The sequence below is a fragment of the Triplophysa dalaica genome, chromosome 5 (genome assembly GCF_015846415.1).
Source record: "Triplophysa dalaica isolate WHDGS20190420 chromosome 5, ASM1584641v1, whole genome shotgun sequence".
NCBI classification, from domain to species: domain Eukaryota; kingdom Metazoa; phylum Chordata; class Actinopteri; order Cypriniformes; family Nemacheilidae; genus Triplophysa; species Triplophysa dalaica.
Genome location: NC_079546.1, coordinates 18,635,903 through 18,777,881, shown reverse-complemented (window position 1 = coordinate 18,777,881; position 141,979 = coordinate 18,635,903). Strand labels below are relative to the sequence as shown.

The 141,979-nt window shown below is 40.6% G+C and overlaps 4 protein-coding genes and 27 non-coding genes across 38 annotated transcripts; 15 read left to right on the top strand and 16 right to left on the bottom strand.

Moving 5' to 3' along the window:
- Window positions 1–26,060: 26,060 nt before the first annotated feature.
- LOC130420939 (guanylate-binding protein 1-like) lies at window positions 26,061–36,136 on the bottom strand. 3 transcript variants are annotated; one of them, XM_056748493.1, is made up of 10 exons: window positions 35,996–36,136; window positions 35,403–35,594; window positions 33,957–34,084; window positions 33,558–33,667; window positions 32,643–32,830; window positions 32,056–32,298; window positions 31,516–31,796; window positions 29,135–29,347; window positions 28,777–28,879; window positions 26,061–28,564 (listed from the first exon to the last, which is right to left on the bottom strand). In XM_056748493.1, exons 2-10 carry the CDS (start codon window positions 35,575–35,577, stop codon window positions 28,047–28,049), a joined length of 1,959 nt encoding a protein of 652 aa, XP_056604471.1. In that variant the 5' UTR covers window positions 35,578–35,594; window positions 35,996–36,136; the 3' UTR covers window positions 26,061–28,046. The 3 variants fall into 3 exon arrangements, with proteins under 3 accessions (XP_056604471.1, XP_056604472.1, XP_056604473.1); XM_056748494.1 differs by having other exon boundaries at window positions 35,403–35,582; window positions 35,996–36,128; XM_056748495.1 differs by having other exon boundaries at window positions 35,403–35,540; window positions 35,996–36,126.
- Window positions 36,137–40,732: 4,596 nt separating this feature from the next.
- LOC130420287 (guanylate-binding protein 1-like) lies at window positions 40,733–50,671 on the top strand. 2 transcript variants are annotated; one of them, XM_056747458.1, is made up of 10 exons: window positions 40,733–40,871; window positions 41,451–41,642; window positions 41,741–41,868; window positions 42,296–42,405; window positions 42,645–42,832; window positions 43,161–43,403; window positions 43,513–43,793; window positions 45,213–45,425; window positions 45,620–45,722; window positions 49,160–50,670. In XM_056747458.1, exons 2-10 carry the CDS (start codon window positions 41,468–41,470, stop codon window positions 49,597–49,599), a joined length of 1,881 nt encoding a protein of 626 aa, XP_056603436.1. In that variant the 5' UTR covers window positions 40,733–40,871; window positions 41,451–41,467; the 3' UTR covers window positions 49,600–50,670. The 2 variants fall into 2 exon arrangements, with proteins under 2 accessions (XP_056603436.1, XP_056603437.1); XM_056747459.1 differs by lacking the exon at window positions 40,733–40,871 and having other exon boundaries at window positions 41,453–41,642; window positions 49,160–50,671.
- Window positions 50,672–51,232: 561 nt separating this feature from the next.
- LOC130420914 (guanylate-binding protein 1-like) lies at window positions 51,233–57,745 on the top strand. 5 transcript variants are annotated; one of them, XM_056748453.1, is made up of 10 exons: window positions 51,233–51,365; window positions 51,828–52,019; window positions 52,162–52,289; window positions 52,641–52,750; window positions 54,120–54,310; window positions 54,962–55,204; window positions 55,305–55,585; window positions 55,675–55,887; window positions 55,975–56,077; window positions 57,043–57,745. In XM_056748453.1, the coding sequence occupies exons 2-10, from the start codon at window positions 51,845–51,847 to the stop codon at window positions 57,480–57,482; spliced, it is 1,884 nt and encodes a 627-aa protein (XP_056604431.1). In that variant the 5' UTR covers window positions 51,233–51,365; window positions 51,828–51,844; the 3' UTR covers window positions 57,483–57,745. The 5 variants fall into 5 exon arrangements, with proteins under 5 accessions (XP_056604431.1, XP_056604430.1, XP_056604432.1 ...); XM_056748452.1 differs by having other exon boundaries at window positions 51,258–51,424; window positions 51,840–52,019; XM_056748454.1 differs by having other exon boundaries at window positions 51,259–51,424; window positions 51,882–52,019.
- Window positions 57,746–63,432: 5,687 nt separating this feature from the next.
- Window positions 63,433–63,515, top strand: trnal-cag (transfer RNA leucine (anticodon CAG)). The gene has a single exon. It is a non-coding gene; the product is annotated as a tRNA-Leu (tRNA).
- Window positions 63,516–68,164: 4,649 nt separating this feature from the next.
- On the top strand, window positions 68,165–68,247 carry trnal-cag (transfer RNA leucine (anticodon CAG)). The gene has a single exon. It is a non-coding gene; the product is annotated as a tRNA-Leu (tRNA).
- A 371-nt stretch (window positions 68,248–68,618) lies between these two features.
- Window positions 68,619–68,705, top strand: trnay-gua (transfer RNA tyrosine (anticodon GUA)). The gene is given in 2 exon segments: window positions 68,619–68,655; window positions 68,670–68,705. It is a non-coding gene; the product is annotated as a tRNA-Tyr (tRNA).
- Window positions 68,706–68,781: 76 nt separating this feature from the next.
- Window positions 68,782–68,853, bottom strand: trnae-cuc (transfer RNA glutamic acid (anticodon CUC)). Its single transcript has one exon. It is a non-coding gene; the product is annotated as a tRNA-Glu (tRNA).
- Window positions 68,854–68,946: 93 nt separating this feature from the next.
- On the bottom strand, window positions 68,947–69,020 carry trnam-cau (transfer RNA methionine (anticodon CAU)). Its single transcript has one exon. It is a non-coding gene; the product is annotated as a tRNA-Met (tRNA).
- An 8,913-nt stretch (window positions 69,021–77,933) lies between these two features.
- Window positions 77,934–78,005, bottom strand: trnaw-cca (transfer RNA tryptophan (anticodon CCA)). Its single transcript has one exon. It is a non-coding gene; the product is annotated as a tRNA-Trp (tRNA).
- Window positions 78,006–79,165: 1,160 nt separating this feature from the next.
- On the top strand, window positions 79,166–79,282 carry LOC130421557 (U5 spliceosomal RNA). Its single transcript, XR_008906871.1, has one exon. It is a non-coding gene; the product is annotated as a U5 spliceosomal RNA (small nuclear RNA).
- A 255-nt stretch (window positions 79,283–79,537) lies between these two features.
- On the top strand, window positions 79,538–79,609 carry trnae-uuc (transfer RNA glutamic acid (anticodon UUC)). Its single transcript has one exon. It is a non-coding gene; the product is annotated as a tRNA-Glu (tRNA).
- A 29,322-nt stretch (window positions 79,610–108,931) lies between these two features.
- Window positions 108,932–109,011, top strand: trnas-aga (transfer RNA serine (anticodon AGA)). The gene has a single exon. It is a non-coding gene; the product is annotated as a tRNA-Ser (tRNA).
- Window positions 109,012–118,100: 9,089 nt separating this feature from the next.
- trnan-guu (transfer RNA asparagine (anticodon GUU)) lies at window positions 118,101–118,174 on the bottom strand. Its single transcript has one exon. It is a non-coding gene; the product is annotated as a tRNA-Asn (tRNA).
- Window positions 118,175–118,389: 215 nt separating this feature from the next.
- On the bottom strand, window positions 118,390–118,462 carry trnak-cuu (transfer RNA lysine (anticodon CUU)). Its single transcript has one exon. It is a non-coding gene; the product is annotated as a tRNA-Lys (tRNA).
- A 118-nt stretch (window positions 118,463–118,580) lies between these two features.
- trnas-aga (transfer RNA serine (anticodon AGA)) lies at window positions 118,581–118,662 on the top strand. The gene has a single exon. It is a non-coding gene; the product is annotated as a tRNA-Ser (tRNA).
- An 871-nt stretch (window positions 118,663–119,533) lies between these two features.
- Window positions 119,534–119,607, bottom strand: trnan-guu (transfer RNA asparagine (anticodon GUU)). The gene has a single exon. It is a non-coding gene; the product is annotated as a tRNA-Asn (tRNA).
- A 215-nt stretch (window positions 119,608–119,822) lies between these two features.
- trnak-cuu (transfer RNA lysine (anticodon CUU)) lies at window positions 119,823–119,895 on the bottom strand. The gene has a single exon. It is a non-coding gene; the product is annotated as a tRNA-Lys (tRNA).
- Window positions 119,896–120,013: 118 nt separating this feature from the next.
- On the top strand, window positions 120,014–120,095 carry trnas-aga (transfer RNA serine (anticodon AGA)). Its single transcript has one exon. It is a non-coding gene; the product is annotated as a tRNA-Ser (tRNA).
- An 871-nt stretch (window positions 120,096–120,966) lies between these two features.
- trnan-guu (transfer RNA asparagine (anticodon GUU)) lies at window positions 120,967–121,040 on the bottom strand. Its single transcript has one exon. It is a non-coding gene; the product is annotated as a tRNA-Asn (tRNA).
- A 215-nt stretch (window positions 121,041–121,255) lies between these two features.
- Window positions 121,256–121,328, bottom strand: trnak-cuu (transfer RNA lysine (anticodon CUU)). Its single transcript has one exon. It is a non-coding gene; the product is annotated as a tRNA-Lys (tRNA).
- Window positions 121,329–121,446: 118 nt separating this feature from the next.
- On the top strand, window positions 121,447–121,528 carry trnas-aga (transfer RNA serine (anticodon AGA)). Its single transcript has one exon. It is a non-coding gene; the product is annotated as a tRNA-Ser (tRNA).
- An 871-nt stretch (window positions 121,529–122,399) lies between these two features.
- trnan-guu (transfer RNA asparagine (anticodon GUU)) lies at window positions 122,400–122,473 on the bottom strand. The gene has a single exon. It is a non-coding gene; the product is annotated as a tRNA-Asn (tRNA).
- Window positions 122,474–122,688: 215 nt separating this feature from the next.
- trnak-cuu (transfer RNA lysine (anticodon CUU)) lies at window positions 122,689–122,761 on the bottom strand. The gene has a single exon. It is a non-coding gene; the product is annotated as a tRNA-Lys (tRNA).
- A 118-nt stretch (window positions 122,762–122,879) lies between these two features.
- trnas-aga (transfer RNA serine (anticodon AGA)) lies at window positions 122,880–122,961 on the top strand. The gene has a single exon. It is a non-coding gene; the product is annotated as a tRNA-Ser (tRNA).
- Window positions 122,962–123,832: 871 nt separating this feature from the next.
- Window positions 123,833–123,906, bottom strand: trnan-guu (transfer RNA asparagine (anticodon GUU)). The gene has a single exon. It is a non-coding gene; the product is annotated as a tRNA-Asn (tRNA).
- Window positions 123,907–124,121: 215 nt separating this feature from the next.
- Window positions 124,122–124,194, bottom strand: trnak-cuu (transfer RNA lysine (anticodon CUU)). The gene has a single exon. It is a non-coding gene; the product is annotated as a tRNA-Lys (tRNA).
- Window positions 124,195–124,312: 118 nt separating this feature from the next.
- On the top strand, window positions 124,313–124,394 carry trnas-aga (transfer RNA serine (anticodon AGA)). Its single transcript has one exon. It is a non-coding gene; the product is annotated as a tRNA-Ser (tRNA).
- An 871-nt stretch (window positions 124,395–125,265) lies between these two features.
- On the bottom strand, window positions 125,266–125,339 carry trnan-guu (transfer RNA asparagine (anticodon GUU)). Its single transcript has one exon. It is a non-coding gene; the product is annotated as a tRNA-Asn (tRNA).
- A 1,406-nt stretch (window positions 125,340–126,745) lies between these two features.
- On the top strand, window positions 126,746–126,817 carry trnae-uuc (transfer RNA glutamic acid (anticodon UUC)). The gene has a single exon. It is a non-coding gene; the product is annotated as a tRNA-Glu (tRNA).
- A 2,703-nt stretch (window positions 126,818–129,520) lies between these two features.
- LOC130420405 (uncharacterized) lies at window positions 129,521–135,366 on the top strand. The gene is made up of 11 exons (XM_056747689.1): window positions 129,521–130,036; window positions 130,119–130,202; window positions 130,277–130,354; window positions 131,188–131,349; window positions 131,515–131,716; window positions 131,814–132,141; window positions 132,238–133,039; window positions 133,334–133,540; window positions 133,641–133,987; window positions 134,066–134,571; window positions 134,650–135,366. The coding sequence occupies exons 1-11, from the start codon at window positions 129,580–129,582 to the stop codon at window positions 135,308–135,310; spliced, it is 3,834 nt and encodes a 1,277-aa protein (XP_056603667.1). The 5' UTR covers window positions 129,521–129,579; the 3' UTR covers window positions 135,311–135,366.
- An 894-nt stretch (window positions 135,367–136,260) lies between these two features.
- On the bottom strand, window positions 136,261–136,332 carry trnaq-uug (transfer RNA glutamine (anticodon UUG)). The gene has a single exon. It is a non-coding gene; the product is annotated as a tRNA-Gln (tRNA).
- Between the last annotated feature and the right edge of the window lie 5,647 nt (window positions 136,333–141,979).

Sequence of the window (141,979 nt, the reverse complement as noted above, 5' to 3'; positions counted from 1 at the left end):
GAGAACAGTCCCCATATATTTTGAGTAAACATTAAACATCTACATAATAGAACATGTATGTTTCTTCCAAAGACAATATATTGAGTTTTAATGTCTAAAACACAAGGTTAGGGTAAGGACCAGGGCCCGGGCCCTAAGAAACTCCTTAAGTTAAAAAAAAACCCAGAGTGACAATACTGTTACAATTAGAATTAAGGGTTTTCTTAACTTAAGGGGTTTCTTGCAACTGAACACAGAAATATTAAAGTTTCCATTCATAACAAACGGAAAAAAGGAACATTCACAATGTTTAGTGATCACATTTACATTTATGCATTTGGCAGACACTTTTATCCAAAGCGACTTATATTGCATCATCTTATACATTTATACTTGGGTATGTGCAATCCCCTGGGTCCGAACCCGCAACCTTGCGTTGTTAACACAATTATCTTACCACTGAGCTACAGGTATTAGCATATTACAAACAGTGGCACACAAGCTTATTTCTACTTTTTAAGAAAAGACCTATAGCACAAAACATTTAAGGTATTTTGAAAATATAATTTTCCAGTGGTCCAAATTGAACGGTTAGTGGTAAATCTGCTCGCATTTTTGTTAATAGGTACTTATGTATATTAAAAAGTGCCTGAGTAAATATATGTGATTAGAAGTTAATTTAAAAAAAGCTTGTCAAACAAATTAAATGAATAAAATTGTGGCATTGCTATATTTACAATATTTACAATAAAGTTTTCGGTTTACTGTCTGTGGATGTAAAGATCTTTTTTCATTAGAAAGGAATGTTAAAGAGTTATAAACCTGGTCATTTTTTAGATTGTAGGTGTACAGATTATAAATAATTGCTGCCTTTCTGAAGAGGTGAAAAGATAAAGACACTCACCTGATGTTCAGTGTGTTGGGTGAGAAACGTCTGAGCTGCCGTGTTGATCTTGCTCTGGACATTGTCTTCAATAATGCAGATCTTCTGTGGTTTCTCCTCTCATGATTCAAGTTTCCTGCATCTCTCTGCACATCTAATTAGATTCTTCAACCGTCTTAAATAAGTCATATATGAAGCAGGAAATTACCACTTGTCATTCGCAGATATTCTGTCTGTGTCTGCTTAATAAACTTGTTTTTGATGCATACTTGTTCATTGTAAAGGAAATATATGAAGAATTTGGTTCCAAAATGATATAACTCGTTTTTTTTTTTTTTAAATCATGTTTTTTGTGTATTCCAGTTAATTTCAATTAACTGCAGTTGGTTTGTTTTGATTTAAGCCATAAAAGCAAAATAAGTACTTCAAACTAACACGATAAAACACTGTAAAACATGTAAACATAATAAAAAACATTATTTTTGAGTTCTCATTTTGAAACCAAACTCTTCATATAAATGATTATATATGAAGAAATGAATACATCATTAAATACGTAAATTTCTAAATCTGAAAATGTCTGCAAGAAATATATAAAATTTAATTCTTAACTATACTTTAACTATACTATTTCTAAATGTTGAATTCTGTTTTATTTTTTGGGACACATGATATATAGATATTAATCTAAATTGAAATGTTTTAAGTTGTTGTTTTTAAGCTGTGGTTTCCAACAGGGGGGGCGCAATTTTATATCAAGAAAAAAGCACAGAGAGACGACATAATTCATGTACTCAGTGTCTTAAATCGCTTTTCAAATATAACGTGAATTAATAGCTTTTTAAATATAATGTAAATAAGAAGTTAATCAAATATATAATAATTTACAATTTTAATTGAAATTCTTTAAAAAACATTACAAATTAAAAATTACTATATATCAATTATAATTAAAAATGTTAAAAAAGGGCTCCTCCCTGTATATTTGCTTTTTATATAATATATAGTTTTACGGGTCCAAGCATCTATTAATTTCAAGCGGGGCTAACGTTACAGTTTACAGCTGTTTATGACCACTGTTTACTCATAATGCAAATTTAAGCGATACGTGTATTAACTCAAAGTATACACTACATTCACCAGGCTCAAGGAATCTCGGACATTAATATTTGATTAAATTATGAAAATAAGTCGCTGACTGGGTATGTGGGATTTCATTATAAAGATAAAGGCTTTAGGTCATGGTTTTCCGATAGTTTTATAGTTCGCCACGAGCTTATGTAAGCATTTTTTGTTGTTGCATTTATTGAGCATTTGGACCTGGAAACAGTATTTGACTTTCCATATATGGTGGAGACGTCAGCCTCAGCAAGTGGATTGTCGTGCGTAATCTTTTCTATGTGATTGCGTAATACGCAATGTCGCGCAAGCAGAGAATTTTGGTTTAAAAACGAATAAATAAATAACTAGCGGTCTTAGCTTTAAGAGTGATTCAGGATCAATTTGAGAGCATGAATGTTTACATTCTTGAATTCAGATAATTGTAAAAAGGGCACTGTTTAAGGGCACAAAGAAACACTGGTGTTACAGCACAAGAGCACGTAATGTTAAGTTAAGTTAGCATTTAAAGCTAACTACAACGTGTCTTATACTGTTAACGCTTAAATGTTACGGTTCCTACACATAATAACAAATAATGAACACGTGAAATCGAAAACACAGATACATACTACACTGTAAAAATGCCTGTGAAATGAACATTGAAATTCTGTTGTTTTCACACAAAAAACCTGTTATCAAAAATAATACGGGAAAACACTGTAAAATTGTCTGTAAAATTAATATAAAAGACGCAAATGTATTAAGTTCATACACAGCTTGAAGTTTGTGCCCTGAAGTTTTAAACTGCAAAGCTGTTTACGTTCTTTTCCTGAATTTTTTACGGAATTTTACTGGCAACCACGACTCCCGGTATTTTTCCGTAAATTTACGGAACATTTTTTACAGTGTAGACCAAAGCAAAAATGTTCTTGTTTGATGTTTGTATATAATATATAAATTCCGACTTAATGTGCAGTGAAGTCACAGTGCTGAGTTCTCTCTCTCATGCAATAACATGGTGGAAATGTCATCTCGAGATCTGGCAGCGATGACTTGTTACATGAGGAGTGACAGTTTTCCATCTAGTGGTTGAGATTGTAATTGCATTTTACCAAATAAACAAAAAGAATGTATATAAATGTTGTGAATGACAGTAAGAATGATATGCGTGGGCGACATATACATGTCAACACTTTTACTCATGATCGAATGGTTCATGGTCTAATTGTAAGTACAATTTAGTCTAATAGGTCTAAATCAGGGCTAGCCAATACATAACAATTAGTCAATAAAGGGCTAAATCGTGAATACAGATCGACCGTGTAATGAAAGGACACTACATCTTGCTGATCATTTTAAAGAAAAATGATAAGATACATCAACAAACGTTTCGTTTACATTGTGGAATATCATACAAGGTTTCTTGGGGGGCAAAAACGAAACATAACCAAATTCAAGGTTATATGGGCTAGATTTGGGTTACTCATTGCCGGACTATATATTGTCTATACATAACCGAGTCGTTGAAATGATGCTTATTGCTTGCTGGGACATGGGATAGGTATAATCTTAGTGTTTATTAGCCATACTGTTAACTTCATACTTAATACTTTGTATTTCAAAGGCCCGAGCTTGAGAAATAATGCTCCACTCTTTGTTAAATTACATTGCTTGTTTAAGGTTGTGACACGCCAAACAATGCTGCTTGGTTGCATTTTATTAGGCCTATTTATATTTATTTATATAACCTAAATAGTAAATTTCCTATTGCAAGACATTTAAAAAAATAACTTATTTCTTAAAAAGATGTGTCAATCACTAGAAAAGTCTGTCAAAAGCTGCCAAATACACCAAAGGCTTTTTTAAAAGCCACAACACAGTCAGTCCTTTGACTTTGTAAGTACAGGTTTTGACAAACTATCAGAAAAGTCTTATTTGTTTGTTTTTCTCAGATTTGCCATGTTCATTACATTCTGATTAGTCCGTAATCATTGATGAAACATTTTAGTGGTAGAGGCCCATCACACTTATATCGCACCCATCACACAAACTATCAGAGATGCTTGGGTTTATATGAATGAGGATATAACCCTGCATTTATTTATTTTTCAGATTGGATTATCTTCCTCTGCTTCCAGTTTTTATTTCAAGGTGTGTAATAATCCTTCACTGCTCCTAAAGGTGCTCTTGGTAACGTCTGTTTATATTTTATCCTCTTTTAATCAAATTGATAGAAGCCTCCAGGTAAACGATCAAACCGATTTGGGTTGATCCAAATTAAATTTTGATTGGATCAAAAGAAAATCTATAAATAAACCACTTAATTTTTCTTAAGAAGTATTGATGAAAATAAAATGACTGCATAATATTGAATTAAGAAAGCCAGTAAATGTATCTATCCAAAAGCCCCACAAAAGTTTAAATTCCATTGTTTCCTCTTTTAATTGTTCTGGATGTTTTCTAGATTATTATTATATATACTACACTATAGCATTATTATGATATACAACAGTATACAGATAGTAACTAATACAGATTATGCTAAAAGTGAACTACTGTTTTTATTAGTAGGAATGACTTTTATTTTGGCGGGGCGCTTCAAAGACCTTTTCAGTGCATGTTTGACAGTTGCACTAACTTTTCTCAAAGCAAACTGTGAAATGCATGTGAAGTAAACTCTCAGAGCAGCTCAGATTTTCATGTGTTTAGGCCCTTAAAGAGTAAGATGCAGACACCGAAAACTCCATGAGGATCATGCATATATTTACACATCCACGTTATTCCGTTATTCACGTTATTCACGTTATTTTATCCCCTGGATAACGTGAATCTGTCTGCGTTCCGCATCGGGGAATTAAAGAGTCCTACTTGTTAAGGAACATATTAGTAGACTCGGATACAGAAATTATCTGTGTTCATTTCTTCATTTTATGACATTATGCCCGTTTCACATTTCGGCGCTACGCTACATATGGGCGACGCGCTCTTTTTTTTAGGCGCATCGGTGTCGCATCGAGATGAAAAAATCTCAACATAAAGGCGCAAGCACTTCGCAGGTCTTGTAACAAGAAACAACCAGCCAATATAGACAAGCGCAATGAAAATGGAGACACAGAGATCACTGCATAAATAAATCTAGTAGCACGGTTATTGCAAGGTATTTACAGTGCATATAATCCATATATCCTTTGTTTATACCTCCTCGTCTCAACGGCTATCTTGGCCCATGGTTGCTAAGGGATAACAGACGTCAGGAGAGCACAAAGTCCTGGCACTTTGGAAAAAAGGAGGAGTAAGTGCAGCTCTTGTTTTCCGCTCATTTTAAATGCGAAATGTGAATTTGCCTTACTCACTCACTCTCCTGCTCTAGAAGTTCAACTCTGATTGGTTTTGTCATAATTATTTAGAAAAAGGTTTTGGATTGCATATTATTATAATTCCCTGTTACATTTGAAATATGAGACAATGTTTCTTAAAATAACAAAGGATGAAAGCAGCATAAGTGTTTATATTTTGATTGGACGGAATTTGGCACCACAGGCCAATACATTTATCTGAAAAAGTGGATCCTAGGCATTTCATATAGGTTACATGCAAACTGAAACATCTTAACAACTCACTAATTATTCCTTACGAGTAACACACTAAAAACAAAACATGTTTTTCTTTATCATTGCAGATGCAACCAAAAAGTGGGACAGCAAGTCCACCGACCACATCAATAGCCAAAGCCGTGGGAGACCGCTTAAACATTCCCCTGGACTATCAGGCAGGCACCATGCAAACACGTTTTTTTTTATCCAAAAATACACATCAGTGTGTTGACATCAAGTGGATGTAAAATTTTCAACATCAGTTTGATTTGGGTTTTTGACCAGTTTCTTATGTCAATTTAAAGTCAAGCTCCCCACATTTAAGAGGGAAAGTATGTGAATTTAGCTTATTTTCACAGATCAGATTTACTTCATGTTTTCCATCGCTATAACAATTGTGGTTCATTAAGCAACAATGGCAGCAGGCAAAGGAAAAAATAGTATAGAAAAGTTAAGGGTGAAGAGTCCAGTTAAAGCAAACACTCACCACATAGTAACTAAATAAAATAAATTCACTTTGAGCTCACATATCACTTACACTATCAAAGTATGAGAATGGTGTGACATCACTGTGATAATCGCGTGACCTAAGGTGTGCACTGGGAAGCTTAAGGCTGCAAGGATCGCCTTGGATTTGTTTACACAGTTGAAACTGCATCGTGATTACTGACTGTCAATCTCATCTGTCAATACTGACTGTTTTGCTTGGGAATTTAAGGTTGGGCATATTTGCCTGTCTAATCATGTTTCCCTCACACGCTGTACACAAAGTCTGAGGCAATAGAGACATTAAGAACTACAGTACCTGACTGACGTAACCATTCTATTTTATTGCATACAAAACAACATTTGTTAAACATATCTATAGATATATTTCATCAATGTTGTCATTAAACACTATTACAAGCACTGAATTTTAATTAGCTTAATCAGAGTCTGATCACAGTAATGTTGGATTGTTGAAATGTCAAAAAAATTCTACATTAATATAAGGTGCAAAAGTGATCAACATTTCTACGATTCTACATTGGGGGATGAGCTGAGGGCTGCCTGTGTAGGACCAGCGCTAAGGGGCCAACATTTTGCGAGTGAACAAATTCTCAGGGGCCCTGTGCCGAAAGCCTGCTGATGGCCCGTAAAGTGCTAGCGATCCCGCAATGCGGCCTCTTCTGCCCGGGGTGGGAGCCTCTTCCCTCAGCCATCAAGCTCTGAGGACGCCGATATCCTTGTGATTTTAAGGAATGTACTGGAGCCTACCCCGTTTATCAGGATCTTCGGGAAGTGATAACTAATACAGAGAAGGATACGAATACTATCCATTGGGCTGTTGAGAAATAGAGTGCCAAGAGTACCAAACCATGCCTTTACTTCAAGGTAAACTGGCCAAACTTCTCCATGAGCTCGATAAGGGACAAGGCATTACCCCGGAAGCCTTTAAGGAGCTTTGTGAGGGTACGGACGTCTCAAATGTGCATTTACACCGCTGCCGACAACAGCGTCAAAGTGGCCAGGTGTATTTATTTTCGATGTGAGCCAGCAGCGCACGTCCTGGCCGTTGAGGGCATCGAGGAGAGCTGAAATCAGTGGAAGCAAGCCGTCACCTTTGAGCAGTATCCCCCTCGGGCTCACAGATCTGGGTCAGCCTCAGCCCTCCACCTCTTTCCAAAATTGGCCCCTTTAAGGGTCCCGTCTTGGGATCTGGCCATGGTTCTAGAGGGCCTCTCCTTAGCCCCCTATGTCAAAGCCTTTATGTACCCAAGGCAAGGTGTGCCTAGACCCATTGTTCTGCGAACCTTCTTTCCTCCTCCTTCTCCAAGTCAGACCATGAGAAGTGCAACATGTATGGCCAGTCCAGGAGTCCCCGTGGATAGTGGAGTCTATTTATACCGCCGCCAATGTCTCTGATCAGCCATGTCCAGTAACTGTCAGAGCTCACTCATAACATTTACATTTAGTCATTTAGCAGACGCTTTTATCCAAAGCGACGTACAGATGAGGGAAACAATGGAAGCAATTGGAACAACATGCAATAAAATAAAACATATGGGCATTTTTTTGTAGAAAAGAGATAGAAGTCTGAACTGATCAGATAGGTATTGACGGAAGAGATGTGATTTTTTGATGGCTACAGAATGGCTCCAGGACTAGAGTCTTGAATTTGATTTGAGCGACTATAGAGAGCCAATGTAATGTAGGAGTGACGTGCGCAACAGTGGTATTGGATTTTAACTTTGGGCAACAACATTACATTTAAATGTGCTATATAAATAAATTAAGTAGTGCTTTGAACAGATGATTTGACCTTTGCCGACTGGAGAAGAAATATGGAGGATTCTACAACAGTCTTTTGGGTGATGAAGATAAAAACAGACAGGTAACGTGACCACTTGAGTTCTCAAAGTAAAAAGAGTTTGAATGTATGTGGCTCATTTAGGCTAGATAAGGTTTTAGGACACAGACATCAAGAACCAGTATAATAAACTCAACAACAATGACGATTAACAAAAGACAATAAACAAAAATGCATGCTATGCAGTATCATAGTAAATGATCATGACTCCCAGCATGCATTGCAGCCTGAAGCTTCGCTCTTAATTTTCACCATTTTTGAGATTCATAGACTGATTATTGATGTATTTGTGTCTAAATATGAATGTGTGTAAATTTTATGTGCATAATATGTTTCGAAGACCTTTCTGAAAGCTGATTATCACATTACAGCTGGGTCTAGATTTTTTCTATCTCAGTGTGTGCATGTGTGAAATTTTAGATGATTAAATTAGTTGATTGAAAGTGCAAACTTGAGCTAACATGTTTTTAAACATTTTGTATGCTCAAAATATAAGATAGACAAAGAGGTACGGTTCTTCTTTTTGTAGTTTTTTAAATTAAGCCAGTTGCTTTTACCTGAGGAATTGAGAAGTTTATGAAGGAACAAAGTTCAAATATTTTACTAAACTAAAGCTGAAATGCGATATTTAAATGAGCCAAGCAAAACTGCAGCTGAGCTTGACTATCAGTAAACAAAGTGCACTTTCGATGTAAAGTAGGAAAGAAAGCAGGACATTTTGCTAAAAGCAAAGCTTCTGCAGGAGTCATTTATTCAAACTATTAGATGACGTTATATTCTCCTATTCAAGGTCTATTATGCTTACTAATTTAAAATATTAAATATATTGTATATATATACAAATACTGCAGAATTTTTTGTCTCCGTAGCAAAATCCAAAGTTAAAGTAATCTTTTTAAGCTGGTTAAAAGTTTCACATTTTTCAGTGTATTACCTGCCTGCTGTTATTGTTGGTTTGTGAATCACAATTGTTATAACAAGACAAACTAAAGTGATCCCATGCTGAGAACCGGCTAACTACCGATAATGATCCACTGATCTTTTTACATATTTAGTCTGGTTATCATTTTTACATCATTTTACAATTAGAGGCTGAACATGAGATGTTTGGAAGTTTTTTTTTTACCATTATAAGAGACCATGTTGAAGCTGTGCGTAATACTGTGTAGTGGCAAATCAATTGGGTCTTCAAAAGAGTTGGTCTAAATGTTCTGCAAGGGGATGATGGATGGGATGATACGAGATATGATACGGATGCCAGGGGAAGAGGAGGAACCCGAAATTGCTCAGAGATTTGAGGAAGCTTATTTAGTCACAAAGTAATCGGTTTAAGGCGTTTACATGGCAGAATTTAAATTTTGTTCGGTTAATAGAAAGGTTTATAGCACCCCTCTTAAACCGATTAGAATTTCATCTGGTTTGGGGATTTTTATTCCCATTGAGGTGTTTATATGAAGCATTTTCATTCGGATTGAACTTTTAAACCGATTACAGTGCTCCATGTAAACGCACCTAGTGAGTTTGCTGTGAGGTTACATTTTGACTTCATCATGAGTATTCTGAAAGCTGATGGTGACATCACTGTGAGATCAGTTACATCATCATGTTTACTGGTAAAATTATCATACACACCTTAAAAAGCACTGCTGACATCAGGTTATATGATGCAATAGGAATAAAGTTGATGCTTGGTGTTCTTGGAATTCGCTGGAAGGAGCATGCATTTCCTGGGCTGATGATTTAAATTCTATTTAATGCCATTTGAATATAAAGCCTCACTTTCTTAACAAAATCTGAATGGAAATCAGTTTCTCAGTATCTCCCGATTGGAACTAGCTTTGCATAAAGGCTATTTAATAATGATTTGCGTAGGATATAAAATCCCAAATGTTCCGAGATTGTAGATCATTTTAACTTCAGCTCTGACTTTTGTTGCAGGTAAACTGGAATGTTTTCATTTGTTTGTTTAATACAGTTTTTCTTGTATTATGTTTTGCCTCACATTTGCTAGTTGGTTCAGTTTATTTAAATGTTTTTGTCATGATTCAATATGTGCTTTTCACTGTTTCAGATCTATTATACACTTCACATCAACTGATGGAAAGACTAATTCATTTGCTGTTTTTCGTAGGTAAGTGTGAATATTTACTTTGTGTGCATTATGTACTAGTCCTTCAACGATACATAAAACAGTTTGGCATGTATCTCAGTTTTTGCCTCAGGGTTCAATAATTTCTCATACAAATAAGGACAATGGCCCTCATTCATAAAACACAAGAAGAATGATTTATTGTGTAAATCGTTTATTAAGTCGTTGTGATGTAGGTTTTGTATTCCTGAAACTTAATTCTTTATTTTCGTTATAACACATCGCATACCTTAGAAGCGGTATCAAAGAAAATCTTGGTGGTTTTGAAACCTTAACTCTTTAAAATCTCGGTATACCTTGCAATTGGTATTTGACCTATGCCTAGTTGGTGTGAATAGTGCATATAACGTTCCAACATTCTGTATATTCTTTTAGACAAACGACACTTCAATATGATGCACTACTGTAAACCCGAATAAGTTGAGTTGACCTCAACATTTTGAGGAAACCGATTGTCTTAAAAAAAGTTAAGTAATGTGTATTTGATATTTGAGTAAGGTGAACTTAAAATGTTCAGGTCATCCATCAAAAATGCAAATTGCACTAAATTCTATGTAGACTGAACTTAATATGATTAGTGATATCAACTGCTCTGTCAAACTGTGAAATGTAATAAGTTGACTTTACTAAAAAATATTTTTGCAAACGTTTTCCTCATTTTCTTATAAGTAAAGAAGTATTTTAATTATTTGCTAGGAGAACTCAAAAATAATTGTTGTCTGAACTTATCAAGTATAAATAGTACTGCTGGACTCAAAATCATCACTTAAGTTAACTTATTACAATAGTGTTCACTTTACTATAGAAATATTAGGAAGTGATTAAACTGCCATTATGGTGATCGTGTTTGCTTTAGTTGGGCTCTTGACTCAAGTTACTTTCTCTGTTAGTGCTTGTGTGTTTCAGAAATAACATTTGCGCATTGTTGAAAATAAGATCTTTAAAAGGACAAAGGACAAAAAGGGTTTGGAGATGATTTCATAATAGTTGTCAATGTTTTATAATGGACAGAAGCTGTTGAAATTAAGAATGAGTTTGAGACTTTTCTTACTGATGAAAATGTTTCAGTTCACAAATGCACAATCATTGTGTCAAAATAAAAAATGTTTTACTGCCACACTAAGGCATCAACACTCATCACACAAACCTCAACAACGGTGAAAATCATCAAACAGATTCAGATAAACAGATCAACTGCCATGCATGCTGGGCATCATGAATGAGTTTTGTGCTAAGATGTTACCCAGCACGCATTGCAACATGAAGTTTTTTTGTTGATTGTCATCATTGTTGTTGCATTCACTGATAATACAAGTCTAATTTATTAACAAAAAGGTCTGGAAGCATATATAATTTGTCTTTAAAATTAGGGGTGATGAGGACATGGAGACAGAGGATCCAAGTGCAGACAGGGTGGTAATGGGTTAACAAGATTTTAATAAGTAATACAAAACAAACACCCAAGAGAGTGTAACATAAAAAAACATCTGGAACATGGACTAGACTAGACTAGACTAGACTAGACTAGACTAGACTAGACTAGACTAGACTAGACTAGACTAGACTAGACTAGACAGACTAACAACACAAGACTCACCACAGATAACACAAACAAAGAACCAGCGCAAGACAAGAGACACGAGGTCAATATAAAGGGAACCAAATCAAGAGGGGAACAGGTGCAGGGGATATACTAATTAACACTAACTAGGAAACAGGAGGGCAGGAACAATGACAAGACCGGAAAGAGAGTATGGCAATCAATAGGTGCCAAAATAGTCTCCCTCCAACATTAAATAAGGGGTCCTGTCTGATTGTGTAATTGTGAATCATGACAGTATATGTATCACAATGGTACAGTGAAAAAAAATATTCTTGAGTGTTAAATTTTATAGTTAATTTTACTCACATATATTAGGTTGCAAAGTAAACTATATGCAAACTTACTGAATCTTCTCAATAAAATTGAGGTAACAATTTGCACTCAATTAGATAGAGTAGATTTTTTCTATGTTTTAAGTAAAGACTACCTAAATTTATCAGATATGAGTCATGACACACTTAATGATATTAGATAAAGTCTACCCAATATTTCTCAAAATGAATTACTCATGAAAAATTGTAATATTAGTTTATATAACCAACGACAGTTAATATTCTTATTATGAATGATAAATATTGAATAATTAAACACTAAATATGACTTACAAACAGGAGATCACATCAATTGCTTTTAGTGACCATAAAACAAACGTCTACAAAACCCCTTTTTGACAATGAACACAAGATTCATTTGATGTCACCATTATTGTGATCAATGTTGAACTTGAACAGTATTCTTCACTTGTTGTGATAAATTATTGTTTAATGCATTATTGCTGATTACAATAAAATATAGTATAAGCTTCTTTAGGGGTGCCATTTGTAAATGCCATCTTATTTGACATTAGCATAATATATTTGCACAAAGCATCAACCTATTTGACTAAAAATTGTTTAGGTGACTACTAAACTAGAAAACTTTATAAACTGATAATACCAGATTGCCTGTCTGAATTGGGTAATTATAACACCTTGATTTTGAATTGCAAAGTGAAAAATATCTTTTATAAAATGGTTATTCTTGTCTTTATACTAAAGGGCTGAGCCGAGTTCTAAGGCGTTATAAAATATCCCGATTTTTAACGACTGACCACATTACACAGCCTAAATATGCTTTTATTCATTGTTGAGGTTTGTGTGACACGTGTCGATGTCTGACTATGTCAGCAACTTTTACCCAGAGCCTCCCACATCAGTATATTCTAATCCAGGAGCAGAAGACCTGGGACGATTCACAAGCTTACTGTAGACAGAATTACATTGACCTGGCCACTGTTCAAAGCAATGAAGACTTGACAAATCTCCAAACAGCACTTCAACCGGCATTGATGTCAGTGTGGACTGGGGTATACAATGATATTAATAGTTGGAGATGGACTTATCGAGATGAACCTGTGACATTTGCAAACTTTTATTCTGAAGATCCAAACAACAGTAATGGGCGACAGGAATGTGTAGCATATTATAATGGCGACTGGAATGATTTGGCGTGCGATTTTGAGTTCTACTTTTTTTGCTACGATGGTAAGAAAATATAATTGCACATGTCAATAATGTGAATAATTTGAGTCAAGGATGTATTTTTAATCATGTTTTGAACACTTCCCTACAAACAAGGTTATATCTTAAAAATTGTAATATCACTGCTTTATCCACATCCTGTAGAATTAGATTATGTCATGGACAATGCAGAAAAGACGTCTGTTTGAAATGTCTTCATTTGGTGGGATTTAACTATAATGAATATTTATCTGGATGAATTTCAACAATGACTTGTTGCATTTTGCTATGCTAAGAATCACTTGTCAATAATAATCCTCATTCTTCAATTTTTCGTTTCCCAATATAATTATTTAAACAACCTTTAAAAATTGTCACTTGAATCAAGGAGTTAAATTGAATTAATTTAGATACTTTTTTACCTTTTGGTCGTCCTACTACTTTTAAACATGTGTTGACATTTCACCAAACTCACATTATCCCTTCCCTTGCTGATACACCCACTTCAGTTCCTGGAGCTTATATATTGGATCAGTTGTGTTTGAATTGGGAGATGTCCAAATGTGTACTGGTTGATGCCAAAATCAACAGTGTTGAAAAACACTGGTGTACACAAGCAACAGTTCTTACCTTAGCTTATCAACCTATTCGAGCTCAGCACTTTATGAAAGTTGTTCTGTTTGGGGGTTAAGGTCATTCATTATTCATTCAAAACTCTTATTTCAATGTAATCTTGTTACAGAAAATCAAACAGGAACCAGCAGGTTTATTTTGATCACAGATCTGGAGAGGACCTGGCATGAGCTCTGGCCTACTGCAGACAACACTACACCGACCTGGCCATCATTCAGACTCTAGCTGACAACGATGTGTGAATGTACCTGTTCCATCTAATGACTATGTATGGATTGGTCTTTTCAGAGACTCTTGGAAGTGGTCTGATGGAACAAACGTCACCGCTTATCCAATTAACTGGAATACGTATCAACCTGACATGACTGGGATGAATCGACCTTGTGGCGCAGCAGGTCCTGATGGTCTGATAGATGATGGGCTCTGCTCAGATGTCCTTCCCTTAATCTGCATGCACAGTAGGTTTCAAGTGATTCTTAGCCACTCAAATTTAATAAATAGTAGTTAATAAAAACTATTAATGGCAATGGGATTTATTTTTTTCCAGATTCAACTAATGTTCTTGCAGCATCAGGCAGTGTTTTCCCAGAATCAACGCAGCAGATTGTCAGATTGGAGGTGAAGTGTGGTTTAGATGTAAATGACCCCGCAGTGATGGAGACCATTTTACAGTGGGTGAGCATTAAACTGTGTTCTAGAACTCCTGAAAAAGTTGTTATTAAAAGCACTTTAAAAAGTGTTATTAATCCAGGCAGAGTGTGAGTGTAAACCAGAAGTAATGAAGAATTGACTCTGGTCTTCAGGTAAAGCAGAAACTGGAGGATCGTGGGATAGATTACACAGGATTGACATGGAGACAACAGCCTGATGGAAATGTTTTCACACAAAAACCTGAAGAAATAAATCTCAAACAGAGAAGCTGTTCAGGGTTTCCTTTCGACATGTAACAGTAATACATCTGTAAAGAGATTAAACTGAAAGGAAACAAGTAACATGAAATTATTAATCAATGGTCAATGTTAAGTATGTTGAATCATTACCCTTTTGGACCCACAATTAAGGCGAGGAATTCTCTACAAAATAGATGTAAACATCACTGAAATGACACCTTGATACGATTCTGGTAGTTGTGAGTGACTAAACTACAGCAACAGTTTCTGTTTCCATTGTAGGTTCTTAAATACAAGAATCAGGAGCCCAACTAAAGCAAACCCTGATCACAGTAATGCTGGTTTGTAAAAATCTTCATTAACTGCGGGAACAAAAGTGATATTGATTCAACACAGTTAAATGCAAAACAAATAAATCAATTATTTTACATGTTTAACAGCTATGCATTCTATATGTATATTCAAGTTGTAATATTTACACTGCTTCAATATATTCAAAAGAAGTAAGCCTATGCTGGTGTGGGTTTTGTAATTTCAGCATCTATTGTTACTTACTAAATTAATCAGAAAATGTCTTAGCGAACGAATATATCATTTATACTTATAATGGAAATCATAAACGGTTAATGTAACTATGAAACATTTAAAGCTATGTTAAATGATTTTGTTAGATTTTTATTAAGCACAGTAATTTAGAGTTACTATTTTGAATTTAATTTTATTTAGTTGTATTAATATTTTAAATGAGCTTTTATTTTTTTACTTTTGTTTTTGTGTTAATTTTAGTTGAAGTTTTACGATTTTAGTATATGTTTTTGTCATTTTATAATTTATTGGCTTATTTTTATGTTGTGTATTAATACATTTTTAGTGCAGTTTTATTTTCATTTTTGTTCATTCTTATAATTCCAGTGCTTAAAGTTATTTAACTTATTGAGGCAACATTTTAATTTAATTCAACTTTCAAAAGTTTTTCCAATCATTACTAGGTCCATATTTATTTGATTTCTATGAACGTCGTCAAACTTTTAATTTTAGTAAACTAAATTAACTTTGTTAAGTAAATTAGCAATAAGTGCAATTCTGTATGAAAGCTCAATAAAAAAACTTTGCATGTGCAATACAGCAATAAATCTGTGCATTTGTATTCTTATGCATGTCTGATATATGTGAATGCTTTCACAAAACAATGTTCAAATGTGTATTGGGGGTCCTAGACCACTTTAATTGCAATAAATGTCCTTTATTATGAAACATTGATCATTTATAACAAGAGATCCATATGAACAAATGCAGAGTATCAAACAATGCATTTCATTTGAAAAAATAAAGCAGGAAGAAACGTGGAGCTATTCCCAACACATTCTGAATTTTGGAAACTTCTGAATCACAGAGGTGATATTTCTTCAGAAAATGTTAGTTAATAAAGTATTTTATTTTGTCAGCAATAATGCCCTGGTTTCATAGACTAGTCCCAGACTCAAATTAATTTTGAGCTGTGTCAAACATAAATAACTTGCCCTGACATATCTTAAAATACATCACTGTCATTGTTTGTCTCAAGAAGAAAATCAGTAATGTTTTTTTCTAAGACATTTTAATAAAAGCGACTTAAATAGCCTAAATTAACTATTAGGCATAGTCCTGGCCTAGGCTAAGCCTTGTCTATGAAACCGGGCCAATGTTTCATAAAATAATTTTAAATTCTAAATGTATTGCCTTCCTCTACAGGTATCCCTGTAAAAAAAAAAAGTTAATTCGTCAATGTTAACTCCATTCATCTGCCCCCTTACAGAATATTTTAATAATATAGAATATAGATAATGAAGTGATGATTGATTCAATAATGATGAACACCTGCTGTTAACAAACACAATCACTGAAGAAAACATGAATAACAGCTGAATCCGACATGTAGATGAAGTGAACACTGCCTAGTGTGCATACTACTTAAGGGTGCTAAATGTAACACTGAATGTTGCAATTAATTAGAAAATGATGTGATAACAAGAAATGAAATGCAACCCAACCACTGACCTCAGCCACAACTTTTAATTGAATTAACTGAAGATAAAAGAAAACATGAAATCTATATTTTAACAATTTCACAAACACTATTACCAACTTTTTTCAAAACTTGTGACCAGTCAGTCAGTTCCCTTTCGAGAACGGTCACTTGAAGTTCTGACGCTATAGTATGGATGGAATCTTTTTCTCTTTGGAGCCTAACGTTACCTGAACCAGGTTCTTAATCTACTTTCCTAAATGTTGTCTACATTGTTTCGATCATTTTTAAATCATAATACAAATGATTATTAATCACACACATAATATCACTAGTTTTCAGCTGACAAAAACTGTCCATTTATAAGTATGCACAAACTTTAAACACTTTTAAAGTAAAGTTAAAAACGTATATATTTTTACATCTAATGAAATGTGATTTTTGTTGTTGTTGTATGTTGTTGTTCTTATTTTATATGTATTTATAACACTGTACAGCACTATACAATGTGATTGTTTATAAATAAATTGAGATTGGGATGTATACACAATTGTGGAAATGTCCAGTAACACTGCACGGGCAGGATATAAACATATATATTTGTATATTCCTGTGTAAAAAATGTGTACGGTTTGTGTAGGGCATAGCTTTTTCATGGATGAAAATAAATCACTATATTGTCCTCACATTTCCAGCCCTGAGTGTGGGGCAAGGCAGTGGGTAGCTATAAAACCACAAAGCTTACTCTCTACTTTTTAATTTGCAGACTTAAAAGCATGGTGAGGAGCTTTGAATGGGCAAAAGGGAGGCTTTTAAATGTTCAGGCAGCAGAAGAAATAATTCATGAAGTATCAGATTGCATTCAGGAGATTCAATCTTCTGAATATAGTGCACAGGAAGGTAAGTGCCATCAATCTGTTTGAATTCCTTTAAACTAATTAGAAATATTTCTAACTTTGATGTCCATTAATTGGACACTTCCTATAATAATTTAGTATGTAATGATGCTAAGTTTTGAATCTCACACTGACATGCAAATAATAGGGAGAATACATTTAAATTCAATGTAATCAAGAGTTTAAACAATGCATTATATTTAGGGGTATCACGATTCTCCAAATCCTCGATTCGATTGCATGTTCGATTCTAAGGTCAGGGTTCGATTCGATTCTCGATTTTTACATTTATTCTTTTTAAAGCACAGATTGTCATTTTTCAAACTAGACTTTTATGCAGTATACTATCTGACCTTTGTTTGCAATGTACCACTACATTGTCAAATTTAAAACTTTTATTAACAACATAATGTAACAATAACTTATATCTTTAGTCAATTGAAAACTTAAAATAAACTGCCATCCAGTTTCCTTTTTGTAAGTGCAGTCTTCTTCACAAAAGATGACATTCAAGTTCACAACAAAACAAACAAAAACAATAAAACAGACATGTCCATAGTCTCTGAACAATTAAGTGTCTTAAACTATTTCCGAACAGATGAACATATACCACACTGATAACTACTTTTTATCCCCTGAGAATGATGACTGTATTTTTTCATTCTTTCATGTTCTTCCTAAAGATGGATATGTTGTTTAGAGCTGCTCTTTGAGTTGTCAAAAACATTAACATTTTTTATAATAGAACAACACAAGACAACTGTAACAATTTTGCAGTTTTAAGTTCTTCTTAAAGAGGAATATGGAAAGAGAACTGCTTATTACTAAAATATTAACTATTTACATTTCTATCGGCAGACGACAACTGTGATTTTTTTTATATTTTCTTGTTCTTCTTTAAGAAAATGAGAATGTCCACATTCTCTGGAGAGAGGGCTGCTCTTTGAGCTGTCACAATGTCCCCTGCTGTTGAGAACACTCTCTCACTTGCCACACTTGTTGCTTGTACAGCAAGATAACGTTTGGCAAGCTTGGACAAATGTGGGTACTGGTGCTCATTATCTTTCCACCATTTCAGTGGATTTGAATCCACAGAAATTACTTTAGCCATTTTGTATACAACATCTTGTATCACAACATCAGGCCATGGTTTGGTTGCTGACGATGATGCAGTGGAGGCTGTGCTGAAAAAATCACCAAACAGTTCACTGAGTATGTTCTCTTTGCTGGGGGGCTGCCTCTGCTGGTTGCTACAGTTTCTTGATCCTCTGCAGGGTTTTGGCTGGACCCTTCTCCTGAGGCATGAGACTGAAATAGTCACAAAAAACACAGTTGTTTAAGGTAATGAACAGGCAGAAATTATATTTAAGTGTGACAACAAGAAGCAGAAAGCATATTGTGATTAGTCCTATTCCTGAAATATTATGAATGTGAAGGAAAAAAAACTACTTTAGAATAAGATGGTTATTTCATCACATTAGACTAAATGCATCACATACCTGTGTGGGGTGCTCTTGCTAAATTTTCTCCTCTAGACAATTAAAGATCTCATTCCGAGATTTGTCATCCAGGTGGGGTAAAGTCTTCAACCTAGGATCCAAGGCAGTGCTCTCATTCAGGAACTGTTGAAGTCTTGGGTCTGAATACCTCTCTTCAAAGTTTGCCTCTATAGCAGATTTAACATCCTTTACAATTGTTGAATCTGTGTCACTGTGTTTCATAGATGTCAGGATGGTGTGTTGTGGGGACATGATCATAGACACAGTAGGCTGCTGTTCGGAACTCATCAAGGTTGTGACTGTTTTCAGGGGCTTCAGTACCTGACATACATCTTCCAGAACAGTCACATCTTGATCAGAGAGGGTGATAAGGTCTTTGGCATTTTTTTTTATTTTTTCTGCAACTGCAGATTATACGGCAGCTTGTTGCTCTAAATAGCGTGTGATCATGTCATAGCTGGAGTTCCACCTTGTAATGACATCTTGAACCAGCTTGTGAGGAGGAAGCTGAACCATGTCTTGTTTTGACTTTAAGATGGCTGCTGCAGTGGTACTTCTGTGGAAAAAAGTGACCACCCTCCTGACTCTGCCCAAAAGACAGGAAATCTGGTTTACTCCCAACCCCTTCTGGGAGGCCAGATTCACAGTGTGGGCTAAACATCCAATGTGTGGTGACAATCCTGCTGCATTTGAGGCATTGACAATGTTCTTAGCATTGTTGTCACAGGGATGGTTGAATTTTGTCTGTCCAACTTCCATTCCACTACCACTTCCCTCAGCACTTCTGCTAAATGTTCACTTGTGTGTGCTTCATATATGGGGCGAGTTTGAAGGACTGGATTTTGAATTTCCCAGTCATCATTAATGTAATGTGCTGTGACAGTCATGAAGCTCTTTGTTGCTCTGGATGTCCAGCAATCTGTAGTCAAGGCAACTAAATGTGCGCTGCTCAGACCTTCAATAACTTTCTCTTTTACATTATTGTACATGGAGGGAATCACCGTAGCTGTGAGATGCGTTCTACTTGGGATTTCGTAGCGTGGCTCTAGCACGCTAATTAAATGCCTAAAACCGGAGTTTTCCACCACCGAATAAGGTCACATGTCCGCGGCTATGAATACTCCTACCGCACTCGTAATTGCATTTGCACGAATTGAGTTGCTTGGAAGTTTAATTCCAAATGAAGACGGAAAAGTAGTTTGTGTAGTTGTTGGTTTAACAGATAAATCTATGTTTCTGTGGTGCCTGCGGAGATGCCCTGCCATGTTAGTCGTGCTGCCAATGAGAGAATATGGTACACGCACATAGCACAGCTTGCAAACTGTTGTTTTTTTGTTGACAACGCAAACGTTGTCAACATAACTCACTGGAAATCCAAAATACTTCCACACCAAAGACTTCAGTGAAAGAGGAGGGGATTCGAGTTCTGTCGATTGGTCTCCTGCATATGCAGTTGCCATGCTATCTTTTGAGTGGCTGTTAGAGGAGGTTGACTCGCAGCACTTCAACACATGTGTTTTTTTCCGCTTGGCAAGTAACCAGACGCAACATGGGGGCGTTGCAGCATCGACAAGTCCATTTTTTAATTCGAAGTTTGAGACTGTGACTTAATTTCGATCGATTTCGATTTAAAATCGAAATCGTGACACCCCTAATTATATTATATTTTTGTGAAGACACTAGAGGATATCAACCACCACTGATAAGTAGTGGATCCAGGGGTGCACCATCTTATCTCATTACTCGGGAACAGATGCCATTTATGTTGTCATGTGGCTTCACTGCAGCACAGATTGCTGATATTTTACACGTCTCCCTATCCACAGTCAACCGGCGTTTAAGGTAAGTTGTAGTTGTATCATATAATCAATATGTTCAATAACCACACACATTTTGATCAATTTGATTATTGATGCAAGAAAGAGGTAGAAATACCCTATCCACTGGTTGATTTGTCATGTATGATGGCTTAATTAATGTACCACCGAAAATATGTTAAGTGGACATTTCACAGTGGAAAGGCAGAGATTCAATACAGAATCTCTGGATGGGGACATATTTATGACCGTGAAATCCAGGCAAAAGTCTGAAAATCTAATTCTGAGATAACAAGCATCAAATTTTAATTTCACCTAATAATCTTTTTCCATGGTCTTAGTCAATATTAAGATATCCAGTTTGTATCTTCACAGAAAGTTATTTTCATATTATGTACGATTTTATAAAAAACCCCAGCAAAACTCAAACTAGTGAAAACTAACAGAATGCTACAGTAATAAAGTTGTTAGCCCTCATCCCATGATGTAACCTGCTCTATGGAGAATACAATGTCATTTGTTAATGTTACTGATATTAGAATAATAAATTTTGGGAAAAATAGAAGGTTTTAATTATTTTATTCCTTTTTAAAATGTATTTGCTGTTCCAGGCACTTCCATCTGTTCCAGTTTGCTTCATACTCGGACATATCTGATGTAGACTTGGATGAAAAGATTAGAGACTTAGTTGCTGGAAATGACCAACTTGGACCAGAGGCTGTTCGTTCACAACTGAAGGCAGAGGGAATTCGTGTGCAGAGGTGCAGAGTGAGGAGCAGTATGCATCGGGTCAACCCAAGGGCTGCAGCACTCAGAGCAATGTCTCAGAGACTACGCAGAAGGTCCTACCGTGTTGCAAGACCTAATTCTTTATGGCATCTGGAAACCACAAACTAATCAGGTATTTTTTTAATTCTTAATTTATGCTCACTCTAACATCCATTACTAAATTATAACATTTTAAGTTAATACATTTTATGAGTATAAACATGCAATTTTTGAGCAGTTTATAAATGCAAATATGGTATTTAAAGTGGTTGGCTGTACAGACTTCGTTTGATATTTTTTAATAGCAGTCATTACTTTTCAGAAAAGCAATTGTTATGTTGTTTCATTATGTTTGTGTGTTTATTCAGATGGAGAATAGTAATACATGGTGCCATTGATGGCTACAGTCGGCTCATCACCTTTCTCCGTGCTTCCAACAACAATCGGAGCAGCACTGTTATGGATTGTTTCTTGGATGCTGTTTCCAAATATGGAATCCCTTCCAAAGTGAGGACTGACCATGGAGGAGAGAACAATGTTGTGTGGTTGTTTATGAACTTGTTCAGAGGCACGGACCGAGGTAGTGCTCTTAGAGGAAGAAGTACACACAATCAGAGGATCGAGAGGCTTTGGGTTGATCTGTGGCGTGGGGTGTCAAATGTGTACTATGACCTTTTAAATTTTCTTGAGAGTGAAGGCATTGTGGATGTAGACAATGAAATGCACACATGGGCTTTACATTATGTTTACATTCCAAGAATTAATAAAGAATTAACAAATTTTACACACCAGTGGAACAATCATGGTTTAAGAACTGAGAGGCACCAGTCCCCCGTGCAAATCTTTGTCCGGGGTTGCCTGGCACAACAGAGACTGCCAAGTACAGCCATGGAGGACATTTGCGTTTCAAGACCCCTAGACTCCAGTAGAGTTGTGAGAGATACAGAACAAGTTAGTGGTGGGGGGAATTCTTCAGCTGGAGTGGCACCTCGTGTGCATTGGCCTGACAGAGTTACTGTCCCTCCAAACCAGTTTACTCTGACTGATGATGAGATGCAGCAGCTCACAGAACAAATCGATCCCCTTCGAGGCCCCCGAGAGGATCTAGGAATCAATGTCCTCAAAGATGTTTTGTCTTTTGTGGGAGACGTATGAAACTACGTCCCCCCCCCTGTTTCTAGTTCATGTGTAGTGCATGCCACAGTTGAATGTAAAGAGTCTGTGTGTGTGTGTGTGTATGTGTGTATGGCAGGGGTCTGCGGGTTTGTTCTTTGTGTGGGTCTTGACTGTAAAATCCTTCAGGTTTTTAACCAACGGCAACAATATGAATGTGTTTATCCCTGACCCTGTCCCAGTACAGTGACCTGTATAAGAAATCAATAAACTACTGCATATTTCTAAATGATTTAAAAGAGCAGTATAAAACATATTTAAGTCACAATAATACATAAACATGTTGTTTCAATTCTAGAACAATTAATGCCAAACTGGCATCAATAAACTACTGCATATTTTAATCAAGGTGTACATTTTAATGAGTGTAATCCTAAATTATTTAAAAGAGCAGTATTAAACATATTTAAATCACAATAATACATGAACATGTTTCAATTATAGAACAATAAATGCCAAATTGGCAATACATTGTCTATATCACACCAAAATAAGGTGACTGCAAAATACCACTTTCCATGTTTTCTCTAAAATGTTCATAACTCTGTTGAATTGGCAGCCTTATAACAATGCTGCAGGTATTTGCCTCTGGGAAAATTCGGGCAGCCTCATTTTCCTGTGGGTGCAGGAACTCTAGCTTGGGTTGTACTGGGAACCCCAGCCTAGGAATAGCAGTGCACCCAGATGCAAAAGCTAGACTTTTTTCCAAGGTGAGTGGATGTGCAGTCTAAATGCAAAGTATTGGAGAGAAGTTTAGCCCTTTAACGGTTCTTCTCGGTTTCTTTTGATTGTTATCAAAAGATTGTGAGCAAAAAAGTTAATGTTAAGCCCTGGTGAGATATTTAGAGGGTGTCATTATTCCTGCATTTTTTTAATAATTAAAAATAATAATAAAAAGAAAAATTATAAATATAAGATATTTCACATCTTAGCCTTGTGCAGTTTAGTTTCTCCGGTCCGGGTTCACCTATAATTTAAAAATAGTGATATTGTGTCACATTTGCACTCACGTTTGCTCCATTTTCTGAAAACATTTAACACAAAACCTCATCTTCATGCACTATTTAAAAAACCTCGGACCCCTCTAGCAAAATGTAACTTTCGCCTTAAAACCATTTTACCTGAGTTCAAAATCAAACACTGCTCTCAAATCATAAACAAAGTATTCAAAATGATTTACATTATTAAGCAGTCAGTAAACAATACACCAAAAAATAGAAAACACATCGTTCAAAACATATAGTTCTCAGGGAGAAGAACATTTTTAATCTTAAAACAAATTTCTTATTTTTCCATTGACTTTTGATGAACGAAAAAATTGATCAGAAATTACTACTCTGCCTTGCTCTTTGCAGTTTTTTTGTTCTTCCTCCTCCTCTTCCACTTTCTTGCCCTCCTTCTCTTCCTCTTTCTTGCCCTCCTTCTCTTCCTCTTTCTTGCCCTCCTTCTCTTCCTCTTTCTTGCCCTCCATCTCTTCCTCTTTCTTGCCCTCCTTCTCTTCCTCTTTCTTGCCCTCCTTCTCTTCCTCTTTCTTGCCCTCCTTCTCTTCCTCTTTCTTGCCCTGCTCTTCCTTCTCGTCGCCCACCTCGCATACGCACTCGTCCTCGTCCTCTCACATTGTTTCTTCTATCCATTCTCAGACTTTCTCCTTCCCACCTTCAACAACCTGTTTGCTCTCTGAACTGGCTTATATTGGTTGTGTCACATCATTTGAAACAGGTTAAATCAATTTTGAGTGGTTGTGTTCTATCAATGACATGTGTTCTCTATTTGTATTTGATTGTTGCCACTTGTGTTTACCAGTATGGATGACATGTGCATTAGAGTGCAGAATGGGTTTTGAGAATGAGATTGTGTTTGGAGTTTTTCTGAAGAGTCTAAGTGAGATCTGCATATTGTGTTTTACCATGTGAAATGGTGTAAGGTATTGACAACAGATGAGCTAATTAGCTAAAGAGAAAAACTAAAAAAAATTGCTGTTGCGCATTTAAAATGTTTACTGTTTTTTTTTACTCTGTGATATGTTATATGAAGACTGTTTAATGTTACAAAATGTTATATCGAACTTCATTGCTTTGCGCTGTGATGGATATGAGATTATCTTTAAATAACAACTAGGGACGTATTAAACTGTGCTTATGGAACTTTTTAAAAACAATTTTCAAAAGTTTCCTCGTATAAGGACAGAAAAGATAGTGCATGGTTGTTTTTTATTATAACAATGTGTTCTTATAACTATTAGGCATATGCAGTCACTGTGTCATCTGAAAAAGACAAATAAAGTGCCAGAATCAAAGTGTGTTACAATGTAAAACCAAGTGCGAATATGCTAAACAGTTAAAACTTTGATAGCTAGAAAGATTGAGAAATCAAATGATTTAATTTGACTGATTATTTGATTATCATTGATCACACATGATCACATAGTTGTGTTCAGTTTTTTATGAAAGTTACAGGCTCTTTCCAAACTCAGGGAAATCTCTCTCTTTTTGTTTGAATACATATACAAACAACATTGGCATGTTAATATTTTTTTATTTTGTTTTTAATGCTTTGTTGTCAGGAAACTGCATGTACAATGCCACATCCCATTGTATAACAAAGACAATTCCACATGCATCAACAATAAAAAATAATAAACGGGTACTTAAACATCACTCAAAAATGTGTACTCGACATAGTTTACATTTCCATAGGAGGTTACAATTAATTCTAAAACAAAAAACGTATGTGTAAGTGAGCAACATAAAGTCATTTTTTGTGTGAAAATATTAAAGGAGGAGCATATAGTAACTGTTTTAATTGCTCTACTATTTTTCGATTTTGACATCACATCTATATTCATTTTATATGAATATAAAATATCAACCTGCATTTATGAATGTGAAATTAACACAAAAAATAAATAAAATGTATAATAAAACAAACACTTTTAAAGAGTGATCCTTGATGTACTAACATAAAATCACATGTTTATACGATAAGAAAAACTTTTTAAAATATTATCAACAATGAAAACCTCCACATTATTCCAATCAGGCATTAAGTAATTCCAGATGAATAGGATAAACTAAATAACTAAAGCATATCACCAGTTATCGGTCAATATTAATTATATATGATTCATATTATATTTATATATATAATATGAAATGTTATGTTAAAATATGCAGATATACTGTCAATAAATATATGTTATCTTTCCTGTAGCTCAGTGTTTAGAGCATTGCTTTAGCAACACCAAGGTCATGGGGACAATACCAGGAATTGCACATACTTAAGAGACAAATGTATAGTATCATGCAATGTAAGTCGCTTTGGATAAAAGCGTCTGCCAAATGCATAATTGTAAATCTTTCAACCAGATGTTTAATTGTAACCCTTCTGAAGCTGCTTCCTCTCTCAACATCTGTTGCACAATATGTCTTTTCATTGTTGCGATTGTGCCAAAACTGGCAATCGCCCTCATTTGGTCATAATCTGAGGTTTGTCCTATAGGCTGTATCCTGGGTGTATATATGCAGAGGACGTTAGTTGGGCGGTGTGCGTCATTATTCCTGGCCACTGATGTCATGTGTGCTGCCATTGCTAGTGTCGGAGTGGGGAGTTGATACCCAATGCCATAAGATGCTGCAGTAAATTGGATTGTTGCCCCTGTCGCTAATCGAATCTTGTGATTTGGGGAACCAGATGTGGACTTTGTAGACGTTGATCATTGTTCATTGATGACATTACTAGTGGAAATCTGTCTCACGTTCAGTAACGCAGTCTGGTATTCATGCTTTGAGCGGCACCGTGTCTGATCATGGGTGTTTGTGCAAGTTCCATGGCTGCTTGCTTCTAATTATCTTCTGTAAGATTTCTGTCATTTTTTGGACCCGTAAGGGGCAGAATTCATCTTTCTTACTTGTCTTGTTTAGCCAGGAAAGATAGGTATGATGAACTCTCTGTCCTTTCCTTCAGTAGGCGCCAAACTAAAAGTGACTTTCATCCATCCAATGAATGGTATATCCTGACCATTTGGAGCTACAAGGTAAAGTTCTTCTGGTGCATCAATTGCTTCCGAAACATCTCTTAATTGTACATTTTTCTACACCTCACCAACAATGGACACTTAAGAGGCTCTGTCCCATAAAGCTTCTACACACAAACTTTGAAGCCTTGCACCAGACACTATTCCAGTCCAGTTTATCTTGAATTTCACCAGAAACAAACATCAGGAGTGACATACAGTAAAGTGTATATTGAATGAAAGCTGTGATTATAAATCAGGTTTATTCCATTTGACCAAGTCTGTTAAAACCCATCTAAAGTATAATAACATAAGGAACATTCTGTAAAAATATAACCTTGATATATTTCATATTGACTGAGTGAGGGCCATGTCAAAGATTGAAATAGTGAAATAACTGCTTGAAATCTAATTTGATGCTCGTTTTCTCATAATTAGATTCAGAGACTTTAGTCTGGTTTTCTGACTGGGTCACATATGTTTATTTTTGCAAACATCTTAATAAATCTTAAAATATTTTAAGTATTCTGAAAACCAATTTTCCCTTTTAATTTTTGTTAAAATAAGTGCAAATATAAAGCAATATTTTAATTTTAATTTGGCTGAAATTCTGTCCATAGTTTCAAAAAAATGAATGCAGCAAACCGAAAGGAATTTGAGTGGTCTCTAAATTTTCAAAGGCTGTGTATATGAAATATGTATGTCTTACAATGAGTATGTCCATGGCAGGTTTGGTCTTAAATTTCATATAAAGTGGCGCTAAAATGGTCTTAAAAATGTTACTTCCTTATATCTTATATAAGGTATATAAGGTATAAGGTATATCTTAAATCTGTAGACACCCTGAACTAGAAGTCTGCACCATTAAAAAAACGAGATGCTTAGTACTCCAATTCTTTTTTCATTAGTATCTTTAAAAAGTTCTTTGAAAGTGATGTTAGGTCAGTGTGTTATGTTTAAATTTGCATTCTCATTCAATCAAAAAAAAATGGGTGGAGGTGTCCCCTTGATGATGGGACTTGAATGGAAGAGGAATCCAAAATGTTCAGGGTCTGAATCCTAGTCGATCATGACAATAAACTGAAAGGTCCTTAAGCAGGTCTGGTCTGGATGATGGGAACATGGCAGGACAAACAGATAGATAGGAGGTGGAGTTAATTCTGGTGAAAGTTTAATGCACAAAGATTTAAATAGCATTAACAGGGACACGAACATGAATGTGAACTAGAACCGGTCCCAGAACCACCAATGAGACCTCGAAGTAGAAGACATAAGAGTGGCGCGGAAGGGTCTGATGAAGGTCTCGGCATGCTCATGATGGCTTTCATCTTCTCGTTGTGTTCCCTCATCATCAGTTTCATTGTCTCATCATGTTTTTTGTTTATGTTCTTTATCATCTTTTTAAACAGCTTGTCACTTTTCTTTTCTGCTTCCTCATTCTTCCTCCTGAAGTCTTCAATCTCTTTAGACATCCTCTCTGCTTTCTCTCTAAAGTCCATCTCTAACAGAGCAGCTTTCTCCTTCAGTTTACTCTCCGTGGCACATCTGAACTCCTCTTTCTGAAGCTTCATCTCTTCATCCATCTTCTTCATCATCTCCTTTATACTCTCTTCATTACTGTGTCTCTGAGCTTCCATCTCCTCTTCTAGAAGTTGCTGCTTTTTTTCTTTGGTGTTTATCTCCTGAGCCAGAAGAACAGCCTTCTCTCTTTCCTCTGAAAGAAGAGGAAGAAGAAATTCTTAAAGCGTACATATTACGAGATCATGTAAATTACATTTCATGCAGTGTGTAATGTTGCCGTGTGTGAATGTACGCAGCCTGCCAAGTTGTAAAGCCGAAGGTGACTGAATCACAAAGTTCGCTTCGCGAACTGAATTCTTTTTTTTCCCTCTTGTGTATCATAAAGTTGTATGCAAAAAAATATACCCATAATCTTTTTCTCCTGGTCAGTCAGTTTTTTGTCAGCCTGCAGAATAGCTTTGGATTCCACAGACTTCCTCTTCAGAAACTTTTCAACTGTGTCTTCTGCCTGTGGACATCACGTTGCATTGAGTTTAGTTTAAGAATTCCAGCCACCAGTAAGCATGTGAGGAACGTCTTGACTAAAGATGACACATTTTTGTCAGAAAGAGTCAGGATTCAAAACAGGAACCTATTGATGACCACATGACTTCTTTACCTCTAATCCACTGTCTCTCATTCTATGAAGTCAAATTCTGTGAAATTGTCAGTCTGACTTACAGTTATGAGTGGGTGGTTTTGGGTGAAATGTTGATTTACTCACCTTGACTTCTTTATTTGCTTGGAATTTGTATTTCTTTATAATGTCTTCAAGGTCCTGGGAGAAGAGAACGTAACCACCAGGTTTGGCATAAAATCCTGTCTTGAGTTTTTCTGTCATTGTTGCAGAGAGGGATGACAAGAGATCCTCACATCTTTTCTTTGATGCCTCCTCATTTTGGCCCAGGTATCCATGAAATAGGTTATGAATGTGTTCCTGTAGCATTGCACAAAATATCCAACACAGAGAAATATAAAATGTTTTACTTCTAGCGAACTAAAAACTTACACTTATTTGAATATTTAATGGTCAGTAAACATTTAGCCTTTGAAGGGATAGTTCACCCCAAAATCTATATTTTTCAGTTTTTTGTACCCATGTAATGTTCAACAGATTTTAGGACCTCCCAGCATATTCGAAACACATATAAGGATATTTTTGATAACATCCAAGTTATTTTGATTTTTTTGCACACTTAAAGTACTCTCGTCGCTCATTCAAAATTAAATTGACCTTCTACGATCAGATTAAAATGAGACCAATTAAATAATGTCTTCAGGACGTTTATGGACCTTGACGTATACTATTACTATGATGTCTATGAGGAGACCTGGAAACCTGTCGGATATGATCGTAATATCTTTGTTTGTGTTCTGAATACGCTGGAAGGTCTTAAAACATGTAGAGCATATAGAGTTGGTGAGAATCATTCACCATTTTGTGAGATCATTCATTACAGCCAAATCACCCAAGTGAAAAATGTCTCAATTCCATAATGTTCTTAAAGTGCTCTATTTTTGCGCATTCATTTTGTACTTAATATACAAAAAATATGAACAAAAATATCCTTTTAACATACTATCTCTGTATTTAAAAATGTATTTAGTGACCACTTGAAGTATATTTAGTGACCACTTGAAGTACACTTGAACCCATCTTTCATATAATACTGTTTTCAGGTTTATGTCAAGTACAACAGAGATGGTATGTTAAAAGCATATATTAGCTCATGCTTTCTACTTTGCATAATCATTTTGTATTTATAAACACATACACATACAGGCATATAGTTAAGAAGACTAAATTAATAAAATATAAAATTAATAAACATTTATATGTAATTTTAATTATTGGTAAATATAAATACATGTACATTTTCCTAAATATGTATTCATTTGTATGTGTTAGTATTAGTGGTGGGCATAGATTCATTTTTTTAATCTAGATTAATCTAGATTAAAATGGATCATTTGAATTCTGCCGAAGGCATTCAGAATATGTGTGCTACCCAAATAATGACTAAAAGTAAGTCTTTGAGAACGGGTTTCTCAAGCCAGGTGGCGCATTAGACCAGGGGCTCATCTCCTGTTTCCAAAATGCATCTCAAACTGATTGAGAAAGCTGTTCTACTATGATAATTGGTGATGAAAATTAAATTATGTTCAATAAGATGAACTTGTGTTTACTTCCGCATTAGCTAAGGGATGATTTGCGTTTAGGTGGTACTTGAGACTGGAAGAGCTCCTACAGTACATTAACATTTAGTCATTTAGCAGACCCTTTTATCCAAAGCGACTTACAAAGAGTGAGGGAGCAACAAGCGATATGTCATACAGGAGCCATAATACATTAGATCTCAATACAAAGTTACGGGTTTCAACAAAAGATAGACCACTACCTGTTGAGAGAACGTGTTTTTTTTAAACCAATTCCGCATTGCACAAGGTGCAAACAACCTTAGTCTTGTCGATGTTTCCATTGGGAAGCTTCTTAAAAAATATTCCCTGAAGCAAACCCGGCGGCTTCATAGCTGCATCCATGTTAGCACGTCACGTTTGATGCGGTAATTTCACAGTAACGTTATGTTGTGTTCAGATCAAACGTGAATGGCGTGTCAAGCGGGAGTGATTTATATGTTAATGCAAAGAGCCAATAGACCTACTTGCTGCGCGAATCGCGCGAATGAAGCCTTGGTTATGAGATGATGAGGCGACTTCTGCTTCCGCGAATGACGCGAATCACGCGAGTTGAAAAATCTCGTTCTCGCCCCGTACAGTGCAGTTAAGCTGGTATACATCCGCGCTAAAATATCAAGGTGAAAGTCATCATAGCTTGCGAAGTATAGACCCAGCTCCCAACCCAACTTTGAGAATAGATTAACGGCGACATTTTTTTTATCGCGCGGTAAGACTCTCACTGCCGCCCAGCACTAGTTAGTATTTATAAATACTATATAAATGCACAGCACATAGACATTATGTAAACACAAACTTCTTTTCTGGATGTGATTAATCGCGATTAATTGTTTGACAGCCCTAATATCCTGTATATATATCCTTGAAAAACAATGTAATATAAATTGTTCATTATTTACTGGGCATCACCTCGAGACTTTTTATATATGTTCCCTCGCTGTCCTTAAAGGAACGCTTCATGAAGGTTTGTGTTGCCAAGAGACTGAGACGTTGGTGTTCTGAGGACACATTCTTCAGTTCCAGAGGGAAGGACTTCTTCAGCTTCTCCATTCCACTCTTGTACACCTCAAGCCCCTCCTTCACTGCAGCCTCATTCTCAATCGTTGCCATGGCAACCACAGCGTTCTCCAGAAATGGAACTTCACCACTGGAGATTGTGTCGACATATGTCTTGACCAGCTGACCCAAGACTTTAGGAAAAGGTCACATACAAGCATTTTAATATGATAAACTAACATTTCGATTTTTGAAAATTAAAACTGGCCCATCTTGCATCAGTGTGGCAAGTGTGAATGCTTGAAGAAATTAAGTAGGTCCCCAAAACATTGACAACAGTTTAGCAACAACTACAAGAGTCCGAAGCAGTACATTTACACGTGATATTAAAATATATCAAATTTATCCCTGTAATAATCTTAATCAAACATTTCATATATCCTGTCGAATCACCTCTGCCTGTGACTGTGTATCCATCTTTCAGCTTTTTCACTTCACTTCTGTCAAAGATAAACTTGCAGAAACAATTTGAGACATTCTGGAAATCTGGGGAAAGGTCAGCAGGGTCCAAGCTGTCCAGACGAGACACTTTCTCTGGTATAGCTGGGAATGGGAGTGTAAAACATTTTCGGGAAGGAAAATAATTTCGGATACATTCCCGTGGAAGGTTGAACTCTTGTACTGTTCTGGAAGTGCCTTTGAAAGAGATAAGCAAATACAAGTGTTGCTTAAATACACTTTGCATACTTAAAAAAAAGCTAAAAACATACCTGTTCCGCATTTATTTGACTAACCAATAACTGTCTGTCCGTTTGTCTAAATAAAAAATCTTGTTGTTCACTCTCTCCTTTGCTTACTCCAGTTTTAATCTTCCTAGTAGCGTTGCCTTGTAAACGAATGGTACTGTTTAACACTTGTTGACATATTGTTTATTTGCTCTCCTACTTGTAACTCGCTTTGGATAAAAGCGTCTGACAAATGAATAAATTATAAATGTTAAACAGTCTTCTTATTGATTTACATGTTTTTACAAATTTTACCTGGTTTTAGCTTCAAGGCAAATTCCAAATATTGGTCTTCAGTCACGTATTTGCCATTGATTTTTTGTTCCAGGGTGAAGTCCCTCACAACCCAGATGAAACTAGGAAAGAACTTAACAAACTCTGAGCCATCTTCATCTTCATCAGATGATTTGATCTTGATATACTCAGTCAATTCTGTGACATATCTGGAAATGGTTTAGGTTTCAATGCTAAGCAAATTTAGTGTCTGCTATATTTAAAAAAAAAAGTATTATTGAACTATTGAATAGTAATTTTTACATGTTCATTTAACACATCTTAACTTCAGTTTTTATCCAATAAAGTGTTTTTTTTCTCATGTATCTTTGACACATCCTTTGTACGACACTATGGTCAACTATTGTTGTCCTCATGTGTGTATTTAGATAAATGCAATGACATAAACCATAAAATATCAACTGTAGGGATGTAACGATTCACCATGAGTCGGTTGAGAAACTATTATAATATGACACGATTCAAGTCTGTTGAGGTGTTAAATGAATCACGGTACATGTTTTGAACAGTCGGGGTCACTGTGTTCACTGCAACTTGATAAACATGGATACGCTGATTTTTCTTTAAAAAATGGTAAAACAAATCCAAGTTAAGAAAATCGCAGATAAACTCTTATATGTTTATATTAAGGAGACCCTTTGTATTTTTCCTTTTTGGTGGGGGTTGGATTTAATATTGCAGTTTATTTAGTTTTGTTATTTGACAATAAATATATATATTTTTTAATAAATTTGCGGCATTTTTGTTTTGTCTCAAATCATTTTGTAAAAAAGACTGTGAACATATCGCCTTGTGAGGTCAGTATCGTGAATCGTATTGCATTGTGAATTGTTACACCCCTATTAAACTGTTAAAGTACAATGTATGGAAGTATACTGCAGTTCCTCAATAGCCCTGTTGTCAATCGTCCCTTGGCTATTCAGCACTAGAGTGCTGCTCAGAAGGATGGCAAGAGAGAAGATCTTGGTATCATGCTTTGAATCTCCCTGACAGATAAAACAAAATTATTTAAAAAAGAATGGCATTGCGTTGTTGTCACACATAAACATCTAATAGCCTTTTGACTTTTTGTCTGTTTGTCTTCTTCTATATGTCTAAGCATATTATGGATCTATGCCACCTTGGTGGTAATAAATGTGTCAGACACAAGACTGTAGGGTCTCCTAAGTAAACTCATCGCTAAAATAATACTTCTGACATACTTCTAGACAGGGTGTCCCATTATTATGATGTGACAGTTTTGAAGTAAACATGAAGAAAGCGCTGTTTTTTTACCTTGTCCACATCTCCAAGACCTTCAGTGTCCAGCAGCACCAGGGTGGTTCCTGCTTTAGTTGGATGGTTCACACACCACATCCAGATGCCCTTCGTCTTCGACTCAACTGTGCTGCCCAACGCAAATCCTACAAGAAAGAAAAAACTTCAAGAAACTTAACACCACTCACATCTATGGATCATTTATTTACCTCCTCAGCAAACTGGGGCATTATTTGGACTGTAATAACTTGTCTTGCTGAAATAAACGCAGCTATTTCTTTCTAGATACACCGTGGGTCCCCTTACATAGAATTCGGTATGTTTCTACAGTATTCCTAAACAGACAAACTTATAAAACTTTATAAAAATGTTTTGTCCTTTGGCAAAGAATCGAAAACGTGATAACATTTTTGTGCAAGTGTCAGCCACCATAGTGCTTCAAAAGGGAGAGGTGGAGTGAGCCATTGGTAGCACTTCTCAACCTCGCCACAAGATGCCACTGAATACAACTGACTGGTCCTCGCAGTAGCAGGTGAACTGTCGTTCATCTTTTTCCCCTGCCAAGAGACACTTGTTGTGCTTCCCCGCATTGACACGAATGAGCAGTACGTGAGTGTGTGTTTGGCGCCTCCCATGTTAACCACAGCTGATCGCAATGCTAAACAATACCCTAGAAACCATCCAGGGTACCCAGGCAACACCCTAGTAACACCTTATCAATCTTTACTATCTACCATCTAGCGACCTAATGGCAGCAGGAAATCCTACTGACATTTCCTCCTTGACGTTTTAAGGGTTTTATGTGTATGTTGTTCAGATGTTCTGGTAGCTCGGTTGGTACAGCCTTGGGTTAGCAGCGCTATCTGGTTTGATCCCCAGAAACACATGCAGTGAGACAATCTGAATCTAATGGGGCAGTTCACCCAAAAATGAAACTTCTGTCCTTATTTACTCACCTTCAAGTTTATTTTTAAATCTGTAAACATTTATTTGTTCTGGTGAACAAAGAGAAATATATTTGGTAGAATGATTATAACCAAACAGTTCTTGGCCACCATTGACTACCGTGGAACGAGAATTTGCATGATAAATTTCTGATCTGATGAACACAAATTAAAATATTTTGAAGAATGCAGGAAAGCATTATAGTGCAAAGAAAGTGTATTAGGAACTATGTATAAAGTTCAGATATTAAACATAAACAAAGAAGCATCTTGATTGGCCGCTATTGTTACACGAGCACAAGACTGACAGCTAGAGAGCAATACACTTTAAAACTTTACTTTTCAAAAATGTACCTTAAGGAAAAAAAGAGGTGGGAGTAGCATTAAATAGCTCACCCTGATTCTGATGTAATGTATGACAGTTGACATTCGTTGTTTATTTGTTGCACAGGATTTTTTTTTTGGATCTTTGAATTTATACGAGGAGTCATGACAACACTAAACCTAAATCAAGTCTAACCTGTTTGTTTCCCAGCGAGACGGTTCATCAGGTAGGACTTCCCGGTGCGGTAGAGACCCACCACAGAGACCACCACCACCGGCTGCTCAATCTTCTGCAGGATCTGCAGCGCTGACTCCTGTACACACAGCCTCCCATCTGACGTCGTGTCAATGAGACAAACCGGTTTGTCCATGTTCACTGGAGACAAGGCTACACATTTTTTTTTTTTTTTTTCTGTTGATCTAAGATTACTTGAGAGATATTTCAGTAATTCAATAGTTCACAATACAGTAATTCCCCAGTTGTGTAAATTGTCTTTTTCAGTTTTGGGAAAATACATTTTTAAACACATATTCGTCCATACTCGTAAAATGAACACATAAACATATTCACAACAAATGATTGAAGAACACTAACGGCTTTCATATTGAGCTAATACTACTATCTATAATGACAAGTCAATATAAATCACACGATAATAATAATTATACAAATAATACAATAGTGATAATAATAGTTTGTTGACTCAAATTGACTGTAAACTATTAGAAAATGTACAGCATTCATAGCAAGAACCGTATAAATAGACCGAATAAAGGAATGCAACTTACATTTATTTAACTTCAGGAGCTCTGAGTCGTACAAGTTGTGGCTTGAACTGTATTATTACCTGTTTATCTTAAACAGTCTTCAAGATCCAGCCCCCCTAATTCTAACTGGTCTGGAGTGAGTTAGGGATTAATCGTAGTCTCTCAGTATCTCTCTCAGATTATCTTGTTTGGCATTCTACTAACTGAGCAAACAACATTGTGCTGTTTAACGATTTGTTTCACTTTCCAAATCAGCAACTGCAACATGTGATGCAAGAAGCTCACAGTCCCCTTTAAAATTTAAATATTTCACTAAAGTATTTATTGATGTTTAATTATTTTATATTCATTGTTATTTTACATATTTATATTTGCTCTTTCATTTACAAACAAACCACTTGTTAAATTTGTTCAACTTTCTTGTAATCTTGAGCTGAACAGTAACATTCCAGAAGAAAAGTAGTACAAAGTTTATCACTGTTTGTCTCTCTCTCTCTCTCTCTCTTTCAAACATTAAACCAGACCATTATTGGCATTATTGAAACTGATTTAATAAAGAAAACATTGCAACAATGTACCCTGTAACTGAAGCTTCTGAGATAACTTCGTTCACCATCAGCATTTTGTAAATTAGATTAAAACATTGGAGATTGAGACATTCCCCCCAGATAACCGGTTTTTACGGCGAACACACTGATGGGTGTTCGTTCACTCAGACAGCTTTTCAAACAACTGTCAACTGTGATTTATTTAGTAACAGACTCCAAAATAATCACAGATCTTTAATAGCTGTAATAATTTCATATTTCATGTGTACTTTCATGTAAAGGTATCACTATTGCTTGCCTACAGGACTATCACAGGATCTGCACCGCTTACTTCCACACTCTCCTGCACTCCTACACCCCATCAAGATCCCTGCGTTCAGCAAACCAGCGGCGTCTAGTATTGCCTTCCCATAAGGGCAGTAAATCGCTCTCCCCGCTCTTTCTCATTCACAACTCCTTCCTGGTGGAAACATTCTTCCTATCTCTGTTCGTTCAACCACATCTCTCACAACATTTAAAAACTACTTAAAACCCATCTCTTCTGTGAATACTTGACAAACAAATGAGAAAAAAAAAATAAACACACAAAACAACACTAACCCTTTCTCTCAACAGGTAGTGGTCTAGCTTTGTTAAAACCAGTAACTTTGTATTGAGATCTAATGTATTATGGCTCCTGTATGAACTATCGCTTATTGCTCCTAAACTCTTTGTAATTCGCTTTGGATAAAAGTGTCTGCTAAATGTCTAAATGTAAATGTAAACTTTCCACCAGTATTATTTGAGGGAGTACATCCATACAGAAACATATTCAAATGTCTAGTCTTATAATATATCCATTGTAAAACATTACCAATACCCTCTTATTATTGAAAAAAAATACTTTGGTCAGTCTAATCCAATTTTACAGAACATGTAGATATAGAAAATGTCGAATTATACTGAAATATATGAAGAGTTTGGTTCCAAAACGCTATAAATCCATTTTGTTTTCTTTATAAAGAAAGTGGAAAGATGAAAACCAATATTTTCTGTTTCAAAGTTTACCCTGGCATCCTTAGGTTCTAGCAACATAAGAAATTCAAATCTAGATTTTGATTTATTATAAAAACTGTTTTTTTCCGAAAATGCAATAATCTTTGGAATAAATGAAGAGCTCTTTTCCAAAATGCATTAAGTGCCAAATTTAAAAAAAAATGTGTTTATCATGCCATTTTGCTGTGTACTAAACCTATTCGCTGCTCCATCAATGTTTCATGCCAAATCGCTATATTTCCTTGTTTAAAATGTACTGCAAGATGCAGTTTTTTTCCAAAACGCTATAAATCCCCAACCTGTTTTTAGCCTAAATGCCTATGTCCTCTCGATCAATCCGAACTCGCTCGTTGGTGGTATTTGTATGTGTTATTTATAAATTATTTGTTGAATGTGGTTGAAAATATTGAAACATGAAATTCCATCCATCCATTTTCCACCGCTTATCCGAACTACCTCGGGTCACGGGAAACATGAAATTGAAAATATTTATTTTATTTTACTATTTAGTTTGTTACTATTTATTTTATTTGGCTGTTATTTATTTTATTTTATGCATTTGCATTTATTTGATTTATATTAATTTATAGTATGAGTCCCTGATGTCATATGTTTCATGTTCTCTTGTTTGTTTGTTTTTAAAAAGAAATAAACCAAAAATGTTTAGAAAAAAAGGATGGATTTGTAGCGTTTTGAAAATAAATAAATTTGTATTTATAATCAACAATATTTTTGTTTCATTTAACAATCATTGTTTAACATGTTCAGACTGAGCCAACAGACCATTTTAACAGGATAAATTGAATATTAACAAAATGTATGGGCCTAGGTAAAAAAATGTAATTTTCATGAAATGGGTTTATAGCGTTTTGGAAGAGAGTTCTTCATATATAAAAGTTATTTTTCATATTGAAACTGTTGAAAATACACAACAAAGTGAGTTGATCCACATAGGACTGCCTCTGAACTCAAAACAATACTAAGCTTACAGTACATACAGGCACTTGACTAAAAATACATTCAGTCAGTCATCGCTCCTAAAATGAAAACAACGGGTCATCATTTCTTCCCCCTTCGCAGAAACCAGCACAGGTTCATCAATGCCGATAAATTTCCTGTAACAAAATAACATGTTTGCCATTTGTTTGAAAGCAAAATGGGTTTAATTGTAAAAATAAGTAAAATACTAGGTTATTCCAAAATAAAAATAAAAATGAACAAACAATAAATTGTTGGATTAATTTAATTTATTTTGACACCCATTTCCACACAATTGAATTAATGTATCTGAACTTAACACTTAGACAAGTAAATCTTAATTTCATCAATTTACCCAGCTAGCTTGCAAATGCAGACATGCACGCAACGTAAAAAAGTCCTAATAATCAGTAATAATGTTCCAACTACAGGCAACAAATGTCATGCTTTTAAGGGGGTTTATTGTCTTTGTTGAGTCGTGACGAGACATGGCGTAACACTGGATAATCACTAACGGTAAATCTTAATAACGTCGTATAAAAAAGGTAAAACACTTAGCTATAGTTTTTAACTATGTACTGTAACATTATATATTTTAAAAACCTTACCAATCCTTTACATCTTCATTTTCCAGATCAGATTCAGGCTCTAATTGATAAGGAAAGTACCGATGACATTTTATCACCTGTTAGTACAATTGCTTGGGAAGATGTTCTGAATATGGTAACACAATGGAATTAAATGACATCATCATCCATTAAGTGGTTTAATTACATTGCAGTCAAAGTTTTACATATTACTTCAAACACATATTATATTTAAACTGAACAGCTAGTTTAACCAGACCATTCAGGACTCCCAGCATACATCGTGGACAAATGAGCTACAGTTTTTTATAGCCTTAATTTTTGCTGTTGTTTTGCCATCATTCTTGAGATTTATACTCTGATTCTTGATGTCTGATTAGACCAGTTGTTAAATTTAAATAATAAATGAACTTAATAGTAACTAATATTAAACTCTTGTTTGAAATGCAAGCAAATGTAAACAAGCTATTTTAGGGATGACAATGATGATGATGATATCATCTCATTTCAACTTATTCCACATGGAATAATTTACACTATCAGATGCAACCACGACATACTTTAACACAAGAGCAAATAAAACCTTTACTCCTCACCTCTATGGCAACCCCCCAAAAAATCACAGACAGCAGAAAATCTTCTCAATTTTAACATCACAGAACAGTAAACACTAACACATTTTCTTATCTGCCAAAAAACACAAATCCAATAGCACTTGAACTATTCTAAAATCTAAATCCAGTCATAAGAGCAAAGCATGCTGGGAACTCAATCCGCTGTGTAGTTTAATTTAGTCAATGAAAATGATTCATGTTGTCCCAACACAAATGGACTAAGATGGACTTATGTCAAAGAGTAGCCTATTTATGTCACTATTACACAATGAAACCAATATAAATGTGTTTTTGACAAACTATATTGATTAAGTAAAACAAACAACCTTTAAACATATTTGTTTGTGTGTTAAAAATGGCATATGGCATTCATAATAAATAATCTTTTTACCTTTTTGGCTTTGGTAAAATACATATATTTATATAGAATGTGAACTTAAAGCAAAAACACAACTTGAGATAAAGTGAGGAAATTGGCTATCACAAATTACAGTAATGTTTTTCAGTTTGTCCAAAGTTGAAGTAATTCAAGGTTTCATTTTTTTTCAGTGTAGGATGGATCTTATATGGATTGGGACACATGGAAATAGAGAAAACTGTGTCAACTGATTAATATCAATGAATGTTTTGCAGCTGGCCATTCCTTCTGTGGCCTCTCTTATTTAACCATATAAACTTTTAAACACATTTTACTGTACGCAGTTAACATGTTGACCTTTGTTTTGTGAGCGTCATGCATGAATAATTCACAATAACACATATTATTTATTATCCCTGATACTCCGAAGTGAGCTATTATTGGAATTAAAGATGTGTTATTTATTTAGATAAAATATACAAAATGTCACTGTGGTATGGTGTGAAACAGAAAAAGCAGACATTTCAACTTTTTTTGAGTCTGTTTGCACATTCTGGAGACTACCCCACCCTCCTGTATCTTGTATCACATGTTGCAGTTGCTGACTTGAAAAGTGAAACCAAATTAAACAAACTTATGTTTGCTCAGTCAGACAGATACTAAGAGAACATGGACATCCTTTAACTCACTCCAGACTGGCTGAACCTGAAGGAGTAAAATATCAGAATATTAGTATTTCACAACCTGCAAACAATAACTGTTAAGTTTAGCAAAAAGGTAAGTCATTTTATAACATACGTACAGCTCTTATGAATGTCTGCAGTAGATGTTTTTCAGCATATTACAGTCAACAGAAACATTACATTTTTGTTTCTTTAGGTAAGGTTATGGTTATCCTGTTTATTTGTATGACCATGTAAACATGGTGTATGTTGACATCACATGTGTAACCAACAAAGTTAACAATGGTAAAATTGTGTATATGAGTGAACTACTGACATGTCTGTATATATTGCTGCAGCTTCAGATGACCTGATCTTGTGTAATTTGTGCAGAATTACTTTCATAAGTGTTGATGTCTGTATGAGTTAAAGTGTTTTTGTTGTATGTGTCAAAATCACCGTTTTTTTTAACACTTGGACATAAAAAGAAAACTTAACAGTAAAACTCACAAGTCAAGAGCCCAACTAAAGCAAACACTGATCACAATAATACATATATGTTGAAATAAATAAAAAATTGCGGCTGCAAAAGTGACATTAATTCAATGCAATTAACTTTGACTTATCAACAATTTATTAGCATTGATTCAATGGTTGCTTGCTATCTGGGTGGTAATCTGGTTCATTTTTGTAGCATTGTCTCCAGTGAACATGGACGAACCGGTTTGTCTCATTGACACGACGTCAGATGGGAGGCTGTGTGTGCAGGAGTCAGCGTTGCAGATCTTGCAGAAGATTGAGCAGCCGGTGGTGGTGGTCGCTGTGGTGGGTCTCTACCGCACCGGGAAGTCCTACCTGATGAACCGTCTCGCTGGGAAACAAACAGGTAAACCCTCACATGCAGCACTGATAGCATCTTGCACTTAAGAGAAATAAAATATACAGTTATGAGCAATTAATTTATTGATGTTGTGGCATTATCAGGGTTTGCACTGGGCAGCACCATTGAGTCCAAGACAAAGGGTATCTGGATGTGGTGTGTGCCCCACCCCACTAAAAAAGAAACCACTTTGGTGCTGCTGGACACTGAGGGACTTGGAGACGTGGACAAGGTGTGACCGGTTATAAATACATTCATACCTGTATATGGTCATGCAATGGTAAACCTCATCATACAAAATGACCAAAGGTTTTAACCATACTGAAAGCTCAATATTTTACGGTGACATCTGCAACAACAAACTACTGGTCATAAACACATACAGTTTTCTTTAGTGAATATTTTATATAAAATATGTAGTGGTATTACCTTACTTCGCTGTTAAAGTTTCCAGAGGATATCAAACTTAAATCAAAACTTACAATTACGATTCCCAAAAATGTATACAATGATTCATGAAAAATGTATGTGTGGTTTACACTGAAAGCACATCATGTACAAACCAAATCTACACCCATGCAATCACAGACCACTAAAATTTCAGGAACTGTGTGTTTGTTTTGGGTTCTGGTCTAATCAATTCGTCACGTCTGTTCTAGGGAGACTCAAAGCATGACACAAAGATTTTTTCTCTGGCAGTTCTTTTGAGCAGCACTATAGTCCTGAACAGCCGAGGAACTATTGACAACAGGGCCATAGAGGAAATGCAGTATCCTTCTGATCATGATTAGATTTTCATTGTAAATTAATAAGTGTAGTCAATTTTGTTTACTTCTAGAGTTTGTAGATTATATTTTTTAAACTTCTTCATGCATTTAAATGACAGTATGATTCAGTACTACAAATGCATATTAAACAAACTGGTCACCTGTACTCAGTTGAAATTTTGGTTTTAAATATGGATGCATATAGTGAAACTCCAACAGTTCCTTACATCGCACTTAACAGATACGTGACTGAGCTAACAGAGTACATCAAGATCAAATCACCTGATGAAGTTGTAGACGATTCGGAGTTTGTGAAGTTCTTCCCCAGTTTCATCTGGGCTGTTAGGGATTTCACTCTGCAACGAAACATCAATGGAAAAGACGCAACAGATGATGAATATCTAGAGTTCGCTCTGAAACTAAAACTGGGTAAAATGTAAAGCCTGTCCTCCCTAAAAAAACACCCAGAGGTTGTTTCTGCAACTTGCTTATTACTACCTGTATTTATGTTTTAAGATAGGTCATCATAAGTCATGAAAGATCAAGTTAGGTTTCACATTACAAAATGACCTTTGACTGTCAACACTTACTAAAATATGCTTTTAGGTAATTTGTGAGCTTTATACACAGTCCCCTATTTTAGCTCCATGTGACATTAATATACAAGGTCATTTACCATTATCAACTTTGTTTTTCCAGATAAATTGAGTTTCTTTGATTGTAATGTTTTCATTTTGTATTTCATTGTGTCTTGAAGGCAACTCAGTTCAAGTAATGAATTACAACCTGCCAAGAGAGTGCATTCGTAAATATTTTCCATCACGAAAATGTTTTACCTTCCCATTCCCAACGAACCCAGACAATGTCTCTTATCTGGAGACACTGGACCCAGCTGAGATTTCAAAACCCTTCTTGGAAGTCACTGATTATTTCAGCCGGTTCATCTTTGGTCACAGCCAAGTGAAAAATCTAAAAGATGGACACAAGGTTACCGGCAGAGGTAGATCTAAGTCTCTTCATATTTTATGTCAGGCAGTGCTTCCTATTCGCATCACAGCGACCTGTCATTTGCTGCTTTCAAATTTCTCATTTCCTTATGTTCCCTAAAGTGTTGGGTAATCTTGCGAAAACTTATGTGGACACCATCTCTAGTGGGGCTGTGCCATGTCTGGAGAACGCTGTGATTGCCTTGTCAACAATTGAGAACGAGGCTGCATTACAGGAGGGGCTTGAGGTGTACCAGAGTGGAATGGAGAAGCTGAAGAAATCCTTTCCCCTGGAACTGAATGAAATCACTTCGGAACATCAGTGTTTCAATCTCATGGCAACACAAACCTTCATGAAACGCTCATTCAGAGACACTGATGGAAAGTACTTGACATCTTTAGAGGTAGGGAGGTGGTATACCACATCATTTTATGACATGCTTTCACATGGAAGTTGTATTTTTAGGGCAATAGTAGAAGTGAGCATGTCCTAAGCTTACTACCACCTGTTCTTATATTTAAAAAAAAAAGTCTAGTCTAGTTTATGCAAAAACAGACTTGACGCACAAAACAACACATCTGTCTGAAGGGTGAGGTTTTCAGTGTCCTGAGAAGTGACTCTGTTGAACCATTGGTCTTTCTAGTCACATTCATAATCATTCATATTCCATTAAAATCTGGAATCACAGACAGTACAGAGAATATTTCAACTGTTTTTATTTCTCGGCATTTAATGCCTCTAGACAGGTCACTACATCCTGCAAAAAATGTAGATCACTTGGCAACTAGAAGAAGTTTTAGCTACCCCTGCTAAAAACAGCATCTGTTTTGAGCATGGTAGCTGGTTTGAGCTGGTCACATGGTGGTCTTAAACAACTAGCTCCAGCTCATGAACAGGTCAAACCAGAAATATGCTTCATAACATACCTAACAAGTAGTAGGGATGGATATTTCTGTTTATAATTGCGATCAAACTTTTTCATTATAACACCATTCACTGCTGTTTTTTTGTGACAGTAGCTGTCACAGTAGCTGACAGTAGCTGCATGTAGTCTAGACCCTCAGAAACAAAAACATTCATCAAAAAGTAAAACGTCCCCAAATCAAGCAGGCTCCTAAAATATACCTGCAGTATTTTTGTAAATATAAAATATAATAGTGACATTCAACTTCATTGACATTCAACAAAATGTGTAGTAAAGAAAAATTAAATGAACTAAAATTCAATAAACACATCAAGTCACACTTAAACTGTATATCGCCTATTGTTGGGTTGAAACGATCGCATTGCGCTATCAATCACTCTCTCTTGAACTGTTTGAAACTTCTCTTCTCACAGCAACATAAACTGAATCGGTCTATGTCTGGCACTAAAGAAAGAGAAAAGAAAAATGCGGATGAAATAAATAATTAAAATATCTATGCTTTCATACGCTAATAAACGTATTTAAGAGAACGTTATACGAAATCCATAATATGTAAGTCAAGGGTCAAGAGCCCAAATCAGGCAAACACTGATCACCATGATGGTGACTTTTGTTAGCTGGAAACTTTCTTTTAACATTTAATAAAACGGACATTTAAATGTTTTTAATAGGTTGTCAAAAATATAAATAACCAAAGGAACTTTCTTATAACAAACTTTTGTACAATAACTGTTATGCTAATTTGGTTTTACCAAATGAAAAGGCAAATATAAACCGCAATGGTGCCTCGAATACGTAAGGTGCTTTGAGTAAAAGTAACCTCCTAATTAATTCGATAAAAATGTGCTAACCCCACAAAATGAGGTATCCTTTCTGTTTATCTGTGTGCTATTATAGGAATCCATCAGACATCAGTTTGATAGGTATCTCTCCAACAACGAGAAGGCTTCTGAGGATAAATGTGAAAGTCTTCTGTCAGTTCTCTCTGAACCAATGACGGAAAGAATCAACAAAGGATTCTATGCCAGAGCAGGAGGTTACGACCTCTTCTGCCGGGACCTAGAGGACATCGTGAATCAGTACAATTTGCTAGCATATAAAGAAGTCAAGGTCATAAATCTTACATTTTATAGTGATATCCACACAACAAAGCTACAATCATGACAATATTGTTTATTGTTAAAATGTATAAATGCCATTATAATGCTATACATTTCAAATGTATTTAAGGTGATCAAACTATAAAGCGGTAATTATCTATATATTACTTAGTATTAAGTTTAACTTCTTGTGTGCTTTTACAGATTGCAGAGGTGTTGGAGAAGTTTTTGCAGCATACGGCTACGCTTACCACGGCCATTCTGCAGGCTGATGATAAACTAACTGAAAATGAAAGGAGAATATGTGGTAAAAGATTTCTGTTTTCAACTCACATAGTATGCTTAAAAAATAACATTTTAACATAAAAATCAGAAAGCTATAGTATACATACATCAAGTAGAAAGGGGAAAGTCAGTCATGGCCAAGATCATTTTAAGGGCTGCAGTCTTCACCATACACCGAAAAAGGATTCTTGAGGATTAGTAAATATTACCCATGCAAATCAGTAAATTTTTACTTACATATACTAGGTAGCAAGCTAAACTATATGAAAACTTCCTGAATCTACTCAATAGAATTGAGGCAAGAATTTCCACTCAATTAGATTGAGTGGATTTTATTCTATGTTTTTAAGTAAAGAGTAACTAAATTGATCAGATATGAGTCATGATACACTAAAAGAAATTAGATAAACTCTACCTAATATTTCTCAATATTAATTACTTACGAAAAATGGAGTAATATTAGTTTATATAACTGACAACAGTTCATCTGGTTATTATCAATGATTATACTGAATAATAAAACACTAAATATGACTTATTCAGAGAAGCTTGAATTGACATACAAATGGTTAGAAACAGAAGATTGCATCAATTGCATTTATTGACCAAATAACAAACGTCTACAAAACCCCTTTGCGTGAATGAACACAATATTAATTTGATGTCACCATTATTGTGATCAGTCTTCACTTTAGTTGACTCTTGCAGGGAGCTAACTTACTTATCTTTTATCAATCACAGTTGTGTTTCTGTGTTTGTTGCAGTAGTATAATGTGATACATAATATAAGTTAATGCATTTTATATATATTTGAGTATTATTTAAAGTGTTATAGGTTTGAGAAAGATTCTGCAATGAAATGACTAAAAGTAATGTTACCACGACATGTGCCATGTGTAGAAATTTGTGCATACAGATTACACTTAGAAGCAGAATCAGAAAGAGATTTATTGCCAAGTATGTTTGCACATATAAGGAATCTGCTTCGGTGACAGGAGCATCCAGTACACAGAATCAGCAACAACACACAGAGACCATCGAACAATAGAATACAGTTACAAAGATGATTTAAAGAAGGGCTTAATGGGTATAAAAAAATAAGAAATACAATACAATAAACATAAGAGTAAAGCTTTAGAGAGTAAAGTTATGTGTGTATGTAAATATGTACAAGTAAAAGTAAGATGGACTATTGTAGTAAAAGGTTCACCTGAAGTCCACAATCGTCTCCACTGTTTTAAGCGTGTTCAGCTCCAAGTTGTTATGACTGAACCAGACAGACAGCTGCTCAAGTGATCTGTTGAAGATCTTTGAGAAGATGAAGGCCAGTTGAATAACACAGCCTTTAAGACAGGCTAGGGAGATACCATCTGGGCCTGGTGCTTTTCTTGTCTTCTGTTTCCTAAAGACCTGAGCACACATCCTCTTCACTGATCTGAAGTGCAGGAGGTGGGGTGACTGGAGGTGATAGGTGTTGTGTACAGAGAATGTCAGAGTTGGTGTGAGGTGTTAAGTGAGCATTTTCAAATCTGCAGTAAAAGTCATTTAGATCATTAACCAGGTGTTGATTGCCTGCAAAATTGGGGGATGGTGGCTTCTAGTTAGTGATGTCTTTGAGCCTTTCCACACAGATGCAGGGTCATTGGCTGAAAACTGGTTTTCCAACTTTTTAGAGTAGTTTCTCCATGGATTATCATTGTTGTATTTTAAGCAAGTCCTAGTAGGAATGCACAAATCCTCACAGAAACTGAAGTATGATGTTACAGTCTGTGTGAGCTCATCCAGATCGGTGGTAACAGCTTCAAAAACACTCCAATCGGTGCACTCGAAACAGGCTTGTAAGGCCCGCTCTGTTTTGTTGGTCCATCTTTCAACACTCCTTACCACAGGTTTGGCAGATTTTAGTTTGATTTTAGATTTTAGGTTTGGATGGGATGGGATAAGGTGTACCAGGCAGTGATCAGACAGTCCTAAAACTACTCTAGGGACAGAGCGATATGCATTCTTTTTTGTGGTGAAGCAATGGTCCAAAATATTTTTGACTCTTGTAGGGCATGTGATGTGTTGTCTGTATATTTTGGCAGCTCGAGTGTAAGTTTTGCATGATTAAAGTCGCCAAGATAATAGAGTTATAATGATAATAGAGTCCGGAAGTTGTTGCTCTGTGTCCGTGATGTGATCAGCGATCGCTTGCGGAGGAATGTAAACTCACACGAGAATGAACGGGGAAAACTCTCTCGGCGAGTAAAAGGGCTTACAGTTAATGAAGAGTGCTTCTAGGTCGAGACAGTGCATCTTCTTCATCACTGTTGTATCTGTACACCACATTTCATTGATGTAGGAACATACCCCACCTCCCCGCGATTTTCCCGTTGATTCTGCGTTGCGGTCCACTCTGAACAGCTGGTAGCCGGGCAGATGTAACGCACTGTCTGGGAAAAAGTAATTCAGCCACGTTTCCACGAAACAAATCAGCAGAGTTTGAAAAGTCCTTTATTTGTTCGGGAGAGTAGAAGAAGTTTGTCTGTTTTGTTTGGCAGAGAGCGCAGATTCGCCAGATGTATGCCAGGCAGCGCAGTTTTAAAGTCACGCTTTCTGAGCCTGATTACCGCGCCGGCTCGCTTCCCACGTTTGCGCGTCTGGGAGTGCTTTAGCAGCGCCTGCGACTAGGATGTTAAATAGAACATCCGAATAAAAAAAACCTCGGTGAAATATCAGATGGTGTGCACTGCCAAATGTTCAGCAGTTCTACAACAACAGGAGAGCTCCACTTACTCAGATAGAATGCATATTATAATGTAACGTAAGGCGTCTGCCAAATGCATAAATGTAAGAGTCAAGAGCTCAACTAAAGTGAACACTGATCACAATAATGGTGACACCAAATGAATCTTGTGTTCATTGTCAAAAAGGGGTTTAGTAGACGTTTGTTATTTGGTCAATAAAAGCAACTGATGTGATCTCCAGTTTCTGATCATTTGTAGGTTAATTCAAGCTTCTCGGAATAAGTCCTATGTAGTGTTTAATTATTCAATATTTATAATTTATAATAAGTAGATGAACTGTTGTCGGTTATATAAACTAATATTACTCCATTTTTATAAGTAATTCATATTGAGAAATATTGGATAGACTTTATCTAATTTCTTTTAGTGTGTCATGACTCATATCTGATAAATGAAGTTACTCTTTAATTCAAAACATAGAATAAAATCCACTCAATCTAATTGAGTGCAAATTGTAACCTCATTTTTATTTAGTAGATTCAGGAAGTTTGCATATAGTTTACTTTGCTACCTAATAAATGTGAATAACATTTAACTGATTTGCATGGGTAATATTTACTAATCCTCAAGAATCATTTTTTTTCAGTGTATGTTAAACACATGGGATCTGTGTTAGATTGGTCTTTTATTCACATGTTTCACCCTGTCGACCACTTCTATATTGCTTGACTAGAGGAGAGAGAGAGGGCAGTCCTTCTGGAACAAGAAATTAAGGCCCAGGAAGAGAAGCAGCGTCACCTCGAGGAGAAGATGGAGATCGAACAACAGAATAATGAAGAAAGACTGAGACAGGTCATACAGAAGATGGAAGACGAGATGTTCCTCCAACAACAGGAGACAAAAGTTGCAATGGAGAGTAAGCTAAGAGAGCATGCTGTCCTGATGGAGAAGGGCTTTCAAGAGAAAGCTAATAGTATGGCTCAGGAGATAGACAAGTTGAAGAGGAAGAATGCTGAGGTAGAGGAGAGAACTTCAAGAAGTTATGCACAGATGATAGCAGATCAGGAGCGAAGAAACGCACAGAACATGGAGGCGCTGAGGCAGCAGCATCAGCACCAAATGCAAGCCATTAATAACAGACCCAGACCAAGATCTGGATGTTGTATACAGTAAAATGTGTTTTAAAGTTTTTGAATTCAGAATTAATAGTCTTACTGAATTTCAAGGAATGTCTATTATTTTTGACAACATATACAAAAAATGAGGGGGGGGGCGGGGGCTTAGTGGTTAGCACGTTCGGCTCACACCTCCAGGGTTGGGGGTTCGATTCCCGTTTCTGACTCGTGTGTGTGGAGTTTGCATGTTCTCCCTGTGCCTCGGGGGTTTCCTCCGGGTACTCCGGTTTCCTCCCCTGGTCCAAAGACATGCATGGTAGGTTGATTGGCATCTCTGGAAAAATGTCCGTAGGGTGTGAGTGCGTGAGTGAATGAGTGAGTGTGTGTGCCCTGCGATGGGTTGGCACTCCATCCAGGGTGTATCCTGCCTTGATGCCCGATGACTCCTGAGATAGGCGCAGGCTCCCCGTGACCCGAGGTAGTTCGGATAAGCGGTAGAAAATGGAATACAAAACATGACTATCACGAGCAGAACTACATTTAATGTAAATTTTCGGATTCATGAAAATGTTCGTAATTATGTACATCAATAAAATATGTACGCCTGCTCCATACCACGTGTAAAATAGTGCGAAAAACTGCACTTAACGTTCTTTCTTTTTTTAGTCAAACTGATGACACTGCATTTTGAAGCACTATGTATCGTTTCACGGGTTATTTTGCCTGTCTTTTCAGGAAGGTCTTTTTTTTGTGGATATTACTCAATCAAATAATACTTGTGTAAAGTCATAACCTTGCATGAAAGTACAGATGAAATATGAAATTATTACAGCTATTAAAGATCTGTGCTTATTTTGGAGTCTGTAACAAAATAAATCACAGTTGACAGTTGTTTGAAAAGCTGTCTGAGTGAATGAACACCTCTCAGTGTGTTTGCCGTAAAAGCCGGAATTAATGCTGATAGTGAATGAAGTTATCTCAGAAGCTTCAGTTGCAGGGTTACATTGTTGCAATGTTTTCTAAATGATCTGGTTTAATGTTTGTATTCATCGTGTTAAAGTACTTTTTCATGTTGGTTTTCCCCATGTGGTTTATATTATTTGTCCTGTTCAGTTTCCTCTTTTCAATAAAGTTGTTGTTCCTGTAAGAGCCGTCTGGCCCATTGTTGTTTCTACCTACATAAGACAGCACACAGTGAAAGCCTGAAATCTCCCCTCTATAGACCTTTTACCAATTTGACATCAGGTGCATGCATGAAGTTTATGTCTCTAAAAGTAACACATTTAACACATTTTATCACTAACAGTTTGAGTAAAAGCCACCTTTTGAATTTCCAGAAAATAGAGATGGGGGGAGAGAGATAAAGAGAGAGAGAAACAGTGATAAGCTGTGAACTACTTTTCTTATGGAATGTTACTATTCAGCTTTTGTCCTCATGTGACTTTTGCAACACAGGTTAAATATTTACACCCTCCTAACTTAACAAGTGGTTTGTTTGTAAATGAAAGAGTGAAAATAAATAAGTAAAAGAATTATGAATATAAATGAAAAGTATATAAAGAAACTAATAAAGTAATTACATTTTTAAAGGGGCAGAAAGAAGAAAGAAAAACAACTCTGTGAGCTTCTTGCATCACATGTTGCAGTTGCTGATTGTGAAAGTGAAACAAATCGTTAAACAGCACAATGTTGTTTGCTCAGTTAGTAGAATGCCAAACAAGATAATCTGAGAGAGATACTGAGAGACTACGATTAATCCCTGACTCTCTCCAGACCAGATACAATTAGGGGGGCTGGATCTTGAAGACTGTTTAAGATAAACAGGTAATAATACAGTTCAAGCCACAACTTGTACGAATCAGAGCTCCTGAAGTTAAATAAATGTAAGTTGCATTCCTTTATTCGGTCTATTTATACGGTTCTTGCTATGAATGCTGTACATTTTCTAATAGTTTACAGTCAATTTGAGTCAACAAATTATTATTATCACTATTGTATTATTTGTATAATTATTATTATTGTGTGATTTATATTGACTTGTCGTTATAGATAGTAGTATTAGCTCAATATGAAAGCCGTTAGTGTTCTTCAATCATTTGTTGTGAATATGTTTATGTGTTCATTTTACGAGTATGGACGAATATGTGTTTAAAAATGTATTTTCCCAAAACTGAAAAAGACAAAGTTACACAACTGATATTACTGTATTGTGCACTATTGAATTACTGAAATATCTCTCAAGTAATCTTAGCTCAATAGAAATAAAAAAAAATAAAAAATGTGTAGCTCCGTCTTCAGTGAACATGGACAAACCGGTTTGTCTCATTGACACGACGTCAGATGGGAAGCTGTGTGTACAGGAGTCAGCACTGCAGATCCTGCAGAAGATTGAGCAGCCGGTGGTGGTGGTCGCTGTGGTGGGTCTCTACCGCACCGGGAAGTCCTATCTGATGAATCGTCTCGCTGGGAAACAAACAGGTAAACCCTCACATGCAGCACTGATAGCATTTTGCACTTAAGGGAAACATAATTCAGTTATGTTCAGTTAAACATAATTCAGTTAAACATAATTCTAAGTCAATGTCTTTTTATTCATTTATTGATGTTGTGGCATTATCAGGGTTTGCACTGGGCAGCACCATTGAGTCCAAGACGAAGGGTATCTGGATGTGGTGTGTGCCCCACCCCGCCAAAAAAGAAACCACTCTGTTGCTTCTGGACACTGAGGGACTTGGAGACGTGGACAAGGTGACATATCACCCAAACTACCAAAACACAAGTAGCATTAAATATCAAAGTTTGAAGGGCTAACTATGCAACCCAATTGACTAACAAGAGACAAATAAATTGGACCTTACCTCACCAAATACTTATTTGCAAGAACAAGTGCATGAATAAAAAGAACCATACGCTGTAGTCAGTTGCATTAAACAATAACTCTATAAACAAAACCCATTACGTTTTTTTTTTTACTCCAATCCAATCAAAAGTACCTTTAGATCTGAAATCCTTTCTATATTTGCAGTCACTATCTTGTACTCCATAAACAATCTTTGAGCTTTAATGTTGTTTCTAACCCAATGATTGTCTCTTTGACAGGGGGACTCAAAGCATGACACCAATATCTTCTGTCTGGCTGTGTTACTGAGCAGCACTCTTGTTTACAACAGTCGAGGAACGATTGACAACAGGGCTATTGAGGAGCTGCAGTATCCTTCTGACAATCCACATACTTTAACAATCATTTATATATATTTTACAAATTTGTGCAAATACAAGATCAGTTTGTAGTCACAGCAATGAGATGTCACTTTATGTAACTTTAATCTACCCCATCAGCTCAAGCGAGCTCTCCTATAAATAGACAAAGCTGTCTTACCTGCGTTCTCACTACAGCTTTCAGCATCCCTCCTACAACCCAGCGCCTCTCCTCGAGCCCACTTCTCCCGCAGGAACATGGGGGGAGTGCTCTTGGTTCGAGAGCCCACGCCCCTGACAGCATTCCAAATACGCATACCTTTATTAAAAAAAAGGCGAACCTGTGAAGCTGCACATATGTAAGGGTACATAATCTGAAAGATTAATAAATAAGTGTTATATTGATGAATGGTTTGTTAGAATAGGACAATATTTGGCTGAGATACAACCGTTTAAAACTCAGGAATCTGAGAGTGCAAAAAAATAATATAGAGAAAATTGCATTTGAAGATGTAAATCCGGGGCACTGTGGCAGGTCATCCACTCACAAAAACAAAGTTTTTATATATTTAAGGTAGGAAATTAAAAGAATACCTTAATGAAACAGGATCTTTAATTAATATCCTAATGATTTTTGGCATAAAAGAAAAATATATAATTTTGACCCATACATGTATTTTTGGCTTCATGTTCCTGTGCAACTTAACTCTTTCAGCGCAGTAGTTATCTCGTCATTTATAAAAAGACGGTTCCCCGCCAAAGACGAGTTTTTACAGCAATCAGTGCTATGACACACCTTAGGAAAAAAGTACAGAATCGCAGAACCTAGAATTTATATGTTTTAGCGGTTTTTAATGATTGTTCTGTAATCTGGGCGCAATCTTTGACAAAAAACGTTAATTATCTCAGCTGTTTATTCAAAATGATGCATCTTTGAAGAAACATACCCACATCTACGGAGTGATTAAAAGACGAAAAAATTAAGATAGAAGAATATGGTTTCTTTTGTTTAAAAGCTGAGACTCTGTTTTTTCATTTGACATATTGTTTGTCCATATATTCTTTTCAGAAAATTTACTGTGAGCATTTTAAGTTGGGTGAAAATGTTAAAAAACGCTGGCGTAGGCTGTCAACTTTTTTTTTAAAAAGGCTGGCGGGGAATAAGTTAAGACTTGTTTTGTGATCCAGGGTCACATATGACAAAAACTTTCATGGTCTGCCTTCAATTGCCTTTTTCTAATGGCATGGTTTCTTACATAGCTAGGCTTTGGGATAGTAAGTGTTTTAAATGTTCTTACCTAAGGAATAACATATTTTCTTCAATGCATCTTGAGTTGTTTTTGACAGTTGCTTTGTTTTCATGCCTGAACAAACTCTCAGATATGTTACTGAACTAACAGAGTGCATTAAGATCAAATCATCAGATGAGGAAGCAGACGATTCAAGCCAGTTTGTGAAGTTCTTCCCTAAATTCATCTGGGCAGTGAGAGACTTTACCCTTGAGCTTAAGATCAATGGCAAAGATGCAACAGAGAATGAGTACTTAGAGTTTGCTCTAAAGCTAAAACATGGTAATTAAAAGAATCCTAAAATTCCCTCAAATTATTTGCGCACTGACTTTGTGTGAGTAGTTTTGGTCAAAATATTTCCCAAAATGTTTTTTTTGTGTTACTCAAAGTCATAATTTATGGAGAAAGTACTTTAAGTTTCATAATATATGAAAAGTGAGGGTCTAAAGATGCGTTTCTCAAAGTGTGGGGCGGACCTCACTGGTGGGGAATAGAGACATGAGAAGTGTGGCGCAACAAACGGGAGGAAATTTGGTAGTTTTTGTGCCCACCTCTATTAATTCCTTTATCTCTTTACAATACAACAACACATTTAAATGTCAGCCTTACCTAGAGTAACATCAGACTGCAAAGTAAATGTCACATGGAACCATAGTAGCATACAAGAGTGATTTCATGTCAGAATTTTGAATTTGGAGAGGCGGTAGCAGGTATAAAAGTTAGCAATGGATAAATTTGTGACATGGAATGAAAAGAAAACTGGAAAATTTGGCACCAGCAGAAAACCAAGACAGACAGTGGACCTAAAAATTTTTACCATTTTGTTGGGGCGACTGGGTACAGGTGGGGCTCCGAACCCTTTCCTAACCCCATGGGGAATCGCAGAAAAAGTTTAAGAAACACTGGTCTACAGAATGTGTTCATCTTTTCTAGGCACTTCGAAAAAAGTAATGGAGTACAATCTGCCCAGGGAGTGCATCCAACAATTCTTCCCTTCTAGGACATGCTTCACTTTCCCGTTTCCAACTACTCCAGAGAATGTGTCTTGTCTGGAGAGTTTGGATCCTGCTGACCTTGATTCGAAATTCTTGGAGGTCACAAATTGTTTCTGCAAGTATGTCTTTCAGGACAGCCAAGTGAAGATGCTGAAAGATGGATACACAGTCACTGGCAGGGGTAAGTAAAAAATAAAATATCTACTATAAACTGTTCATCTTTCAGTTGTGATTCTCTTTTCTTTATCATTGTGTTTCTGATCTTCTTCCCTTCTCTAAAGTTTTGGGTAATCTGGCAAAAATGTATGTGGACACAATCTCTAGTGGGGCTGTACCATGTCTGGAGAATGCTGTGATTGCTATGGCTATGATTGAGAATGAAGCTGCAGTAAAGGAGGGGCTCGAAGTGTACAAGAGTGGAATGGAAAAACTGAAGACGTCCTTCCCCCTGGAACTGAAGGATGTGTCCACTGAACACCAACATCTCAGCAGCATGGCAACACAAACCTTCATGAAACGCTCTTTCAGAGACACTGATGGAAAGTACCTAAAATCTCTAGAGGTAGGCCAGATCTCTTCACAGTACAATGACATGAACAGATGTCAGAGTTTGCATAAATTAAAGGTCCTCTTAAAATGTTATGTTTGCAGGAAAACATCAATAATCTATTTGATGGATACCTTAGCCATAATGAGCAAGCTTCGAAGAGAAGTTGTGAGAATCTTCTGTCATCCCTCTCTGCAACAATGACCGAAAAACTCAAGCAAGGGTTCTATGCCAAACCTGGTGGCTATGATCTCTTCTGCAATGATCTGGAGGATATTGTGGAGAAATACAAGAGCCAGAGCAATAAAGAAGTCAAGGTTATATGTTCATTATCTATACACATGACAGAAATATTAAGACTTTCATCACTGTTGTCATAATTATCAATTGTTTCTGTATGATAGGCTGAAGAGGTCCTAAAGGACTTTCTGAAACAGAAGTCTGTGGATTCTAAAGCCATTCTGCAGGCTGACAAAAAACTGACTGAGAAGGAAAAAATTATTAAGGGTGAGAGTCTCGAAGCTTTCAAATCCTAATATCCCAGTTTTGTGAATTTGCAAAAGGTTCCTTGTGCTGTTGAACGAAGAAACACATGGACAAGATGATGTAACAGCTGATACGGTTGAAAATGCTACGAAAAGTAGCACCAAATTGCCACCTTAAATTCTGAGTTAATCGGCGTTCTAAACAGTGGACCGGAGCTGTTTAGTCGCCTGTCAATGGCTTCATATCCACGTTACCCTTTGTTACCGCCTTTACTGACGTAGCAACCGCGTGACACTTTCTTAGACAGATGCGGAAGTAGTCTATTATTATTGCAAATGTTGTGGGTACGTTTAAAATAACTTTTACTACGATTGATTTGAACACTTTAAACTGCGCAGTGTTATCACACCATCAAATTGGTCATTTACTGGAACTTCTTTGACTATTAATTTAGTTTTAAACCTTCCATTATTCGGGTCCAATTCATTATAATGAAATAAAATTATTTTCTTTAAACGGAACATTTATAAAACTTAAAACAGCGGTGGAGTTGAAGACAACATATCCCAGCATTCCACGCTTCTACACAGCGTCAACAAGCTATGCGATTGTTGTTGTTTTGATCGTGCGCCCTCTAGTGGCGACTTCTACAAACTGTACCTTTAAGATATTGAGCTTCAAAGTTTCTGCATTCCATTTGACTTGAGTTTTTTTTTTAAGTCCCAAAATGTCCACAACATTAAAAAAACATCACACTTACGAATGTGAATTTTGACAAAATAAATCAGATAGAACCTCATAATTTTTCAAGGGTCAAAGAATTTCACCCGTGAGTTTAGGGTGGCTATTCATGCCATTATTAGAACAGTATCAATGTGGTCAAGATCAGTACTGCTATATTTGATTTATTCAAAATCAGTTCAATTTGTAACTATTTGTGTTTTTGTAAACCATGTTTTCTTTCTGTTTTGTTAATAAATGACCAGAGGAACAAGAGAAAGCAGCCCTCTTGAACCAGGAAATCAAAGCTAAAGAGGAGGAGCAGCGGCAACTAGTGGAGAAGATGGAAGCAGAGAGACGAAGTAATGAAGAGAGGATGATACAGATGAAGCAGAAGATGGATGAAGAGATTAGGCTTCAGAAAGAGGAGGCTGAGCGTGCCATGGACAGTAAACTGAAGGAGCAAGCTGCTCTGCTGGAAAAGGGCTTTAAGGACAAGGCAGACAGGATGACACAAGAGATTGAAGAGTTCAAGAGACAGAACACTGAAGCTGAGAGTAACAGAGCTAGAGAGTTTGCAGAGATGTTACAAAACTCCAACAGTAGACACGAGGAGTCTATTGCTATGATGATGAAGCAACATAGAGAACAGATGCAAGCCATACAAGAGATGAATGCACGCTCAGGCGAATGTTGCATATTGTGAAATCTATCATATCAATGATTAACTCATCAGAAGCATGTAACTGCACAAATAAGCTGTATAAATCTACAAACAAACAATAGAAACAGTAAAACAGTCTTCAGTCATAGTAGAAAAGTTTAATTTGATTTTAATGGCATATTATTTGTGTAATGTACATGAAAACTACAAGTTTATTGCACATTTCTCATTCATTTTAAGCAGTGACATGATGCTTAAATGAAAATAAATAAATAAATACAATGTGGGCATCAACTAAACACAATTATTTGCAGAAAACAAGGTGTGTGTGTGTTTGTAAGAGCCACTCACTGGCTCCATGACGTAATCCAATGACATATTGTTGAAGGTTTCTTGTGTTTTCTGTCCTTACTTGGTGCTTTTGACAGAGTCAGCTCTGAAATTACACATCATTATAAATGAAGTTATATGACAAAATGGAATTAACTGAGTTTAAGGATACATTTTTAAACCTTAACTATATATTTTTATTATATTGACATGTACCAGCGTCTAGAATTCAAACTTGAATTTAAAATGCCAATTTTTAAAGTTGGGTGGATCTGCTTTTTCTAACTTGGCTCAGCATGTATGGAATGACCTTTAGGGTATTGTTACACACTGATTCTGTGCCATCACTCTTAAAATGTTTAAAGATCCGGTTTAAGACGGAGTTTCTTCCAATCTCATATTAATCTTGAGTACCTATAGAGTGGTCTTACGAACCTCATATCTTCAAAGAGTTTTTAATTTGATCACATTTATAAAAGATAGATACAGCTGTATGACTATTTCCGAAAACAGACGACCGGTCTCGAGTTTTTTTATGGTCTCGGACTTGTCTTTGACTCGTTGGTATTTGCACTCTGACTTGTCTCGGACTTGGTCATTGGTCTCGACACATGTTCTAGTCGGTCTCGTCAGAGTCCAGCAATATATGTTTTATCTTCTCCTTCAAACCAAAAACATGGATAGATCAATATTCTTGTGATCCGAAAACTAATGATTTTGAAAACTGTTGTGCACTCTCGACTCAAGAACGAGAACTGTGTTTGCTCATAAGTTCTCTCTTCACACAGCAGTTCAGTGTGTGCTGTTGATGTAAATAACTTCGGTATATTGGTTCAAGTCTGCGGGACTGTCATGCACGCCAGAAAGTGATAACTTAATTAATTTGTGGATAGTATTAAAGGACAACTCCGGTGAAAAATGAACCTAGGGGTAATTAACACATCATTACAGAGTAGATCGTTCTCTGGTATGCGTTTTCATGAAAATCGAATGTAAGGAGTTTTATCTCTAGAAAACAGATTAGTTTATAGCGCTAGTATATGGGGCACAGAGTAAGTAAAATTAAATCGCTAGTTAATATCACTAACAAGGCTCAAAATAGGCTCACACTAACACGGTAGCATAATGAGGGTCCCTACATGCAAACCGAAGCACTAAGAACTTTGTAAGTGTACAAACAGTTTAATAAGAAGATACTGTATAAAGACAGTACATTATGCATATACATCCGCCATCTTGAAAACAGTCTTGACAAGTCGATCCACGAACAATGAGATTCCATGAGATTCCAAGTCACAGTTCAGCACTTAGCAAAGCGTTCATGGATCGACTTTTGGCATCCCAGAGAACGATCTACTCGGTAATGATGTGTTAATTACCCCTAGGATCATTTTTCACCCGAGATGTCCTTTAAGTGTTTACGGGAGAAGCTGAAACACAAACGATTCAGCTGAAGTGGTTCGACCAGTTCACTAAAAAGAAAGAACCGGTTCAAATGAACGATTCGTCTGAGGCGCAAACCAGAGAACATTAATCATTCGTCCGGCACGATGTCAGCGAGCAGCGGCACAATACAATTTGGTTTCATAAACCATAAAGAATTTATCGACAGTGTGCTTAAAAGGAAACTTTTTGTAAATAAAAATGTTATCTGCTTTTTGATCATAGCTAACAATAATGCAAATTATTGTCTTTGAATAGAAGATATGCTTTCGCTTGCATCACATAAAAGGTCAGTAGTTAAATATGTGGTCTTGTAGTCATGATTTTTTTCTGTCTCTGTCTTGACTGTTTCAATTGGACTCGGTCTTGACTTGGAGTCGAACCTCTCTAGACTTGGACTCGAACCTCGTTGGACTCGGCCTTGACTTGGTCTCGACTAGTCCTGGTCTTGGACTTGACAACAGTGGACTGGACAACAGCCCTGCAAACAATACATCATTGCATTATCCCTGCATAACTGTTCGCTATATGATATTAATAGATGACTATAGATTAACAAAGTTCGGGAGAAGCCAGAGCATATAATTAAGACCGGCTGGTTCGCAATCAGCAATCATAGACTCTACCCCATCAGCTCAAGCGAACCAGCACATAACTAGACAAAGATTCTTACCTGAACCCATCTCTAAAGGATTAGACATCACAGGAAGGACGAAAGGTATTCAAGGGATCATACGGGTTTGAAAACGATGCAGTCACGCAGCAGGGCCGATCCGTGAGGCAACATTTCCAAATTTATCTTCCCGCAGACTCCGGAAGCGATTCCGTATCCCCGCTTGTTTACGTCGCGCAAGTCACCCCGTTCGTTCCCACATACAATTGCTGCCGGCACGCTCTAGCTCGCTGCTAAACGCAGGCTCATTGCAAACGCTAGCTCGCTGCCAAACACCGGCTAATTGCAAACGCTAGCTCGCTGCTAACGGGGAACGAGCATTAAGACACCGGCACCAGTAAACATATGCTAGTACGGCTCACAAGATCGCCGTGATTCGACCCAATCCAATAAAGATACGCTCAATGACAACACGTTAACGTTTCAATGGCTGTGCAATAATCTTGGGGGAAACTATTCAGTCTGTCGTTCCATGCAGCAATGTTGACACTAATCAACCCCAAATTCTATGACTCAATTCCGATACTTCACAATATATGAGAATGTACATGATTATAAACTGACTTTACTATTGTTTGAACAGCCGAACTCGTTGTCACGCAAGAAGCTGGGTGAGTACAATCTTTTAATAATATATTTAGATTTTTCCACTGTCATTCCGCGGCTCCACTGCACTCAAGATTGGCATATCGCTGGCTAGCACGGCACCGTTCCGTTCAGCGAACGTCAGTCATACTATTGTAAAACTTCCGGAGATTAGTAACATAATCGACACTTCCGAAAGGGATTGCTAGTTAACAAAATTGTCCGTATCATGCAACGGGATACGTTTCTACACAGGGTGCCATTCCCATTTACATCTTGCCCAATTAACGCACGCACCCGTTACCTTTAAAGGTGCAGTTTGTAACAATTTTGCAGTAAACTATCCCCAAACCACAAGCAAGTGTTTCATATATACTTTGTTCAACAGAGTATTTACTACATCTCAAATAACTCTATCAACTTGTAAATCGTGTTTGTTATCGCCTGTCTGACGTAGAAACCCATGAGCACAGTGTAGTGGACAAAGGTGGAAGTAGTGTCCAGCGTCTAGTTAGCAACAAGCTTGTTTCAAGCAGTAACTTATTTATGGACCACAAATATATGCAACATAATCATAAACTTTATTGCTCTACTTAATACGCTAACATGATTTTGCGTTCCCGTCTGACTGATGGCCGTCAGCGGTGAAGACAACAGATCTCCTCAAGCTACGGCCTGTTGTTTTGATCGTGCGCCATCTAGTGGCGGTTGTTACAAACTGTAGGGTTAAGCTACATAACGGGGCACACACCAGTATATTTACCAGTTGCTTAACGGCAAGATCTCTATGATATCTCGTATGCAAACCTGAACACAACCGCATCTTGGAATCGCAACGCAGTCACAAAGTTAACTCTGAAATAATTAATTGTTTTTTGACCCACACAGTGCGACAAAATAAACTTGAAGATACATGAGCATTCCACAAGTCGGCTAGGCTAGGCTGTGCTCCAGGTGAGCCATCGTCGATGCCAGCTGTTCTCCGGTTGGGAGGCAGACGGGACTGTTCCTGCTCCCTCGCACAGCAACCGCCAGTACAGCTCGAGCTGGCCTGAAACAGCACTGTCCGGTCACGTTTTACCCACTAAACATCACTCCTCCACCTACCCAAGCACCCGCCTCATGGCCAGCGGATCCGCTACTAACAGCCGTCGCTTGCCAGGATGCCGTCACCGGTCTGAGGAAGCACCAGTTGGCTGCTCCAGCGGAAGCCACAACTACCCTCATCTCTGCGACTCAGGCAACGCCTCAGCATTCTTTGGCGACTGCTGTCCACATGCCGATGCCTTCAAACGCTCAGGTTCTGGAACCTTCTCCGGTCTCTAACAGCACCAGGGCGCAGATTTTAGCAGAAATTCAGGCTGCTTGCACCAGAGGCAGACAAATCACCAATGCCGGTCCCTCCCTATTCGGCCTTAATATTCAATTAAATCATCCTCTAAATACCTTGATAACCCTCTCCAGAAACTTAAATCTTCCAACCCGTTTCTCACATGACCCAACGGTCATACCTCACGGCTTGGAGAAACTTCAAAACGTTTCACCTCTCATACAACATCCCCTTCCCGGATTCTTCCCTCCTCTCCATCACGTCATTCATCTCCTTCCTCAATAACACGAAGCATCTCCAAGCCAGCTCCATCAAAGGTTACTTGAGCGGGATCAAATTTTTCACAATTGATGTTCAACGTACCTTCCCCAGACATAGGAAGTTCTCAGACATCCATGTTCCTCAAGGCCATCTAGAGAACCCAACCCACTCCCCGAGATGCCAGACAACCCATCACCTTAGAGGTCCTAAACAAATGAATCTCTAATCTTGGCAAGGATTGGAATTCAGTACTACATCTCACTTCGACCCTTCAGTTCATCTTAACATTTCTGAATTGTCCATACTCCATTCTGACACAATCTCGTTCTTGATCAAGCATAGCAAGCAAGCGAGACAGACCAGGCCAGACAAGGTCATCGGCTAACCTATCCAGCCATTGAAACCCTGGCAGCATACATCCCCTCAGGACGTCACAGGTTACATCTTCATCTGACCCTCTCTTCATGGACGATTCTGATCCCCCTGCTTCTCGTTTTTGGTTCATATATAACATCTAAAATCGGTTCTGTTACAACTAGGCATTCCAGCGGATCCATTCTCCACCCATTCATTCCGCATTGGCGTGGCAATCACTGCTGCCCAAAAAGGTCCTCATGCAATCTCGGATCCAAGCTTCATCCCTCACTCTGCCGTAGCAGAATGTCTCTCATCCCCTTAGCTGAATCGCTGCATGTTTCCCTTACCTCTTCCCGGAAGTATTGTGCTTCCTCCCTCACTCTGCCGCCACAGAATGTCTTCCCTTCCCCAAAAATTCCCTCGCATGCTTCCCTTACCCCTTCCTGTTCCCCAGAAGCAAGCATCGCACCACACGACAGCCCCCGCATGGGCCCGTGCTTCATCCCTCACTCTGCCGATGCAGTACGTCTTTCCTTCCATAAATCAGGGCTGTTCAATTAAAGCGGTCAATGTTCTTTTTTTGAAGTAAAATCTACTGAACATACAAACAAAGTGTAACAATTTAAATGGACTCATCGCGAGCAAATTACTGACAAAGCTACTAAAAATGCATCCGTTCCCTGCCATTTATACCAGAACAGATTCTAAATTATCTTCCCAATTAAAACAGTGTTCATTAGGAAATGCTCTTAACAGGCTGATCATTAATGCAATTGGTTTAAAATATATAATTCTTGCAAAAAATAGAAACAAGATCTCATGGTTTATGAATCAGCATCAAATCGAAGAGTGAAGTGTCGAAAAGTGAGGAGGAAAGGTCCCCTCTATCTGGGAATCGCGCTCCTAGCGGTACGTTATTTCTAAATGGCCTGTGTGCCATTGAACGGCCACATTTAAGGGTCCATTCCGAAAGACGCGCGTGCACGATTACTGAGAGGCTGTACGCCCACACTGTCAGGATGGCCGAGCGGTCTAAGGCGCTGCGTTCAGGTCGCAGTCTCCTCTGGAGGCGTGGGTTCGAATCCCACTTCTGACATTGCTTTGCATGTCACACTGGAGACTCCAGGCTCGGCTTTACATTGAAACGGCCATGTGCTAATTTAAGTCAGACAGTGTAAGGGTTCCAAGCCACAGCAACTTTGAAGTTGCAAGTAATCTTGATTACCAGGCACAGGTTTGTTCCAGAGAGCGTGGGTTCTGGCAGCCCTCTGCCTGTTCTCAATCTGCGTTCTTCCTGTTGGACATGGTGTCCAGACCGACCCAGAAAAGGTGAAGGTGATCAGTGACATCCAGACTGCTGACCTCATAGAGGCAGATGGCATAACCCCTTCTAAAAAGAAGATCAGATCTTTCCTGGGTATGATTTTATATTACCAGCATTTCATTATAGACTGTTCAGCTAAGGCAAAACCTCTTTTTGGTCTCCTATCAGGTCAGTCACAGAAACGAGCTCAGAGGAAGTGTGGTCGGATGAGGAAGTCACTCAGTGTCGTGAAGCTTTCACCTGAGGATTGGACTAGTGAGTGTTGTACTGCTTTTGAAACTTTAAAGCGAGACTTGCTGCACAGTGTGACTCTAGCTCACCCAGATTTCAGTCATCCCTTTATTCTCTCTGTTGATGCTTCATTTGATGGCATAGGAGCTGTGTTATCTCAGGTGCCCCCTGGAGAGAAAATTGCACGTCCAGTTGCTTTTGCCAGCAAAACACTCTCTAAGTCTCAGATGAACTACCCAGCACATAGACTCGAATTTCTGGCTTTAAACTGGGCCGTTTGTGACAAGTTTAGCCACTGGCTAAAAGGAAGACATTTCACTACATGGTCTGATAATAACCCCTTGACCTATATTCTAACCAAACCCAGGTTGGATGCGTGTGAACAACGATGGGTGGCGAAGCTCGCTGCATATGACTTTGACCTGAAGTATGTGCCAGGCACGAAAAACGTTGTTGCAGATGCCTTGAGCAGAGAGCCCTTTGTCAAATCTTGTGTCAGCCATCGTCTGTTGTAAGAACCATACATTTCTCTCTTGGATGAGGTAAATGGTGTTGTTACTGGAACCGTGCAAGATGCCTTCCGTGTCACTAACAACTGTCAGAAAGTGCAGGCTACCAGTGACAACGAAACTGTGAACGAGTTGCAGGATGACGTGAATAACTCATGTTCTGGATCCATTGATGCTGCTGAAGTTTCTGCTTTTCTGAGTGCTCACTGCGATGGTGGAGTTAGCCCATTGCCCATGTCAAGTCCAACGTCACTTCAGCTCCCTGATGAAGATCCATCTGTTGCAATCCCGTTTTCCAGACTTGCAAATCTCCAAGAGCAGGACAACATAGTCGGTAGAGTCATCAATTATGTTCTGAGACATAAACGTCCTTCAAAGAGTGAGAAAGCAAAGGAACCTAGCTCTGTGACAAACCTTTTGAAGCACTGGAAAAAGCTAAAGATTCGTAATCATGTGCTGTACAGAGTAAAGAAGGATCGACTGATGAATAAAAAACTCTATCAATGCGTTGTACCAGATTCTCTGAAACTTGACGTTCTCCGAGGTGTTCATGACTCAGCTGGACATCAAGGTAGTGCAAGGACTCTCTACCTCGCAGTTGAAAGGTTCTTTTGGCCAGGAATGAGTAAAGACATCATGCTTTATGTGAAAAACTGCCAGGTGTGTTGTTGGGAAGACTCCAGAGCTAAATGCTCGTGCGCCCCTTGAGCATATTCGCACATCTGAGCCTATGGAGCTAGTATGCATAGACTTTTGGAGTGCTGAGCAGACTTCAGGGAAGGTTGTTGATGTCCTAGTAGTGACTGATCATTTTTCTAAGATGGCTCATGCCTTCCCTTGTCACAACCAGACAGCTAAGCAAGTTGCCCATCGCCTTTGGAATGACCTCTTCTGCATTTATGGATTTCCAAAGAGAATACATTCAGACCAGGGTGCAAATTTTGAAAGCAAAATCATTAAGAACTTGCTTGAGATGGCTGGTGTTCAAAAATCGCACACCACACCATACCACCCTATGGGTAACGGTCTGGCAGAATGTTTCAATAGGACCCTGGGTAATATGATCAGAGCTCTCCCAGTGAAATCCAAGGCGAGGTGGCCACAGCTTCTAAGAACATTAACCTTCAGTTATAATTGTACTGTGCATGAAACAACCGGGTTCGCTCCTTTTTATCTTATGTTTGTGCGTATCCCGAGGCTGCCGATCGACATCATGTTTCAGCATGTCCTTTGTGATGAGAGGGTGGTCAGCCACCATGAGTTTGTCACTGCGCTAAGAAGAGATCTGAGCACAGCTGCAGAAATTGCCCGGAAACACAGTCTTAAAGAGCAGAACCGCCATGCCGCTCTTTACAATCGGAAGGTCAGAGGTTCACCCTTAGTGGGAGACAGAGCTTTGCTGGCAAACCGTGGAGAGAAAGGCAAAAGGAAAGTTGCGGACAAATGGGACTCTGTTTTGTATGAGATTCAATCAGTGAGACCAGAGATTAATGTGTACAGGATTAAGGATGTTCAGACTGGCAAAGAAAAAGTAGTTCACAGAAATCTGTTGCTTCCTGTGAATTTCTTATCCTGGGATGATGGTGAGAAAGACTCCGTTCGATCAGATTCCACTGGTGCTACCCGTGGCAGTGCTCTCGATTCCGCTCTGATGGATGATCCTGATCCTGTTTCAAAGACATCAGAATGATTACTGCAGATGGATGGAACACACGACAGTGACGATATGCAGGATGCCACTTCTGGTGGAGTGTCAGACATTTCTGATGAGATGATTCCTGAGAACTCTGGCAATGATCAGTACAGTCCAGAACCTGAGCATGTTCCTGAACCCGCTGAGAGTATAAAGAGTTTACCTGCATTCAAGCCAAATGAGTACCCCAGTTGTTTGCAAGAACCTGGTAATAGATTTGCCCCTGTCATTTGCAAACAGCCCACAAGTACACATACAGGCCCTATCACTACACGATTAGGGAGATCAGTTAAGGCCCCTAAAAGACTTATCTGTGAAATTGACAGTCAGAAAATTGATTCACACAGTGATGCCCAAGTTATTTTTCAAGGAACTAACTTTGTAGTGGAGTTGTTCAGGAATATGTTTAAGTCTTGAGTCTAAATGACAATTCATGTCTAAGAGTCAACTGTTTTGTTAAGAGAATGACTTTGAAGTGAGTTTTTTCTTTTCTGAGAAAGTCAGAAGTTTTTTTTTTTTTATTTTTTTTGCATCAAAAGATACTTGAAGAGCAGAGATACATTTGTAACCACTAGGAGGGTGTAGACTGCACCTCCTATAGTCTGTGTTAAGTGTGGAACCTGGTACCATTCCATTCTTACACACTTCCTTGGGAACAGATACATTATCTGACATGCTGTATTGTAAAGCACTTTTACTCACACTTTTTTTTCTACTTTTCTCAATTTTCTGTATGTTTTGTTACATATTCTGGTTCTAGCCAATTTAGCAGAATTTAAGGGGGGTGTATGTAACAGAGTTTAAATAATGTTGTTAAATTCATGCATTAATTGGGAAAACTCGACGTTGGCTGTTGCGTCACTTGCATTAGCATGCGTGATATTAAGGGCGGAGCTACGTCACCACCAGCAGAGTTTCACATCTCTCGCTGTTGGTAAGTCGCATCAATAAGCGCTGCATTATAAACAATGAGTTTAGATTGATTTATCTCTGTTTATTTCATTCAAGAATTTATGCAACGTTGATGCGCTGTCCTTTAACAAGCTTTTGGTCGTGTTTGTCCCAGGTATGTTATATAAAGATTTGTCATGTTCAGAGTTGAGTATTAGCATTAACGCACGTGCTATGTGCTCGCACGTGCTGAACTGTGTAACTGCGCCATTTTAGGTGTGCGTTTTCTCTCTTAATATCTCACTTATACAAAATATGTAAAAGATGGTTACTTAAGTTTATAATTTCTCTGCATTTATGTGATTTGATGAGAACAGAGAAAGTGATTTTATATTTTATTTCTTTAATGTATGTTTTATCCACTATATGTTATGTATATTCAGCAGAGTTTCACATCTCTAGCTGTTGAATTTATGCAACGTTGATGCGCTGTCCTTTAACCAGCTTTTGGTCGTGTTTGTCCCAGATTCCAATAAAGAGATCTTGAGTGACCATCCACCTGCTCTTAGTGTGATTCCATCCACGCAAAAGAATACCGTCACACATACACATAGCCCTTACCATAAATCAGGGCTGTTCAATTAAAGCGGTCAATGTTCTTTTTTTGAAGTAAAATCTACTGAACAAACAAACAAAGTGTAACAATTTAAAAGGATTCATCGCGAGCAAATTACTGACAAAGCTACTAAAAATGCATCCGTTCCCTGCCATTTATACCAGAACAGATTCTAAATTATCTTCCCAATTAAAACAGTGTTCATTAGGAAATGCTCTTAACAGGCTGATCATTAATGCAATTGGTTTAAAATATATAATTCTTGCAAAAAATAGAAACAAGACCTCATGGTTTATGAATAAGCATCAAATCGAAGAGTGAAGTGTCGAAAAGTGAGGAGGAAAGGTCCCCTCTATCTGGGAATCGCGCTCCTTGCGGTACGTTATTTCTAAATGGCCTGTGTGCCATTGAACGGCTGCATTTAAGGGTCCATTCCGAAAGTGGTGGGTGCACGATTGCTGAGAGGCCGAACGCCCACACTGTCAGGATGGCCGAGCGGTCTAAGGCGCTGCGTTCAGGTCGCAGTCTCCTCTGGAGGCGTGGGTTCGAATCCCACTTCTGACATTGATTTGCATGTCACACTGGAGACTCCAGGCTCGGCTTTACATGGAAACGGCCGTGCGCTAATTTAAGTCAGACAGTGTAAGGGTTCCAATCCACATCTGCTTTGAAGTTGCAAGTAATCTTGATTACCAGGCACAGGTTTGTTCCAGAGAGCGTGAGTTCTGTCAGCCCCTTTGCCTGTTCTCGATCTGCGTTCTTCCTGTGCGCCCTCAAAGAGGGCCAGTGGCGCAATGAATAACGCGTCTCACTACGGATCAGAAGATTCTAGGTTCGACTCCTGGCTGGCTCGTTGCCCCTCAGCTCCTTTTCGTGCCACGAGGGCTTCCGCTGACAAGGCCCAAAAATAGCTCAGACGATGGATGGTATCCGGGCCTTCGATAGCTCAGTTGGTAGAGCGGAAGACTGTAGGCATCTCACTGGTCATCCTTAGGTCGCTGGTTCGAATCCGGCTCGAAAGAAGCGTCTCTTGGAGACCTTCAAAGGCTATTGTTTTCAAAGTCCCACGAAAACAGCCAGAGGGCGTCCAGAAGCGCATTCCCTGACCGGGAATCGAACCCGGGCCGCGGCGGTGAGAGCGCCGAATCCTAGCCACTAGACCATCAGGGAGCACCCGCTCGTGAACGTTGCTACGCGGGAGCGGGAAAGATGTGTCGCCTTAATAGAGCCAGTCTGTCAGTTCAAAAGAATTTCCCACCACGCTGCCCCGTGTGAGGCTCGAACTCACGACCTTCAGATTATGAGACTGACGCGCTGCCAAACTGCGCCAACAAGGCGTACCACGGCATGTTTAAGTAAACAGCAAAGCTTAAAAGTAAAAAGACTAGGCCTTTTGTTGATATGACAGGGAAGCTGTCCATTTGGTTTCGGCCAAACGTTTGTTTTGGAAGGGAACTGCACATATAAACAGGCTGCGGGGAGTTCTAAGAATGGATATTCTTGCTTGTGACCATGCTTGTGATGCAATCTGAGAAAACATAGGAAATCGCTGTCCGCTAAACTCTTTTGCAGCGTCCGCCGGACGAAGTGGTGCAACTCTGGTCTGACCGTTTTCAGTGACAGAATAGCCAGACATTTCAGTATGCAATGTTTTATAAAAATAAAAGTAACAACAACCACAAAATACAAAACACAAAACTTTTCATTAAATCTGATTCATCAATTTCATATGAGTTGTGAAAGCGCAATTAGTGCATCGCATAAGGAGCAGGACTTAGTTTAAATGACTGTAGGGTTCACTTTTTTATCAAACAGGTAAAGGGACGGGAACTCCTTGGGATAATGAAGCCATACACATAGCCCTTAACGACTCTCGGAATGACCCTTAAATGGCACACATGCCATTTAGAAATAACGTCCTGCCAGGAGCGCAATTCCCAGATAGAGGGGACCTCACTTTTTGACACTTCACTCTTCGATTTGATGCTTATTTATAAACCATGAGGTCTTGTTTCTATTTTTTTGCAAGAATTATATATATTAAACAAAATGCATTAATGATCAGCCTGTTAAGAGCATTTCCTAATGAACCCTGTTTTAATTGGGAAGATAATTTAGAATCTGTTCTGGTATAAATGGCATGGAATGGCGTCATTTTTAGTAGCTTTGTCAGTAATTTGCTCGCGATGAATCCATTTAAATTGTCACACTTTGTTTGTATGTTCAGTAGATTTTACTTCAAAAAAAGAATATTGACCGCTTTAATTGAACAGCCCTGATTCATGGTAAGTGCTGTGTATGGCTTCATGATCCCAAGGAGTTTCCGTCCCTTTACCTGTTTCATAAAAAAAGTGAACCCTACAGTCATTTAAACGAAGCCCTGCTCCTTATGCGATGCACTAATTGCGCTTTCACAACTCATATGAAATTGATGAAACAGATTTAATAAAAAGTTTTGTATTTTTGTGGTAGTTGTTACTTTTATTTTTATAAAACATTGCATGCCGAAATATCAGGCTATTCTGTCACTGAAATGAAAACGGTCAGACCAGAGTTGCATCACTGCGTCCGGCGGACGCTTCCAAAGAGTGTAGCGCACAGCAGATTCCTAAATTTTCTCAGATTGTATCACATCATGGTCACAAGCAAGAATATCCATTATTAGAACTCCCCGCAGCCTGTTTATATGTTAAGTTCCCTTCCAACATACACTTTTGGCCGAAACCAAATGGATAATTTCCCTGTTATATCAACAAGAGGCCTGGTCTTTTCACTTTTGACGTTTGCTGTTTACTGATCCGTGCTGTGGCCTGCCTCGTTGGCGCAGTTTGGCAGCGCTGAATTTCTATTTACATACCGCAGAAAGATCAGCAGATGTTGAGGCACCTGACTGTGGATTGGAATCAACAGCCAATGTGGAGGAGTCAGCAATCAGACCGGAAGAGTCAGCAGCCAGGCAGGAGGCAATAGGCTGAGAGGACAGAGTATCCAGCGTGGAGGCAATAGGCTGAGAGGACGAAGCAGCCAGGATGGAGGCAATAGGCTGAGAGGACGGAGCAGCCAGTGCAGTAGCCATGTTGGAGTTCTCAGCGCCCAGGCTGGAAGCAACAGGCTGTGCGGATGGAGCAGCCAGGGTGAAAAAGTCAGCAGCCATGCTTAAGAAGTCAGCTGGTGGGGAGGTGGAGAGAGACTCATCAGAGGGCAAAAAGTGGGAGGAAACAGAGAAGCTTGGTTCATCTGAGAGACTTGACACAGTAATATCAAGGGTCTGTTCTTCACCGAAACCCTCATCGTCCTCGTTCTCTCCTTCATCCACTTTCTCAAGCATGTTCTCCGTCTCCGAGTCGGGATCCACCACAAGCTGCTGTCCAGTCTGACTCAAAAGGTAGTCAACACCAAGCAGCTCTCCTATGAAAAATAACAGAAATACACACATGCCACTAATTATATAACTATTCAATAACTATAACAATAACTATTCAATATAGATAGAATGCCATTGTAATTAGACATCTGTATTTGCATTTAGAATAATAATTGTACATACTTAAAGGGATAGTTCACTCAAAAATGAACACTCTGTCATTAATTACTCACCCTCAGGTTGTTCCAAACCTGTATAAATTCCTTTGTTCTGCAAAACACAAAGGAAAATGTTTGGAAGAATGTCAGTAACCATTCACTCCCATAGTATTTATTTTCACTACTATAGCAGTAAATGGGGGATTAGATGTGTCTGGTTACTGACATTGTTCCAAATATCTTTCATTGTGTTACATAAATGTATACAGGTTTCGAACAATCTGAGGGTGAATAAATGATGACATAATTAACATTTTTTGTGTGCATTTATTTTGTTATACTCACTTACATAAATGAACTATAGTAACTACACCTACTGGTAAAAATAATATTTAGTTAGAACATTGGAAACCCACAAACCAAAAGTATTAGGTAGCAAAAAAACGCTAAAACATACCAGTGTATTTGGCAGGTAACCTGAAAGTTGGCACAAAATCACGGCCAAACACCTTCAAGCTGTTGGTGTTAACACAGTGGGCCATATCCCCGGAGTAAGTGAGGAGAGATGCTGGTTTGCTGGTCACTACTGCAGTCGCCCGATCTTGATTCCACCTGTTCAAGCCTTCCAGGAGGTAGAGCTGGAAATTAAGTGCATTGGCACTGGTTCCTAGAAGAAAAAATGTGTATCAATAGACAACGACATGAGTTTATGTCTGAACAATAGATAAATTATTAAAATATCAAACATTATTTGTGAAACCAACCTGGAATGAACCTGTTCAAGTGGCAGTGGAAAGACTCCAGGGATTTGGACCCTCTGGCACAGCGGTACCTGGTCAGGGTAACCCCCGCCTTTGAGGTGGTGCCGACTTCGGTGTAGAGTGGCATACCTGAAACATCCTGGATGCACCTGACATGGCGTTTCTGCACACGCCAGATGTGCTCCATGTGCACCTCATCCAGCAGTGGCACACCCATAAGGTCCCTTCCATTTGCCCCACCCAGCTCCTGGTGTAGCTTGACAATGAGGCGTATTGTTGCCTCCTCACCGCGTGTCCTCCTGCGGCAGTAAAGGCTGAGCTGATATTTACTGATGCTCCTGTCCACTAGACGGTCAGTAATAGCTGGCACACCCTCCAGCATCAGTTGCCGTTTTTTTGCCTGCCGCAACAGGCTGAGGTCTCCTGCATCCCACTCAAAGATGCAGGCGGACAGGCATCCCATGAAGGTGGGGTAGAGAGTATGGGCGTCTGTGCTGCAGCCCACCGCCAGCCTCCGCATAAAGTGCCAGATGTGGCCGTATGTGGAGGTCTGGCCACTTCCCGAATCTGGTCTGCAGCTTGCTGGTTGCCCCCTCATGCATTCAACAGTTACAGTCCACATACAGTAGGACTGGGGGCGGAACGGCTGCCTGGCGGTACAAATGTAAGAACATATTCATGATGTATCGTTACCACTGACAACAATGTAAACGTTTATCGGCACTGTTAGACCTTACAAGCCATTTTAAAAGTAATATATTGGCTACACTGTTGACTGTTGGTATTTTACAGTAACCGAAGATACATAATAAAAATTATCTATTAACTATCACTTAAGTCACACAGTCTTAGATGAACCTCAACTGGAGAGGAGAATAAAATGCAAACACCTTTAACATCTTTACTTATTACAGACATCACTTTCACTTTATTTCTGTCATACTTCTACAAAAGCTCTTATTGAGAATTATCAGAGGTTAAGCTCTTGTGCATAGTGGTTTCATTATTGTTTTCACTTTCGAGTTGTTCCAAATCTGTATAAATGTATTTGTTGTGATAAACAAGGAGATATTTGGAAGAATGCTTATAACCAGACAGATTTTGCCTTCCATTGACCCCCATAATAGGAAAACATACAATATTATTAAAAAATGACAACTGTTTGCTGTCCTACATTCTTTAAAATGTATTTGAAAAACAATAAAAAATCATCAATAGTAGTCAATGCATGTTGAGATCTGTTCGGTATTAACCATTCTCCCAAATATTTTTCTCTGTATTTATTAGAACAAAGCAAATAAAGAAAGGAGTCTCATTTTTGGGTGATGTATCCCTTTAAGTCACCATATCAGGTGATCACTGTGGGCTTTGGGGTTGACTCGTGAACCCTGTGTTTCTTTCGTATTGTTGATATTTTTCAGTAATTGCATTGTTTTGTAATATGCAATTATTCTTTCATATAGAAAAGCTGTTAAAGTAATATATGTCCGACTCATAGCTGAAATTATATCTGAAAGCAAATTTAACATTTATGATTATAGCTGATATGAAGCTCTCTGTAAAAATGATTTCTTTGATATTGAGGCAAACTTATACACTCCACCAATAAACATTATTAATGGTCATGGATGAGTTTTGTACTATGCACACAGCAAGCATAGCAGCATGTAGCGGTTCAGTTGATGGTCATCATTGTTGAGATTCATATGTGGATTGCTGATCTAGTTTAATGTTTTGTGTATTTATCAAATCAGCACTTTTGTAAATTAATAAAGCTTTAGCACATCATTTATCCACTATAAAGTTACATTGTTTAGAACACACATTCCGGAAGAATTAACATTAATAATAAGAGCCAACAGCTCAACTAAAACAAACACTGATCACACTAATAATGATTAACAAACATAAGAACATCTAAACCTCAAAAGTAGCCATGATAACTAGCTGTGTATTGCTGTAAAAATGGCTGGTAGGGTCTAACAGTGTGGTAGTATTTGAGAACATCTCTGTGTATAACATAGTCTGATTGTTTATAACCTTTTTGGTGGAATCCATCTTCAAAATGGTACCAAAGGTGGATGTGATCCTGGCCTTGATGTGACCAATTTGGGATAGGATGTCCCTGCCATATACAGACAGCAGCCAACGACTGGTGGGGATGTCGATGGGCTCTGGAGGCTCCTGGCACACCCCCGGAAAGAGACTGGGTCTCCCCATGGTTCTCCTTTAATTGCCGCACAAGTCGAGGTGGACTGTTGCCCAGTGTCCGGTCCTGAAGAAGCCTAATGACATGAATGTCACAGGCAAACCTGAAAGACAAATTTTTGCTGTGATTAGCTACATGTTCATTAGAGTGTTATTACAGTGATCTAAGTTCTCACAATCTCCATATTTACTACACTGGTTCACTCACTTTCGTGTTAGGATCAGCCGGAACATTTTCTGGTGCGGTAGGTCAAGCTTGTCCCAGACAGTCTGGCTTGTCGACAGATAGTTCAGAGAACACACAGTGCATTTGAGTGTCTCTGTCACCATAAGGTAAAACCTGTCTATGTCCAGGACCTTCCTAGCCCTCTTATGGACACCGTAGCCCGTCAGGAGAGAAACAAGGTGTTGGCAATCCACCTCTTGTCCTACACAGGGACGGTCTTGATCCATTCACCTCGCAACCAGATTGTAGCTGAGGCATCAGCAGGTGCTGGCTGGACTCCTTCAGACTCCTCCTGTTTGGTAGACAATTACACAATAATCCTTTTTTAGTTCAAAAATAATGTTTTTATTAAAAAAACAAAGGCTGCACTAAGATACGTGACAAACTGTATAACACATTGGTGTTGCTAAACTCACAGTGAATGAAACAGGGCTGTTGCTCCTAACAGAGGATGGAGAAGGGCTAGGGATCCTCACAAAGGATGGGGAAAGGGTGGCGGTCCTCACAGAGGATGGAGAAGTGTCAAAGGGCCTTGCAGATGGTGGAGAGGGGCTGGGGATCCTCATAGAAGGTGGAGGAGTAGGGCTGGGGCTCCTACGATCAAATAAGTTGGGTTTAAGTGACTGGGACCCGGCAAAGCGTGACTTAGTGAACTATAAAGAGAAGAAAAATAATAATAATTACGCAGCATTATGGTAGTGACATGAAACTCTAATTGATTTTAATATAAGTATGTTGCATACCGTCTGTTTGTCTGCATGTCTGTATTTGTTTAACTTTAATATACTATAAAGTACTCAGATGTATATTGTTATTTGCCTTTTTAACTTACACTTTACCTACCTGATATTTTGAATAAAAATTGGAAACTATGTAACTTTCTGATTTGTATATAGTTTTTGTACAATTGATTGGTTTCAGAGTTCTCCAAATTGAGTTTTTGCAGAAACCAAAAGAAGCTGTTGATTCTCATAGATGCTACAACATTCTTAAACCTAAACAATAACAGTTTACTACAGTTTTTATATAGGGGTCAAATATGGCTAAATATTATAACTGACTAATAAGGACATTTTTCTGGTCCTCGTTAGATATAAGGTCTTTCACAAATATAAAAAACAGTGTGATTGTTATGTCTTGGGTTTTGTGATAGAAAATAACAAAAAACCTGATCGAATCACTTGAAGTCTATGCAATGTCCTCATTACAGTCATACAAAGGTGTGTACGCCTGACTCGGACTAATAAATTTGCAAAATTACGCTAGAGTCAATCTGAACTTGGAAGGCTGTGCTTCCTATCAAACAAAATACAAAATAATTATAAGTCCAAATTAACTACAGAGAATATATTCATTGACAAACTTGGAGGGGGCCTCAAGAATGACCGTGAGGTCATGCCATTTTTTTCTGCCTTGGGGCTGGTCTATTGCCTCCTCCAGAAGTCCAGAACCCGAGAACTGGCAAAAGTCCTCAACCTGGCCATCCACTCACCATCTCCCATAGTCTTGTGACTCTTTGGTTTAGTGGTCATCTAAGCATAACATGGGAAAAAAGGGTTCATTCTTGCAGGTACTGGATAAATACACTGATTACTAGTATTATTATTTCATTCAAATGTAAGGTTTAAACCATAAAAACTTGCATTTCAATTACAACCTGAAGCTAACTTAATTATGGTACCCCGGATTTCATAACAAAAAAGGAAAGATTAGATTGCACCCACAAATAGAAGGTTTTGCTAATCTAACCATAGTTTAACCATAACATTTGCTGTAAAACTGTGGTTAAACTAATGGTAATTATTTAAAAGGTTATTAATATGCAAAAAGTATGGCTAACAAACGTTTACTCTAGTAAAACCATGGTACATTTCTTAAGGGATGACTACGTTTACGAATATAGTTTATTTTTTGTCAAAACGAACTTCGAGATGAATAAATTAGGTATAACATGTAGGATTACAGACAAGTCGTTATAACCCGAGCACAGTTAATAAGCACGAAATCGAAATTACGGCGTGAAGAACAAAACAAAGGCGACATAACACGGATTCATAATAATTTATCACGAAAGAAAAGTTTTACATAAAGTTGATGTAATGTTTCCCTTACAATGTGTTGTAAACAAAGTGACGTTAGCCGAAGTTAACATTACCCGTTGCTTCAGGGAAGCACTCGACAAACCTTATTTGTTATTTATTATTAGTGACGGATTAAAACACAACAAATGTTTTAAAAATAAGAATATAGCAAACAGAAGAGGAAAAAAGCTTTTTACGATTTACTTTGATGCTTCATTGTCCGTTACCCGCTCACGTCATTTCGCAAAAGCACCCAATCGCGGAGAGACACTAGACGAAACCACATTTTGTGACTGATTAAAACAAGGAACCGCTGTTGGACTTTAAAAGCGTCCTGCATGTTCAAAAATTGAATGAAGGTAATCTCTAACATGTATTGAAGTTTATTGGTGAGAAAGTATCAAAGTACAGCGCTGGGTTGTCTAAAAAACAACGTCTCACAAAGAACCACCCAGAAAAAACCTCATCACACAAATATATGGTATGTCTCGACGATCTCTCTTCTGCAGGGGGAGGGTCTCCCTTGTTTCCACCAATCATCAAGTTTTGCTTTGTCCTCTCTCCACCAATCAACTCCTGCTGTGTCCTTTTTGGTTCCTGGAAAACATTCCTAAAGAAAAAACAAGATTCCAAATACCTCCCCCACTTTTACACAACTGCAGCCGAAGATGCCCCCTCTCCCCCACACACTCGCATTCCCCTGCTGCAAGCACATCAATATCAGCACATAGCTTAAAACACTCACAATATTATGACTTCACCTCTAAATAAGACAAAACTAATTAAATGATTAAATGTAATTACGTAACTGATTAAATGATTAAATCCTTCACGACTTAATGACTTATTAAGAACATAGTGTTAAGATTAAAACATACTTACTTTGTTGATGAATCCGCTACCTGCTCTCGTAATCAATCTGACAATGGGCGTGGTCGCTGTCCATTCTCATCCCGCGTAGCGATTGGCTCCCTTCCAATCTCATAATGGACAGCGAGAGCCCCGATTGGCTCCCGTCCAATCTCACAATGGACAGCGAGAGCCCCGATTGGCTCCCGTCCAATCTCACAATGGACATCGAGAGCCCCGATTGGCTCCAGTCAAATCTCACAATGGACATCGAGAGCCGGGCTCTAGAGTTGAGAGGTCCTGAGGTCTCAGGCAACAAGTGCTGGACACAAAGTGCTGCGTTCTGGGTGCCGACAACTGAAAAGTACAGAAGGTACATCTGGGACAATTTTCCCTATTTACACTATCTTGACGTTTTTAACCACACCTCTACATGGAGAAAATCTTAAACATCCAAAAGAGCTAAAGTGGGCAGTCATGTGGGTACAAAAAGCTCCCTTTGGTTCTGAAACGTAATCTCGGTGAACGACTTCCTAGCAGCAATTAGTGTGCGACATCAGCCTCACGGTGTTGTTAACAAGCCGTACACGCAGAAAGAAATTTTGACCCCAACGTGATTTGAACACGCAACCTTCTGATCTGGAGTCAGACGCACTACCGTTGCGCCACGAGGCCTCTCGCTGGGCAATCGCCAACGATGGCGCCACAGAGACGGACAGTTGCACGAAAGCCATCAGGAGACGGCGGCAGAAAGAGACGTCAAATTTGTTGTTCTCGGATAGAGCAACGGTTTGACTTGGAAAGAAACAGCAGAGGTTTGCAAAGTCATAACAACGAACGTCGCCGCACGAAAATATAGCGTCCGTTTTCCGAGAGCCGCCTTTGCAGCATAACGGTTAAGTCGTCAAATGTTCAGTATTTTCCAAGAAGCTGCCTGACTGTTCTGTCACTAAGCCTGGGAACCGAGGCCTAGGTGAAAGACACCACGATCAAAAGTCATTTGCACGTCCAACGTGGGGCTCGAGCACACGACGCTGAATCTTATCCTCTACCGACCCTGACATTAAGAGTCTCATGTTCTACTGACAGAGCATGCCTGGCATACCTTGCTGCACATAAAAGCTGACAAAACAGGGATGACCCACCAGGACACTCAAGCTCACCGTCGGGGAATCGAACCCCGGTCTTCCGCGTGACAGGCGGAGATACTGTCCACTATACTAACGAGGACTGGCTTGCAATTGCGGAAATGTTTTTGTGCCCGACTGCAACCGATATCTCATAGCATTCTCTTTGGAAAAGATTAGTTTTTTGATATTGGATGTGTGCAGGAGGAAGGCTGCAAGCTTGGCTAATTTTAGAGTGTTGTGCAGACTTTCTGAATCCTCCTTTGGACCTTGGTGGAATTGTCAACACATCATCACACTTTAATTTGTTGGTTAAAAGAAATTCAGTAGAGGAAGAAGGACGCCGTACTCTATCCATTTGCATTTTTCATTTGGCAGATGCTTTTATCCAAAGTAGGAGAGCATATGAACCATGTGTCAACACGCTAAACAGTACCATTGTTCTGATTCAGCTAAAGTTGTCGGAGATTGAAGATTTGTATTTTATTTCTTGGCAGATCCAGATCCTAGTACCTGTGGTCGGTAGGATGCTAGCTTCAGGAACATCTCTTCAGACTTGGCTTTTGCAGTAATTTGTTGATGGAAGAGAACTTTGTCTCTTTGGCCCCTCCCAGAGTGAATTATCAGGTAGGAGCCTCGACCAAATATTAGCCCCTTGAATATTGCGGTGCGACGTAGGGAGCACACTGGGCCGAGAGCTGGTGGGTGCAGCTCGAGTTTCTCTTGATCTACGCATAAATCTTCTGCCTTTTACGAAAGACTTCCGCAGAATGAAACCACCGTGAGTTTAATGTAATTTTGGACGGCTCCGCTCACAGCAGGCCTTCGTTATTGTGCCAAGAACCAGAGTGTTTAAGAATCTGCCTCTGTCGGATTGCTTCTGCACATCGTTGTCTCCTAGCTGTTTTGGGACTCTTGGTTTCACCACGTTTGTTGCAAGTTTATTGTCAGCACCTGCTCAGATAGGTAGAAAATCTTCTGCGATGCACTTCAAATGTGTGATTGTTATTTCGCTTCCTCTGTGCTGGGAAACAGTTGAAGTGCACGTCGGCTCCAGGTCGGAAGAAGACAGCTAAGGCGTCCCATATGGTGTAGCGGTTAGGATTCCTGGTTTTCACCCAGGCGGCCCGGGTTCAACTCCCGGTATGGGAATTACCATTTTCTCAATTGGTTATTTTCAAATGAAAAAGCTGCTGTCTCACGGTGAGGCTCTGACGAGTCAGCTGTGTAGGAGGTCAAACAAATAGTCACTTATCTCGTATATCAGCCTTTCTTGGCACCTTCTGCATTTTAACTCCTTTGCACAATCCAAATTCAAGTGAGCAAACAGTATTTACCTTGTATTATATGGTGCGTCCAGAGGTCTCAGGCAACAAGTGCTGGACACAAAGTGCTGCGTTCTGGGTGCCGACAACTGAAAAGTACAGAAGGTACATCTGGGACAATTTCTTACGAGATGTCTTTACACTATCTTGACGTTTTTAACCACACCTCTACATGGAGAAAATCTTAAACATCCAAAAGAGCTAAAGTGGGCAGTCATGTGGGTACAAAAAGCTCCCTTTGGTTCTGAAACGTAATCACGGTTTTCCTAGCAGCAATTAGTGTGCGACATCAGCCTCACGGTGTTGTTAACAAGCCGTACACGCAGAAAGAAATCTTGACCCGACGCGATTTGAAGTTATTTGATCTGGAGTCAGATGCGCTACCGTTGCGCCACGAGGCCTCTCGCTGGGCAATCGCCAACGATGGCGCCACAGAGACGGACAGTTGCACGAAAGCCATCGGGAGACGGCAGCAGAAAGAGACGTCAAATTAGTTTTTCTCAGACAGAGCAACGGTTTGACTTTGAAAGAAACAGCAGAGGTTTGCAAAGTCATAATAACGAACGTCGCCGCACAAAAATATAGCGCCCGTTTTCCGAGAGCCGCTTTTGCAGCATAACAGTTAAGTCGTCAAGTGTTCTGTATTTTCCAAGCCGCCCCACTGTTTGAGCCTATTTCCTAATGCGTTTGAGCTGTGAGGCAAGCACAAGTGAATTTCATCTATGTTTACGTGCAGGAGTAGTGTTGCACTTGTGGAACGATGAACCCATTAAAAGATGAAGGGTCTTTGTAATGATAAAGTAAGACAATGATAAGTTACAACCAGGCTTCAGTAAACCTCATGTTAAAGTAGCATTTGCTGCTTTTCATACTGACAACAGGCCAACGGTACACAATGCGCCAAAGGACAATACACCCAAGGGAAAGCGAAAAAAAATGCGGAACAAATGTCCCATGTCTGTGGCGTTTATGTGATTGCACACACATACACAAAAAAAATTGGGGCAGAGAGATTTTTCATGCCCTGGGCTAAGGACTTATTTTGACAACTGCCCAACAATAATGGGGGATAATGCTTTTCAAAAAACTACAAGAAAAGGGCAAAGAGACGCACCACATCACACGTGCACTTTGGTTTATTGAAAATGCAAGGAACGTAGCAAGAAAACTTGTGGAATCTTAAGTGACAACTTGATTGTCTTTGAACGTGAAATGTCCTTCATCAAGTTGTTTTGGGTAAAAGCAATGCACAAACAATTTGGGAGACTCTTGTCATGTGTGTACAGGTGCCACAGCGAGGACAGACAACTGGCCCTGAAGGCTTTTTGTGAGTGAAAATATGAGCAGCAATCAACACAAAGACCTTTCTCTGCAGCGGTGAGCCTCGACAGGTAGCATAGGGATGGCTAAGATGCACGAAGGAAGCTCCAGAAGCCACCAATGTGGAGAATGCGGGCGTCGGTCCCGCTACCTCTCGCATGCTAAGCGAGCGCTTTACCATTTGAGCTAATTCCCCTGCATTGTCATGAACAAACGCGCATTGATTTGGTTAAATGAAACGAGACACACAGGCTAAGGAAATACCTTTTGCATAGTGATGGAAGTCACAATAGTTGAACAACGCTTGGCTCGTTGGTCTAGGGGTATGATTTTCGCTTTGGGTGCGAGAGGTCCCCGGGTTCAAATCCCATTTTCATGGTGTAATGGTTAGCACTCTGGACTCTGAATCCAGCGATCTGAGTTCAAATCTCGGTGAGACCTCTCATTGGAACTCCACAGTTTTTGGGGCATCCCAGCAGAACCCCCTCCAAATGGGTCCCTGCCAGGGATTGTTATTGGCCCACTGTTTGAACCTATTTCCCAAAGCGTTTGAGCTGTAAGGCAAGCACGAGTGAGTTTCATCTATGTTTACACGCAGGAGTAGTGTTGCATTTGCGGAACGATGAACCACATAAAAGATGAAGGGTCTTTGTAATGATAAAGTAAGACAATGGTAGGTTACAACCAGGTTTCAGTAAACCTCAAGGTAAAGTAGCATTTGCTGCTTTTCATACTGACAACAGGCCGAAGGTACACAATGCGCCAAAGGACAATACACCCAAGGGAAAGCGAAAAAAAATTCGGAACAAATGTCCCATGTCTGAAGCGTTTATGTGATTGCACACACACATCTACACCAAAAACAAGTACGAGTGAATTTCATCTATGTTTACATGCAGAAGTACTGTTGTACTTGTGGAACAATGAACCAAATAGAAGATGGAGGGTCTCACAAAGTCTATTACAGTATACAGAGCCAAGTTTAGTTTATCTAATCTTAAGTAAGCATGCGTTTTTTTTTGATATTCTAGAAAAGTTATAGAAATCAGAATCGGTCCGGTGCCGACCAAAGAGATGTGTCTTCAGCCATTCTTAAAGATGGCCACAGAATCTGCTTATCTTGTCAGAAGGCAGATCATTCCACAAATGTGGAACCGATCCAAATAAGGTTCGTGGGAGCGATATTTTACCTATTTGGGATAGCACCACGATACGTCGTTCGTTTGCAGAGCATAAGGGTCCGGCGGGTATATAAGTCTGCATAAGTGAATGAAGATAAGGGGGTGCCAAACCAGTTGTGGTCTTGTAGGCCAGGAGCAGAGTATTGAATTTGATGCTAGCGACTACAGGGAGCCAATGTAACTTATTGAAGAGAGGAGTGACGTGAGCTCTCTTCGGTTCATTAAAGACCTGTCTTGCCGCTGCATCGTGGATCATCTGTAGAGGTTTGGTCGTGCAAGCAGAAAGTCCAGCTAGTAGCGCATTGCAATGGTTGATGAGCCCAGTTGAGTGGAGAAGTCGTAATGGAGTTTAGGGTTGGACGGGATTACAAGCAGTTCTGTTTTTGCAAGGTTCAGCTGCAGGGGATGGTCCTTCATTCAGAGCGAAATGTCACTCAGGCATGCTGAAATGCGTGCAGAAACAGTCGGACAGTCGAAACAATCGTCAGGCTGAAATGACAGGTGGAGTTGTGTATTATCCGCATAGCAGTGATAGGAAAAGCCATGTTTCCTATTGACAAACCCAAGTATACAGAATGTATACAGAAAAGAGCAACGGTTCAAGCACTGAGCCCTGAGGCACCTCTCCAGGATACTCTAAATGACCTACCTGAAAGGTTAGACCTGAACCATGGAAGCACCATTCCGGAGAAACCCATAGCCTTAAGGGTCGACAGGAGGATGTAGTGGTTAACGGTGTCAAAGGCAGCAGATGGATCCAGTAGGATGAGTACAGATGAGTTCGAAGCAGCTCTTGCCAGAGTCAGGGCTTCAATGACAGAGAGCAGCTCTGGAATGACTGCTCTTGAAACCTGACTGGTTGCTGTCCAGCAAGCTGTTCTGCGTGAGAAAGGAGGAGAGCCATTTACATACAACACGCTCAAGAGATTAAGCAATGAATGGGAGAGGCGATACCGGTCTGTAGTCATCTTTTAGTGTAGGATTAAGAGTGGGTTTCTTCAGTAGTGGGGTGATACAGGCTTCTTTGAAGACTGCTGGAAATGTAATAGTGATGAGAGACGAGTTGATAATGTGACTCAGAGAGGGAACAACCGATGGTGATATGGCCTGGGTTTCTTCAGTAGTGAGTTGATACAGGCTTCTTTGAAGACTGCTGGAAATGTACCAATGATGAGAGACGAGTTGATAATGTGACTCAGAGAGGGGACAACCGATGGTGATATGGCCTGGAGGAGATGAGTGGGGATGGGATCTAGTGGGCAGGTCGTTGGATGGTTTGAAGATATGACCTTGGAAACATCATCTTCGAATAGGAGGGAGAAAGAGGGGAGCGAGCATGTTTATTTACAAATAAAGATGCAAATTCATCAGCTGTTAAGTCCGATGCAGGTGAGGGGGAAGGCGGGCAAAGAAGAGCATAGAAGGTTTTAAAGAGAGTTCGAGACTTGTTGATTTTAGCTTGGTAGTATAGAGTCTTTGCAAAGGAGACATCAGAAGAGAAAGAAGAGAGCAGAGACTGATAGAGACTGAGGTCAATGGATTCTTTAGATTTGTGCAACTTTCTCCCAGGAAACCTGAGTGTGGCGCGATGCTCGAGGAGAACACCAGATAACCAGGGGGCAGAAGGGGATGCACAAGATGGCCTAGATGTAAGGGGGCATAAGCTGTCTAAGCAGGAGGTAAGTGTGGAGCAAAGAGTGTCAGTGGCGGTGTTAGTGTCTAAGAGAGTGAGAGCTGTTCAGAGGGAGGGAGCGAGGCGTAGACAGCAGATGATAAGCGGATGGGAGACAATGTACGTAGGTTGCTTCGGAATGTGACCAGTGGGAAGGCATGTGTGGCATACTCTGCACGGCACCAGTTTCGTCTGACAACGGGACGCTTCAGGTGCTCTAAATAGAAACTTGAATTAACATGTTGCGTCCTAGGATCAACAGGATCCCCTGCCCAGTGGCTAGATTGTTGTTATCTGGTAGAGTGCTTTTTTTAAAACTTTGTGACATCAATTTAAGTCCAAAAAACAGGGTAATTATGTACTGACTAGATAGTCTCTAATTCTCAGAGACTACAGCAAGATCAGACAGCTGGTTCTGAGTAATGGTGAAGTCATGCAGAGCCCAACTCTGCAGTTCTTTGATGTTAATCAAACAACTCTCATTCAGTGGCACAACAAGGGACTGAAGATGGAGAAATATAATATTCTGCTGTTAACTTGCCTGCCTCCATTCCTGTTGCTCATGCACCTCTCCCACCAGTACAGCTGCAACGCACTGCTGCACCACCACAGCCTGGCCCTCAACATCAATACAACTTGCCTCAAAGTACAGCAGGACAAGCAGTGTTCAAGATTAACTCTGCAGCTACGGCCCAGCACACCCATTTTCTACAGTCTGTCTCCCCAGGGTGCCAGCTCAGATGCAATTGTTCCCTCAGCAGACATCTCAACCTACCTCTGTCCCTTTGCCTACTGTCTCCGGCCCCAACCCGGCAAGGGACCAGCTTGTGTATGTGGTTTTGAACCCACAAGTCTATTCATCCAAACGTATTTCTCCTGCTGAGCTCCTTTCCTCACTACCACCTGCCCGGAGGCCTAACAATCAAAAATTGACAAAATTAAAAGACAGTTGCCACAGCCAGTAGCATGGTTACAGTACTTTCTATTCTAATTCCTTTCATTTTAAATTTGATAGTATTGATGAATTGGGTATTTTTCCTTAAGAAATTAAAAAAATCCATACATAAGAATATAGTAACTTTATATACAAAACATACGTGCTAAAGAATATAATAACTTTATATACAAAACCATCCGGTGGGACATGCCCGGAAAACACCTTCCCCAGCGTCCAGGGGCCATCCGGAAAAGATGCCCGAGCCACCTCAGCGGCTCTACTCTGATCTCCTCCCGAGTGACCGAGCTTTTCACCCTATCTCTAAGGGATCGCCCAGCCACCCTGCGGAGAAAGCTCATTTCGGCCGCCGGGATCTTGTCCCTTCGGTCATGACCCACAGCTCATTACCATAGTTGAGATTAGGAACGTAGATTGACCGGTAAATCGAGAGCCTCGCCTCGCCTTTTCGCCATACTTGAACTCCTCCACTTGAGGCAGGAACTCTCCACCAACCTGAAGTGGGCAAGCCACCCTTTTCCAACTGAGAACCATGGCCTCGGATTTGGAGGTGCTGATTCTCATCCCAGCCGCTTCACACTCGGCTGCAAACCGTCCCAGTGCATGCTGAAGGTCATAGTCTGATGGGGCCAGCACGACAACATCATCCACAAACAGCAGAGATGAAATCGTGTGGTCCCCAAACCCGACACCCTCCGGCCCCTGGCTGCGCCTACAAATTTTGTCCATAAAAATTATGAATAGAACCGGCGACAAAGGGCAGCCCTGCCGGAGTCCAACCCGCACCGGGAATAAGTCTTACTGCCTTACTGTAATTTATTTAACAGGAGGAAAGAGTCAAGAGCCCAAATAAAGGAAAGACTGATCACCTTAATGGTAGTTTAATAACTTCCTTTTATCTCTATAGTAAAGTGAACACTATTGTAATAAGTTAACTTGAGTAATGATTTTGAGTCCAGCAGTACTTTTTATACTTGATCGGTAAGTTCAGACAGCAATTAATTTCGAGTTCTATTAGCTTAGAATTAAAAGGCTTACTTAAAATATTTGTGCAATCGGTTTCCAAATTTATTATTAATAAAGTCAATTTATTACATTTTGACAGACCAGCTGATGTAACTCATTATTTTAAGTTCAGTCTACTCAGAATTTCGTGCAAAGCCCTCTTTTGTTGGATGAGCTGAATTTTTTTTTTTTTAAGAAGGCATGAATAAAATCACAATTTTAACCCGAGATTTTGTTATATAAGAGGGAATCGTATTCACGCGAACGTTATTTAAGTGTTAGAACTGAAAAAAAAAACTTTTTACTCAGATTACATCTGTTATTGACACCAGGCCCAGCAAACTGCAGGTTCTGAAATGCACCTATCATGACATTGATAGGTTAAAGACCGCCTCTACAAAGAAAGAATAGTAACGACTACTTCTCTAACCCCGCCCCCATGTTTCGCGCATGGCAATTCTGAATTAACACGAGTGGAGCGGAACCAGAAAGAGCTAGCAAGCAAAAAACAAATATGCCCTTAAAGATAGCTAAATATTGTGCCATCCCTGGTTGTGGAAGAATACTGTCGCTGCATAATCTTCTTTCTAAATTAGGAATGCGTAGTTAAAGTTTATATTTAAAGACGTTCCAGCTCATGTGGGCGTTTGTTTGTTAAATTTCTACGAGGATTCCTTCGTGAACAAGGCGAAAAGGTTAAAAAGCAGTGCTTTATCTTATGCGAGCAAAACATTTTCGTAATATATAATTATGTACACTATATCATTTTTCAAGGTTTTATCAACCGTTTGCGAATAATGGAGGTTGTTTTGGTAATATTTTGGGTGCTGGGTGATATCCATAAGTAACCGGGAGTCTCCCGTTTGTTTATTTATCATGGAAACTCCAGTAACATTTGAGACCTACGATCTCGGTGACCTTTTGTCCGGTTCGCGATCACGGGTCTCAAATGCTGACAGGTATGGTCATACATCATAAAACGCAATACCAAGGCTATACAAACTATACGCAAAGCCCTGCCATCACATCTGGGAAATATGTCAGTAAATTTGAGTAAACAAGCCCAGTTCATCACACTTTTAAGTTGGACCAACTTAATTGTTCTAAGTGTTGCCATTTGAATTATTCTTTTAAGTTGATCCAACTGATAATCTTATACACTTTTGATAGCAGCAAAATTTAAATTGGACCAGCTTAACCTTTTTAGAGTTTTCGGCTTCCTTTAAACGTTTTAGTACACTCAACTACACTTAGTATAAACTAAAATATTACATTCTTATATTCAACTCACGCTTTCACACACATTTTGTGAAAATCTGGTGACAATATGCAAGAATAAATATAACTTAAACGAATAGCAAAAGTGATAGATATGGAATAAAATGTGAAAATAGAAGAAAAAGAACGTTCCCAGCTAACAAAATCACCATCATGGTGATCAGTAATTTCTTGAGTTGGGCTCTTGACCCTTGAAATTGGTATGTTGTTTTTTAGCATGCTGTATTTGTGTGGTTTTAAAGTACATTTGTTTTGGCAATGCTGTGAGAAACTAATCGAGAATTTTGGTCTGATTCAACCAGATTCATCTGGTTTAGTGCAATACTGTTGATCATGAGAGAAATCCATAAGATCATTGAGTTGGAGTTGTTTTTGATAGAAATATCTGTGAAAACTTAATCTATAGCATAACTGCGACACACACAGACATCAACAATTTGTGAATGAACCTCCATGGTGACAATCAACAGACTAATTCAGATAAACCGCAATGCATGCTGGGAATCATGAATGAGTTTTGCACTTTGGTGTTACCCAGCATGCATTGCAGTTTTTTTTGTGATCATAACCATTATTGAGGTTCATACACTAATTCTTGATGTCTGTGTGTGACGCAGATATGATGTAGATTTAGTTTGTAGTTACATCCTGTTTTAACAAATGTTTCAATCAAAAAGTACTCAAACTCACTGATCTTATAGTGTTCTCTCATGATCAAAAGTAGGGGTGGGAAAAAACTTGACATGGTGATTTATCGCGACATTCCAGCCCGCGAGACGTTATCGAAACTCTTGCACAAAGTATGGATTATTTTTCAAATACAAAACATCTAAATTCCCTGCACTGTCCGGGAGGCAGACACACTCTGTCATTTCAAATCTAGACTAAAAACGCATCTTTTTAATCTTGCATACACTACACTTCCATAATATTAATCCAAAAAGGATTTAGGCTGCATTATTTAGATCAACCGGAACCAGGAAAACATCCAACAACAAATGATGTACTTGTTGCATCAAAGAGTGCAGAACAGTACTCTACTCTCAGCCAGTCTTGTCTCTTTGTTCCAAGGTTACCGCAGGATCCAGTTCATGCCCAGACCTGATGGCAGAGCTGAGAATGGGAAGCGATGACCTGACAAGAGCTGAGATGATAGAGCTGGATAAAGGACACGGCAACTTGACATAATTTTTCTACAACACTTCAAATGCTATTAGATTGTTAATCTTAAATCTATAATTTACCTTATTCGTAAGTTTATTTATTTTTTATTTAGCCTTACTGTGCAAGCACTGTTGAGCTTGTGCAGAGGCAGCAGCTTTTGCAAGAGGGGAACTGGCATCCCCTGTTTGGCCCTTGTTCTCCTGAGGGTTTTTTTCTCGATTGGAGTTTTGGGTTCCTCGCCTATGTTTGCATATTGTTTTGCACTATTTGGCTGGCCGGGGGGGCTGCTTTAGAATTTAGAAGTTAGACATAATTAATATTGCATATAAGAGTTTATAGTCCGTTTAATATTTGACCTGTGGTTCTCTCTCCTATGTGTGCTTTCACTGTGCGTGTATGCGAGTGTGTTTGCGTGTGTGCGTCTATGTCAATGTGTGTAAGTATGTATGCATATTGTGTGTGTTGAGCATTTGTATGTCTGTCTTTTGTTGTTTTCACCATTTTCTTGTTTTTAAAGGTATATGCCTTTAGTTGTTTTTCTTGTATTCAATGTGTCTCATGTACAGCTGCTTTGTAACAATGAAAATTCTATAAAGAGCTATATAAATAAAGTTGAGTTGAGTTAACTACATCAATGAAGCACAAGTTTTGTATATTACTTTATTACTTGTTTTGCATGTTTGCAAATGAAAATGCAGTGGAATCTTAAACTGGAAGCATAAACTAACATGCAGCACAGCTGAAGTACTTCCTGGGGTCAGCTATTTTAGCACACTGTATGTGGAACCATCGGTCACACACCTCACACTGGATCTGTAACAACAAAAGTAATAGTAATATAACAACATTTCTAAGATAAATAACTGAAATACTGTATATTATACTATCATAATAGTTGTATACTTAATAAAAATTTTACCCAAGCATTTGTTTTTATTTTGCCTGTTGTCCTTCCTTGCCCTGCATCCTTCTGCCCACAATAGTGGCAAAGCTCACTGAGGTCATCTGGTCACTAATAAAATAATACAACTTAGTAATGGGTTTCATCTGTTAATCATTTAAATAATATATGATATCGTGAAAATCACAGAAGTAAACGAATAATACCTGACTCGTTTAGAAGTGTCATCGCCACCTGTCTTCTGTACTCTTCAACCCCAGAGGGGTCATTCGAAAATTGAAGAGGCTCTTCAGCAAGTATTTTCTCTGCATACTTATAATGTTATATATGAGAAAGTTTCATAAATTCCAAAAAGTGAATATATTCAAAACAACCTTTATTTTCACATGAAATCCCACATGGCCAGTCTGTGATTAATTTTTCAAAATTTATTCAAATATTGATGTCGGAGATTCTGTGAGCCTGTGAGTAAACAGTGCTCATTATCAGCTGTTTAAGCTTGAGATAAATAAATGCTTGGACCCGGAAACATATTCCTTATGCCACCACTAAACAACAAAGTAGACACAGAATGGTAAACCAAAAAGTGTTTTTACTTTAAGAACAAATATTCCACAGGAGGAACCATCCTTCTGTAGTGTGTGTGGTTCTGTGTTGGCTGTCCACCTGGAAACTTGGCACCCACGATTTCTGATGAAGGCCCTGAAAGGCAATATGATAATGGATGTGTCTCAATCAGCTCTCTAGTCCCTGAGGTTGTGAATCAGTATATGGTGTAAACGGATTCGGACACTATGGACCCTGGTTCAGTTCACATTGGGACACTGTAAACTCATTTTCCTGTGAGGACACTGAGTGAGTGCGTTGTAATGTGACTTCACAGCTGGTAATTACTAACATAATATAATCTCTCATTATATAAAACTTTAATTTACTATAATTTTTTGTTACACATGTGTTTACAAGTTTGGTTCAATGTTAAATTCGACTGTTAAATAAATTACACAGACACAAAAAAACAGTAGATTGTGTTCACTGCCTGACTAGCAATGTGTGAGTACACATTCAACAAAATAAATGCTTTCAAAAGTTCAGTTGCATTTCATTAAGTTTATTAAATAAGCTCGTGCCATTTTGGTTAAAACGGATTTGGTTACACGTGATTGGCATGTGTGATATAGGGGGATGGAAAGAATGTTAAAAAAAAAAAAAAATATTACAGTATTGTATTTTTTGTAATGTAACATTTGAAGGTATAAAGTAATAATTTAGTGATGATTTAATCACATGTCAAAAAATGAGGTCAGAGAGGTCCAGATAGTTTTTAAATGCTCATAAAAAAATACAAAACACTGTCCAACACTAAATCGACAACATCTTTAATAATAAATTATTATCAATAACAATTAAGTTAACAAAAGCAAACACAGAACGTTCCCCTAATGTTGGTTCCCATTTGGTTATTATTGGGAACCAAAAAAGAAGGGGGAGAACCCAAATGCAGGCAGGCACGGTGGTGAAGGGGTTAAAAGGGTTTTATTTAAACAAATAAACACAAGACAGAGACCCATGATGGGGAAAAACAGGAACTGACAAATATATAAAGGCACAGAACGAAGACTACTTAACACTAGACTAAAAAAATACTTGACATTAACTAAACTCACAACTTACTAAACATAACAGGATAACAGAGACAGTAGCATGGTCATGGTCATGGTCATGGTCATGGGAAACAGGTAATCCAATCGAAAAGGCACAGACAGGAAAACACATGCAATGACCGACACAAGACAATGAAACATGAGGACTATTTAAAGGGAACAAACACAGGATAATTAATAGAGAACAGGTACTGGGGATTAAACACTAAAGGAAAGCTAGCGAAACAAAAAAGACGGGAAAACAGACGAGACTCGGGGAGAGTATGGAAAGCCGCGATGCCACAACGTCTATCCACACATAAAACAGGAAGTTCTGCTTTGGTTCTGCCTCAAGACCAAGAATTAGCCAACAATGATAGGCAGAACCGTGACAGAACCCCCGCCTTAAGGAGCGACATCCTGACGCTCCTCAAGGAAACTCACAGGACAAGACAGACTGGGATCTTGACAAGACTAAACAAAACATAGAGAACAAAATAAGGGGCAGACAGGCAAGAACAATAAATGGGTTGGGGTGGGACAACAAAAATAACAAACAAGGGAGGGGGGGTGGGTCAAACAAGAGTACATGGGGGGATTTCCAAAAGGGGTGGGACTGGGTGGGGAAGTTTTAGCCTGTGGGGCCGAGCCCCGGGGGGCTTGACTGGGGAAGGGCAGGACTGGGGGATGGGCAGGACTACTGGGCTGGACCCCCCCAGTCCCCTGAGGGACTACAGGAGGTGAGGAGGACTGTGTGGAATTCCCCAAGTTGATAGTACCCACCACATGGTCCTCTGGGAAAGACCCAAACCCGGGATGAGAGGAGACTGGATAACAGCTGGGAGAGGAATCTTTGTAACACTCCTCTCGAAGCTGCAGCCATTCCATTAACTGTGGGAACTGCTGATAAACCAACTCCTCCCGCTCAGGAAAAGATGGTGGGTTGTCCATCCCAGCCATTAGCTAGCCACTCACTAGCACATCGGGGACTGATGCCCTCCTGTCCTCAACATCCCGAGCAAAGTCCTGCAGAGGCCTATTGCACTGGGCTGGGAACGGAAGAAAGATCTCACTTAACAGACAGATATCAATATGTCCATTTAAATAGGAAATCGTCAAATCTCACGCAAGTAAATTATGGATTACCTCAGGGATCGGATTTAGGGCCCTGTTTTTTCCATATACATGCTGCCCCTTGGCAACATCATTAGAAAACATGGAATTAGCTTCCACTGGTTTGCAGATGATACTCAGCTATATATCTCAACAAGACCAGATGATTCCCTCAAACTGGCAGAGTGCATCAAAGACATAAAACATTGGATGACTAGTAATTTCCTTCTTTTAAACTCTAGCAAAACAGAAATATTAGTTATAGCACCAAAAACATTCACATTACATCACTTTACAACCCATCACGCTCTCTAAGATCTCAAAACTCAGGACTTTTGGTAACACCTGGAATGACTAAATCCACCAAAGGGGGTCGAGCTTTCTCATACGTAGCACATAAACTCTGGAATAGCCATCCTGATACTATTGGAGGGTCAGACACACTCTCCTAATTTATATTAGACTAAAGACACATCTTTTCAGCCAAGCTTTCACTTATTGCATAGTTAATGAACAGCAGCTACGCTAATTATTCTCTTTCTGCCTCCGCCTCGGGATGCCCATATTACTTCAGCTACAGCTGCAGACTGACTGACCATCCTAGCTACATTTTAGGCAATTCCACCACCTCCCAAGAGAAATACGACCATCGGACCATCGCAGCTTAGACCACTTCATCCCCAACCAAGAGCAAAGACGGACTACTTGTCACATTAATGCTGAAATTACAATACCTGGTATTTAATGCTAAACTTACATCACATGTCAGCAGTTTGAAGTTATAGCTGCATTCAGTGGCCCTGATTGGAGGTTCCTGGGTGGGTGTTTGTGGGGAGTGAGGGGGCTCGTTGGTTGTTGTTGGGGGATTCATTTGCTGGGGCTGTGTGGGTCCCGTTAGGCCTTGTTTTGTGGTCGATGTTGGACAACAGAGGAATAAAGTTACAACATGCCATTACTATTTTCCCTGGTTGTTCCTCTGTTTTCTGGTGTCGATCGTGGAGTAGGACCGGGTTGAACCTGCACGGTTTTCGGCGAGTGGGACTTTCTGGGTTGCGTATGGTGGGCTCTCCCTCTTCCTCGTGGATATTTGCTCAGGGTCACTGAGTGCAGCTTTCACACGTCAGAGGGGATCTGGCCCTCCCGAGGTTTTTTCTCCATTAATCAATCATTGGAGTTTTTGTTCCTCGTCACAGCAGGGCAGTGTTGGCTTGCTGACCGGGAGACTGCGTTTATTTATTTATTCATTAATTAGATATTATTTATTAGAATGATCTTGCTCGTTCTATAAACACCATGCACTGTGCTGTGTTTTACCTTTTTTGTGTTTTTCCTGTTTGCCCCTGTAAAGCTGCTTTAGAACAATGCACATTGTGAAAAGCGCTATATAAATAAACTTGAATTGAATATAATCCATACCCAGAGGGTTACAAAAGTGATAGTATCGAATCTGTTTTGTACAGAATGTTTCACTCCTGCAACCCACCGTCCATTTTCACAATTGCTCATAGTATTACAGGCAATAAAGAACAAAAGGTGAATGAAAGCAGCCTGCCAAACCCGTTGCATGACAAACCATGCACACTGCTTTCTATAAGTTAAGGTACACAAAACAAATGCATCGTGTTTTCTCTAAGTGAAAGTAACAGAACACAGGACAATCTTTGTAATCTCTTGTCTCCTGTGAGGCTGGGAACAGTGTTCTGTGCTGCTCTGTGCAGCCAACAACAGAACTGTTAGCATGATTAGTTCTGCTTTTCTTACTTTTGCCATGGTGTCGGAACTAATTCAGGCATGTAGCTTACGAAAACAAAAATGGCGGCAGAATTTTGGGTGGACAACTTCAGGAAAAGGGGCGGTAATTTTATAATAAGAATGGCTGCATACGTCAGAAGGAGTGCGAAATCTGATCGGTTCATTTTCTCACAGGCTTTCAAAAATAGGCTTCATTTAAAAGCAGGGGGGGTGATCCTGTCCAGAAACATTTGTCATGTTGTTTGGAAGTCTCTTCACATTCTGATAGCAACAAAGAAGTATAAAGGTCAAATAATATTTTTATAAGTATATATCATATGTGAAAGGCGTAGGACCAAGAAACATTTGCCAATCAAAACGTTCTGGGGGAATGCTGTGAATGGTCCTGTGTACATTTTCAGCCAAACAACTATACATTGAGGAAATCTAATGAAACATATGATTTAAACTATATGCTATTTTTTGCTTCCATAATATTAGTTGTGATAAAATAAACAGGTAATTTACTGGGCACTCTTTGACATCAACAGTCATCATGAAAACCTCAACAATGGTGACAATCATCAAACTTTGAAAAAAAAGATAAACAGATCAACTCAAATACATGCTGGGTGTCATGAATGAGTTTTGTACTATGATGTTACCCAGCATGCATTGCAGCTTGACGCTTTCTTTTGTTGTTTATCACCATTGTTTTTTCCATCTACACAACTTCATTGGGACCCATCAAACAGGCACATGTCTTCTCGTATCACTGTTATGCTGACGACACCCAGATTTACATCTCGTTTCACCCAGTTGATACTTGCATTACAGCCTGGCTATAAGAAATATTACTTATAGCACCAAAATCAAGTAAACAGAATATCTCCGATTACAGCCTGCAAATTGAAAGCTGCACTGTTACTCCAACAAATACAGTTAAAGACCTAGGCGTTATATTAGACGGCAACCTGTCATTTAAAAATCACATCTCAAATATCACAAAAACAGCCTTCTTCCACCTTAGAAATCTTGCCAAATTACGAAATAGTTTGTGTGTTGCAGACGCAGAAAAGCTTATTCCTGCATTTGTGACCTCACGGCTTGACTATTGTAATGCTCTACTTAGTGGTTGTCCTGTATCATCGATAAACAAACTACAGTTAGTTCAGAATGCAGCTGCCAGAGTTCTTACTAGGTCAAGAAAATGCGATCACATAACCCCAGTTTTATCATCGCTTCACTGCTAATATAATGAAAAGCTAAACAAACCTTAAAGCATTCAATGCAAGGTTTCGTAGACAAGGCTTAAGATTAGTTCCAGACTAAGATGACTGTTTGAGACGTCTCAACTGAAAAATCTTGCTTGAAACACCTTAAAATTTGTGACTGGCAATTGTTTTTCCAGAGTCAGAGTTTCTGTAGTGTAGCAGTTATCACGTTCGCCTCACACGCGAAAGGTCCTCGGTTCGAGACCGAGCAGAAACAACGCATGTCTTTTGACGCTGGGCCACTTGAATGTCGTTCATGCGAAACACTCCTTCTTGCACTTTTGGGCTCACCCGTAATGGATCTGATCAGTTATTTAGGCTGACCTGGTTTCTGTGATGCAGTGGTTTTAACGTCCACATCACACGTGAAAGGCCCCGGATCGTAACTGGGCAAAATCAGACCGAAATCTGACAAGAACCTTGTTTTGCTTTTGACCAAAATCAAGCCAAACATCATTCCTGAAACATGAGTACAACGCTTGCGTGGAATGTCTTAAACCAGCGCCAGGTAGACGAGGTATGAAGGAATTGTACATGTTTCTGTAGTGTAGAGGTTATCACGTTCGCCTCACACGCGAAAGGTCCTCGGTTCGAGACCGAGCAGAAACGACGCATGTCTTTTGACGCAGGGCCACTTGAATGTCATTCATGTCTCTTTGTTCCAAGGTTACCGCAGGATGCAGTTCATGCCCAGACCTGATGGCAGAGCTGAGAATGGGAAGCGATGACCTGACAAGAGCTGATACAAGAGATTTTACCTCATACAACTTAGTAATGGGTTTTGTCAGGATCGGGGATCGAACTCGGGTCTCTGGTGTGACGAATCCCCGATCCGACCACTGTGCCACGGATGACAGTGAGGGAAACCCAATTGCAGGCAGACACAAAGGCGGTGGTACGGGGTAAACAAGTGTATATGTATTATATTTAACGAAATGGAACAAAAAGGCAAAACAAAACCCACGAGGGGGAAAACAATACAGGATAAATAATAAAGTAAACAAAGACACTTACTAAATAAACTAGAAAACAAACACTTGAGACACGAAACTACAATTACTGACAAACTCGAGGACACTAGGAACAAGCAAAACTTGAGACACTGGAGAACATCGAACATACCACAAACAAGGTACAACGTACAATGAACCAGCACAGGACAAGGAACACGAGGATGTTTTAAAGGGGAGCAAATCAAGAGGGAACAGGTGCAGGAGATAAACTAATTAACACAAACTGGGAAACAGGAGGGTAGGAACGATGACGCAGACTCGAGAAACAAAGGATCCTGTATGATTCCACCTCAAGACCAAGAATTACCCAACCAGAAGAGGTGGAATCATGACAGGACCCCCGCCTTAAGGAGCAGCATCCTGATGCTCCTCAAAGGCACAAACAAGACAAGAGAGACTGAGACAAAGACAGGACCCAGAGAGACATGGTTAACAAAACAAGTGGCAAACATGAAATGACAACGAGAGGACTCGGGTGTGACAACAGAAACAACAAACAAGGGAGGGGGGATAGGGGCAAACAAGAGAACACAGGAAGTCCAGAAGGGGTGGGGTTGGGTGGGGAAGTTCTAGCCCATGGGGGCGCGCTGGGAACTGTCCTTCTCCCCGGCTGGACTGATGGGCTGGAACCCGGCGGGAATGCAGGGCTGGAACCCGGCGAGAATGCAGGGCTGGAACCCGGCGGGAATGCAGGGCTGGAACCCGGCTGGAGAGGCTCGGGAATGCCTGGCGGGACCGGCTGGAGAGGCTCGGGAATGCCGGGCGGGACCGGCTGGAGAGGCTCGGGAACCGACTGGAAGAGCGGCTGGACCGGGCTGGGTGCTGGTGGCTGGACCGGGCTGGGTGCCGGTGGCTGGACCGGGCTGGGTGCCGGTGGCTGGACCGGGCTGGGTGCCGGTGGCTGGCCCGGCTGCTGTGGGGATCCTACGGCCGAGCGGGCCGCTCGGACCTTCACCTCCCCACGAGGGGGAAAACAATACAGTATAAAAAATAAAGTAAAGAAAGACACTTACTAAATAAACTAGAAAACAAACACTTGAGACACTGGAGACACTGGAGAACATCGAACATACCACAAATAAGGTACAACGTACAATGAACCAGCACAGGACAAGGAACACGAGGATGTTTTAAAGGGGAGCAAATCAAGAGGGAACAGGTGCAAGGTAATTAACACAAACTGGGAAACAGGAGGGTAGGAACGATGACGCAGGCTCGAGAAACAAAGGATCCTGTATGATTCCACCTCAAGACCAAGAATTACCCAACCAGAAGAGGTGGAATCATGACAGGTTTCATCTGTTAATCATTTAAATGATATATGATATCGTGAAAATCACAAAAGTAAACAAATAATACCTGACTCGTTTAGAAGTGTCATCGCCACCTGTCTTCTGTACTCTTCAACTCCAGAGGGGTCATTCGAAAATTGAAGAGGCTCTTCAGCAAGTATTTTCTCTGCATACTTATAATGTTATATATGAGAAAGTTTCATAAATTCCAAAAAGTGAATATATTCAAAACAACCTTTATTTTCACATGAAATCCCATATGGCCAGTCTGTGATTAATTTTTCAAAATGTATTCAAATATGATGAGCATTGACAATAAAGGTAAATAAATTCAGCTCTTTTATTCCCAACATAAATTAATTCATGGCTGTTTCACTTAGTTCATGTAAAGTTACGTCTTTATTGGGGGAGGAATTGATAGCTTAGGCAATGGGACTGTGAGTTTGTCTCTATTAGCGAAGCTGCATAAACTACATATCAGGCATTATATTTAACATCTCATTTGTGCATTAATTGTTCTCATGTTAACTATAAGTGTTTTAATATTGCAAGTGAGTATACATAACCTGTGCACGCTTTCGTTTTTGTTGCGTCTCCCCTCATATTGATTAAATATCGGGAAAATGATCGAAAACGATGTATCGGTCAATCTCTACTTTTTTAGGGACCCTTTCTCTGTTTTCTGTTTTCTTTAGTTATACAACCTCCTTGAAGCTGAATTTCCGAATATGAGATCACTTACTAGATGAGGTCACTTACTGGAGGGTGGCTGCTTTATAAGGCACCAGGTACACTGTACACTGTAAAAAACGATTCTGGACGGTGTTAAATACAACCCATTAAAATCAGTTAAAATGTAGCTTAAAATATTGGTTAGAAAATAAAATATATATAAATAGGTACATTCTACCTACACTACCTACTTTATATTGACAAATAATGGGAACTTAAAAAAACAAGGTAAAATTTACCAGAAAATATTAGCTATGAGACTGCGGAGGCCGCATGCATCAACGCCCCGGCGGGAAATCAGGAATCACGTGACGCATCCTCTTCAGATTCGATGACAGGATTTGTGGAGCCTACGGTAAGTTTTAGTTCAACTTCTTTATATCATCATTTAAGCAAATGTGTACTAATTTAAATGTTAGCTCTACCATCATTTTCTTCTTTGGGTTTAAAAAAAGTTACGACTCTGTGTAATACCCCTATTTTCTCGTCGCCACAGGCTGACAGGGCCTATTTTAAGCAATGTACCGTTATATGTGGTGCTTAAGGAGTGGGTTTATATATACTGTATGTATCCTCATTGGAGGCTGAGCCCCCTAATAGTGAAAACCTTGAATCGCCTCTGCCTGTAACGTTAGCCGATTCGTACAGCGAAAAAAATGCGTGCCGCCTCAGACTCTCGCCAAAATTATGTCGGATGGATTCAACAGCCTGTCATTTATAAATTCAGTTGCGGCATAATGCCACAATGGTGGCGCTGTGTTGTTATCAGCACCAGTGAGGCGCTGACGAGTTGCAGAAAAAGACCTATTAGGAGCCGTATCAGCTGTAATTCACAGCTGTTCATGTGAATCTTCTTACTTTTGCACCCAAGTACGTTCAATTTCTTGAAAAGGTTTCTTACATTAAACTGCTGTAGATCATTATAATGTTTAAACCTGTGCACTTAGCTTGTTTTTTTCTGATTGTCTAGCATTAGATAATGTAGGTGCTGACTATCGTGGATTTGTAATGGAGACAGCACTCACAACATAAGAGGATTTGTGAATACTGTTTATTTAACTAATGTGAAACTTGACATGCATTTTGTTTTTATTTTTAACTGGTAGGAGAAATTCAGAAGCAAACAAACCATTAAATGAAAGTGCTGGTCATGCATAATCCCAAAACTGAGCTGATGTGTCTATAGTAATGGAAGGCAGCAAAGTTTTGAGCCGGTGTGGAATCAGAACCACAGCATGCATACTGTTGATGGGAATGAACTATGCACTGAACATAGAGTATCCTAGAAACCTGAAGTACAGTTTTGAAATGTTCAAAAAGCTTTTTTTGGAACTTGATGGAGCAAACCCCCTCAAGAAGGTCCAAACCCTTAAACGTAAGATTAGGGAATACGCTTTTTTTACTGTACATTTGCTTTAGCCAACAAAGACATTTTTGGATGGAAAATGTTCAAGAATAACAACGATGACTTGTATCTCAATTGAAATTGATGTTTAGAATAAGAATATTGCTATGAATGTATATTTTCAATATTTTTTTTTATTTCATATTTTGTATAGTTTGCAATAGTTCTGTGTCACTTGAGTTTGAATGTAGAAGGGCTCTTTTGCACTTGCATTAGTGTTTAATGTTTAAAAGATGAAATGTTTGTGTCAGCAGTCCATGTTTATTTTGAAATGTAAGGAGTAATTTGTAGAAGTGATGTGGTATGTTATTAGAAATTGAGTGTAAGAGGATTTCAGTGTTTACAAAATAAAGTGTTCATTGAAATGTTTTTATTGCAATGACCTTTCACCGTTTTTAAGTAAATTCAACCATCTCTTAATGAGTAACATTTAATTATTTATATTGGCTATATATCACTAATAATAATTAGGTAGAAGAGCAATACCTGCTGTCAAAGGGTAAACATTACCCAATTTTATTAAGTAATTACTTGTATAATTTATTAGGTAAAATTGATCCCATTTAATTTAGTTTGTTATAACTTATAAATTTAGGTACTCTTTACTCAAAAATATGGGGTAGAATATACTCCTTTAAAGTGAGTGCAAATTGTTACCTCAATTTTACTGAGTAGATTTTATAGGTTGTTTTTTACAGTGTACTGCCAACCAGAACAGAAACAAACATGTGAATAGCTGTGCAAATTGGAAGTCATTTCAATGGATAATTATAATTGAACATTTCTCTTTGCATTCCAAACTTAGAGCCTAGGCTACATCCCTTTTTTACAGTAATGCACTGGGAAGTGTTGATAGAATGTGGGTAAGAAGACACTTCAGTGAAAATCGTAATGTAACGAGGTGAGAGACACGACACAGGCAGAAGGGTGATACGAACAACCCCAGTGGGGCATTTATTGCACAACTCAACAATAAACAATAGAAAAGGTGTCACCCAGGGTGCTCGTAATATAAAGTCCGCCAGTCCGTGCTCATGCAGGTAGGTTGTTCTAATTCCTGTCTCCCTCGCTGTCCCCTCACTCTGTCGCGCTGGGGGTCAAACGAGGACAGCGGTGGGTGCAAATTAACCAGGACCTAGAGTGGTGTGAGCACACAGCTTTTATGCCGTTTCCAAGGCGACGCTGATCCTAGGTTGGCGCCTCGCAACAGTAATCAACAAGTTCATCAATACTAGATCCTTATTGTATAATGTGTTTTTAAATTGTCAGGTGGGAATGGAAGAAGAAAGCTCACTGTTGTACCTCCAAATAACAACAAAAATAACAAACAAGGGAGGGGGGGTGAGTCAAACAAGAGTACATGGGGGGATTTCCAGGGGTGGGACTGGGTGAGGAAGTCTTAGTCTGTGGGGCCGAGCCCTGGGGGGCTTGACTGGGGAAGTCCTGGGGGGAACTGTCCTTGTCCCCTCTAGGACTGCTGGGCTGGACCCCGTCTGGAATGCCGGAGCGGACCATGACTGTAAGGCCGACTGGATCGTTGGCTGGAATGCCGACTGGATCGTCGGCTGGAATGCCGGAACAGACACCGGCTGGATGGTTGGAGCGGACACCGGCTGGATGGCTGAACTGGACACGGACTGGAATGCCGGCTGGGCAGTGCTCTCTGGCGGCTGCTGGACAAGGCTTGGTGCTGGCTGCTGGACCAGGCCTGGTACCGGTTGCTGAGGGGACCCGACGGCCGAACTGGCCGATCGGACCGTCCTGCCCATACGCCGCCCCTCAAAAAATCTTTGGGACTTGGAACAACAGGAACTGCCCCCGTTGCCTCTTCTTCTTTAGCCGACCCACCCGTCTGGTGGTCGGCTGGAGGAATGAGGTGAAGGGCGCATCTGGCTCTGGGTTGGAGGCCTCAGAAGAGGACCCCCAGGATTTCTGTTTTCCCCTTTTGCCACCGAGGTCTGTCAGCGGCGGAGAGACTACAGGAGGTGAGAAGGAGGACGGTGTGGAATTCCCCAAGGTGAGAGTACCCACCACATGGTCCTCTGGGATGGACCCAAACAGCTGGGAGAGGAGTCTTTGTAACACTCCTCTCGAAGCTGCAGCCGTTCCACTAACTGTGGGAACGGCTGATAAACCAACTCATCCCGCTCAGGAAAAGATGGTGGGTTGTCCATCCCAGTCATGAGGGAGCCACTCACCAGCACCTTGGGGAATGATGCCCTCCTGGCGTCAACCTCCCGAGCATAGTCCTGCAGAGGCCTATTGCACTGGGCTGAGAACGGAAGAAAGATCTCACTTAACATACAGATATCAATATGTCCATTTAAATGGGAAATTGTCAAATCTCACGCAAGTAAATTATGGATTACCTCAGGGATCAGTTTTAGGGCCCTGTTTATTCTCTTTCTGCCTCCGCCTCGGGATGCCCATTCCGAGGAAGGAAGAAATTCAGCCAGGTCCAGATGATCGACATATGCCCATCCCCAAGTAGAGATTACGTCAGCTACAGCTGCAGACTGACTGACCATCCCAGCTACATCTAAGGCAATTCCACCACCACCCAAGAGAAATACGACCATCGGACCATCGCAGCTTAGGCCACTTCATCTCCAACCAAGAGCAAAGACGGACTACTTGTCACATTAATGCTGAAATTACAATACTTGGTATTTAATGGTAAACTCACATCACATGTCAGCAGTTTGAAGTTATAGCTGCATTCAGTGGCCCTGATTGGAGGTTCCTGGATGGGTGTTTGTGGGGAGTGAGGGGGCTCTTTGGTTGTGGTTGAGGTATTAATTTGCTGGGGCTGTGTGGGTCCCGTTTGGCCTTGTGTTGTGGTCGATATCGGAAAACAGAGGAATAAAGTTACAACATGCCATTACTGTTTTCCCTGGTTGTTCCTCTGTTTTCTGGTGTCGATCGTGGAGTGGGACCGGGTTGAACCTGCACGGTTTTCGGCGAGTGGGACTTTCTGGGTTGCGAATGGTGGGCTCTCCCTCTTCCTCGTGGATATTTGCTCGGGGACACTGAGTGCAGCTATGACACTTCAGAGGGGATCTGGCCCTCCCGGCTGAGCCTGGTTTCTCCCGAGGTTTTTTCTCCATTAATCAATCATTGGAGTTTGGGTTCTTCGCCACAGCAGGACAGTGTTGGCTTACTCACCGGGAGACTGCGTTTATTTCTTTATTCATTAATTAGATATTATTTATGAGAATGATCCTGCTCATTCTATAAACACCATGCACTGTGCTGTGTTTTGGCTTTTTTGTGTTTTTCCTGTTTGCCCCTGAAAAGCTGCTTTGGAACAATGCACATTGTGAAAAGCGCTATATAAATAAACTTGAATTGAATATAATCCACACCCAGAGGGTTACAAAAGTGATAGTATCAAATCTGTTTTGTACAGAATGTTTCACTCCTGCAACCCAGCAGCCATTTTCACAATTACTAATAGGATTCCAGGCTACGAGGAACAAAAGGTGAAAGAAAGCAGCATGTCAAACCCGTTGCTTGACAAACCATGCACACTGCTTTCTATAAGTTAAGGTACACAAGACAAATGCATTGTGTTTTCTCTAAGTGAAAGTAACGGAACACAGGACGATCCTTGTAATTTCTTGTCTCCTGTGAGGCTGAGAACAGTGTTCTGTGCTGCTCTGTGCAGCCAACAACAGAACAGTAAGCATGCTTTGTTGTGCTTTTCTTACTTTTGCCATGGTGTCGGAACTAATTCAGGCATGTTGTCATGAATCTCAGTGGTTGAACCCAATTGCAGGCAGACACAGGACGAGACGAGATGGTACGGGGTTAACAGATTTAATATATATAACAAGACAGAACAAAAGGCAAAACAAAACCCACGGTGGGGAAAACAATACAGGATAAATAATAAACGTTGATGAGGAAACAGACTGACTAAACTAACAAAACAAACACTGGATTAGAACACTAAACTAACACCTACAAGAAAGGGAATCAGGAACAAGGAACAAGGAACAAGGAACAAGGAACAAGCACTCAGATATAAACAGGATAATTTCAAACAGCCAACAGGCAAGGTGAGACTTACTCAGACGAGGGACATCAAACAATGAACGCGCACAAGACAAAGAAACATGAGGACTCTTTATAGGAAGAGGTAACAAGAGGGAACAGGTGCAAGGGATTACACTCAAGGAAAGCTAATCAACACAAACTAGGGAACAGGAGGGTAGAAACGGTGACGCGACTTGGGGAGAATATGGAAGACCACACGGGTCAAAATTATCTCTCCCCACATGAAACAAAGGATTCTGTATGATTCCACCTCTAATCCAAGAAATACCAGACAGGGAGAGGTGAAACCATGACAGAACCCCCGCCTTAAGGAGCAGCACCCTGATGCTCCTCAAAGGCACGAACAAGACAAGGCAGACTGGGACAAAAACCAAACAAAACATGGAGAACAAGACTAGGGGCAGACAGGCAAGAACAATCAGGGGATAAGGGTGACTCAATAAAAATAACAAACAAGGGAGGGGGGGTGGGGGCAAACAAGAAAACATAGGAAGTCCAGAAGGGATAGGGCAGGGTGGGGAAGTCCTAGCCCTGGGGAACGCGCCAGAACACGGAGCCCCAGGGGGCTTGACAGGGCTTGGCGCCGGTCGGAAGGCCGGCAGGACAGGACTTAACTTCGGCGGCGGCGGCTGGGGAGCCGGGCTTGGTTCCGGCGGCGGCTGGGCAGCCGGGCTTGGTTCCGGCGGCGGCTGGGCTTGGTTCCGGCGGCAGCTGGGCAGCCAGGCTTGGTTCCGGCGGCGGCTCGGCAGCCGGGCTTGGTTCCGGCTCCTGGACCTGGCTTGGTTCCGACTCCTGGACCGGGCTTGGTTCCGGCTCCGGCTAGCTAAGGGATGATTTGCGTTTAGGTGGTACTTGAGACTGGAAGAGCTCCTACAGTACATTTACATTTAGTCATTTAGCAGACGCTTTTATCCAAAGCGACTTACAAAGAGTGAGGGAGCAACAAGCGATATGTCATACAGGAGCCATAATACATTAGATCTCAATACAAAGTTACTGGTTTCAACTAAAGCTAGACCACTACCTGTTGAGAGAAAGTGTTTTTTTTAAACCAATTCCGCATTGCACAAGGTGCAAACAACCTTAGTCTTGTCGATGTTTCTATTGGGAAGCTTCTTAAAAATTAATATTCCCTGAAGCAAACCCGGCGGCTTCATAGCATGTTAGCACGTCACGTTTGATGCGGTAATTTCACAGTAACGTTATGTTGTGTTCAGACCAAACGCGAATGGCGTGTCAAGCGCGAGTGATTTATGTGTTAATGCAAAGAGGCAATAGACCTACTTGCGGCGCGAATCGCGCGAATGAAGCCCTGGTTATGAGATGATGAGGCGGCTTCTGCTTCCGCGAATCACGCGAGTTGAAAAATCTCGTTCTCGCCCCGTACAGTGGAGTTAAGCTGGTATACATCCGCGCTAAAATATCAAGGTGAAAGTCATCATAGCTTGCGAAGTATAGACCCAGCTCCCAACCCAACTTTGAGAATAGATAAACGGCAACATTTTTTTTATTGCGCGATAAGAGTCTCACTGCGTTAACGGCGTTAACGCCATTAACGGCCCACCACTAATTATAACACAGTTGATGCCAAGAAGTGCACCATAGAATGGACAATAAATATATATTTTTGTTCCACAATTTCTTTCTAGACATGACCAAAACAGGCAAATCCTCTGCCTATTGGAATGACGTCTGCCATAGGTATGCCCAGGGCACTTTCCAGTTCATTACAGGTAAAAATCTTGAAAGCATAAAATGGAAAGAGGTCCGTAAGCGGATTAATGCCTGTCCCCTGCAAAGGGGGAATAAGGTGGACCTGTTTGGCAGGCAAATAGTGTGCACTTGTGGGTTCCATAAGGTAGGTATTTGATATAATATATCAAAGGAATTATAAGTCCCAATATCATGTGATAGACTAATTTATGGACCATCCCCTGGTCTATTCTCATACAATTCTGCTTAATAATTAGTGTAATTATTTAATATGAATATGAACTTCTTTTGTTCCTAATATTAATTTTCGCCCCGTCAACAGATATGGCCTTGATTGAGGCAGGGCCCAACGTAGAGGCAGGCAGCAGCTCAGAGGCGGCAGGGACGTCACAGGGATAACAGGGGGTTAAGTGTTCTTTGTGTAGCATGTTTGTGGAGGCAGAGAAGCTCTCAGAGCACCTCTCTGACCTCCACATTGCAGAGAGCTGTGACAGCTGTGGGGCCCTTTGGGGGACTGTGAACCTCTCTGAAAAATAAATACGTTTTTAACAAAATTTAATTTATTAAACTGCATAAAGCAAAAAGGAAATACATTTTAACTCAGCAAGAGGAAACAAAAGAAACAGACTTTCTCATATAATAGAAAATAAACTCGACATGTTGAAGATTACAAAACACATAACATTAAAGAAAAGAAAAATGGAGAGGGCAGATAAAAACGTCCTCTCCCAAAGAGAGCTACTCCACACTCCTTATTACGACAAAAGGTATTCCCACATCCAAAACTCAGGTGCAACTAATTGTTCAATCAAGTCACTTAATTCCAATCCTGCCCGTGCACTGGCGAGAAAAGAAAAACCTAAGGTAGGCAGGGGGTGGTCGTAACACTGGCAAAGCACTGTAGGAGACGGACGCGCAAAGCTGAGGAGGTCCGGACCATAATTTCAGGGCGGCTGGAATCAGTGTGGGAGCTAACTGACACTACAGGGCTTCGCCTGATTAACCCTGACAGCATGCACCTTGAGATGCAACAAAAACACCTTGAGTGCATCCAGGACCCTCAACAAGATGTACAAAAAGACGGGGACACTCCAGAAAGGTGGCAAAGTCCTAAACGTGTTTAGGTGTGGCAGGGAGTCATCCTCGCTGGAGTGTTTTCACCGCCACCAGTGTGCATTCATTGCTGGTAAATTCTAAATTTTAAATTGCAGTGTGTTATATAGATATTTTTGTTCAAAAGATTGCTATTGTTGTCACCATTATAGAAGTTGAAACCTGGGTATTAACTGGATTTGGCTTGTTTTCCTGAAATTTACTTTTACTGTTCTATAACTGTCATTAAATTTGTATGTCCTCAGTTTAAAATAATTGCTGACTTAATCTGTGCATTTTTATTCTTAGGATGCAGATGCAATGCCATGCACACACAAATGTACATGTTAGAGGGGGCCTCAAGGTGGAACATGACACGGGCAAAAGAAAATGTATCTGTGGTGGGGGCCTCAACACTCAGGACATTCGATGTCATCAGGCCAGGTAGTGTTGCTATCCTGTTCTATCTTTTACTTAATAAAAATGTATTTGGTGCAGTGCAAAACACCTATTTTCAACTGTTTGTCAATTAAAATAGATGAATGTACGATGCAAAATAATTACTACAACACTGTATATATTTATTGGATTGTGGTTGGATTTTTTTCTCAATTTTCAGAGTAAACAGCGTGATTCCAGAGGTGTCATTGGATGGGAGGCAGTTGATGCCCTGGCACCGTACCTGGTTGGCCTAAACAGAATGATCACTGCCATATCATCACAAGAGGAGGCCAACATAGTCCAGCTGTACATGGCTCTGGATGCCATGGACATAACCCAGTATACAGTCCAGATTAAATCATCCCTCTTTTCCATAGACTGTTCATGACTCATGGTCAGGCAGCTCAGAGCCCTGAAGTGCACAGGGTATGGGAATGTGCTTGCCTACGGCTTTTAAAAGTGTGTAAGCAAGAACACAACAGGCCTAGAGACACACAGGGTAAGACTCTGCCAATACCAGAATCTATTGTGGTAGTGTACAGCCACTTAAAACAGCTTCTGGAGGACAGCAGAGCGGTTCTAGGACAGACTAACCTGGTTCTGGTCCCAATAAACACAACTACTGTCTCCTCGTGGTGAGTTATCTTTTATGCAATACTTTTATACAATCACAGTTAGTGGTGTTAAGGTACATGAAATCGTACCGAACCGTCACAGGCAACATTCCAAATATAGTCATCATTCTTATGCCCCACTACCTTCAAAGGGCAGAGCCATGGAATTTTGACTTTGGAGTGAACAGGGCATTTGCGTGCCATTATGTAGATGTTTGGAATGCACTTGGCAGTGGAAGCAATGTAATTTCCTCATTATCTTCAGCTGGCATGTTCACGTCAAAACTAAGCATTGTGTCCGTCAGTAGATGTCGCTGTTTTAATGGCATAACTTAAGCATTTGCAAATAAACATACAATTTATCTTGCAGACTACTAAGAAGACAGAAAGGTGTGGACAGAGACATGCTGCTGCAGGGTACTGAACTGCCCAAACAATTATGTATGGCAAAGGAGTCAGTTCCTGAAGCACGCACACTTCCAGATGGTATTTGAGGAGCCAGCAAATCAGGAGGGAGTGGACTTTATTCGTAAGCGTGTCTCCAATATGTGCCCACTGCCCACCCCTCCTCCTGTATCTCACTCAGGATGTCCCATATTCCCACCACTCTTTGTATTCCCCCCTGGGTATTCCCCATCCTTTCCCAGCTACCCACCCTTTCTAATCTACCCACCCTTTCCCAGCTACCCACCAGATCTGCCAGTGTCTCATTCTAACCAATTTATGCCCAATCCCCAATTCCAGACTCCTTCCCAGTTCCGGCCACCTCCTCATATCCAGGTGCCTGATAATCTGCCACCACAAACTTGTCCCTCTACTCAACCCAGGCAGCGAACATGGAGAAGGCAGAAAGCTGCCCAAGAGGATGAGTAGCGAGTGGCTAGAGGTGAAACACCACGGAAACGGCTTACAAAGGATATTTATCACTATATTTACAAGCAGTGTGGGCTGGCACAAAGTAAGAGAACTGGCCACACTCAGTTGAGGGGCCGGTATTGTCCAGCCTCTCGATTGCACAGTGGAGGGATGATGTACAAGGTCTTTCATTTATTTATTTATTTTTCTATATTGCAGTTATGTATATTGTGCTACGTGTATTGTGAACATTTTGTTTTTACTGGCTGTGTTATTTTGCAGTGTTTGTAGAAAAAAAGACACAACTCTTGTGGTGTTATAGGAACACATCCATCCATTGGGTGGAAGATTCCAGGTGCAAGTTCTGGAAAGAGAGTGTGGTGTGTTTGTTAGATCAGTAGGTTAAGTTTTTATTATAAATTGTTATTTGCAGTGTTTGTAGAAGAAAAGACACCACATCCTTTGGGTGGAAGGTTCCAGGTGCAAGTCCTGAATAGAGTGTGTGGTGTGTTTGTCAGATAAGTATTTTAAGTTTTTATTATAAATTGTATAGTCAAAAATCAAACAAACCCTTTACTTAAATCCTTTGTGAGTATTCAAATAATTATAATATAGTGATTTTGTTTCTTTCTTTTTTCTCCCCCTTTCCCCCTCTCTTTTCCCTTCTTTTCCCCTTGTAGCTGTCCATTTTGCCCTGTTTTCGGCCGAGTGGTTAAGGCGATGGACTAGAAATCCATTGGGGTCTCCCTGCGCAGGTTCGAATCCTGCCGACTACGTTTGCGGTGTATTAAGCTCAGATGCTGATTTGTATCTCTAGAGGCAAAAGAGCAAACTTCATCTCGGCCGAGCCCTGTGCAACCGTCTGTTATCTCGCTTTGATCCTGTGGTTGGTTAGTACTCTGTGTTGTGGTCTCAGCGAATCCGGATCGAGGCAACTTTTTTGGGGGGGCTTGAATAAACTGCTTCCCGCTCGCTTTGGAAATGTGTTGGTGGCGAACGCCTTCAATCGGGCGAACAACGCACTGCAATTTGTTCAAAAAGAGCCGCGCCAAGCACTTCTTCAACTGTTCTTTAGAATGTTTAAACCCAGCTCATCCAAGCTATTGGAAAGCGGCAAAGAAAAGGCTTAACTCCCCATCGGGGAATCATTTTGGAGGAGGCTTGGCAGAAGAACTTGGCACGCACCGACACAAGCCCAGACAGCTCAGCTCGGTCTGGGAGGAGCCTCCTCATCATTTCTGTCTAACGGCGTGACATGCGTAGATACTGTCCAACCTAATAACGAGGATTAAACTTCTCAAATCGTAGTTCTTCTTTCTGTTGTTCACTGCTAGTACACGTGCTGAGAAATGAAAGTCTTTCTGTGAGAATCTGGATTTCGTCCTGTCCAAATATTGCATCTGTGTTTAATACAAAGTTCATGTATCATATGTATTCATTCTTATTCATTCCTATTAATATTAGCTTCTATTCATATAAGATGTGTTTTTCATTCTTGTTGTTTAACCTCGTTGGAAGTTCTATCATGTCATGCTGTCTTATGTTGACATAAGTATCTGTTGTTCTCCATATCAAGGTTCCTAATGATGCCTATGGACGATTGTTATGTTATTGTAATAATGAATATGTAATCATATCTGATTGTTCAGGAGGAAAGACTAAACAGAAAGTCTGGTGATTTTCCACTGTTTTGGTGGTTTTATATGACGCCACCTAAGGCAAAATTATAAGTATTAGTCCTAAAACAATAAACATTGGACTCTGATTGAACAAGCACTTGTGTCTGTGTCATACTTTGTCTCCAGGATCCTGAATACTCTGTGTGTTCCGTCGACTAGACTCTTCAACCGTAGAATATTGTTAGACAAGGGGACATAAGAAGTTTACATTCTTTCAGTTGGGGGCTCGTCTGAGGGGAGACTCTTCTCTCATTGAACGAAAGAGAACAAAAGACCTCTGGCGCACTGACGATCGGACACCTACATTAAAAGGGGTAAGTGTTTTTCTATACAGTTTTTATGACTTAAAGAAATCTAACGCTTACCCTGTAGGATTCTTGTGTGTTTAAATTCATGTTACTGGGAGTTGATTCTCCCATTGTTGTAACACTGAGGCTGGCAGCAGTAATTAGTAAAATAATTATTAACGAATATGAATAGGTTTCAATTCATGTTAGTGGGATTCGACTTCCCATTGTTGTGACAGCGAGGCTGGCAACAGTAATTAATAAAATAATTATTAACGCACGAATATGAATGGTTAATGCAGTCTTGATCACACTGTAATTTGGGATCGAAGTGTTAGCTTTGAGGTAAAGGCTTTGTTACTCACAAAAAATAAATAAAAATAAATAAAATCTGTTTAATGGTTATTCTAAAAGATAAATTCTTACAGTTAAAATTGAAAATATTATTGATATCACTGTTACTGCATGTATTGAAATATTGGTGTCAGAAAAGGACGGTGAATATAATATCCCCCTCTGAACACAATATAATAAATGCAGCACTGTTGAAACTGTTGGTCGATTGAACACGAGGGTTTTTTTCTTTGTTTTGTTTGTACTGTACTGTTTATCACCGCCGGGTATATATAGAGTGTAAGATGGGAAATTCTGTTTCGAGGCCACTGCCGGGCGAAACGCCAGTCGCATTTATGTACAGAAATAATCAAGGATTTTATACAGATCCATATGTTAGCAATATCGCAGGATGGTCGGAGGGAATAAAACCGAAAATTGATTTTCCCTATCCGAGGGAAGGTTCATTTGCTGATGAGTGTATGTTACTGGCAGGGGGCATGTCAACGGGAGGTTGGGGAGACCCAACATGGGATTATCCATACATGAATAAAGCTTGGAAAGACATGAAAAAGGTTTGGGACCAGGGTCCGGAAAAATCTAAAATTATTGCGTATGCAAAGCAAAACCAGTGGCCATTTGAAAAGCCACCGGGATATACGAACCCTTGCCAGACACAGTTTTCTCCCTCTGCACCATCACTGCCGATAAAACCAAAAGAGATAAAACCGGAAAAGTTAATTGATAAACCTAATGTAACAACAAACCCTCAAAATTCAATGGTTTGGGTAAGAGCTGGAAACACGCTAAATGAAAGACCGTTAAGAATGTCTGATATGGAGGCGATCTGTAAAAGCTTGCCTTCTCCACAGGATGCGGGTAAATATGTATCAATTTTGCAAACACATACAAAATATGGGCATTTTACAGGAAGAGATTTCCGAGCGGTGTTGTTAAGAACACTAGAGAAAGTTGTAACAGAGGAAATGCTGATTGAAAAATGTCCCGCATTATTACTTGACAATGATAAAATCACAAATAGCGGTACAGCTGCAAACCCACACGAGATGTTTTGGGAGACGGCTGCTAATGTTGAAACATTTTTCAAACAGCTAAGAGAGTTTCTTGATGAACGTTTAGGGAATCAACAGGACTTATCATATGCTGCAGGCACTAAGCAGGCAGCGAAGGAATCAGCTGCTCAATTTTTTGTGCGTTTTAAGAAAGCATGGGTTGAAGATTCTAAATTGCCTATAAATAATGATATAAAGCCTCTATTTGTCAATACTCTGTTAAATAACATGAATCATAAACAAGCGCAATTGATCAGAATAACTTGCATGATATGACTTTAGAGAATGCCATGTTTACAGGCTATCTAGGAAAAAGGAACATTGAACTAACAGCTGTAAACCCTAGCCAAAGGAAGAAGTCTGAGGTCATTTGCTTTCATTGCGAAGGAGGGGCCATTACAAACGAGAGTGCAGAGAGTTGCACAAGTTTCGCACACACACACCACAGAGCAGACATGAGAACACCGGTGCTTCATATCCTACTGAGTGGCATTCAAATCAAGCATAGGGATACTCACAGAGAGATGTCGGTTCTAATTTATGTGAGATAACCCTAACATTTTCGAGTAATGTGGAGGCCAATGGTCTTAAACCATTTTTCCACAAATCCACAAATATCCCAGGTGCTCCACTTAATCTTTTAGGTCGTGATATGATGCATAAATTAGGCATGGACATTAAATTTACTGATAACATGGTTGTTTTTCCTTTCTGTCTAGTTTACAGGCATCCGTCGATCCTCTGCCTACGAGTGGACTGATAAGCGGCTCAAGGGTATCTCCCTCCGGTAGCAGCATATCTATAGGGGCGGACACCATGATTAACCCTTTGTTATGGTCTCAGTTCAGGGATGAAACTGGTTTCATTGACATGGGTCCTCATCGGGCTAAACTTAAAACAAACAAACCTGTCTACATTAAACAATACCCTTTGTCTAAAGATAAGGAACAAGGCATTCAACATTTGATTGAAAACTTTGTCAAGCAGGGTGTCCTCGAACAAACACACTCACCATATAACACACCAATTAATCCTGTTTTGAAAGCGAATGGGAAAACTTGGAGATTAACTCAAGATTTAAGGGCAGTTAATCAGTTAATTATACCACTCGCACCAATTGTGCCTGATGTTTTGACTGTTATGAATTCAGTGCCACATTCGCACAAGTATTTTACAGAAATTGATTTGTGTGCAGCCTTTTTCTCTGTGCCTGTACACCCAGATACTCAGCCTTTGTTAGCATTTACATTTAGAGGGCAGCAATATTCATGGAAACGCCTTGCTCAGGGCTATGTAGACTCACCCGCTGTCTTTTCTGCAGCAGTGCACAGAACTTTGGCCAAAATGACTGATTTGCCTTCAACAGTGTGTGTGCTTCAGTTTGCAGATGACATACTCGTGTCGGGGGAGACGGAGGAGGACTGTGAAAAAGCATCTATAATTGTTTGCAATGTACTTGCCGAAACAGGTTTTAAAGCCTCGAAAGAGCCATTTCAATGCCTTGAAAGCAGCCATCACAACCGCACCAGCATTGGGCCTGCCGGACTACACCAAGCCTTTTCACTTGCATGTTAGGGAGACAGCGGGGGGGGGGGGGGGCCGCCTTAGGGGTCCTATTGCAACTTCATGGCTCAACATATAGGCCAGTTGCATATCTGTCTAAAAAGTTAGATAACATAGTCACAGGTATGCCAGCATGTCTTCGTGCTGTGGCTGCAGCGGCTCTGATTGTACAGATGGCTGAGAAAACTGTGCTGTCACACCCTTTAATATTATATGCATCCCATCAGGTAGGTGTAATTTTACACAACATGCAAAAACAACACATGACAGCGCAACGACGCTCAGGTTACGAGGCTACTCTGCTGGCAACAAAAAATCTTAGCATTCAAACTACAGCAAACATTAATCCTGCTTTGCTGGGTATTTTGGGTATGTAGACATGGCAGATTTTAATGTTGAACATGATTGCATCTTTGAACTGACCACCTCTTACTCTTCTAGGTTCGATCTGTTGGACACGCCCCTAGAGGGGGGAGAACACATTTATGTTGATGGGTCTTGTTCAAAGCCATCTGACGGTGTCTACCTCTGTGGCTATGCTGTGGTTTCCGAGACAGGAGAGGTAAAAGAAGCTTTTGCTCTAGATTACAATTCGGCTCAAGCTGCAGAGTTGATAGCATTAATACGGGCCTGTGAGCTGATGACAGGAAAGAGAGTAACAATTCACACCGATTCTCGATATGCTTGGAGTGTTCTTCACCATTATGCCAGAATGTGGGAAGCGAGAAGTTTTAAAACTGCTGATGGAAAGCCAATAGCACATGTAAATCTGATAGGACAGTTGACTGAAGCAGTTCAGCTTCCGCTCGAAGTGGCCATAGTAAAGGTCAAGGGTCACGCTTCAGGGGAGGATGAACAGACTATAGGCAACAGAAGGGCTGATGAAGCCGCAAAGGCAGCAGCCCAAGCTCAGATTAAATCACCATTTCATCCCAAAAATGAATCAAAGGTAGCAATGACGTTGCACATAACAAATGTATCTTGCATTGATATCAAATTGCTGCAAAGTCAAACAACACAGGGAGACTTAGAGCATTGGAGAAAAAATGTTTGCACTCCTGATAAGGAAGGGATTATAAGAGATGGACAGGGTAGAATAGCACTACCGAAATTAGGGTTAATTATCCTAATAAGACATTACCATGGGTTATCTCACACCAGTTGTGCAAAAGTAGTTAAAGCAATTAATCAATTGTACTGTATAGCCGATGTTCATAGAACAGCAAAGCTTGTTTTGGATGCATGCTTAACAAGTCCTCAGGTAAATCCGCACAAATCAGCTAAGCACGATGCATTGACACATCCGGAAGCTCCTTTTCAACATTTACAAATTGATTTTACGCACATGCCGCCAATAGGTAACTTAAAATATCTTTTGGTAATTGTGGATCGATTCTCAAAGTGGCCTGAAGCATTTCCATGCGCAAAGGAAGATGCTAAAACAGTGGTAAAAATCTTGACGAAGGAGATTGTGCCAAGGTGGGGCGTACCGGCCAGATTGGAATCGGATAACGGGACGAGTTTCACGTCAAAGGTAACACAGCTCTTAGCAAAAGCGTTGTCTATTGATTGGCATTTTAATATTCCATATTTTCCGCAAAGTGCAGCAGTCGTGGAGAGATGTAATCGAACACTGAAAACACGACTATAAAAAGCTGTACTCGATACAGGAAGAAAGGGGCTTGATTTATTGCCCGCAGTCTTGGCAGAAATAAGAATGACCCCATCTTCCACGACAAAATTGTAACCGTTCTAAATACTAATGGGTAGACCTTTCCCGACCCCGTGGGTCAAAGGCCGGTCTGGTATTTCTTCTTTAGGTGATCTGAAGGTGATCCAGGAGGACTATGTGACTTCCCTAGTCGAAAAGTTAAATTCTATATGTGTTGATGTTTCTTTGTGAGCGACCCCCCCTCTTTGCTCTTCCCTCAGAGCAGCCTACTCATAACTTTGTTCCAGGACAAAAGGTCTTTGTGAGGAATCTGAAGCCAACAAAGGTTGGAGAACCAAAGTACCACGGACCAGCAACTGTGATTGCCGTAACACGGACAGAAGTTCTGACGGACTACCCACCACAGTGGATAAACGCTTCCAGACTGAAGTTGTGTTCTTCAGGAGAGCAGGCAAGCTCCAATTTAACATAGAATCTCAACAGGGGATTCACCTTACTACACCTCAGGGTGGAGAAAGCACTGACTAAGCTGAGGAAAGAACTACCTTTCGTGAGGTGGGGGCCACCCAAAGCAAGAAGATAGGAGGCCCATTGAGCCAACAGTGCTGACTCTGTAGCTTCCCCTGAGGTGCATTGAGGGCCAAATTCTACTCTTAAAAGGAAAAAGGGAAAAATTGTTATCCTAAGCAAATTTCCCATGGAATTCTTAGATATCAATTCCTATACTGCGTGCACACTTACAGAAGCCCTTATTGTGTTTGGCCCAGATATTCTTAAATTCTTAAATGATAGAACCTAACAGGCCAGGGCACCCGTTCAGGCAGCCAGGTAGACTGCGTGGAACAACGATTATTCTAATCCTAATAAGTATAATAATCACTGGTATAATCCTAAATTAAGAAGTAAAATTAGAGAGAAATTAACTGCTTACAACAGACATGATTTTAAATGATGATGGTAACTACGAGATGCCAAAACAAATGTCTCTAATAGTACAAATGACTCTGAATATTCGAGAAGGAAGACCACCAACATCCGTAATGCGAGACTATAACTGTTCGTATACAGGAGAACCTTTTCAAGGTCCTGCATTTTATGTAAATGCTCGTCCCGCAGAATTATGTGTGTGTTCCAAATCAGGCAGACATATAGTAGGAATGTCCGATTGTAGAAATGGAATTACTTTGTCTCAATCAAATAACGGACATCATAATTGCACCATACAATATCTCAATAAAACTACTGAGGGATTTGAATGTCCATTTTCACACTTAGACATTTCTCCAGGAATGGTGTGGGTTTGTGGTGAAACTGCATATTACCATTTAGATGCAGGGGAATGGAAAGGTTGTTGTTATGCTGCTATTTTGTCCACAGGAACTAGCATAATGGAAAAGACAAATCTGGCCACATCTTTGAATAGACATAAAAGGGAAGTAAAACTGCCAAATTATTATGCAGGCCATAAGATTAGTGATCCATGGACTACTCCTTGGGAAAACGTGGGATGGTCCCTAGCAGGTTTGTTTACAGGAACCGGTACTACTGTTGCTCTGAATAAAATTAATGGTCTGGCATGGCAAGTTCTTTCTTTGGAAAATGACACAGCACAAGCTTTAAACTTAATCTCTAACGAATTAAAGAAAATGAGAGTTGCCGTCATGCAACATAGACTTGCTTTGGATATATTAACAGCAGAGAAAGGAGGAGTGTGCAAAATGCTAGGAGTATCTTGTTGTTTTTCAATTCCAGATTATGCAGACAATGTCACCGACGTTGTGAAGCACATGAGAGAATCAGTTCGTGAACCCACACCGGTAGATGCAACATGGTTTCAATGGTTGGACAGCCTATCCGGGGGATGGGGATATTGGATAACCGGTACAGTAATTCCAGTTGTGATGACCGTCTTAGCCCTGTTATTATTTTTGCCATGCATGTTGCAGTGTGTGGTGGGATGTGTTAAAAGATCTGTTACTTCCTTTACAACCAAAGGAACTGATCGAATGATGTTAGCAAAAAGAACGACTGACGTCAACCAGGCTATGCTGGTTAGACGCACATCTAAAGGTTATCGTCCGAAAGATCAGAATCAAACTTGGGGATCCATATTTGATCATAACAGCGATACGGACGAGGATGATAATGATTGTGTTCAAACACATGAGTTAGAACCAGAACCAATACCGGTGATGGAAGAACCAAGAAATGTTGATGGACGTGACAATGTAATGGAAGGAGATAATGGGCTTGACGATTCGGTAATTGAGATTGGCACGGTAGATGATGAAGAGTAGATATAATTATGTTTATGTTTTCGTTTTTATTGAGGGTGATTGGTGTTGTTATGTTTTTATTACAAATCAGTCCGATTGATCTTTTACCTCAAAGAGCAGCTTGCAAACCAGAAAACCACATAAAAATACGCAAATGCAACTATCCTTTTATTAAAGATTTTGTATTAACCTTTTGTACTACTCTATATATATTTGTTCTTTAAAGGGACACAGGACTGCTTGTAAGACCGTTGGTATTAGCTTCTATTCATATAAGATGTGTTTTTCATTCTTGTTGTTTAACCTCGTTGGAAGTTCTATCATGTCATGCTGTCTTATGTTGACATAAGTATCTGTTGTTCTCCATATCAAGGTTCCTAATGATGCCTATGGACGATTGTTCTGTTATTGTAATAATGAATATGTAATCATATCTGATTGTTCAGGAGGAAAGACTAAACAGAAAGTCTGGTGATTTTCCACTGTTTTGGTGGTTTTATATGATGCCTCCTAAGGCAAAATTATAAGTATTAGTCCTAAAATAATAAACTTGGGACTCTGATTGAACAAGCACTTGTGTCTGTGTCAAACTTTGTCTCCAGGATCCTGAATACTCTGTGTGTTCCGTCGACTAGACTCGTCAACTGTAGAATATTGTTAGACAAGGGGACATAAGAAGTTTACATTCTTTCACTTTCCCACTTGCATTGAATATGTTGGGTCGCTACTCCGATTCTTAATCTCTTAGAAACAGTTGCAGTCCGTATTGCGCTTGCTGAGGTGTCAGGCATGGTCCAGCAGTCAGGACTCCTGGTTTCAGCCAAGCGGCCCAGGTTTAACTCCCGGCGTGAGAAAGGCATCGTTGCTTTCAGTGTGTTTGCAAAGCCGTATTGTTTTAGAGTAAGACTCTGTTGAGTAAGCTCCACTGGCGGGCCTCAGCATTTTGGGGTCAGAAAACTGCAGCTGCTCGCCACAAAGCTTTCGTCCCTGGGTTGGCTTGAACCACCATCCTTTCGGTTAACAGCCGAACGCTCTAACCGATTGCGCCACAGAGACGGTTGTCCAGGATTTTACTTGGACAAGTCGCTAGTTTTGACTCGGAATTAAAGGGCAAAAGCGTGGCAAAACTAAATGAGCGTCATGCTCACTTTCAGAGAACCCTCTTTGGAAACATAAGAGTGAGGAAGTTGCACTTGTCTCAAGAAAATGCCAGCACTAGGTCTGGTGGACGGGGCACCTTTAGAAAGGGCCCCTGACTGGGGTAGCCCTGGCGCCCAACGTGGGGCTCGAACCCACGACCCTGAGATTAAGAGTCTCATGCTCTACCGACTGAGCTAGCCGGGCTGGGTGCCTCGGACAGCCCTTGTCTGTCAGTGTTTCCAAACGGTCAGGCGAGGTTGTAGGGAGCCATCACTGGAGAAGTCCCTGTCGAAACGAATGCGAGACGACATATAAACCCCGTGTAGTTGTGGCCGAGTGGTTAAGGCGATGGACTAGAAATCCATTGGGGTCTCCCTGCGAAGGTTCAAATCCTGCCGACTACGTTTGCGGTGTATTAAGCTCAGATGCTGATTTGTATCTCTAGAGGCGAAAGAGCAAACTTCATCTCGGCCCAGCCCTGTGCAACCGTCTGTTATCTCGCTTTGATCCTGTGGTTGGTTAGTACTCTGTGTTGTGGTCTCAGCGAATCCGGATCGAGGCAACTTTTTTGGGGGGGCTTGAATAAACTGCTTCCCGCTCGCTTTGGAAATGTGTTGGTGGCGAACGCCTTCAATCGGGCGAACAACGCACTGCAATTTGTTCAAAAAGAGCCGCGCCAAGCACTTCTTCAGCTGTTCTTTAGAATGTTTAAACCCAGCTCATCCAAGCTATTGGAAAGCGGCAAAGAAAAGGCTTAACTCCCCGTCGGGGAATCATTTTGGAGGAGGCTTGGCAGAAGAACTTGGCACGCACCGACACAAGCCCAGACAGCTCAGCTCGGTCTGGGAGGAGCCTCCTCATCATTTCTGTCTAACGGCGTGACATGCGGAGATACTGTCCAACCTAATAACGAGGATTAAACTTCTCAAATCGTAGTTCTTCTTTCTGTTGTTCACTGCTATTACACGTGCTGAAAAAATGAAAGTCTTTCCGACTTGCATTGAATATGTGGGGTCGCTACTCCGATTCTTAATCTCTTGGAAACAGTTGCAGTTCGTATTGCGCTTGCTGAGGTGTCAGGCATGGTCCAGCAGTCAGGACTCCTGGTTTCAGCCAAGTGGCCCGGGTTTAACTCCCGGCGTGAGAAAGGCATCGTTGCTTTCAGTGTGTTTGCAAAGCCGTATTGTTTTAGAGTAAGACTCTGTTGAGTAAGCTCCACTGGCGGGCCTCAGCATTTTGGGGTCAGAAAACTGCAGCTGCTCGCCACAAAGCTTTCGTCCCTGGGTTGGCTTGAACCACCATCCTTTCGGTTAACAGCCGAACGCTCTAACCGATTGCGCCACAGAGACGGTTGTCCAGGATTTTACTTGGACAAGTCGCTAGTTTTGACTCGGAATTAAAGGGCAAAAGCGTGGCAAAACTAAATGAGCGTCATGCTCACTTTCAGAGAACCCTCTTTGGAAACATAAGAGTGAGGAAGTTGCACTTGTCTCAAGAAAATGCCAGCACTAGGTCTGGTGGACGGGGCACCTTTAGAAAGGGCCCCTGACTGGGGTAGCCCTGGCGCCCAACGTGGGGCTCGAACCCACGACCCTGAGAATAAGAGTCTCATGCTCTACCGACTGAGCTAGCCGGGCTGGGTGCCTCAAACAGCCCTTGTCTGTCAGTGTTTCCAAATGGTCAGGCGAGGTTGTAGGGAGCCATCACTGGAGAAGTCCCTGTCGAAACGAATGCGAGACGACATATAAACCCCGTGTAGTTGTGGCCGAGTGGTTAAGGCGATGGACTAGAAATCCATTGGGGTCTCCCTGCGAAGGTTCAAATCCTGCCGACTACGTTTGCGGTGTATTAAGCTCAGATGCTGATTTGTATCTCTAGAGGCGAAAGAGCAAACTTCATCTCGGCCCAGCCCTGTGCAACCGTCTGTTATCTCGCTTTGATCCTGTGGTTGGTTAGTACTCTGTGTTGTGGTCTCAGCGAATCCGGATCGAGGCAACTTTTTTGGGGGGGCTTGAATAAACTGCTTCCCGCTCGCTTTGGAAATGTGTTGGTGGCGAACGCCTTCAATCGGGCGAACAACGCACTGCAATTTGTTCAAAAAGAGCCGCGCCAAGCACTTCTTCAGCTGTTCTTTAGAATGTTTAAACCCAGCTCATCCAAGCTATTGGAAAGCGGCAAAGAAAAGGCTTAACTCCCCGTCGGGGAATCATTTTGGAGGAGGCTTGGCAGAAGAACTTGGCACGCACCGACACAAGCCCAGACAGCTCAGCTCGGTCTGGGAGGAGCCTCCTCATCATTTCTGTCTAACGGCGTGACATGCGGAGATACTGTCCAACCTAATAACGAGGATTAAACTTCTCAAATCGTAGTTCTTCTTTCTGTTGTTCACTGCTATTACACGTGCTGAAAAAATGAAAGTCTTTCCGACTTGCATTGAATATGTGGGGTCGCTACTCCGATTCTTAATCTCTTGGAAACAGTTGCAGTTCGTATTGCGCTTGCTGAGGTGTCAGGCATGGTCCAGCAGTCAGGACTCCTGGTTTCAGCCAAGCGGCCCGGATTTAACTCCCGGCGTGAGAAAGGCATCGTTGCTTTCAGTGTGTTTGCAAAGCCGTATTGTTTTAGAGTAAGACTCTGTTGAGTAAGCTCCACTGGCGGGCCTCAGCATTTTGGGGTCAGAAAACTGCAGCTGCTCGCCACAAAGCTTTCGTCCCTGGGTTGGCTTGAACCACCATCCTTTCGGTTAACAGCCGAACGCTCTAACCGATTGCGCCACAGAGACGGTTGTCCAGGATTTTACTTGGACAAGTCGCTAGTTTTGACTCGGAATTAAAGGGCAAAAGCGTGGCAAAACTAAATGAGCGTCATGCTCACTTTCAGAGAACCCTCTTTGGAAACATAAGAGTGAGGAAGTTGCACTTGTCTCAAGAAAATGCCAGCACTAGGTCTGGTGGACGGGGCACCTTTAGAAAGGGCCCCTGACTGGGGTAGCCCTGGCGCCCAACGTGGGGCTCGAACCCACGACCCTGAGATTAAGAGTCTCATGCTCTACCGACTGAGCTAGCCGGGCTGGGTGCCTCGGACAGCCCTTGTCTGTCAGTGTTTCCAAACGGTCAGGCGAGGTTGTAGGGAGCCATCACTGGAGAAGTCCCTGTCGAAACGAATGCGAGACGACATATAAACCCCGTGTAGTTGTGGCCGAGTGGTTAAGGCGATGGACTAGAAATCCATTGGGGTCTCCCTGCGAAGGTTCAAATCCTGCCGACTACGTTTGCGGTGTATTAAGCTCAGATGCTGATTTGTATCTCTAGAGGCGAAAGAGCAAACTTCATCTCGGCCCAGCCCTGTGCAACCGTCTGTTATCTCGCTTTGATCCTGTGGTTGGTTAGTACTCTGTGTTGTGGTCTCAGCGAATCCGGATCGAGGCAACTTTTTTGGGGGGGCTTGAATAAACTGCTTCCCGCTCGCTTTGGAAATGTGTTGGTGGCGAACGCCTTCAATCGGGCGAACAACGCACTGCAATTTGTTCAAAAAGAGCCGCGCCAAGCACTTCTTCAGCTGTTCTTTAGAATGTTTAAACCCAGCTCATCCAAGCTATTGGAAAGCGGCAAAGAAAAGGCTTAACTCCCCGTCGGGGAATCATTTTGGAGGAGGCTTGGCAGAAGAACTTGGCACGCACCGACACAAGCCCAGACAGCTCAGCTCGGTCTGGGAGGAGCCTCCTCATCATTTCTGTCTAACGGCGTGACATGCGGAGATACTGTCCAACCTAATAACGAGGATTAAACTTCTCAAATCGTAGTTCTTCTTTCTGTTGTTCACTGCTATTACACGTGCTGAAAAAATGAAAGTCTTTCCGACTTGCATTGAATATGTGGGGTCGCTACTCCGATTCTTAATCTCTTGGAAACAGTTGCAGTTCGTATTGCGCTTGCTGAGGTGTCAGGCATGGTCCAGCAGTCAGGACTCCTGGTTTCAGCCAAGCGGCCCGGGTTTAACTCCCGGCGTGAGAAAGGCATCGTTGCTTTCAGTGTGTTTGCAAAGCCGTATTGTTTTAGAGTAAGACTCTGTTGAGTAAGCTCCACTGGCGGGCCTCAGCATTTTGGGGTCAGAAAACTGCAGCTGCTCGCCACAAAGCTTTCGTCCCTGGGTTGGCTTGAACCACCATCCTTTCGGTTAACAGCCGAACGCTCTAACCGATTGCGCCACAGAGACGGTTGTCCAGGATTTTACTTGGACAAGTCGCTAGTTTTGACTCGGAATTAAAGGGCAAAAGCGTGGCAAAACTAAATGAGCGTCATGCTCACTTTCAGAGAACCCTCTTTGGAAACATAAGAGTGAGGAAGTTGCACTTGTCTCAAGAAAATGCCAGCACTAGGTCTGGTGGACGGGGCACCTTTAGAAAGGGCCCCTGACTGGGGTAGCCCTGGCGCCCAACGTGGGGCTCGAACCCACGACCCTGAGATTAAGAGTCTCATGCTCTACCGACTGAGCTAGCCGGGCTGGGTGCCTCAAACAGCCCTTGTCTGTCAGTGTTTCCAAACGGTCAGGCGAGGTTGTAGGGAGCCATCACTGGAGAAGTCCCTGTCGAAACGAATGCGAGACGACATATAAACCCCGTGTAGTTGTGGCCGAGTGGTTAAGGCGATGGACTAGAAATCCATTGGGGTCTCCCTGCGAAGGTTCAAATCCTGCCGACTACGTTTGCGGTGTATTAAGCTCAGATGCTGATTTGTATCTCTAGAGGCGAAAGAGCAAACTTCATCTCGGCCCAGCCCTGTGCAACCGTCTGTTATCTCGCTTTGATCCTGTGGTTGGTTAGTACTCTGTGTTGTGGTCTCAGCGAATCCGGATCGAGGCAACTTTTTTGGGGGGGCTTGAATAAACTGCTTCCCGCTCGCTTTGGAAATGTGTTGGTGGCGAACGCCTTCAATCGGGCGAACAACGCACTGCAATTTGTTCAAAAAGAGCCGCGCCAAGCACTTCTTCAGCTGTTCTTTAGAATGTTTAAACCCAGCTCATCCAAGCTATTGGAAAGCGGCAAAGAAAAGGCTTAACTCCCCGTCGGGGAATCATTTTGGAGGAGGCTTGGCAGAAGAACTTGGCACGCACCGACACAAGCCCAGACAGCTCAGCTCGGTCTGGGAGGAGCCTCCTCATCATTTCTGTCTAACGGCGTGACATGCGGAGATACTGTCCAACCTAATAACGAGGATTAAACTTCTCAAATCGTAGTTCTTCTTTCTGTTGTTCACTGCTATTACACGTGCTGAAAAAATGAAAGTCTTTCCGACTTGCATTGAATATGTGGGGTCGCTACTCCGATTCTTAATCTCTTGGAAACAGTTGCAGTTCGTATTGCGCTTGCTGAGGTGTCAGGCATGGTCCAGCAGTCAGGACTCCTGGTTTCAGCCAAGCGGCCCGGATTTAACTCCCGGCGTGAGAAAGGCATCGTTGCTTTCAGTGTGTTTGCAAAGCCGTATTGTTTTAGAGTAAGACTCTGTTGAGTAAGCTCCACTGGCGGGCCTCAGCATTTTGGGGTCAGAAAACTGCAGCTGCTCGCCACAAAGCTTTCGTCCCTGGGTTGGCTTGAACCACCATCCTTTCGGTTAACAGCCGAACGCTCTAACCGATTGCGCCACAGAGACGGTTGTCCAGGATTTTACTTGGACAAGTCGCTAGTTTTGACTCGGAATTAAAGGGCAAAAGCGTGGCAAAACTAAATGAGCGTCATGCTCACTTTCAGAGAACCCTCTTTGGAAACATAAGAGTGAGGAAGTTGCACTTGTCTCAAGAAAATGCCAGCACTAGGTCTGGTGGACGGGGCACCTTTAGAAAGGGCCCCTGACTGGGGTAGCCCTGGCGCCCAACGTGGGGCTCGAACCCACGACCCTGAGATTAAGAGTCTCATGCTCTACCGACTGAGCTAGCCGGGCTGGGTGCCTCGGACAGCCCTTGTCTGTCAGTGTTTCCAAACGGTCAGGCGAGGTTGTAGGGAGCCATCACTGGAGAAGTCCCTGTCGAAACGAATGCGAGACGACATATAAACCCCGTGTAGTTGTGGCCGAGTGGTTAAGGCGATGGACTAGAAATCCATTGGGGTCTCCCTGCGAAGGTTCAAATCCTGCCGACTACGTTTGCGGTGTATTAAGCTCAGATGCTGATTTGTATCTCTAGAGGCGAAAGAGCAAACTTCATCTCGGCCCAGCCCTGTGCAACCGTCTGTTATCTCGCTTTGATCCTGTGGTTGGTTAGTACTCTGTGTTGTGGTCTCAGCGAATCCGGATCGAGGCAACTTTTTTGGGGGGGCTTGAATAAACTGCTTCCCGCTCGCTTTGGAAATGTGTTGGTGGCGAACGCCTTCAATCGGGCGAACAACGCACTGCAATTTGTTCAAAAAGAGCCGCGCCAAGCACTTCTTCAGCTGTTCTTTAGAATGTTTAAACCCAGCTCATCCAAGCTATTGGAAAGCGGCAAAGAAAAGGCTTAACTCCCCGTCGGGGAATCATTTTGGAGGAGGCTTGGCAGAAGAACTTGGCACGCACCGACACAAGCCCAGACAGCTCAGCTCGGTCTGGGAGGAGCCTCCTCATCATTTCTGTCTAACGGCGTGACATGCGGAGATACTGTCCAACCTAATAACGAGGATTAAACTTCTCAAATCGTAGTTCTTCTTTCTGTTGTTCACTGCTATTACACGTGCTGAAAAAATGAAAGTCTTTCCGACTTGCATTGAATATGTGGGGTCGCTACTCCGATTCTTAATCTCTTGGAAACAGTTGCAGTTCGTATTGCGCTTGCTGAGGTGTCAGGCATGGTCCAGCAGTCAGGACTCCTGGTTTCAGCCAAGCGGCCCGGGTTTAACTCCCGGCGTGAGAAAGGCATCGTTGCTTTCAGTGTGTTTGCAAAGCCGTATTGTTTTAGAGTAAGACTCTGTTGAGTAAGCTCCACTGGCGGGCCTCAGCATTTTGGGGTCAGAAAACTGCAGCTGCTCGCCACAAAGCTTTCGTCCCTGGGTTGGCTTGAACCACCATCCTTTCGGTTAACAGCCGAACGCTCTAACCGATTGCGCCACAGAGACGGTTGTCCAGGATTTTACTTGGACAAGTCGCTAGTTTTGACTCGGAATTAAAGGGCAAAAGCGTGGCAAAACTAAATGAGCGTCATGCTCACTTTCAGAGAACCCTCTTTGGAAACATAAGAGTGAGGAAGTTGCACTTGTCTCAAGAAAATGCCAGCACTAGGTCTGGTGGACGGGGCACCTTTAGAAAGGGCCCCTGACTGGGGTAGCCCTGGTGCCCGACGTGGGGCTCGAACCCACGACCCTGAGATTAAGAGTGTCATGCTCTACTGACAGAACATGCCGGGCATACCTTGCTGCACATAAAGGCTGACAAAGCAAAACATTGGCAGAGATGACCAACACAAGGACACTCAAGCTCCCCGTCGGGGAATCGAACCACGATCATCCGCGTGACAGGCGGAGATACTGTCCCCTATACTAACGAGGACTGGCTTGCAATTGCGGAAAAGTTTTTGTGCGGTTCTCCAACCGATATCTCATGGCATTCTCGTTTGAAAAGATTCGTTTTTTAATATTGGATGTGTGCAGGAGGAAGATGGCAAGCTTGGCTAATTTAGAGTGTTGTGCAGACTTTCTGAATCCTCCTCTGGATCTCGGTGGAATTGTCACCACATCACTGCACTTTAATTTTTGTTGTAATTCAATAGATGCAGAAGGACGCAGTACCCTATCCATTTGCATTTTTTCATTTGGCAGATGCTTTTATTCAAAGTAGGAGAGCATATGAACCATATCTAAACACGCTAAACAGTACCATTGTTCTGATTCAGCTAGAGTTGTCGGAGATTGAAGATTTGTATTTTATTTTTTGGCAGATCCAGATCCTAGTACCTGTGGTCGGCAGCTAGCTTCAGGAACATCTCTTCAGAATTGGCTTTTGCAGTAATTTGTTGATGGAAGAGAACTTTGTCTCTTTGGCCCCTCCCAGAGTGAATTATCAGGTAGGAGCCTCGACCAAATGTTAACCCCTTAAACATTGCGGTGCGACATAGGAAGCACGCTGGGCCGAGAGCTGGTGGGTGCAGCTAGAGTTTTGTCTTGATCTACGCATAAATCTTCTGCCTTTTATGAAAGATTTCCGCAGAGTGAAACCACCGTGAGTTTAATGTAATTTTGGACGGCTCCACTCACAGCAGGCATTCGTTATTGTGCCAAGAACCAGAGAGTTTAAGAATCTGCCTCTGTTGGATTGTTGTTGGACTTCTGCACATCGTTGTTTCCTAGCTGTTTTGGGACTCTTGGTTTCACCCCGCTTGTTGCGAGTTTATTGTCAGCACCTGCTCAGATAGGTAGTCAATCTTCTGTGATGCACTTCAAATGTGTGATTGTTATTTCGCTTCCTCTGTGCTCGGAAACAGTTGAAGTGCACGTCGCCTCCAGGTCGAAAGAAGACAGCTAAGGCGTCCCATATGGTCTAGCGGTTAGGATTCCTGGTCTTCACCCAGGCGGCCCGGGTTCAACTCCCTGTATGGGAATTACTATTTTCTCAATTGGTTATTTTCAAATGAAAAAGCTGCTGTTTCACGGTGAGGCTCTGACGAGTAAGCTGTGTAGGAGGTCAAACAGATGGCCACTTATCTTGTTTATTAGCCTTTCTTGGCACCTTCTACATTTTAACTCCTTTGCACAATCCAAATTCAAGTGAGCAAACAGTATTTACCTTGTATTATATTGTGCGTCCTGAGGTCTCAGGCATCAAGTGCTGGACACAAAGTGCTGCGTTGTGGGTGCCGACAACTGAAAAGTACTGAAGGTACAGCTGGGACAATTTTTACGAGATGTCTTCACACTACCTTGACGTTTTTAACCTCCCCTCTACATAGAAAAAATCTTAAACATCCAAAAGAGCTACAGTGGGCAGTCATGTGGGTACAAAAAACTCCCTTTGGTTCTAAAACGTAATCTCGGTGAACGACTTCCTAGCAGCAATTAGTGTGCGACATCAGCCTCGCGGTGTTGTTAACAAGCCTTCCACGCAGAAAGAAATCTTGACCCCGACGCGATTTGAAGTTATTTGATCTGGAGTCAGATGCACTACCGTTCCGCCACGAGGCCTCTCGCTGGGCAATCGCCAACGATGGCGTCACAGAGACGGACAGTTGCACGAAAGCCATCGGGAGACGGCGGCAGAAAGAGACGTCAAATTTGTTTTTCTCAGACAGAGCAATGGTTTGACTTGGAAAGAAACAGCATAGGTTTGCAAAGTCATAATAACGAACGTCGCCGCATGAAAATATAGCACCCGTTTTCCGAGAGTCGCTTTTGCAGCATAACGGTTAAGTCGTCAAGTGTTCTGTATTTTTCCAAGCCGCCCCACTGTTTGAGCCTATTTCCTAATGCGTTTGAGCTGTGAGGCAAGGCACAAGTGAATTTCATCTATGTTTACGTGCAGGAGTAGTGTTGCAATTGTGGAACGATGAACCACTTAAAAGATGAAGGGTCTTTGTAGTGATAAAGTAAGACAATGGTAGGTTACAACCAGGCTTCAGTAAACCTCAAGTTAAAGTAGCATTTGCTGCTTTTCATACTGACAACAGGCCAACGGTACACAATGTGCCAAAGGACAATACACCCAAGGGAAAGCGAAAAAAAATGCGGAACAAATGTCCCATGTCTGTGGCGTTTATGTGATTGCACACACATACACAAAAAAAATTGGGGCAGAGAGATTTTTCATGCCCTGGGCTATGGACTTATTTTGACAACTGCCCAACAATACTGGGGGATAATGCTTTTCAAGAAACTACAAGAAAAGTGCAAAGAGACGCACCACATCACAAGTGCACTTTGGTTTATTGAAAATGCAAGGAACATAGCAAGAAAACTTGTGGAATCTTAAGTGACAACTTGATTGTCTTTGAACGTGAAATGTCCTTCATCAAGTTGCTCTGGGTAAAAGCAATGCACACACAATATGGGAGACTCTTGTCATGTGTGTCCAGGTGCCATAGCGAGGACAGATAACGGGCCCTGAAGGCTTTTTGTGAGTGAACATATGAGCAGGAATCAACCGGAAGACCTTTTTCTGCAACGGTGAGCCTCGACAGGTAGCATAGGGAGGGCAAAGATGCACGAAGGAAGCTCCAAAAGCCAATTATGTGGAGAATGCGGGCGTCGGTCCCGCTACCTCTCGCTTGCGCTTGCTGCTTCTCGCTGGTTGCGCCAAAGTAAGCCCAAAGTAAGCCCACATGAGCCAATCACGTTTGTCTCTGGGGCGTTTGTCTGCTAATTAATCGTCTACAATGATGTGTGTGATTTTGTATGCAGTCATGTTTTCTGGCTATGAATGAACATAATGATAAAACAAATTGATGAGGTAAAAGTTTGTGTGGAGTTACAGTCTCAGAAGAATAATAATAAGAAAAGTTTGTGAACAAAAAACAAGCTGTTTTTTTATTTGTGAAAGTTAACAAACGCATTGTTAAAAGAAGAAAGCCTAGACTAAAAGTTTTAAATAGTGTAGAGTGGAATAAATGTAGACTGTGATAGACTGTGTGTGTGTGTGTGTGTGTGTGTGTGTGTGGGGGGGGGGGGGTGTGTGTGTGTGTGTGTGTGTGTGTGTTTGAGAGTTGACATTTTAAAGAAAACATAATCAGCAGAACATTCAATCAATGTAAGTCTATGGGATTTCTGAAAAGTTAGGAAAATCCGTAAGTCTGATCCCTTAGAAATGACATAGCAACTCAAGTCACACCAGCCTGAAGATCTGTGTAAAATTAAATTATTCCTGGATAAATAAACGATTCATAAAATAAGTAAAAACTGTAATATGGTTTAAGTGTAGCTTGTTAAATTATTGTTACACACTAAACATAGAGGTATTTTTTAGGTTGCTAGAGGTAATAGTCTCTTTCTGATTTTCATTTCAGAAAATGTACGCATACCCCGTTTTTCGCCGACAATTGGCAACATCACGACTCCTCATGGCGCCATCGCCAGAGGCGAATCGCCTTGAAAATGTTGAGTCTGGAAGGGCTAAACCGAAGGAGCAGGTGCTGGCAGAGGCCAGTTCTTTTGTCAGCTCAAATGGTGTGACCCCAGTGACCAGTTTTAAGTACTGGCTCACTGCAAACTTCAGTTTGGGAAGTACCAGGGTCAGAGATTCAGATGGCTCCTGGAAAACTCGCTGGGGTACGCAGTTTATTTGGTACTCAGCATTTCCAATGAGACGGCGAACACAACCCCCCTGTCACAAAATAAACAACTGTTCCTACAGTACACCTCTCATATTAGAGAGATGGCAGAAGAAGTGGAGAAGTACGAGAGGAAGCAAGAAATGCAAGCTGAAGCCCGGGCAGTTGGAGACCAGGGCTGCTTGATGGTGGAGTTTGGTGACTTCCAGGGCCGGTCCATGAAGGATGTTTATGAGGACCAGAGCAAGGAGGCCAAAGCCCTCATCAGATACCTGGTTAAGGCAGATGCCAGGCCCAACACAAACATGGCCATTTTCAAAAGCTATGTAGTGAAAAGACAGGCTTCTGCTGTGGGCAGCAGTGTACGTCAGCCTACACCTCCATCTGCAACATCCAGTGCTTCTGCACAACCACCCGCAGCCTCCACTGCGTCTGCATCTCCGCTAAAAGCACTCCAAACTGGTGTATCGCAGACTGCCAGTGTGAAAGCGCTGTTGGCACGTGGGAAACATTTGTCTCCTTCACAGCTCGCCAGAAAACTCCTTTCACCAGTTAAATCCTGTGAGTAGGAGTGTTAATATGGAATTTTCTCTACATGTATTACTTTATTGTAAAGGCAAACTTGTCCACTTGCTGTTTCCAGATCCATTACTGAAGGTCCCTTTACCTCCTCCAGCACCAGAACTCCCTGCCAAACATTTGGCCCAAAGGCAGCTTTTCGTAACTGGTAAGCAAGCACCATTTCATACGTTTGTCTCTGTGTATTGTTTGCAGTATTTAGTTTTAACATTTTTGCTCCAGACACTTCCGTTCCCGCTGCTGAAGATGATGCGGAGCTGATGTTTGCTGCATCACAATGTGAAGCACAACTAACTACAGGTGTGGCATATGACACAAATGCATATATTTTAAGTATGTTTTGTGAAAACACACAGGATTATTTTTTAAAAGAAAATCAACATTTTTAAATATGTTTTGTTTACAATACAGAACTACATCAGATCATGCCTCAAGCGGGATGCATTCTTTGAGTGCACTTCTTCAAACATTAAGGTTGTCTAAAGGTGTCTGTGTATTTATTAGCGTTTTTTTTTTTGGAACTAACCCATTGTTGAACCATCACCGGCAAACTTTTTCTCACAGCTTGCTTGTCTCACTCACTCTTTAGCTCCCATTGAGCAGACAGGATGGTGGAGATTCATTGTTTTAGAAGAAGCGCCATCTCACATTTTCTTTTAGAATTAGCATTTTATCAGGCTCCTATCTTAATGTTCAGCTATTTCACTTGAATGGTAATGAAAATAACCCATTCATTGCTATTACTGTAAAGTAAAAAGAAAATTTGAGATGGCACTTTTGGCAGTTAGCACTTTTGAGATAACAGAGGTTTTTCCTTACTCTATCTGTGTGCATGCTTCATGTCAGTGGGCATTTTACTGAATTGATCACACCTCATCTTCCTTACTCCATTACATCTGATCCTCATTCTCAAAGAGCTGTACCGCTTCCATATTCATTACATCAATAAAATGTACACTGTTCTTTGCTTCTTAACACCATTTTCTTTGTTGCTATTCCTAAATATAATCATAATAATTATTAATACTAGTCCAAAATTACTGCTTCGCATGCTGTTTGTGGGCTGCATTTATGGCATTTTACTATCAAATCCAACAGTCATCTTTATCTTATTTTTGTTACTGTTCACTCAGAGGCCTGTGCCGGTCCGTCTCCATCAGCCGAAACAGCAAGAACACCAGATCTTCCACATCATCAGCCATCGGCTGAGCTTCCAAGCCACTGGAAAGATCATCTTCCACCTTTCCAGCATGAGTGGATCCGGAACACACTATTCGTGGCCAACCTGCGAACCGGCAAGCCAGAACTAGTGTGCCAGCTGAAGCTTTGGTGGCATCCTCCTCAGCCCCCTTTAATTCACACTCAGCCACCCGCCTCAACTGACCTCTTCTTCTGTCGGCCCCTTTTCTTATGGATGCCGCTGAAGATGTGGTTAATTCCTCTTGTCTGTGTTCGCCCAGACTGTGGTAGGCACAGACTGACAGCGGCAGGACTCTACCGTACTGTGCGCAAGGTCTTAGACATCGACAGGTGGTATGACCTTGCCACTGAGTATCTGGAGTGCAAAGGCTGCAAAAAGAAGTATCCCGCCTGGTCTGAGGACATCTTAGGACAGCTGGATATGGGCCACCGCAGTCAGTTTCCAGCTTTGCTGACATACAGGTAATTCATAATGACAATCATTCATTAGTTGGCGCTTTTATTGTGTTATTCTTTTACCAATCAAAGCATTTGCATGATTATACTGTTGTTTCCTTAGATACTCATGTGACAACAGGGTGCTGAGGATGATGAGGGAGAGGACACTGGGCAACAGTGTGACTCAGCTTTACAAGAAGCTGATGGAACAACACAGTGAGGCATGGACACAGCGTGTCCTGCAGTACCTTACTGCCTGTGAACCATTCACAACGTCCTCCCTTGTGCAGCCTCCTGTGTTTGCTGAGCCTCCTCTCTTCCCTGCCCTACCTAAACCTAAGTGGCTGTTAGCTGTGTACGCCAGGGATGTTTTGGGGCGACTGCACGAGGTCAAGGCCAAAATTACTTCTATCTTTGGTTGTGTTCTCAAGATGGACTCCACAAAAAAGGTATCACAGCCCTGTTTATATCATAAATTTGCCTGATATGGATATATGTGCATACATAATGTACACAGTTTTTGACCCTTTTATTTTTCTCAAAAGGTCACAAAGAAACTTGCCGGTGCTGCTTCAGGAACAGCTGCCTGGTGCACAAATGTTGGGAATGAGCATGGTCAAGTCCTTGTATCTGTTCTGACAGCCGCCGAGGGACATGGACTGGACTCCATGGCAGCTGGCCTCATGAAACGCTACCGGGAGGCAGGAGAGGCTGCCCCAAAAGTGATGTACGTGGACAGAGATTGCTGCAGTCAGCACGGCCAGTCTTGGGTGAAGGTCATGTTTTCAGAGTGGGATGAGCTTGAAGTGCGCCTCGACATCTGGCATTTCATGCGGCGATTTGCTGCAGGTGTCACTACAGAGGCTCATCCGCTTTACGGCATCTTCATGGCACGTCTATCCACGTGCATCTTTCAGTGGGATCCAGAGGATGTGGCTGCTCTTCAGCGTGCAAAGGTGGGTGAGCTGGCGGCAAATAAGACTGGCCCCATCTCAGAAAAGGTGGTCAGTGCTCGCATTACCAGGAGAGAGTTGGCACTGCACTGCCGGAGGAGGACCAGGGGTGTGGAGGAGACCACCAGATTGATTGGAGCACTGATCGATCTGTTTGACAGTGCAGACGGGAAGGACACTCTGGGAGTTCCTCTGCTGGACCACGAACGGATCCGGCAGATTTGGAAAGAACAGCGGAAGCACGTGCAGTGTATCCAAGACCCAGAGAACTTTCCACTCTACATGAGGAAGGGGACACTGAAGAAAGGTGGCGTGGAGCTCTGCTGCTACAGATGTGCCCGTGGCTCTACATCCTTGGAGTCATTCCACCTCCACCTGAACCGATTTATTCCAGGTATTACATACAAATCGATTCCTAATTTTTCTGTAAAAAATATAAGCACTGTTACTGCTTCCATTAGTTTAAAGTAATGCATCTCCATTCCTCCTCCGTGTCTACCCGTGACATAAATGTCAAACTTTACTGTATTATTACATTTATTTTCTGTCTTGGCTGACAGTTATAATGACATAATATATAATGATATATGTATTACAAGTAACCAGTTACTTCATAGCATCTCAGTAGTTGTACATAGCCTGTAAATATGTGAGAAATAAAACTCTTTTTTGTTTTTTTTACTTTTAGGAACCAGTGCCAGTGATGCGCATTTTCAGGCCTATCTCCTCGAGGGCTTGATGCGTTGGAATGATGACCGGATGGAAGACGCCATAAAAGGAGCATCCTCCATCCGGTCATTTGGCAGTGCCATGAAAGAGGCTGTGGAGCGGCTTAGCCTAACAGTCTTTGGGAAGCCCTGGGATGAGCGCTATCGCCCTCCTGGAGCATATACAGGCAAGACATTTTGTATATCTGTATAATTTTGTCTATTTAGCATTTAATGTACTAGACAAAATATTGAGACAATTTTAATGTTCCCAATTTATTCTTGTAGGTGAATTGCTGGGAATGGAGTATCTTTACAGCCAGACTGGCAAAACACTGACTCCAGTGCTCCAGAACCCCGAAGAGGAAGACAGGCTGGTGGAGGAAGTCAATGACCAGGACCTGCAAGATGAGGGATTTGGGGAAGAGATAACGGAGGACATCACAGTTCCAGTGCTGTATGAGGATGAACCCTGCCGTGATCTCGTGATCAGCCCCTCATCTTTGCCTCTGCCTCGGTCTCCAACATCACTGGCTGAGCCATCCACATCTTCTGGTGGAGAAGGACAGCATCTTGCCCCTTTAGTGCTGTCGCAGCCACCTGACACTGGAAGCAGTCTCTCCACTGAAGCTCAGGTAAGACACTTTGAAGGCTTTATATACTTCCAATCTTGTTTTATTTCACAAATTTTAACATTCATTTTCATCTACTAGGGCGCAGTCATTGGACCCGATGGCATCGCTGGTTGGGACAAGGTTCAGGATTTGGCTGGTTACCTGGTGAGCCTTAGTGAGGCTCCTTACCTCACTGATCTGCAGGTGACCGAAGCCATTCAGCTATGGACAGCTCTCCCTGACATTGACAAACAGCGGGTCAACTATCAGCCTCGACATCAGCCTCAGCTGACACATGGGCGCTTTAAGGCACCGAAGCGGTCAGGAGTCACACCGGGTGTGGAGAGTGTCAAACGGTGTCTGATTGGACATCCTGGGGGTCCAGCACAGTGGCCCAGCACCAGCCGCTTGGTTGAGGCCATTTGTATAAAGCTGTGTGCTTTACACAAGTCACCGACCAAGAAGTCCGGAGTTAGCATCCCCAGGTGGTCTAAAATCCTCTCAGATTACCACCACATCCGAGACCTGGTCCTCAACAGTCGCAGGCTGATGGATGAAACAATGATCCAGCTTTTTGAGCTAAACCAGAGGACACTCATTCAGTGGTTAGCAAAGCACATTATTTGCTTAAAATTCAGTGAATTCTTCTAAACATATCTACAATAAAAGTAATTAATTTTCAGGTTTCAACGGCGGCAGAAGAATCAGGAAATGAGTGTCCTCGCTCAGGGACTGACTCCACCTGACCCAATTGCTGTGGCTGATATGCAGCTTCCTCCGCCGAGGGAAAAATTGAATGAAGCGCCATCGACATCAGGTCCAAAGCATAAATTCATCCTTCCGCCAAATCGAGAAGGACAGGCTCCTCGTTTGCGACCAGGTCGACGGCCCGCTGCTGCTAACAGGGAGTGCCCCATCGCAGCTGCCCCCACAGCATCAGGAGATGTGCAGCCCATTTCTGCACCTGGGTCATTGATGGGCACACTAGTCCTTAACCCTGACATGACTGTGTCAATGGTGATTCCGTCTTCTGGTGCAGGCACAGCTCTGCCTGCTCCTGTGTCTGCTGCTTCTGTGTCTGCTGCTCCTGCATCCCGTTACACCCAAAGGAATAGGCGCCGGCGGGCGCAAGAGATGGAAAGTGGAGTTTGTAAGAGGAAGTATCTGCGGGGGGTTAATTTTAACAAGTGCAGCAAATGTGGGCAGCCCAAAACTAAGGAGTTTGGACATAGCCGGTATGGTAGTGCCACATTTTGCTTGCATGCTTCAAATGGCAAATCTTTAGAAGATTGGTTGGCAGAACAGCGCCAGCAAAATAAACCCCAAACTCCACCTCCTCAATAAGTTTCAACTTTCCTGTATATATTTCATGGGCCAACTCGTTCATATTGTCCTGTATATTTGTTGTGTATATCAAAGGCCCAAGCGTTCATATTCTTCTGTATGTAAATATATAAATATGTGTGTTTGTCTGTCTGTGTGTGTGTGTACTCATTTCAATGTGGGTGTGTTTTAATTTTATTTTAATAAACAATTTTACATTCGAAGTGTCTTTATCTCTGAAAATCAATAAAATCATATCCCACACATACAATAAAAGAAAACCATTTTGAATAAACATTTTTATTCAACCATAAACATGTAATATGCTTTAATAATGATGTCTAAAACTATGTAATTGAACATATGATAACTAAATGAAGGCGCAATTGATTGATTGCAATACACATGTAGTCGACAGGTGGCAGCACGGCTCAGGTGAGATTGACCTTGTCGATCAGCTACGGGTTCGAGGCCAGCAAGTGGAAAGTGAATTGTTACACATGTAACTAAAACTCTTACATAACGCACAGGAATTTAACCCGAATATTGTTGCAGGGAAAATTTGTCGACAAATATACGTTTTCTGCGTCTTTTCGCGTGCGCAGGCGGGCGCAAAGATTGGGCCCCTTCTTTTGCGCAGCGAGCGCTCTACCATGTGAGCTAATTCCCCTACGAGAGACCTTGGCTGACCTATCACAGCTCAATAACGCCTCGTCCAGTCGCGTCTAAACTTCCCTCAAATCTAAATGTTCTTTAGTTTCCCGTTGAACGGGACTAGGCCTACAAGGCTCCCACGGAACTTTAAAGAAAAGAGCAGGTCCGTTTGTTTCGTAGTGTCTTCACTGCAATGGTTATAGAGTTGATTTGATTCAAAGTACTGACCATTACACATCTGAAGCCACAAGTTACTTTGGATTTCTGACCACTACGTACCGCAATCCACAATTTGACAAGCATCAGGAACCACTTTGAGGTTCCACCGAGATTTGAACTCGGATCGCCGGATTCAAAGCCCAGAGTGCTAACCATTACACCATGGAACCCGTGGTAAAACAACATTACTCGATTCAAACTACACATGTCAGTATACACACTTGTGCAGTGGGTGTGCGGTTTGGCAGCTGTGCTGAAGACCTTGTCTTTGCTCGGTGCCGAGGCTGCAGATTTGCCCTTTAGTCCGAGGCTCGTTGGTCAAGTGGTATGATTCTCGCTTAGTGTGTGTGTCATCGCGTGTATGATATTAAATGAGTTATTTATAGTTAACATGTTTTCGTGTACAGCTGCTTTTCAACAAGAAAATTGTAAAAAGCGACTGCTCAATAACGCTATCAGTGCTCAATAACGCCTCGTCCAGTCGCGTCTGAACTTCCCTCAAATGTAAATGTTCTTTAGTTTCCCGTTGAACACTGCTGATTGTTTTAAAAGGATGCCGCAGTAACATCTCATGTGTACCCGGATTTGTATCGGTGACCTCTTGATCTGCAGTCAAATGCTCTACCACTGAGCTATACCCCCTTGTTGAGACTCTATCCAACTACCATGGAACACAACTGTTTAATGTTCCAACACTTAGAACTTTAAAGAAAAGAGCAGGTCCGTTTATTTCGTAGTGTCTTCACTGCACTGGTTATAGAGTTGATTGGATTCAAAGTACTGACCATTACACATCTGAAGCCACAAGTTACTGCGGATTTCTGACCACTACGGACCGCAATCCACTATTTGACAAGCATCAGGACCCACTTCGAGGTTTCACTGAGATTTGAACTCGGATTGCTGGATTCAAAGCCCATAGTGCTAACCATTACACCATGGAACCCATGATTAAACAACATTGCTCGATTCAAATTACACTTGTCAGTATACACACTTATGCGGTGAGTGTGCGGTTTGGCAGCTGCGCTTTGGAAAAGCATTTTCCCCGTGTGCCCCGTTTAATTGAGCCAAAGCAATGCGCGTCTTTTTCCGATAATGCGCGGGAATTTGCTCAAATGATAGAGCGCTCGCTTGGCATTCGAGAGGTAGAGGGAATGACGCCCTTATTCTCCATATTAGAGGCTTTTGGAGCTTCCTTCGTGCGACTTAGGTACACATTGGCTTTGAGCAGGGATTTCATCGAGCACATGCTCAAGGAATTCCGTGAGACCTAAGCAAAAGCTGCCAATCTTCTCCCTGCAGATCTAGTGACTCAGTCCTGGTAGCGCAACTTTGCCGGAGGCATGTTGGCTAGCCGTGATCGTATAGTGGTTAGTACTCTGCGTTGTGGTTGCAGCAACCCCAGTTCGAATCCGGGTTACGGCAGTCCTTATTGAAGTTCTGCCTTTCCCTTTTTGACATCGTCCTCTGCAGCAGCACGACCGAAACCCAGAGGGCCTGGAACCTGTTGTAGTCGAGGCCGTACCCTCCAGCGATCGGCCGGCTAACACATCTGAATGGTTCCCAACGAGTTCGGAACACTTCCGAACAAAAGTCTGAACGATATTCGAGCAACTCCATCTTTCTAAATCTGAACAGGTCCTATCTCAAATCTTAAACTTTCGAAAAGATGGGGCAAACGAGCCAATCAATTCCTACCAAGAGGAAAGAGCCAATCAGCAATCGTGTTGACACGGCAATCTCGTTGTCGATTGAGTTTTTTGGATTGTGGTTGGATTTTTTCTCATTTTTCAGAGTAAACAGCGTGATTCCAGAGGTGTCATTGGATGGAAGGCAGTTGATGCCCTGGCAGCGTACCTGGTTGGCCTAAACAGAATGATCACTGCCATATCATCACAAGAGGAGGCCAACATAGTCCAGCTGTACATGGCTCTGGATGCCATGGACAAGATGCCATCAAAATATTGCCAGAGAGTTAAGAAGAAATGTTTGCCAGGACCTTGGAGAGCGTTCAGGAAGCGGAGTGGCTCTGCTCCAGGACAGCACGCCTCAGAGAGGTAATTTGACTATTTGGATCTTAACTAGTTTATAACCCAGTATACAGTCCAGATTATATCATCCCTCTTTTCCATAGACTGTTCATGACTCATGGTCAGGCAGCTCAGAGCCCTGAAGTGCACAGGGTATGTGAATGTGCTTGCCTACGGCTTTTAAAAGTGTGTCAGCAAGCACGGAACAGGCCTAGGGACACACAGGGTTAGACTCTGCCAATACCACAATCTATTGTGGTAGTGTACAGCCACTTAAAACAGCTTCTGGAGGACAGCAGAGCGGTTCTAGGACAGACTAACCTGGTTCTGGTCCCAATAAACACAACTACTGTCTCCTTGTGGTATCGGGTTTGCACTTAGTTCCTTAATTCTTTCTTTTATTTCCCTCATTGCTGGTGGTTCTATTTTAATTTGAACTTCCTGATAACGGTCTTTACCTAATAAGGCCAATACGCAGTAGTAAATTCCTTCAACTTGAAATGTAACCTCTTTTATGGTAACATTCATTAACCCTGCATAACTTTCCTTATGGTCTGGACCAAGAAGCGAAGGAAGAGACCCTATAGGAATGGTCTTTGCCTTAACACAATATACACAACGTTTTCCATCCCACATTACTCTCTGTGGTAACTTTACAATCTTTATTTCAAACCTGGGGTCGGTGCCTAGGGCTTCAGGGCCATGATACGCTATTACCTGACCACCTACAAGATCCCTTGCAGATATACAGACTTTCTCCGAATTGTTCCCTAACTGCTTCGATATTGCCAGCTGCCCCCATGGTTAAAAATATTGGGTCACAAATGAAGGTTGCGCTGCTGCCTGCCCTAAGAGTGACCTTGATCATCTCTTTATCAGGGAAACTTTCATCTACTTCCCGTTTTGGCTGTGTGGCGAGAGTTTCATTTCTCTCTAATTTTACTTCTTGATTTAGGATTATACCAGTTATTATTATACTTATTAGGATTAGAATAATCGTTGTTCCATGCAGTCCACACATACCTGGCTGCCTGAACGGATGCCACGGCCTGTTAGGTTCTATCATTGTGGATGTGGGCAATCTCTCTTGCTTACAACTAATTCCCCCTCTTCTAGCCTGAAAGCATACAGAATTAGGCTACCTGGTATTGAACGTTGCAGCACTACTCTAGTTGGGTCAGGGGCAACTGCTATGGTCGTTTTTACTGCGTTAAGAAGATCTGGGCCGAACACAATTAGGGCTTCTGCTAGTGTGCACGCAGTGTAAGAATTGATATCTAAGAATTCCATAGGAAATTGATTAGGATAATTTCAATGATTCAATTTGGCCCTCAATGCACCTCAGGGGAAGCTACGGAGTCAGCACTGTTGGCTCAATAGGCGTCCTATCTTCTTGCTTTGGGTGGCCCCTACCTCACAAAAGGTAGTTCTGTCCTCAGCTTAGTCAGTGCTTTCTCTACCCTGAGATGTACTAAGGTGAATCCCCTGTTGAGATTCTATGTTAAATTGGAGCTTGCCTGCTCTCCTGAAGAACACAACTTCAGTCTGGAAGCGTGTATCCACTGTGGCTGGTAGTCCGTCAGAACTCCTGTCCGTGTGACGGCAATCACAGTTGCTGGTCCGTGGTACTTTGGTTCTCCAACCTTTGTTGGCTTCAGACTCCTCACAAAAACTTTTTGTCCTGGAACAAAGTTATGAGTAGGGTTTTCTGAGGGAAAAGGAAGGCACAAAGAAACATCAGCACATATCGAATTAAATGTTTCGACTAGGGAGGTCACGTAGTCTTCCTGGATCACCTGAAGATCACCTAAACAAGAAATACCAGACCGGCCTTTGACCCACGGGGTCGGGAAAGTTCTACCCATTAGTACCTCGAACTGTGACAATTTTGTCATGGAAGATGGGGTCATTCTTATTTCTGCCAAGACTGCAGGCAACAAATCAACCCACTTTCTTCCTGTATCGAGTACAGCTTTTTTTAGTCGTGTTTTCAGTGTTCGATTACATCTCTCCACGACTGCTGCACTTTGCGGATGATATGGAATATTAAAATGCCAATCTATAGACAATGTTTTTGCTAAGAGCCGTGTTACTTTTGACGTGAAACTCTGTATTCCATGCATGTGAAACTCTGGCCGGTACGCCCCACCTTGGCACAATCTCCTTCGTTAAGATTTTTACCACTGTTTTAGCATCTTCCTTTGCGCATGGAAATGCTTCAGGCCACTTTGAGAATCCATCAACAATTACCAAAATATATTTTAAGTTACCTATTGGTGGCATGTGCGTAAAATAAATTTGTAAATGTTGAAAAGGAGCTTCCGGATGTGTCAATGCATCGTGCTTAGCTGATTTGTGCGGATTTACCTGAGCACATGTTAAGCATGCATCCAAAACAAGCTTTGCTGTTCTATGAACATCGGCTATACAGTACAATTGATTTATTGCTTGAACTACTTTTGCACAACTGGTGTGAGATAACCCATGGTAATGTCTAATTAGGATGATTAACCCTAATTTCGGTAGTGCTATTCTACCCTGTCCATCTCTTATAATCCCTTCCTTATCAGTGCAAACATTTTTTCTCCAATGCTCTAAGTCTCCCTGTGTTGTTTGACTTTGCAGGAATTTGATATCAATGTCAGATACATTCGTTATGTGCACCGTCATTGCTACATTTGTTTCATTTTTTTGATTAAATGGTGATTTAATCTGAGTTTGGGCTGCTGCCTTTGCGGCTTCATCAGCCCTTCTGTTGCCTATAGTCTGTTAATCCTCCCCCGAAGCATGACCCTTGACCTTTGCTATGGCCACTTCGAGCGGAAGCTGAACTGCTTCAGTTAACTGTCCTATCAGATTTGCATGTGCTATTGGCTTTCCATCAGCAGTTTTAAAACTTCTTGCTTCCCACATTCTGGCATAATGGTGAAGAACACTCCACGCATATCTGGAATTGGTAAAAATTGTTAGTCTCTTTCCTGTCATCAGCTCACAGGCCTGTATTAATGCTATCAACTCTGCAGCTTGAGACGAATTGTAATCTAGAGCAAAAGCTTCTTTTACCTCTCCTGACTCGGAAACCACAGCATAGCCACAGAGGTAGACACCGTCAGATGGCTTTGAACAAGACCCATCAACATAAATATGTTTTCCCCCCTCTAGGGGCGTATCCAACAGATCGAACCTAGAAGAGTAAGAGGTGGTCAGTTCAAAGATGCAATCATGTTCAACATTAAAATCTGCCATGTCTACCATACCCAAAATACCCAGCAAAGCAGGATTAATGTTTGCTGTAGTTTGAATGCTAAGATTTTTCGTTGCCAACAGAGTAGCCTCGTAACCTGAGCGTCGTTGCGCTGTCATGTGTTGTGTTTGCATGTTGTGTAAAATTACACCTACCTGATGGGATGCATATAATATTAACGGGTGTGACAGCACAGTTTTCTCAGCCATCTGTACAATCAGAGCAGCTGCAGCCACCGCACGAAGACATGCTGGCATACCTGTGACTATGTTATCTAACTTCTTAGACAGATATGCAACTGGCCTATATGTTGAGCCATGAAGTTGCAATAGGACCCCTAGAGCTGCACCCACTGTCTCCCTAACATGCAAGTGAAAAGGTTTTGTGTAGTCCGGCAGGCCCAATGCTGGTGCTGTCGTGATGGCTGCTTTCAAAGCATTGAAATGTTCATCTGCTTCCGCAGTCCACTCCAATGCTGTGTTTGGCGGAGCTTTGTGATCTATCAGACCCCTCAGGTGCCTACCGTGAATCGCACAGTCA

Bases quoted from the DNA above. Each gene is read 5' to 3' on its own strand.
- LOC130420939 (XM_056748493.1), bottom strand. From the start codon at position 35,577: ATGGACAAACCGGTTTGTCTCATTGACACGACGTCAGATGGGAGGCTG. The intron at 34,085-35,402 runs GTTAGACTTGAT...TCTTTCTTGTAG, and splicing joins TCTCGCTGGGAAACAAACAG to GATTTGCGTTGGGCAGCACA. The intron at 32,831-33,557 runs GTATACTTCCAT...AACCATTTCCAG, and splicing joins AGGGCTATTGAGGAACTGCA to ATATGTCACAGAATTGACTG.
- LOC130420287 (XM_056747459.1), top strand. From the start codon at position 41,468: ATGGACGAACCGGTTTGTCTCATTGACACGACGTCAGATGGGAGGCTG. The intron at 42,406-42,644 runs GTATCCTTCTGA...CGCACTTAACAG, and splicing joins AGGGCCATAGAGGAAATGCA to ATACGTGACTGAGCTAACAG. The intron at 42,833-43,160 runs GTAAAATGTAAA...TGTGTCTTGAAG, and splicing joins CGCTCTGAAACTAAAACTGG to GCAACTCAGTTCAAGTAATG.
- LOC130420914 (XM_056748453.1), top strand. From the start codon at position 51,845: ATGGACAAACCGGTTTGTCTCATTGACACGACGTCAGATGGGAAGCTG. The intron at 55,205-55,304 runs GTAAGTAAAAAA...CCTTCTCTAAAG, and splicing joins ATACACAGTCACTGGCAGGG to TTTTGGGTAATCTGGCAAAA. The intron at 56,078-57,042 runs GTGAGAGTCTCG...ATAAATGACCAG, and splicing joins GAAGGAAAAAATTATTAAGG to AGGAACAAGAGAAAGCAGCC.
- LOC130420405 (XM_056747689.1), top strand. From the start codon at position 129,580: ATGGCAGAAGAAGTGGAGAAGTACGAGAGGAAGCAAGAAATGCAAGCT. The intron at 131,717-131,813 runs GTAATTCATAAT...TTGTTTCCTTAG, and splicing joins CCAGCTTTGCTGACATACAG to ATACTCATGTGACAACAGGG. The intron at 134,572-134,649 runs GTTAGCAAAGCA...ATTAATTTTCAG, and splicing joins CAGAGGACACTCATTCAGTG to GTTTCAACGGCGGCAGAAGA.